The sequence below is a fragment of the Chelonoidis abingdonii genome, chromosome 7, assembly GCF_003597395.2.
Source record: "Chelonoidis abingdonii isolate Lonesome George chromosome 7, CheloAbing_2.0, whole genome shotgun sequence".
Classification (NCBI taxonomy): domain Eukaryota; kingdom Metazoa; phylum Chordata; order Testudines; family Testudinidae; genus Chelonoidis; species Chelonoidis abingdonii.
Window position 1 is genome coordinate 21,016,483 of NC_133775.1, and position 144,179 is coordinate 21,160,661.

Consider the following 144,179-nt stretch of genomic DNA (forward strand, 5'->3'; position numbering starts at 1 on the left):
GTTTAAACTGTGTAAGTGGTGGATTTTCTGTAACCTGAAGCCTTTAACCCATGATTTGAGGATTTCAATAACTCAGCCAGAGGTTAAAGGTCTATTACAGGAGCGGATGAGTGAGGTTCTGTGGCCTGTGATGTGCAGGATGTCAGACTAGCTGATCATGATGCTCCCTTCCAGCCTTAAAGATTATGAGGGCTTCCTGGTACTAATGAAATCAAGTCCCAACCCTAGTTTCTCATAATCATTGCTGCTGACCACAGTGGTTGACTGGCTTCACATAATGTCCCCATTTGTTAACACTGGCTAGTCCATGAGGTCTGGCATACTGCACACCCAGCCCTCACTTCTGCGCTGCTCCTTATTTACAGGAGGGAGTCTTCTCTTAATCTCAGTTACAATTACATTTGTACAATATTTAGGAGAGTGAACTACATGTATCAATGAACTGTTACTGCAAAGCTTAGGCAGCGTCTCCCATTGACTTCTGCTGTCTGGAGAGCAGTTGGTACAGAGTTTTCACATAATTCCAGTTGCCTGGAGTCAGCATTTCATATCTTCCGGGCTGCTTACTCCTCCCTACTTCAGGCAAAGATTCTATTGACTTCAGCAGGAACTTAGCCCTGGTAGGAATGTTACTCCTTACTTCAGTCAGACATCAATTCCATGTGAATACTGATAAAAGCCCTACTTCCTAAACAGCATGTCTGCAGCCTTATTACATTTTAGGTATGGATGCCGTTTAGTGTCCAAAACTAGATTGACAGCCAGCACTGGCAGGATCCACAGGCTCAAAACATGCAGTTTTGTTGCAGTTCCCCAAATCAGACAACAGCGTAACCTGTTAACATAGAACATAACTTGGGCGTTGTTCTGAAACATGACCTAATGTCCTGATAACAGAGAGGTGTTTTACCTTTGTAGCTGTGCTCCAGTTGTATATGTATATAGACCTGAATAGACTAAAAATAAAAATCTAGGATTTTTTTATGCTAGACTTAACCAAAGCAGACCAAAGTCACCATTTCAGATGCATCTTCAGCTCCCATCCCTGCTTATATTGTAGTAATTTCAAAAAGACCAAGGTTCTGGTATGTGAAGTTACCATTCCTGTCAAAGCCATGAAGCGTTTGACTAATCTATGGCAGTTGTTCATATTTTAAGTCTCAGGCCACTTTGTAAGACAAAAATCCTACCATGGACCCACTTTTTCCTAAACTCCACTCAGAGAATTTCCATTGTATGAACTAAGTAGGTTTTTGTGGATCACCGATGCTCCAGGGACCATAGTTTGAAAGACACTGGGACACTGTTGGGGGCAGAAGAGCTCAGAAGATTTCTTACTGGATACTGAAGTAACATTTTAGTGCAGGTGGTCTAGTGTAAACTTTGCACCATGAGTACACTATCAACATGCCAGATCTGGAGGATCACACCCATTTTACATATGCAAATTTTTTAAAAGTAAACGTGTCAGTATAAGCAAATACTGTACGTGCAATTGTTGATAGAGTATTAGAAACTGAGTTTACCATCAAGCGACCCAGACAATGACAAAATGGATGGGAAGGAAAGAGAACCCTTTATATGTACCCAAAGGTTGTAAACCCACAAAGGGAAGGAATTGTTGTGGATGGTCCAACTTCACTTATATTTGCAGCTTCCTTGATAAAAAGTATTAAAAGATCACTAACAATAAATAACTAGGCCTCCACCGAGATTCACTGGTTTAACTAAAGACATTATGTGGCACTGAGGTAGTTTTAACTGGTGTAGCTCTGTTCTTAGAGCAGTCCCTGGGAAACTGTATCCTCAGTTATAATGAGAAGGTCATTGTGCAATGCCCTTTAGGATTTTTGCATGCCACCTTTGATCACCACTACCTCACCATCTCGTTTCAGCAGGATTTCTTTTTCAAAGAAGTAGCTGTGCCCACAACCTGCAAGTGGTATGGTAGATACAGAAGTGAAAACTGAACTTGTAGGATCCAAGTCATTTTGGCTCTAAATGAGCATTCCTGTGTTTGTCACAGCTGTTCTACAACTAAAATAAGGAATACTGCTGTTCTGTCACCCTATTTTCAAATGAAAGTTGGGCAAATTGGAAATAAGGGTGTTAATGATTCATATATTTTAAGACCAAAAAAGGACCATTAGGAGCATCAAAAGTCAGACCTTCTTGCATGACAAAGGCCACAGAATTTCACCAAGTGATCGAGGCATCTAGCCCAATAACTTATGCTTAAAGCAGAGCAGAGCTTTTAAGAGTTATGGGAGTCTGGATTGTTAGCCCTCTCTCTGTAATGTTACCCTTTTGTGATTCAAGCACACAGGACTGAAATACCACCAGCTCTTTCCAGGTTTGCCACAGACATCCCGTGTGACTGACCTTGCCCAGATCAGTAAGGGTCTATGCCTCATTTCTACACAAGCTATAAAAATCCTCATGGAGTGCTGCAGGTTATGTTTGTAGGACACTTAAGAATTCTCAAATAAGTGTTCTAGAAATTCAAGGTGTTCTTGCATACCAAGACACAATGGATCTGCTCTTAGGGGTGTAGATAGATCATTGGTTCATAGGCTATAAAAGGAAATGAGAAGAATTGGTAAAGGTCAGGTATGGTAATAGCCCCGCCTTATTCCTAGAGTAAAAGACGTTGGATTTGTGATCAGACATGATTAAAATCCTTACAGCAACCACTCATGAGCAAATTACGTCTGTTAGATAATCTTAGCCAATGCCATTACTCACATCAGAGCCCTGAGTAACGTACATAGAGATGTGGAGGACAAATTCTTGTCTAATTTGTTGGATAATTTCCACCTCATAGAAAGGGACAAAAGAGGAAAGATTTTAGGGGATTCTATAGTTCGCCTGGTTTGGGGCAAAGTCTCTTCTAGTAGATGCTACTGCTGCCATCTCATCCTCCATTTATCGAGACACAAGAAATTTGTCTTGATTCTGTAGTGGCTGTGCAAGGAACTGACACCTTAGGGAGTAAAATCACCCACAAAACTGCTTTCTGGCACTATTCCCATGTACAGTTCATACCTCCAGGACCATCCAAACCCTGGGATCCCCTCAGCAACTTTCCCCCTCCCTCCCTCCCAAAAATCACAACCATCACCGACAGGATAAGTTAGACAATAAGCATTGAATGAGAATATGGGGGCAAAGAGAGGGAAAGAGGATAACAAGTTATGTCAGCACTTCCATAAAAACTTTGTAGTGAAACGATAAACTTGCACCCTTCAAGGCAAAATATAAATAAATAAATAAAAAATCTGTGGCTCTAACATTTCACCCAGGAAGTTTGCACAGGTGGGGGAAAGTTTGGTGCTGCTGAAAAGTATGGACCAATTAGTTGGCTTCCACCATAAAAGCGAATTTTGTAAGTGGCACTGGGAAGCTGCAGTTACAGGCACTTCATTAACAAAGGGAGCAAGAAAAAGATCCAGTTAATGGGATGTCTGTGGAGCCCCATCACAGCAGCTTCCCTGATTCTGAGATTTGAGAGTGAGGATGCAAAAATGGCCAAGACAGCATCTCTTACCCGCAGGGTACCAACAAGGAGGTAAAGTGGAGGCAGTGTTCACAATACACATTTGGGGAAGGGAGCGTTTTCAAGCCCATAAGCAATAGCCAGAAAACTTTTCACAAGCAAAAGACAAAACAGTCTCAAGCTTCTTGAAGCAGGATCAGAGGAGTTCTCTTCCCCTCCGCACCCCCACCCGCCCTTTCTGGGCTAGGAGAAGGGGATGGTTGAGAAAAAACCTTCAAGGCACAAAGCAAGGAGAAGAACTTGCTACCATGGCCACCCAAAAGTCTCTCCCTCTCACTCCAGCTTTGCTGAAAGCTCACATCACATTATGTCAGGAATACCTACCCCCAAAAGCCCCTCAGGCTGAAATACAACCTAAAACAGCAGATTGTTGGAGAATAAGAGTAAATAATGATCTAAATACAAACATCGCAAATTAGAGACAATAAAAACCTTCCTTTCCTCTGCTAGAGCAGCTCATTGATTTTTTTTATTTATTTATTGAAGGAGATTAGATTTCCTCCTGCAGCCGGTTCAAAGAGAGAAAAGGTTTGAAGGTAAGGAGAAAAAAAACAAAACAACTTTGTAACCCAACACTTCCATGCACGATCAGTCGCCATGCTTAAGATTTTCTCCCCCTTCCTCGTTCTTTGAGCAGACACTGAAACTAGGCCAAAAAAAACTTTTTCCTGCCCCTTCTTTTCTTGTAGCCACTAGAGTGAAATGTGCACAAAGAGACCCGCGGAGCTATGTTTTCTTAACTACAATAGCAGGACTAATTAGATCATAGAAGCAAGACAGTGATACAGTAACAAGAAGCTAAACTACACGACAGAGCGAAGGAGAAAGTTTGCACCTTTAACACTTACCAATCAGACCTCCCACTAGAAAGGCGATGACTTGGAAAATCAGTAAGATCCCTCCAACAATGCACAGCTTTTTAGTGCTCATGTTTTCTATAATTGCCCCTGCCATTTTTACAGAGATTTCCACCCCCCTTCTCTCTCGCTGCAAAACTTAAGGCTCTGAAAGTGCTGCAGGGATGGAAAGGAGACAGACTCAGCACAGATTGCCCAGGCACGCCCGGATCTGGCTCCCCCTCTGCTGAGAGCTGTGATTGTGGCCGGTACTCGGCTGCATGTGGCTGCTTTAAAGGAGCAGGAAAGCGAATCACATGATACCTACCTCCTCCTCTCCACTCCCCACCCCCCCTTTTCCCTCCCGGATCCATTCAGCAGCAGCAGATATTGGTGTCAGTCTCATACAGCAGTGGCAGCCTCTTCAGCTGCGGGAAAAGGCAGAGCTGCCCATTCAAGGATTGCTTGTTTTGGTTTTTGAAGACCACAAACATAGAAGGGCTAGTTCAGCCCAGGAGTGTCCCCTTGAGAGTGTTCTCCAGGGCAGTTTTAAGGGTGAGGTTTGCACTAGCCTAGTAGGTTTTTTTTCCATAATGCATTACAAACACTAAGTGCTTTCAATGCTAAGCATTATCCATGGTTTTAATAACATTATGTTCTATTTTAGCACCTTCCAGAAGGAGGATTTCAAAGCACAATGTAGGGTAAATAAAGGATGCCCCAGTGGATAAGGACTTTAACACATCACTGAAATGCAGGTAAAGATAAAGGACATAATATGCTGCTGAAACAGTCACCCTGGGGCGAGATGCAAATTTCCTTTAAGGGCAAACATTAACACCACAAATGAATACTGTATCCATCTGATACAGCAGGAAGAGTTTAGATGAGGCATAACGTGAATTAAGTTGAAATTTAGCCAGGACACCAAAGACCATACACATATACAAAACAAGTTCTTTAGTGTCCACAAGCAATCAGGGCAGTTGCTGCTCCAGATAAAGACAGCAGTAAATTTTCTATAATTTTCAGTTTCTTCCCTGTTATGCCACCAAGGCTCTCCCTCTTTGGTGTTCAGGTCCTTCAGATGCTAGAAGGCTATGTCTCCTCCTCCAATTAGTGATAATTCAGCCAAAATCCTTTCCTTACTTCAGTTCCTCCAACCACTTAATTATTTTTGTTGCTGTCCTTTGAATGTCCTCCAAATTACAGACAAAGTTTGGAGGTGCCCAGAACTGAATACAGCGTTCTAGCTGCAATCTTACCAGTGCCACAGAGAGGGCTTATCACTAGCTGGTCTCTGACAGTACGTTTGCTCACATGTTGCCATATCACAATCTAGAATTAATTCACTCTGTTCACCCCTGCCCTCATTAGTGGTTTCTGGCATTACTGCTTTTCAGTTATTTATGGGATTCCACAGGGACCTCTGTTAACCCTGATTATTTAACATCTTGATACTGCTGAGATCTTTAATAAATAGAACATTACCATTTACAGATTAAACTAGATTGGGAGCCATTGAAAACATCTATGATAATATAAACAATGCAAAGGGAACAGAAGAGATAGGAAAAAGGGTGAGGCATATCAAAATGGGAGCCAGCTGGGCAAATATGCAAACAGCAACCAGTATGAATAACCTGAACGCACACATACATATATATATATATTCAATGAAAAGGAGATAGCTGGGAAGCAGTAATAGCACAAGAGACGAACAGAGGTGATAGTAAAATGACATAAGCATTTGCACTGCAGTATGGCAGCAAAAAAACACCAAAAAACGCAGACACCTGTATTCACTTTTCTTTGGGACAATGATCATATCTATGTGAGTCTGAACAATGAGGCCGTGGGTCATTCAATAATAGAGATAATTAACACCTCAGAACCAGAAAAACAAGAAGTTAGAAAAAATTCAGAGAAGGGCAATAAAACAGACTAAGGGTCTGGAAGGACTGACTTGTGAGGACAGATTAAACTACAAAGAGCTTGGCCAGTGTAGGCTAATTAATTCTTGGCCAGTTAGTATGATGTGATGACGGGGCACATGTTAACTTTTTATAAGTAGAAATCAAGGTGGGGAGAAGAATTGTTTTGGGTGGTCTAACAAGAGGTACTTTTATCTTCCTTAACAGAGATTTAGAAATAGTCCATCCACATGTAAGAATGTGTCATCTCTTTCATCTGTAGTTGCAGGATCAAGGTTTAAATCACTTCAGCTAAATCCCATCCTTCGTACTGTTTTCTTTAACTAATAAGGGAATCTACCAATCTACTTTCCAACCAACATATTCTCTCATTAAGGGAGCACTGGCAAATTGCACATCATGAATTTGGGACTCAACTTACTTAATTCCAGGTTCATTATATGCAAGACGGTACTGATGCAGATTATTCAGACAGTCTTATGTTAGCAAGGGCAAGTGAAAAAAATAGAAGGGTAGCACTGGAGACTAGCCAGTAGTGTAGTGAGGAACTTTGGATTCACTAAGCATTGGATTGCCTTCTGTGGTGTCCTTCTGGTAAGGATTGTGTGTCAGGCTAACAACCTGTCCATGCCAAAATGCTTTCTATTATGGAAACAAGCCAGAGAGACAAGCCGAGTCTGTCATAGATTTGCAAATACAATAATCAACTGTGGAGAACCACGATCTGCTGGATGTAAGACAAGATAGTACTGGTCAACCAGCAAGTCCAACTGATGCTAGGATGATGGAGAATAAAAGCTGCAAGGAAGTTCTTCATGTGAAACAAGGTAGCTTCACAGCTGAGATTAAGACAAGAATTGGGTGTTGGGATATTAGATCACTTTGAAGCACAGATACAATGATGCAAGTTATCAGAGAAATGAAAATCTTTGGCCTAAGTATACTCGGGCTGATTGAGATGAGGTGGACTAGACAAGGCAAATTATTGTCAGATGGCGTGATGGCTTTATATTCTGGAAGAGAGGATGACAAATACTGGGAAGGTACAGCCTTATTATTTTGCAAGGAAGCTGCTAAATCACTGAAGGAATTGGAACCTGTAGAGCAGTGGTCCTCAGACTTTTGTAGTGGTGACCCCTTTCACACAGCAAGCCTCGGAGGCGCAAGTGGTGTTCTCGTCCATCCTCTCTGTGGAAGGAAAAGGCCCGGCTCGAGACTGTCGAATTGTGGGAGTCAATGAATGGCTACGCAGATGGTGTCAGAGGGAAGGCTTTGGATTCTTTGACCATGGGATGGTGTTCCAAGAAGGAGGAGTGCTAGGCAGAGACAGGCTCCACCTAATGAAGAGAGGGAAGAGCATCTTCGCAAGCAGGCTGGCTAACCTAGTGAGGAGGGCATTGATCTAGGTTCACTGGGGGAAGGAGACGAAAGCCCTGTGGTGAGGAAGTGGTTATCAGGAGGAAGCATGAGCAGGAGAGCGCAAGAGGGGAGGACTCCTGCCTCAAATTGAGAAAGTAGGACAATCAGCGAGTTATCTTAGTGCCTATACACAAATGCAGGAAGCCTGGGAAAAAGCTGAGAGAACTGGAAGTCCTGTGTAGTGGGGTGGTCACCCACTCCTGCCCTGAAGGGCTTGAAATCAGCCCTAGGAGAGGGCTGAGACTGGGAGAGAGCTGGTGCTAGGAAAGCAGCAAGCCTGAGCTGATTGGGGAAAGCAGCCTCAGATGGGGGCCATGCCCCAATCAGGCCAAAGCTGGCTTAATTAGGGCCCAGCTGGCCCTTATAAGAGGACAGTGGGCCAGGAGCAGACAGTCTCCTCTAGTGGTAGAGGGAGATGGGCCTGGCTTCTGGGGAGCTAGAGAAGGTACCTGGAGTGGAGCAGGGCTGGGGGACGGCTATGGGAGCTGGGGATCTCTGGCCTGGAAGCCCCCCAGGCTGTGGCCTAGTATAAAGCCAAACAGGTACTGGGGTAGCAGGGAACAGTCCAAGGCTAGGCAGAGTCCTAGGCAGGTCCAAACCCAACCTTGCCTGTGATGAGTGGCTTATACTGCAGTCTGCCCTGGGGACCGGGGACTAGATGGTGACTGACAGTAGCCTATGACTGAGATGATGCAGGGATAGTGGGTGGGGGTTTCCCTGAGTGGGGAGACCCACGGAAATGGTGGGGGTACTGCCTGGGGACAGCACCTAGACAAAGGGTCATCTAGGGTCTGGGAGGGACATGGGGCCAGCGCAGGGCAAGACACCGGCTGATAGAGGGTGCTCAGGAGGCTGGAGAGCTAATTCCCGAAAGATACCAGCAGGAGGCACCGCAGGGGTGAGTCTGCGCTTGCTTACATACTGGCACAGTCAAGAAATTATGCTGTGATTGGAATAACAGAGACTTGGTGGGATAACTCACATGACTGGAGTACTGTCATGGATGGATATAAACTGTTTAGGAAGGACAGGCAAGGCAGAAAAGGTGGGGAGGTTGCACTGTATGTAAGAGAGCAGTATGACTGCTCAGAGCTCCAGTATGAAACTGCAGAAAAACCTGAGAGCCTCTGGATTATGTTTAGAAGTGTGAGCAACAAGGGTGATGTCATGGTAGGAGTCTGCTATAGATCACCAGACCAGGGGGATGAGGTGGACGAGGCTTTCTTCTGGCAACTAACAAGTTACTAGAGCACAGGCCTTGGTTCTCATGGGGGATGTCACCCCGATATCTGCTGGGAGAGCAATACAGTGGTGCACAGACAATCCAGGAAGTTTTTGGAAAGTGTAGGGGACAATTTCCTGGTGCAAGTGCTGGAGGAACGAACTAGGGGCAGAGCTCTTCTTGACCTGCTGCTCACAAACAGGGAAGAATTAGTAGGGAACGCAAAAGTGGATGGGAACCTGGAAGGCAGTAACCATGAGATGGTCGAGTTCAGGATCCTGACCCATAGAAGAAAGGAGAGCAGCAGAATATGGATCCTGGACTTCAGAAAAGCAGACTTTGACTCCCTCAGGGAACTAATGGGCAGGATCTTCTGGGAGAATAACATGAGGGGGAAAGGAGTCCAGGAGAGCTGGCTGTATTTTAAAAAATCCTTATTGAGGTTATAGGAATAAACTGCCCCAATGTGTAGAAAGAAGAGTAAATATGGAAGGTGACCAGCTTGGCTCAACAGTGAAATCCTTGCTGAGCTTAAACACACACAAAAAAGAAGCTTACAAGAAGTGGAAGATTGGACAAATGAGCAGGGAGGAGTATAAAAATATTGCTCAGGCATGCAGGAGTGATATCAGGAAGGCCAAATCACACTTGGAGTTGCAGCTAGCAAGGGATATTAAGAGTAAGAAGGGTTTCTTCAGGTATGTTAGCAACAAGAAGAAGGTCAAGGAAAGTATGGGCCCCTGACTGAATGGAGGAGGCAACCTAGTAACAGAGAATGTGGAAAAAGCTAATGTACTCAATGCTTTTTTTGCCTCTGTCTTCAGGAACAAGGTCAGCTCCCAGACTACTGCACTGGGCAGCACTGTATAGGGAGGAGGTGAGCAGCCCTCTGTGGAGAAAGAAATGGTTCAGGACTATTTAAAAAAGCTGGATGAGCACAAGTCCATGGGGCTAGATGCACTTCATCTGAGGATGCTAAAGGAGTTGGCGGATATGATTGCAGAGCCATTGGCCATTAGGTTTGAAAACTCATGGCGATCGGGGGAGGTCCCAGATGACTGGAAAAAGGCTAATGTAGTGCCCATCTTCAAAAAAGGGGGAGGTACCCAGAATGACAGGAAAAGGCTAATGTAGTGCCCATCTTCAAAAAAGGAAGGAAGGAGGAATCTTGGGCGATACTCAGGCCAGTCAGCCTCACTTTCAGTACCCTGGAAAAAATCCATGGAAGCAGGTCCTCATTGGAATCAATTCTGAAGCAACTTTAAAGGAGAGGAAAGTGATCAGGACAGTCAGCATGGATTCACTAAGGGCAAGCACAAGCCTGACTAACCTAACTGCCTCTTGATGAGATAACCTGGCTCTGTGGATGAGGGTAAAGCAGTGGAGTGTTATTCTTGACTTACAACGTTTTGATACGGCCTCCACAGTATTCTTGCAGCAGTAAAGAATATTGGGCTGGATCGAATGGCAACTAAACGTGGATAAAGCTGGCTATATATCCAGGGCAAACTGGACAGTCTCTATGCAAAAGAATAAATGGACACAAATCTGACATCAGGAATCATAACATTCAAAAACCAGTAGGAGAACACTTCAACCTCTCTGACCACTCAGTAACAGACTTAAAGGTGGCAATCTTGCAACAGAAAAGCTTAAAAACAGACTCAAACAAGAAACTGCTGAACTTCAATTGATATGCAAACTAGATAACATCAATCTAGGCTTGGCCAAAAGAAATCTGATGAAGTTCAACAAGGACAAGTGCAGAGTCCTGCACTTAGGATGGAAGAATCCCATGCACTGCTACAGACTAGGGACTGAGCGGCTAGGCAGCAGTTCTGCAGAAAAGGACCTAGGGGTTACAGTGGACAAGAAGGTGGATATGAGTCGACAGCGTGCCCTTGTTGCCAAGAAGGCTAACGGTATTTTGGGCTATATAAGTAGGAGCATTCCTCTCTATTTGACATTGGTGAGGCCTCATCTGGAGTACTATGTCCAGTTTTGGTCCCCACACTGCAAGAAGGATGTGGAAAAATTGGAAAGAGTCCTGTGGAGGGCAACAGAAATGATTAGGGGACTGGAGTACCCTTGCTCCCCTGAAGTTTTAAACAAGACTTGATTATGCACACTTCTGCTTTGATGTACTTGTTCATGGCACCAGTCTCAGTATGAGCCAGGGGTGAGAGAAATGAGGAGGGAATTGCTTGGTTGCATGAAACTGACTACAGGGCAATGGCATTGAATACTGGCACCACTTTCCACAGGCAGTGGTGATGTTAGCTGATATCGCACCCCTGAGGTTCACAAAGGCACGAGGAGCACAGCTGCGGAAACTGCCTGGGCCCTTATGCTGCTAGCCTGTTTACTGCCAACTGGTGTGGGGAGGTGTCCTGCCACAGAGGAAGAAATACGGCTGCCATCCCTAGAAAGCTTTGGGAAAGGATTGCAGGGTACCTCTATGGAAGATTAATTGAGATCTCTCAGGAGCATTCCAGGGAAATCCCCAGGTACATAAACTGCTCTGTATGGCCCTCCCTGCCTAATGCTGCTGGGGAATGAAACTAGATAAATCTTTGCCTCTGTTTTGTACTGCTACCTCTTCCATTAATGAAAAGTCGATAGCTGTGTCCTGTTAAGTTGGGGGTGCTATCAGTACATCACTGTAATGGAAAATACAATTACACACTTACCCGAGATACCTTTCCTGAGCTCGACTGCCAGGATTGACTGGACTACAATGGAGTCTCAAAGAGGTCCTGACTTGTGGCATAGCTAGATTCCCCTGTCACATGTCTCCCATCTTCCTCAACCTTGTTCTCATCCTTGTTATTCATGCCGAGGGATCCACAGTGGTGTGCAGGTTGGTGGTGGAGTCTCCAACTATCACATGCAGTTCTTTGTAAGAGTGGCAGGTCTGCAGCTCAGCACCAGATCAACTGTTAGCCTCCTTGGCCTTCTGATATGCCTGACAGTTCCTTTGCTTTCATGTGGCACTGCTGCTGGTCTCTGTCAGACCTCTCTTCCTGCATCCCCTATGCAATCTGCTCATAGATGTCCACATTTCTATGGCTGGTCGGTAGTTGTGCTTGCACAGCCTCTTCTCCCCCTAGGCCTAGGAAATCCAATATCTCCTGTCTGCTCCAAACCAGAGCACATCTGGACTGTGTAGCTGGCATGGTGGGCTGGGCAGTTGCACACAACAATGGAGAGCTGCTAGGTGTGCTTGCCAAGCTGGTCAATCAAGAACAGGTATTTCAAAAATTGGTGGGGCCATAAGAGTGGTTGAGCTTCCAGTCTCCATGACCCCACAGCAGTAGTGTTCATAACTGTGACCAGAAGAGTCAGTGTGGGGCATTCTGGGACAACTGCTGGAGGATTGTTAAGATTGACATAAGTAAACTTCTCCATCCAGGGCCAGTGCTACCATTAAGGCAAGCTAGGCAGTTGCCTAGGGCACCAAGATTTGGGGGTGCCAAAAAGCGGTGCTCCCAATTTTTTTTTTTACAGCGGTTCCTCCCTGAGCCCGCAGTCACCACTCCACTTCTCCCACCTCCCAGGCTTGCAGCGCCAATCAGCTCTCTCCCTGGGAGGGGAGGAGAATTACAGCGGGAGCAGCGTGCTCGGGGAGGATGCAGAGCAGAGGTGAGCTGGGATGGGGAGGTGCCACACGGCTTCCCGGAAGGGGAGACCTGCCGCGGGGGGGGGCACCTCAGGATGGAGGCGGGGTGGGGAGCTCCCACAGGGCTCGGGGCGGGGGGGAGCACAAGGTGGAAGTTTTGCCTAGGGCACGAAACTTCCTTGCACCGGCCCTGTCTCCAGCACATCAAAGAACTACAAACTATCCTGAAAGATGATCCCTCACTCTCACAGATCTTGGGAGACAGACCCTGTCCTCGCTTACAGACAGTCCCCCAACCTGAAGCAAATACTCACCAGCAACCACACACCACAGAACAAAAACACTAACCCTGGAACTTATCCTTGCAACAAAGCCCGATCCCAACTCTGTCCACATATCTATTCAAGTGACATCATCATAGGACCTAATCACATCAGCCATGCCATCAGGAGTTTGTTCACCTGCACATCTACCAATGTAATATATGCCATCATGTGCCAGCAATGCCCCTCTGCCATGTATATTGGCCAAACTGGACAGTCTCTATGCAAAAGAATAAATGGAAACATAATCTGACATCAGGAAATCCTAACATCAAAAACCAGTAGGAGAACACTTCACCTCTCTGACCACTCAGTAAGCAGAACTTAAAAGGTGGCATCCTTGCAAACAAAAAGTCTAAAAACAGACTCACACAAGAAACTGAATGAACTTCATTGATATGCAAACTAGATAAATCAATCTAGGCTCGACTAAGACTGGGAATGGCTGAGCATTACCACGTGAACTCTATTCCCCATGTAAATATCCTTACACCTCTGTCAAAATATCTAAAATGGGTCATCTTGATTACCATACAAAAGATTTTTTTCTCCTGCTGCTAATTGCTCTCTTAGTTAATAGCCCTAGAAGTTTGTAGGGCTACTCCCTTTTAGTCTCTGTATGTGTGTATATATATCTCCTCACTATATGTTCCATTCTATGCGTCCGATGAAGTGGGCTGTAGCCCACGAAAGCTTATGCTCAAATAAATTTGTTAGTCTCTAAGGTGCCACAAGTACTCCTGTTCTCTTTGAGAATACAAACTAACATGGCTCCTACTCTGAAACAAGTAACTCAGTAAAAGCAGCAAAGAGTCCTGTGGCACCTTATAGACTAACAGAAGTTTTGGAGCATGAGCTTTCGTGGGTGAATACCCACTTGGTCAGATGCACGTGATACTTAAGTAATTCAGGGTCTACGCTCCTGCTACGTCAACCTCACTACCTTGACTGACGCTCAACACTGCTCAGGGAGGTGGTGTAACTTAGTCGCTGTAACAGGATGCTCCCATTGGTGGGAGACAAAGTTAAATGTGGACAGATGCACAAGTAGCGCGATGCAAGGTGACATCGGTCAACCTAACTGTAGAGAGTAGACCAGGCCTGAGGCACCATGCAAGCACAGAGGTCCACGTACCACTGAAAATCAAGGGATAGATTTTAATTGCCTTACAAAGAGTGAGCAGTACTTTACTTTGCAAATAGTCCCTTTTGAAGTGAATGGAGTAAGGCCGTACTCAACAGGAGTCATGCTATCGGACTCTGACCCCTAACACAAAAAAAGTTTGTTCAGATAAAGAATTACATAATCAATCATACGTAAGCATCTTTCATCTCCATCTTCTCCAATCACCCACAAATCTCCAGCATTTCTCTTTAACCCACACAGAGCTTCCAAGCAAAAGGCCTAATTCTTTGCTGCATTACACCACATCTATGCAAAGTGGGTGTAGAAAACTACCATTCTGATACATCTGCTTTGCAGAGATGTCGGTGATTAGACAGGGCAGTGGAGAAACAGGCCCACTGTTGGTTTATAAGCCAATCACCAGCCACTATTGCCTCTTCTCAGCTACTCATAGTGCAGAATCTGTACTTGCAGCGGCAAATTTTCTGGTATTATCCACTCAGGAACTCACCTATTTGCAGCTGATAATTAACTTGTCATTGGCTCCCTTAGGTTTCTTTGAACATTTTAGCCTCACCCACTCAAGCCCCAATTCTGCAATCAGCTGCATTCAGGTGCAGGAGTCTTCCCATGCAGAGATCCTTGCTGAATCAGGCCTATGAGCCAAATTTTCAAAGATATTTAGGTGCCTAAATATGCAGATAGGCACCCTGTAGGATTTTCAGAAGTACCTAGTATCTAACTCCCATTGATTTCAATGGAAATTAGGTGCCTTGGTGCTTTTGAAAATCCCACTAGGTACCTATCTTCATCTTGAGGCACCTAAATACCTTTGAAAATCTGGCCTTATGCACTTAACTCCCACAAGATCACAACTGTCTTTCTCTCTTTTAAGGGATCAATATTTTCCCTTATTCAGCTGTTTTCTCATTTTGTTTGATCCCCCAGAGCTCAAGATTCACATGAACAGAATGTAAAATGACTCAAGAGATGCAATTCTTAGAACAATTTCTGAATTTCAGAAGAAATTTTGAGGCAGACTGCTGTAAAGAGAAATATGCTCTTGCTCAACCACAACATATGGGCTTGAGGCAGGAATTACTGGATGAAATTCCATAGCCTGTGTTAGGCAGGCGGTCAGACTATGTAATTGTGATGGTCTGTTCTGGCCTTAAAATCTAGGAATCTATAAAATTCTAGCAGACTCACAGGTCTCCAAAGTCAACTGGACTTCTTTTCATGTACATGGGCCTGAGACCGATCTCCCTTATGTTTGATTTATAATGATATAACTCCACTACCTTCAATACTTACTCCTGATTTGCACCAGTGTGAGACCACAATCAGGCCTTGAGTATAAATAACAACACGTGAACATACAAAAGGTTGGATAAACAAAGCCCTAATTATAACCAAATGATTGCTTGTAAAGACTTGTTTGAGACTATCACTGTGTCTGGAATTAGGCTTGAACTGTAGAGGGGGATTTTCAGACATACAGTGTATCAACTATTTGTTTAAACATTTATATTTGAGTTCTTTTATGTTTGGAATACACCTCACACATCATGGGTGCTAAGGAAAACACAATTACTCTCTCCAATCAATAGTGTGTGTTTCAATGCTGCAGCATCAAACATGCTAAGGGTGAAAGGCTATACAAGTTCAAGTGTTTTAAATCTACTCCTCAGGGATGGTCCGGAATACTTTTGTAATTAGCTTCAACATGTTTTTGTTGCTTTGCAGAATACTGATACCATGGGAAATTATCTCATAGTACAGGAAATGGGTGGTTCTTGCTATCCCTACTGCATAGAAGTTGGGAAAATTCTCACTTCATAAACGAATCCTTTTATATTTGTAAAGATGCCCTACTGTAAAACTTCTTGCTGTATCCACAGGAATAGTCCTTCAAAGAGGGGGTCAATCACCTTTCCTAAGTAGGGCAGCTGTCTGAAATGCATTACAATAGACTGCCCTCAGGCAAGTCTAGATGCCTGTTTAACAAAATGGGGTTCATAATCTGACAAAGACATATGCTGCGCTTTCACAGTGAGAATATAGACTCCTGTGATTCCCTGCAGGAGACAACCTTATATTTTATTTAATATTATTTACTTTATCTATCTGCCTCTGCCCTCACCACAGGATCAAGGGCCCTGAACTCTTACAACCACTGCTGTCTGGATACTCCATATCCCCAGCATGTTTCAGTGTTGTTCAACTTTCTTTGACACCATAAAGGGGCCATCAGGGGCCAGAGTTGCTGCAGTATGCATCCAGCATGTAGCCCATAAGGCTAGCTTGCCTTTATTATATTCACTGCCTTGCCTTCATTATAATCTGTCTTTATTATATTCATCAGTAATGCCAGGAACCTACAGGCTCATAACCTGACATCAGCCAATCACAGAAACATGAGCTAATGCCAGCTTTTGGAAAATTTTAGAAAAACAATCCAAACACAAGAGTGCCATGGCAATGAATGTGATAATAAGTTGAGAGCATTAATATACTAACCTGTAGAAGAAAGGCACCTCAACATTAGGAGGATGAGGAAATACACATAAGGAAGAGGGAAGAAACCCCTACTGAATATGCATTAGACATAGTGGCGTCAGCGTATCTTACTATAAAAGTTGCATCCCAGCCTGTGGGCAGTAAGGGGGAGACATGTAGCCTTTGGGAGGTGGCAGAATGATGGCCACTGGGGGGGAGGAGGACAGTGATGGTGATGAGGAAGATAATGGCTAACATTTCTGGTTGTTCTGCAAGGGATGGTGAGAGTATGGCTGTTCAGAAATACATTCTGTATTACCACTAGCTACCTTACTAAGCTGGAGTGTGTATCTGTGACTTTGCTAAATGTATTAATAAACTACTGTAAATGTAGAGGTGTCTCTATAGTGTGAGTGTTGCAGCTGTGCACATCAGGGTTCCCAACAATATAGTAATTTTAACAATACTGGGTCTGAGCTTGGGACAAGAATTTGTCAATCATCAAAGTGATAACTGGGAATTCTTTAGTAATCAATATAATTAAAACATAATCTATAGATTGGGCTACAGCAAATAAGAACTACCAGGGCAGATCACGAAGTCCATTCTAACCAAAACCCACCACCAATAACCAAGCACTTCTGTCCAACCTTCTCCCACAATATAAAGATCAATCTTCAATTTAGTGCCACTTCACTCCATCTATGTAACTAATTAACACATCCATCTCAACCCACAGCTAAATAACCTTATGGGTCTCCCACCACCACAACACTCTTTTGCTTTTCCTAACCTATATCTTATTTCTTCCCATTACTGAACACAGAACCTCAACACCATATCAAAAAGCAAGGTGACTCAGGCCAGGTCTCCACTCGGAAAGCTTTGCTGGCATAGCTATACCAGTGTACTATACTGGGAAAGCACTCCTGGTGTGGATGCATCTTATAGCAGCAAAATGTACTTTTGCCAGTATAGGTTATTCCAGCCCTTGCAAGAGAAATAAGCAATACTGGCAAAAGCACATTTTTGTCAGTACAATGGCATCTACAGTAGGGGCTTTTGCCAGCACAACTGTCACAAATCACATCTCATGACACCCCTGACTGACAAAGGCTTCTAGTGTAGACCTGGTGTCCGACTTTCAGACACAACTGTTGCGGGCCCAGGACTGAAGCTTGCTGAAAATGGGTCACAGACTGGGTAATTTTGGGGGAAATTCCCACATTTGGGAAGAGGTGGAGGAAACATTTATCTGGAAGTTGTTTGGAGCTCTTCAGATATCGGGGATGTGATAATATGTTCTGGAAAAATGCACTAGTGGGCAGAGGGCAGGTGATGCGGTTAAAGAGTGATTCATTCATTTATTACATGGATACCACCACTACATACGTAGTGCATGTGTGTATGTGTATCATTTGTGTGTATATAAAATGATTATACTGTATACACATATACACCAACAACAATGTATCTCTTAGCATTATTCAGTTTGTAAACCCTTCCCCACCCACTTCGAAAACAAGTTAGGGCAGTTGTTCTTATTAGTAGCTGTGGGCAGTTTTAATATTAAAATACTATACAGTATGCTGTCTTGGTACCCATGGTTCTAACTCATTTTCAGATTAGCACTGAAGGTTCTATTAGCAGATGCTGCTACAGCTAAACCAAACTATAGTTTTCCAGAGCCTACCAGAGGTGAGTGAAAATGAACTCAGCTTGAGCACTTGGGATTCTGATGCCTGCTTCAGAGTTATTGCATTGAAGATGCAGCTTTAATCCAATTTCAGAAAAGGTCGATGATGTACATTAGTTCAGTGAGAGGACTGAGGCAGCTTGCCAAAAGAGAGAGATTTCATCAAGGAGTCCTAACATTAATAGTATTGTAGCATTAGATGACAAAAAGGATAACAAATATGTACCAATTTTGGAACTTCATACTCTTCTGGTGCTTTATAAGGTAGCAAGGTTATGCAGCTTGGCCATTCTGGTTATTGTAACAGGGACCCCAGTTTTAATATTAGGATTGTACATATGTATAAATATATCAGTCAACAGAATGTTACAATTTTGAGGACCTGGAAGATTAACAGATTACTGGGGGCAATAAACCTTGAGACTGCTTAGAAGAAGGTTGAGATTCTCAAAGCAATCTTAGGGGATTTAGACACAGCTTCCATTAATTTTAATGGAAGATATATATAAACCCTCTAAAATTGCTCTGAAAATCTCACTTGAAGAAAAAACCAGGCATGCTTATTATTGGTATAAAAGGTTTCCTATAAAGAGACATCTCTGTTGGGGTAACCAGAATGGGCTATTGCCAAGCCTATGATCTAACAGATATGAGCTGTAATTTGACATTTCTCTTTAGACATACATTCTTCTCTCCAGTTATTACTATATTTTCATTTTTAGCAGAGGGCAAATTAAAAAGGGCTGCATCAAGTAGCTAGTATATCAGTCCCAGGGATTTAATTGGCAGGGAACGCAAAAGCTCTGTTCTCCTCTTAAAATAAAGCAACGTGTAATATATAGGAAGAATGCAGAAAGGAAAATTTAATCTCCCATTAAATGCTTCCCGTTTGAACTCCAACTATATGCCTATGCAGTCAAACTCCTCCTACCGAGTGTACTAACTCCTATTGACCCTCTGTCTTGTCCTGCTGTCTGTGTTCTGGTTTCATTTCATGGAGCTAAATAAAAATAATAAAAATACGTCACACATGTATAGCATCTTGTCTAAAAAACTCATCATGCTTCCTAAAATTGATTGTTACTATCCTCATTTTACAGAAGATAAAGTGATTAAGTGAAACACACAGCAGCTAAATGGCAGACTTGAGAACAGAACTCAAGTTGCCAGACATACAGTCTCTGCTGTAGCTCCAAGACAGACTTTTAAAATATATTTATTTTCTCTCTAAAATTGGTTTAATGTTATGAGAAATGTCTTCATCTTGTAGGGATCTGGCCTTCCTTCAAGTGCTTGTTATATTTAAAAGCAGTATTGCCCCCTCTTCAGCCGTGTCGCCAAGATGGGACAAATACACTCCAGCAGACCAGGCTCTCAAACTTTCTACTGATACTGAAGGAATCCACACTCTTTTATCTTTCCCGGCACTGCCCATAGGGCCATCCCAGAGATTTCTGCATTCACGGAATTGAGCCAGATCTGGGAACTTCACTACATGATACCTGGTGTGACCTTGGTCACTCTGACTGCTGCAACGGTCCTCAGTAGACTATATGTGTTGGAGGATGCTGAAGACCTCTAAAATTGCTAATTGCTATTTCCTTAGCCTTCTAAGGACCTTTTATTTTGTTCGATAAGAGCAGTCCATTCAGCTCTAACATGGATTTTCACACATTTCATACATGTCCTAATGTCCATGCTTTCTTGTCTTAGCTGTGAGGAAGATTTTTTGCATTTCCTTGATGCAGCCATTTTTCTAATGTAGCACAATTAGCTTTGATGTACATCAAAGCTCTACAGACCATATCCCACTGATGCCCGATATTGGGTAAAAACATGTATCTGCTGTGTTCCAGCAGCCTAAGGTTACTGACGCGTCTCATTCAGTTTTTGGCCTCTCGCTAGATTGCAAACAAGGAATCAATTGTGATGCAGACACTTGTCTGGTAGGAATGGAGACCATCATATAGGTGACCAATGGTAACAATTTTCATTTAACTACCAACCAGTGCTGGATTGGAACTAATGACTACGGTCTCTACCTGGAATCAGATCCATGCAGGCAGCCCCCAGTGCCTATGCAGAGTCCATATGGGAATATGGTCTGCCTGTGTGGATCTAGTTGCAAGACCAGGATCTTCTGGGTTCCCAGAAATATGAATACATTTGATACTTGTAGAGTTGGGGAAGAATACATTTTGACAGGTTCAAGCGATTATGGCTACAGCCTCCAGCCCTCCCTAGCTAGAAAGATGGATGTCAAGGACCAAGAGAGGGAGGAGAAGGTCATCTCTCTACCCTGCTACCTTAAAAAAATGATATACTTTAAGGCCTATTACTTCTGTAATAGGAATGAACATTGTCATCAGGAATAATCATTTATAAAACATTTAGAATTTATTTTCCTGTATGTCAATAGACAAAGATTTCCCTGAAATCATTGTTCTGGGATATGTTGCGAATTCTTAGCAGTAGACCTTGAAGCAGGAGTTTTCTTTAGGTTTCTCGGTGTGTAATGTTGGCCAAGTCACTTGATCTCTATGTTCCACAATTAACTCATCCTTAAAATGAGAATAATACTTGCTTAACTCACAAGAACGAGTTGTTAGGCTTCATTAATAAGTGGTTTGTAACTCTCAGCTGAAAGATATTATAAAAATGTAAATTATTATTACATAGAGTAGAGAACACTGAACTCAGATTTTAAAATATTAGTTGAGTTTAGTTTTTGAAATATCCTAGTTGTGTTAACATTTTTTAGCTCTGGATCTTCTTTACTACTTTTCAGAGACTGCTTCTGAGTTTTAGTTACTGTCAGGGAGTAGAGAGGTAGGCAGGCTGTTAATCCTCATGCTAAACCAGCACAAAAAAAAGTGAACTCTAACTGCTGATATGCAAACATTTGGCAGGTATGTGACAGTTGCCTGTCACTTGTATGTGTAACTTTGTATTCTGAACAGCCTGTTCTCATAGTACTTGTCTGTAAGCTTCAGATCTCATAAGTAAGGAATCTATCCGAATGTGAATTAGACATGTTTAAGGAGGGTCATTCCATTAAACAAAGGAGTAATGACTATACATTCAGTACTGGAGTCACCCAAACAAGATTCAAGCAGGTTTTACCTTTCTGGTCTGATTGCAAAAGATGATGAGATGTTTGAACTATTGTCCGTTATGAAGGTCTGAGCCTCCATTGTCCTGCACCTTGTATAGATGTTTACATTAGTGCAAAATGGGTGTAAAACACAATTATTCTGAACTGGTACCATTTTATGCTGACAAGGTACCAGGCAATGGAGAATCAGGCCCCATGTGTTTTGAAGAATACAAAGAAAGTCAATGCCTACAAAGAAAGGATGGATTTGGGTTGTTTCTAATTCAGGCTCTCTCCCACACTCGCACGCTTCTAACTTTTTGGAGTAGAGATGGGTCTGACCGGCAACATTTCAAACTGGATCCAAATGTCACCACAGTTCAATGGTATTTGAATCTGGAATTTCAGTTCAGGCCCATCTCTAACTGGGACCATGTCAAACAAGTAGCAGAACTTGTAGTGGACAGGCAAGAAGGAACAGACAGACTTAGTCTTCTAGGAGAAAGACTTTAATCTGCCGTGTAAGATTGCCAGCAGCCTTAAATAATACTTTGCAACTAAACTTAGAGCCCAGTGGTAATGGTTTTCATAGTATTCAGCCAGCCATGTTAATTTTTTAACCCACTTTTATTGTATGCTCTCTCTCTGTTTTTACAGTCTGTACTTTCATTTTAAGACAACTGGCATTGGATCTTGAATATTATTAGGGACAGTCTTTGACTGGTGCTTTTGGGAGAAACTGCATTCTGGGAACACAGAATTAGAAATAGGCTGGTAACTGCTTGAGTGCAAGGTCTCAGGAATGTTGCAGAGTGCCATGTCCTTCCCTAAACAGTGCCATAGGCGGCTGGAGAAGGCCAGTGGGGGTACAAAGAAAGCCAAGTGACTGGACAGGTTCTGAGACAGAGTTATTACTTTCAGCTTGTAGTTGCACACATACAAGTATTGGAATAAAAACACAGCTCTATTCTAGAGATGGACATTCCTCCTTGTCCTTGTTACCCAGTATATTAGCATATACCTTAACTCTGTATTTCCTGGTTTTCAGACATTTAAGTTTGAAATACTTTAACTCTTGATGTTCTGCTTCTCAGGGGATTGAGTTTTGCTTGTGAAGGGGTTGACTCATTGCTGGCGCCTCCTCATGGCCGGGCCTGGTGTGGCAGCTCGCTCTCCATAGGGGCTGCTGCCCCTGGCCATTGTGCCTTTACAGTGGCCTGCATCTTCCTGCGATTTGGCCCTCTGGCCAGGTCCCTTCAAAGTCTCTCCCCTTCTGGGGACAAAGCAAGGGGAATTAACACAAAGAAACTGAGTTAGTGAGCGAGAGAGAGGGGGGAAACGCCTCCCTCCCAGGGTGTATCAGGATCAGGCCCTCCCTTCTCTCCACAGAGGGCCTTCAGGCCATTACTGTTGAGATAGTTCCTGCCTTCAAGATTTGAGAGTTGAAGATCAGTTACCTTCACTGGTCTGCCCACAAGTAAGTTGTTCTGCTTCCTTTTTAACTCCTCCTCCAAGCTGTCCATGTCTTGCAGGTGTGGTGGTCCAGTGTGGGGTTTGTATACATCACAGCAGTACCTGATGTTCTGGAAGGGCACGAGATATCAAAGACAACCTTAACTCAGCATTAGAAAAAATTTTGTTAGTGAATTTATATATAAAACTAGCATCTCTAAATCCTGGTTGGGAGGCCCCATTGAGAATCCTTGCAATAATCTAATCCAAAGTACCTTGCTTTATTTATTAAAAACAAATGCATATTCCTGATGGAAACAGAATGCTATCAACACTATTAGATTCTGAAGTGTCAATAGTTGTGCAGAGTATATTACCACAAATAGTGAAGTTATTTTGAACGTTATATACCTAAGTGAGACCTTTATATTTATATAAAAATGGTATCACATGACACCTTATGCTGAAATTAACAAATGTCAGCCTCCACTCCATGCTGCCTAATAGCACTTTGGCATTTTGGCTTCTGAAATATGCCCAAACACATCGATCAAATATAATTGTTCATTTTCAGTATTCTTGTCATTGCTACTTACACAATATGAAAATTATAATCCCTTTATGTGCAGTTTATGCTTTTGTAGGCAAAATCAGCTGCTTATACAAATACATGCAGGCCAGATGGAAACACACTGAAAATTCATTTGTCCTCATCTATTTCCAAATGATTACTTAGTAACTCATGTCCAGTTCCCACAAGGGGAGCACCATTAACTCCCAATGAACTCCCAAGGATCTAGAGTAACTGAGCACTTTATAGCATCCTCTAGGATTTAGCCCTTATCCACTGCCAAAATTATCAAAAATGTAACCTACGGAAAAAATGTATCTATAAAACCTGACCAATGGCAAAGTCTGTTCCGATGTTGGACTCTTGGTCTCATCAAGCCTTGTGGCTGCACTGAAGCAGACCAAATGGCAGATGATTGCTATGGCTGACTGTCTGGCTAAGCATTGAAGGAGAAGAAGTGGCAATGGAGAATAATTTGGAGATACCATAAAAAGTTGACTTTTTTTTCCTTTTATTCCTAAAATACTGCACTAACTCTGAACTTTAATAGGAATGAGGCTTCTAGTGCCCCAAAGGAGGCCTGTTTAAAGGGATGGATAGAAGGTGAGTAACTGTCTGTCCTGACCCATTCTCATCACAGTCAATGTTTGATGTTGGCAGGTGCTTCCCTTCCCTTGCACCAATCTCTGAAGTTAAAAGCCCGTCCACACTCTATGGTCTGTGGTGTATTTAAATTCAGTGCACAGGAGAAAAGTCATGCTCTGTAAATCCGTACTCAGTGGATGAAAATATTGATAGAGAGAAGTCTAATAACAAAGATAATTCAGCTCTCAAGCCTCCAACAAGCAGTGACTTTGATAGTTAGTAGTGGTGTGCATGCTGTCGGGGATAACAATAATATCCTCAATCCAAAGCTCTTTGTAAATGAGGGGCCAAATTCTGACTTTGATGTTTAGCAATGCCAAGACCAGCCATAGCTCTGTAGCTAGGGAGCGCTGGTCACATCCTGACCATCCCAGGATGACCCTGGAGCTGCTCCAGGCCCACATAGCCATGTGCTTTTTCTCAGACATAGAGTCTGAGGGCATGATTCTTAGCTATTTGCACAGAGGTGGACATATTAAGGTCGCTTTTAAATTCTCATATTCTGGGTCATTAAAGAGCCTGCCTGGTCCCCTGTAAGTTACAGCAGCCTGGAGGTTGTTCTAATTAGTCTGCTTTCACCAAAGGGAGAAAATGGTGGGTGCTGAGGACCCACCAGCAGCCCCCCTATCAGCTCCCTTCCATCCTCCCCAGTGCCTCCTGCACGCTGGCAGGCCCCGTGGATCAGAGCCACCCTCCTTCCCTGCACCTTCAGCCTGCCACAAACAGCTGGACAGCAGGCTGGGAGGGAGGGGGGAGGAACAAGGACACAGCATGCTTGAGGGGGCTGGCCACGAAACTGGGCAGGAAGGGGGTGGAGTGAGGGCAGGAAGAGGCAAAGCAGGGGTGGGGCCTTCGGGGAAGGGGTGGCGTAGGGGCAGGGCCTGCGGCAGAGCTGGGAGTTGAGCACACCCTGGCACTTTGGGAAGTCGGCGCCTGTGCTGACTGCCACTGAAATGGCAAGGTGACTGAGCAGTTCACCTGGCCCACAGCACCAGAGCTGACTGATAAATTGTGAAAAAATTACCCACTGGTAACAGGGACCCATGGAACAAATTGAGGATAAAGAAACAGCAGAGGAAGCAGCAGTCCGTCTACTTCACTGTAAAAATATGGGCATGTCTGACTGAGCCCTAGTCTGTTCTCACAGCAGGTAGCTCTCAGGGCTACTACCAAGATCCACAGTGGCCCCGTGGCTTGATCAGGGAGCTCATGACTGCAGCATCATGGCTGAGCGGCCATGCCACTGCCCACCAAACTATAGTGATCTTCCTTGGCAGTCTCCTATCCAAGTGCTGACCTGGTCCAGCTTTGGTTAGCGTTATAAGATCTTCCCTGATCATAGCCAAGCTACAGTAGAGCTGGTTAAGCTTTATTCTTCCATAATGATAGAAGACTAGATTGTGTTTTTAGACACAGTCCAAAGCATGGAGTGGCACATAAACTGCTGCACCCAAGGAATAACCCAGGGAGGCTGTGTGACTCAGAGATGTTTCTGAATCACAGTTCTTCCCTGCTTCCTCTTGGCTCTTGGGGGTGTAGTCATTTACTGCTGGCCTGTATCAGCAGCAAATTATTACCCCAGCTCAGTTATTCTGGACGAGAAGAGTAGAGGCCACAGGGAAGAAGTAAGGTGAATAGCTTCACTTACTCTTGTGCTCCCAAACCCATTGTCTCAGTGGCCTGCATAGGCATACACAGATGGGGAAAGAGGAGTGTGGCTCTTACTCCTTTGCACGGGTACATTGTCCAAGTTACAATCTAGCTCCAAATGATTTGATTTTCAATGTAAAACTGAAGCAATCTCAGTAATCTACATAATCAGATTCCAGGACTGTCACTCTGAAGCATAGACTGTTGGAGGGCGGGGGGATATGGTGTATGTATGTATGAGTGTGTGTGTCATGGAAAAAGCTACAAGCATGGCTGAGAACTCTTTTTGTTTAGAATATTACCCTGTACAGTCATCACTAGGATTCGTGATCAGTTACCATCCAATTTTTAAGTTCTCAGCCATTTCCCACTTTTTTATATTTTATGAATTACACCCATGTGACAGCACGGGCTTTTACCTAGTGTAACTGTAAGTTAAATGATGCAGCGAGTCGCCTCTAGCAGCTTGATCTATGCATCTGTCTTAGATTAGATGGTGTAAATCAAATAATAGTGAATATTTATTTATATCACAATTTTGCTAAACAAATCACCTGCAATGCAAGACACAATTGTGACATTGCACTTTATAGGATTTTATGAAAATATGCTCATGTAACTGGAATATGCTTCATATCAAAGGTTTCTTTTAAGGTATCTCCTGAGTGCGATTATCCTATTTGTATAAATGTAGCACTCTTGTATCTAAAACTAGAAATATGAAATATAACTCTGAGGGCCTATTGTAATTATACAACATGTGGGCCATTAATGGTGGTTTGAAATCTTGATGACTCCCATTAACCAGGACAATTAACTGCAGAGGGCTCTGTTTTATCTGTAAGTCTTCCTGTATAGGTGTGTGCTGACAAGGGGTAATGAAGTCTTACAGTGACATGTGATCATGTCACCTGAACTGGAATCTAACCTAGTGCTTTTCCACTGAGAAGGTGGCGGGGGGGACCCAGGAGACTTAGATATATAATTATCAGCAGCAAAGTTTGTAGCAAATTAAAAACTCTGAAATGCAATTAACATATTCCAGCTGCAAAATTTGAACTTTATTTGCTGTAGAATTACAGGTATGTTAAATATTTACATACCTAGACTATCTAGATAAATATCTGAGTCCAAATTATCTACATACAAACATTTAACACAGTTTACCTGTGGCACCTTGTAGAGTAACAGACGTTTTGGAGCATGAGCTTTCGTGGGTGAACACCCACTTCGTCAGATGCATCTGACGAGTGGGTGTCACCCACGAAAGCTATGCTCCAAAACGTCTGTTAGTCTATAAGGTGCCACAGGATTCTTGCTGCTTTTACAGATCCAGACTATAACGGCTACCCCTCGATATTTAACACAGTTGTAACTCTCTGATATTTAAAAGCAAATGTTACGTATAGGCTTAAAATTAATAAAAAAGAGTTTCAATACAGATCAAGGATAACCTTACAAATGTCTCGATTCTTCTTTACTATGAAAGCTAACCTGATTTAGTCAATGAAAAATAAATCAACAGCCACTATATTTGTGGTATACTTCAGATCTTCATTGATGGGCAATGGCTAGTCCTTGAACTCGTTGTCTTAAAGCGGGGCGGTTCTAGGCATTTTGCCACCAAGCACGGCAGACAGGCTGCCTTCGGCGGCTTGCCTGCGGAGGGCCGCCCGAGCCGCGGGACCAATGGACCCTCTGCAGGCAAGCTGCCGAAGGCAGCCTGCGAGAGGTCCACCGAAGTCGCGGGACCAGCGGACCCACCGCAGGCAAGCCACCGAAGGCAGCCTGCCTGCCGCCCTCGCAGTGAATGGCAGAGCATCCCCAGTGGCTTGCCGCCCCAAGCACGCACTTGGCGTGCTGGTGCCTGGAGCTGCCCCTGCTTAAAGGGCAGCAAAACTGGAAGAATTTAGCTTCCGTGAAGTTGTGTTATCATGCCAACATGTGCCCTATGTTTGGTATTAAGAGAGGTCTGCTGTGGGATTGCTTTTTGCAGTACTATCTAATTTCCATTGCTAACAACATCTCTGAAGTAGCAGAGATAAAAATTAATTTTTGTTGGTGTAGTTGTAGAGCATCATGTGAAAAATATGTTATATACAGTACTTGGCACAATGTGGTCCTGGTCTGTGACAGGGGCTCCTAAACACACCATTGCAATGCAAATAATAACCAATAAATAGTAATATATACAGACAACAGAACCAGCTCACTATACATAATGAAAATCTGTGAGGAAAAAATGGAAGACCCAGATTATTTCAGAGTTTTTCAAAAATTACAAAAATTAACCTCTATTTATAAGAAAATGATCCTGTGGAAAACACAATTTCCCAAGTTTCCACTATATTATATTAAAAGAACTGCACCAATTGGCTTTGTCTTGTATCTTATCAATCTAAATTAAAGTCCTATTTAAAAATATATAAAGAAGCACTTGGGGAAAAGCCTCCCAAGGGAAGTGGTGGCAGACCCAGCATTTGGAAGATATAAAATTAAAATGTAAACAATCCAGTGGTGGCAAGAAGATGGACTGTCTGTATGCTCTAATATGTCTACCATTTCTAGTTTCCACAAAGCTGTGATTCACATACAGAATTAGAACTGGAGACTGATGTATTTCTAAGCAGAGGGAAGTGGTAAGTCAGAACATGAGTGACAATTTGCAAATTCAGTGTGTTTGAATTTGGATTCTTCGTGAGTACAATCCAGCAGAAGGGAACAGCAGCACTGGAGTTACCAAATGAGGCCAATTCATTCTCTGGAATGTAGCAGCACTAGTAATGAAGATTGATACTGACAGGGCTGCTTTCATGTAGCAATACGCTCTGCCACCAGCTGTGCAACAGAAAGAAAGAACTCTCTGGAATTCACAACATTCCCCCTCTGATTAAACCCTAGCTTTCCTGCTGTGCGTGAATGAATTGTGCTAGGTATTCCTAGCTCTGACCAGGGAGATTTGCTGATTTCTTTGAACTCCTGCTGGGAAGTGATATAGAGAGTAAATAACCAAGCTGCAGTACCGCCTGTGATGTAATGAACAGGGGTATATGCAGATTACAGAACCCTTACCTCTGCTATTCCAACATTCACTGTCCTTGCCTCTGAGTGCACGAGAATTGGGTGTGGAGACAGAAACTCACTGCCCCATTTACCTTTTATAACCAAGTTTAAAACTATGTTTCAACTTGGAAGAGCCTAATAGAGTTTAACATAGTTTAGCCAACACAGTCTTTGTTTTAAAATAAAAAGCTTGCTTTAAGGGCCAAAGAACACTGCAAAAACAATATGGTTGTCACCTGAAAATGTTAAAACATAATGAATTAATTTTTTTTTAAATTAAACAGAAACATGTAAACAGGGCCAACTTTAGGCCTATTCCACCAATTCCCCCAAATGGGGCCCCGCGCCTAAGAGGGCCCCGCACCCAGTGAGAATCCCTTCCCTGGCTAGAGGCGCCTTTTTAATTTTTACTCACCTGGCTGCGCTCAGGGTCTTCAGCAGCACTTCGGTGGCAGGTCCTTCGCTCGCTCTGGGTCTTCGGTGGCGAGTCCTTCAGTGCCACTGAAGACCTGGAGCGAGTGAAGAACCCACCGCCGAGGTGCCGCTGAAGACTTGGAGCACTGCCAGGTGAGTATAAGCCCCATGTGTTTTTTTACATGTGTGTGTGGTTTTTTTTGTTTTAGTCATCTCTGCTGGGGCCCTGTCGAAACTGTTCGAATTGGGCCCTGCACTTCCTCAAGCCGGCCCTGCATGTAAAATACTGGACGGACTATCACCGCTGTCCTCTACTGTAATGTCAGAACCTGCTCTAGCCATAGACTTGAGATTCTCTGTTTAATCCAAGTGGGAGGAGTCTATGTTTTTCTAGCGAAGGACCAAAATTGTCCCCTTGGTTGTGGCTGAGACATTCTGGGTTGCCACAGACCTTTAGAAGATACTAAGATTTTGTGCCATCGCTGTTTCCGCTTCACTTCTGAACCAAAAATGTTAAGAAAATAATATTAGGGAACTTAGAAGGATTGAGACAAAGAATAATTAAATATCTCTCTTTCAGTGGCTAAATATTACTTAATTAATTGTCAAATGACAATGCATCTTAAATGGAATTTTAAATACACAACATAATAATATAAGCAAGATGGGAGAAATCCTTGAGGAACCCTGTTCCAGTTTGGAAACTAGAAACAAATTCTAGTATTCTTAGAACAGAACCCAAAAGAGAACGTGAATAAGCCTAAACACACCATTAAGGCATAAACCAACTGCAAAATGCAGGCAGACACATTTCATGCCCCATCTCTCTCATTACATTACATTTGCATTCTTTACAGTTATAACACTTTGTTTAAGTATATATGCCCTGCTTGTACAACAAAACTGAACATAAAATAAAATTACCCATATTCTTACAACCCTCCAAACATGATAAGATTACACATACTCTTAATAAGATGACTGGAGTTGGCTGTAGATGCTGACAAACCTTAGCAGCCCCCTCCGAGTTCCTGTAAGCCAGTTCCTCCACAAAAGGTCTTGCTCTGGAACTCTGACGCTGCTCTAACTTGCACCCCCAGAAACAAGGGGGTGGAAAAGAAGCAGAAGGCTTCAGGATCTGGTCCTCTATCTGTGATTCACAGGAGAAAACATTAAAGCCAGAAATCTTTGTTAGCTGGAGAGAGGTGAATGAATATTGCACGTTGTTTTCTGGGAATTTTCACTCTGATTTTGAAATGAATTTGCTTAGGCCATGTTCATGCCCCATTTGTGATCATTTTCTGAGAACATTCAAGAACTTAGTTTTACTGGAATAGATGTTGGTAGAAAGCCAATGTCAAAATTGCACATGAAATATTCACAGAAACTGCATTTTATATTCATGGGCAGAAGCACTTGTGCCAGAGGAGCTTGTGTACTCACCTAACAGTGGAACACAAACCAGACTACGATTTATGTGGCCAATCACAACTACACAACACAGCTGGCATTTTGAATATGGAATAAAAAAACTTAACAGAAAACTATTTGTGATCAAATCTTAGTAGGGAAAAAGGAGAAAAAATGTGTTGAATAAATTTCAAACAATAAATTCAGTTGGAGAAATCACGATCTGTTTCTGGATATACTGCAAACAGAAAAAGAGACTAAATTAGCTGGATGATGTATCATTCACTGTGGTTTATTTGCTCAGACCTGCTGGCAGCTTGCCTCGTTGGGCACGTCTAGACTACATGCCCTATCGGAGCGTTAAAATCGATTGCTCGGGGATCGAAATATCGCGTCTGGTCTGGACGCGATATCTCAATCCCAGAGCATACTTAGATCGATTCCGGAACTCCAGCTAGACGACCGGACTTCCGGATTTGACATGGCGAGCCGTGCAGATCGATCCCACGCGGTGAAGACGGGTGAGTAAATCGATTTTAGATATTCGATTTCAGCTATGCTATTCTCGTAGCTGAAATTGCATATCTAAAATCGATTTAATCTCGTAGTGTAGACCTGGCCTTTGCCTTGATCCTTTTCTGAAAGTGGGCCAAATTGTGAACCCTTTTATCACGCTGGTGAGCAGTTACTCACATGAGTAATCCTGCTGATGTCAGTGGCATTAGTTGTGTAAGCAGCTGTTCAGCAATCTGAGTAAGGAGTTCATAACTGAGCTCAGTGTTTTTTGTGTTTTTTAATATACTGATATTACTTTAGATTCAGGTCGTCACAACTGTGTCACTAATTCTGTACTTTAATGTATGCTACAGCCCATAAAAATAATTTAAGTCTTCCTCGAAATTTGATATATCCTAGTGCAATCGTGGTTCTAGTATAAAAATTTCCAGTGTGAAAGCCACTATCTATGTAGGAGACAATTACAACACCATTAACAATGAGGATGTAAATTATGTTACTCTTGTAGTCTATTGACACCAAAAGAGTGACAGACACAGACCTGTATTTAAAAAGAATAAAAATAAATAGGGGACAGCAGGAGAATATTTTCAAAACCACAAATACTAAAACTGGAAAAGCTCTGTTTGGGTATGTAAAGAAATTAATTATGCTTGTATGTACCTTAATTATAATTCCCTGCATTTCTGTTGTGTTTGTCATTCAAAGATCTCAAAGTTAATTAATCTCAAATTAATTCTTGATATACACATGAGCTAGATATATATTACCCCAATTGTACAAATGGAGAAACTGAGGCAGCTAGGTTAAATGATTTACCCAAGTCACAGTGGAGGTCAGTATCAGACCCAGGACTGGAATACAGGAGCTGCTGGCATACATGCCCATGCCCAGACCATTATACCATAGCCCCACTTAATTATTAGTATTAATTATCTCCCCTTAATTATTAGTATTTCTAAAAAGGGTGAATTAAACTCTGGATATTACAAGGACAAAGCTTACATGATGAAGATAACTTCCTTCATTCTCTTTAATGCCATTTGTTCAGTTGTCCAGGATACCCTCTTGTAGAATTCCAAAAAACTTACAGTGTAAATGTTTGTACTCTTATTATTAATTATTTGTCTTGTGGCGGCACCTGAAAGCCAGAAAAGATTTGGACCTCCTTGTGCTAGGTGCTCTTAACATCTTAAATGATTAAATCACAGTCCAGAAGGACAGACACTGAGGAAAGCAGCTTATCCACAGCAGATAAATTGGGTGAAACTTTGAGGACTCCTTTATACAACAGAAAAGTCTGAGAGCTGCAAAGGAACCAAAGGTGACCCTTGTTAAAAGAGATTTCAAATTGACACATCTATCATATGTCTTATCTGGTGTCTTCAGGAGAGAGCTTTATCCTTCACTGTGTTTCAAACGCTGTATTGAACAATCCACGTGATTCCTACATTCTCTCACATTGCAATTCAACGGAAGAGGTGTCCTGCAGAGTTGGTGCTTGCAATCCTTGAATAAAAGTTTCTCACACTACAATGCCATTATATCAGGGATACCAGGGGAAGATGATCCAAGTAATTCAACAAACCTTTACATCAAAGGTAACCAACAGGGGGTGGATCTGTTGAATCTCTCTCTCAAATCTTTTTAAATGCGTACTGTGATTTTTATAGCCCTTGTGCATTTTATTTTTATCCCTTATAATAAGAAATTCATTTCTCAGTATCTCCAGTTACATGCAGCTTATTATTTGTAATGTATATTGCACCAACACTGTGTTAAACATGTTATAAACAGATAAAGCTTTAAGAGTTAACCAGCTGTATGCCACTGCCCAGATCTGAAGAAGGGCTCTTTGCAAAAGGTTGTCTCTTTCACCAACAGATGTTGGTCCAATAAAAGATAACCTCACCCATTTTCTTCCTAACCTCATGGGAGCAATATGGCTATAACAACACTGAAAACAAAAACACACAGGTACACATTCAGTTTAAGTGTGAAGCTGTTTCTTCCTGACTAAACAGACAGTAAAATTTGTTACAAGAACTTAAAAAATTAGCATCAGCTAAACGGATCTTGGTGACCTATTAATTTTTCATCATGCTTTCATTTAGTTGTAAACATTTATCTCAGGAGGTTTTGTCAGTAGAAATGCAAACTATTTTAGTATGCGGTCACTTCCCTGTTTAAAGATTGTGGTTTTCTAGTCCTAATGGATTGTGTGACAAAAATGTATAAAAACATTGCAGTGACTTTTCAGAACACTGTAGGCAGGCACCATAGACTCAGACTATCCTTCCTGTGCCCTGCTCAGTAAAAAGTTTACTATTGCAAAATGTTGCCAATTAATTACTGGGATCTTTGGAAGAGCAGGTAACAGCCACAAGAAAACCTTGTAGCTAATCCAGATCTAATACTAAAGATCATGGTGGCAGTTGGTACTGAATGGATTGTGAACACACGAAAAGGAAGAAGGTATTATGGTAGGTCACTCCATCATGAAGATTGAAGATAGCTTCCCTAGCCTTATGTGCCCAATTTTCAATGCCCCATCCCTCCCCTGCAATATCCCCAAATTTCAGCCTGAAATTACATGCCACATTTCATCACAGGATAGAGATTTCCTGAGAAGTTTGACAAAAATCAGAAAAAAAAGTTTTAAAGTTACAATATTTTGAAAATGCACGTGTCATTTGCTTATTGGAAAACAAATCATCTTTGTTGTGTTGGCCTTGCAGAGGAAGAATGCCTTTTTGTGTTTTGGATGAGTAGGTAAATAGTTACTTTTTAGTGTATAAAGACCAACCTTGATATTTGCAAACTACAGAGGGCAACTTTAAGGTTGGGTGCATAGTGTCAGTCAAGTGGGATTATTGCAAGTGATGGAGGCTATACAGCATTCGAACTATTCATTTCCAGTCTTAACATTTTTTGAGTGGAAGGGGGTTTGAAAAGAAATTGTACATTTGGAGATGTGTTATCTGCACTCTCTTAAGAAACTTTTTCAACCTTACCTCTTTTTGAACAAAGTTTTTTGTTTAGCAATGTAATATATATGAAGTAAGGAAATAGAGAACACATTGGAGCACATAAGCAGAGTGAATATGCCAAGATGTACTGAAAATTTATATGATTTAAACATGATGTTATGGGTTGAGTTAAACCTTGTTATCGGCCAGGCATGGCTGCCATCTTACATTCAGGATAAATGTAAAGAAGCCACTGTAATCAGTAGGCTGAAACAATAACAGTAGCATCCCAAACACAGGACCACAAACAAGCTGAGGAGAAGTTTAAGGATAGGGCTCAGGAGGTTTCAAATGCAGGTGCTAGGGCTTTGATGGTGGGATTGTTGATGGTGTTCGTGTTTGTATGTGTGAGCGATACACAGAGAGAGAAAGCATAAGCTGAAGCACCACAGGACAGACAGAAGTCACAAGAGAAATCCAAGCAGATAGTAAGAGAAGGCTGGTAATGTGGCCTTAAGAGAAAACTAAGAGCAAAAGCTTTTTGGTTACGAGTACAGCTGAGAAGGCAAGCTTAGAACAGTAAACACAGGAACTATCTCCTGCTCTTTGTTCAGGGAAACAGGATTTTATACATTTTTTGCAAATAAACAAAGCTGCATCAAAGAAATACCTGTTACCAGTTTTTCCTCCTAAGTGGAACAACCTCGAGACCCCACATTTTTGGCTAGCTGCTCAGTCGATAGAGGTAACAATAAAGAGCCAAATTCAACTCTGAAGTAACTGCCATGATTTTAATAGTTTCCAGGAATGAATTTGATCCATTATTATTAAAATGTTTAAAACCACCACCAGTTACTATTGCAAGTTTATTTTCCCATTGATTCCAAGTAATCTCAGTAATACTTGTTATTAACTTGTTAATAATACTTATTATTTATGGAAACTGCAATTTATTGTATTAAATTTTCATCACTACACAGTCTGTAGAAGTAACATTAAAGGGACCCAATCAGTTGAAAAAATATATTAAAAAAACAGGCTCTCATACCTGTGTTATTAACATCTTGGATTATGACACCTGAAAGAATTTTACAGCTCTGATCCCTTTTCACCATTTGTGCTATTTTTCTGTTCTGCATTTCACTCAGCTTTGATAATGAAATTACACTAACCAGTTTCAATTGCTGGCTTCTATGCACTAGCACAAAGCTGCAGTATTTCAGTTACCCCTACTGTAACTGAATGGGGAGTGAGTGGGGAATGTTTTATCCAACCAAGAAACTGTTTTAGTTGGCATTTTACAAAAATATTGATGGGTATATTTTTGCTGATCTTATGGAACATGACCTTGTAAGAAACTGAATGCCTTCTGAAGAGATACTAGACACCGTTAATTCCCATTTAAGTTACTAGGAGCTAATGGTAGTTATTGCCTTGCAGGATTGGGACAACATTTTGTATCATTTTAGCCCTAAACTGACCTACTAGTGGAATTATTTCTACATTGAAGTTCTTAAAAATACTTGAGCCTAAAGCCTCAAAAGACCTAAGTTGTACAATATAATCTTATTCATTTCTGTACTTTCTCGTTATTTTTCAACTGGAAAAAGTATTTTCTTTATAGATGAAACTTGTCTAAACATTTGCAGATTAAGCACTTTGAGTGTTTTGAGTTGTGATCATTTTTAAGGAGCATGCTGTCAAGGTAAGTATGTGTCAGGGTATGTAATAAGTGTGTACTTTTATTACAATTCACATAACTGTTGTGTCTAAGATTATTGGACTAGAAAGACATGAAATACTCTGGTCTACAGCTTTGCTTTTCTCTTACGTCTCATTTGTAACACTGTATAGAAAATATACTCTCTCAAAGCATACATCCACTCTTATTTTTTCCTCAGTGAGCATTAGTTATCTAGGGATTGCACATTTGATAGAATATATCAGTTACTTATAATAAACTGAGCAGAGTTGTATTTTGTCTGGGAAGTATGTTATTGACTCCACTCTGTAATAGCAAATGCATAACTCTTGTTATGCTCCTCACCATAATTGTTTATACACTAACACCAAGCACTCCTTTCCGGCTTGATATCCTCCTGCCTGTTCATAAAATATTTGTCTTTACATTTAAAACTATTTTAAGATAGTTGTGTGTATATGTGGGAGGTTGTATACATGTGGGATGGGGGGTGTAAAAAGACTAGCAAGAAAATTATGCTCTTCCTTTTAACCCCACTGACTTTAATAAGTTGCACAGATATAATTAGCATCAACATTTTCCCCTTAGTAGTCAGGCTTTTTAGAAATGACAAAACCTTCATTGTTGTAAACAAGAAGGAACCAAAATCTTGGGCTAGCTGCTTAGGACTACCTTGGACCACTTTTGCACCTCCTTCATAGAATCACAGAATCATAGCTTATTAGGGTTGGAAGGGACCTCAAGAGATCATCTAGTCCAACCCCCTTCTTGGTCAAGACTTCTGGAACTGGCCTAGACCAAAGGAAGAATTCAGAGCAGCCTCAGGACTGCTCTCTATGATTCTGGCTACAATGGCTTCCAAGGGTCTTTTCACCAAATGAGATCACTGGAGAGGAGGGGTGCTCTGGCCAGCCACCCTTATCGCTGGCCACTGCCCTTACATTGGGCACTGCAAGGTGGAAGTTCAGCTACATCAGCTGTATACCATTGGAGGATTCCCACAAGCAAGTGGGTTGTCAGTTGGCTACTTGAGCTAGTTTTGCACATCTGGTGGTGCAAAGCAAACTTTATGGGGCTGAGGACCTGAATCCTTGATTTTATTCATATCATATACATTTTTACTTAATTATTTCATCAAAAAAGAAAATGATTCATCAGTGGGAAGCAGTCCAGAGACTGAAGGGAGTCAGGGACACTATCAAGTCTGGGAAGGAACAGAAGATAGAGCGGGCATGGTCAAGGTTCAAACAAAAGATTCAGGGTCAGTGATTACATCTGTGATTTTAGGAAGGCAATAGTAGTGAGTTAGGTTTCTGATCAAGTTTCCTAATTTTGTTCCCTAATACAAGAATTCTAAGGGATTTCAAACTGGCGCAAAAATCAAGTTCTGTTCAGCAAATCAAATTAAACTATTTCACCTCCATTTCCATGGATGTGAAGGATCCCTGTCATTGAGAATCATGCTGCAAAAATACATGTCCCATTGTGGTAAATGCAACAAATTACACATCTTCTGGCGCTGTCTGGCTGGTTTCAGACTTGTGGAAAAATTGTCTATTTTTTTAAAATAAGAAAGAATATTCAAAATCTGCATGGATGCCCTTAGTCTGCAATTTTGTCCATGCCTCCATGAATAGGTAAGACCACTGTCACTGCAAATTGTCACTAACTGACAGATCATTGACAAAGGGGCAGAAAATTACGCTGTGGTCCTTATAATAGATACTAGCTTTGGAAAGCAGATTTTTGAGTATGCTAAGAAACACTATGCTAAGAGTAATTCTAGCTAGGGTATACCTATTATGTTCTTTTAAAAGATTTTCCCAGATTATGAGCCTAGGGAGAGATTAATTCATGTCTATGGAGAAAACTCCAAGATAAAAACAAATTACACATGTACAGGTGCTATGTTTTTAACATGATTTTCAAATTAAAACCAAACACCTAGACAGATCCTCAGTCCTGCTACAAATGCTTTGCAGCATTCTGACTCCATTAAAAATGATGTCTTAACCATCTGGTGGAGGATTCCCCCAGCTTTTGGAGAATTCCCAAATATTGTAGAGAAGCTGTAGTGACCGAGACACCACTCTTTCTTCCCCACTCCCACGTGACCATCTGTGCAGGAGATATTTCCTAGGGAAAGAAGGCAGGTATGTTACAATAGCTCTTAGGCTTTGTCTACACTGGAGTTTTGTTGGTAAAACTTTTGTGGTTCAGAGATGTGAAAAAAACCACACCCCCAACAACAAAAGTTTTACCAACGAAATGCGCCAGTGTGAACAGCGCTTTGTCAGCTGGAGAGATTTCCTGCTGACAAAGCTACCGCCTCTTGTTGGGGGTGGAATTTTTTGTGTGGGCATGAGAGCTCTCTCCCTCCAACAAAGAGGGGCTACACTGTGAACCTTTTAGCGGCAGGGCTGTAGCAGCACAGCTGTGTCACGAAAAGGTGCGTAGTATAGACATAACCTCAGACTGCTCTAACTTTTGCTGGAACCAATTTGGTCCCGGGCTGGCCTTAAAAAGGAGGGAGGGAATAAAGGTGACATAACACCCCCCGCCCTCCTATGATGAACTGAGTTTACTGTTTATCCTGACCTGTATTTGTCATTTATTAAACTAATAGGTGAAACAAGAACTCTGGCAGCACTAATTTATTTACATTGTTCCAACTATGTGGCTTGACTCGGACCTAAAGGGACTACCTCTAGAGGTTAGATTCTCCGTTGGTTTCTTGGTCTCCTTTTGACCTTTCTAATGAGACTTGGTCAGTTTAGCAAAGGTGACATTTAGTGCCAGCTATGATAGCGGTGATTGTTTTAGTAACATGGACACCTGACCCCTGGGAGCTAGACTGATATTCCACTGATCAGATGACAACAAATTTGTCACTGCACTGTCAAAATACCCAATTGCTTCATTTCAAACAAGGGTCCTGGCAGCCAGCCCTCCTCTTTGCCATTTTTGCAAGATTCCTCCTACCGTTTACTTGAAGTCTTACTGAAACTTCTCTGTTCCATTCCTTCATTATAGCCATATGGTTCTCCAGTCTTTGTTTGAAATGTGGCAACTGGGTATTTTGACATTCCAGAGCCAACATTAGTTAAAAGGAACTTTATGAACATTTGAATTCTATGGAATAATTTATTATGTGGTATATGAACCATTAAGATTACAAGCACTTGCAAAGTGATATATAGAAAACTTATGCCTAGATTACATTCTCACACGTATTTGTCATTTGTTTTTGAGAGGAAGATATTAACACAGCAAAACATGCGACAGGCACAAGTAACTTAGCCAAGTCCTTCAGCATGTTTGGGGGAGGTATGTTTTAATGAAGAAGGAATGAGAGGAGTTACATAATTCCCTGACTAAAGCTCAAAGAGACTAATGAATTTGAAGTTAGATGCCTGTAGGTCAGGGATGCTCTTGTCCTGAAATGAGAACAAGAAAACTCCATTAGTGTCATGTTTTTATTTCTTCACAATTTATTCTGGTTTGGAGCCTTGGGAGTCCGGGGCCAACACTTTCCTGTTCATAGAGCACTGAAACATTAGTGTCAAATTGATCAAGGAGTGAGGAAAAAAATGTAAGTACAGGAAATCCAGGGGTCTACCAGGAAACACCCCTGAATAAGGTCCAAATTGCCTTCCATTCTATTTGAATGCCACATAAGGAATTTTCAGGCTGGGATCCTCTTGCCCCCACCACAACCAAAGGAGTATTGCAGGCTGTGACACCCTACTTCTAGTAGAGGAGAGTCTATGACTGATTATTCTCAACCACTGAAGGGATAGGGCACTGATATATCTGTTCATAAACACCATCTATTAACACAAGCATGCTCCAAGTTAAGGTCCCCTTTATCAATCCCAGAAGCTGACCAATCTCTCAGGGATCTCCAGTAAGACTGAGGCTCAATAGCACAGAGGAGTGGTTGGCAGCGTGAGGCTGGTAGCCAGATGGATGGCTTTTGTCAGAGGACCAAGGGGTTCCATTGTGTTGGGGAAAGGCAAAAAGGGAGCGATCAGAAGCTGAGAGAGCGGAAAAGGGGAAAAACTCTGAGGAACACAGTACACACCTTTTCTGGACAACTTGAAGTATAGCTACTTTGATAGTCCTCTGCCTTTCCCTTGCATTCAAAGGCAGAGCTGCATCTCACTTTGTAAAACTGCCAGGCAGTTCTAGTGGCAGTTTCCTATTTAATTATTGCTGCAAAATTAAATTTCTTTTGGTAATGAGAATGTTTTATGTATTCCATTGTTGCGTGTGTGCAGTATGAAAGAAAAAACACAGCAACACTACTGCAAAAAACACTGTGGTTAAATATAGACACATAATAACCATGTTCCACTCAAGTCAAAACTAAGCATGCCAGGGCTCAAATAAAAAACTTCTGCTTTACCAGGCTGTATAGAGATCCAAGATTGCAGCAAATGGCTTTCATCAGACAGGCTTTGCTACTCCCTACATTTATTTTCAATTGCAAGCTGGATGACTAGAGCCAGATCCTGGGGTTCTGATGAACTGCACAGAGCATCAGTCAGGGGTGCATGTGTACAGGTGTCTTAAATTTCCTGCAGCTCTGTGCAGGATTGATTCTCCTGCAGCATTTTAGTCGAGAACTGCATGAGGGCTGTCCTATTTTACATTTAGCTGAAATGCGATTGAGGATTGGTGTCCTGGCCAGGCACCCTTTTTTCCAGTTACACTTTTCCCCCCCTCAGATATACTGGCAGCTGGTGAAGACAAGAATAAAAACTCCTAGGCAGGCTACATGCATCTGGAGGTTTCTTCTTAAGTTGTGATCTTCCCTTGACCAGTCAAACCATCTTTAAGGTCAGATTACACACTGCATTACACTGGAGAATATTGCCCCATATCAATGTCAATAAGGTAATTATTAGTTGTAGCAACACAAAATCACATCTCATTTAGTTCCAATTACACACTAGCCATAATGGGCAAGATTCTGGCCCTCACTCAGTCCCTACATGTTGGCCCAGTCCAACTCCATTACATGCTTAATTACGCCACTTAAGGATATGAAAGGGAGTTTATATTGGTTTAATTTACACTCTGCCTTGGCTATACTAGGACTTTGCATCAGTATAACTCAGGGATCGGCAACCTTTGGCACGCGGCCTGCCAGGGTAAGACCCTGGCGGGGGCCGGGCCATTTTGTTTACCTGCCATGTCCACAGGTTTGGCCGATTGCGGTTCCCACTGGCTGCGGTTTGCCGCTGGAAGCAGTGCGGGCCGAGGGATGTGCTGGCCGCCACTTCCTGCCATCCCCATTGGCCTGGAGCAGCGAACCACAGCCAGTGGGAGCCGCAATCAGCCAAACCTGCGGACGGGGCAGGTAAACAAACTGGCCTGGACCACCAGGGTGCTTACCCTGGCAGGCCACAGGCCAAAGGTTGCCAGTCCCTAGTATAGCTACATCTCTCAGGGGTGGGGATTTTTCAGACCCCTGAGAGATGCAAGTTCCCAGTGTAAACCAGCCCTTAGCCTTCTCTGCATTGCACTGGTACATGCAAGTTTGTAAACTTTGAATATAGACATGCTGCATAATATAAACCAGACTACTCTAGTTATTCATTGGATTAAGTCATACTAATCTAGGCCCCACCAATGCAGCTCATCTACATTAGGGATTTACATTGATGGAACTAGACTGATACAGTTACACAGGGAAAATTCTCTAATACTATATAGGCAAAACCTCAGACTCAATGGACAAAACTCCAAAGTGCTGAATTAAAGGGAGTGGGTGTATATTACACACCGGTCAGGGGTCGTGATCCTAAAGAAGTCTAAATTGATGTATCACACATATGTATGGAATGAAGGGTCCATGAGCTGAAAAAAGGATTAAATTAAACCTACTTACAGAGTTTATCTACATTTAAAATGCTGCAGCTGCACTGCTGTAGCGCTTCACTGTAGACACTACCTATGCCACCTACCTGAGAGGCAGTAGCTAGGTCAACAGAATTCTACATTGGGGGTTAGGTCGGTTTGGCTACATCTCTCTTAGAATCACTTCTGAATTTGGCCCTTGTCTTTCAGGAAATATTCTCCTAGGCCTGGTCTACATGAGGAATTTACATCGGTGTATCTACATCTCTCAGGGATGTGAAAAATCTATCCCCCTGAGACACATAGCTATATCAACCTATACCGCTGTTGTTGACAACACTAGGTCAATGAAAGAACTCTTCTGTTGACCTAGCTACCATCTCTCAGGGAAGTGGTTTACCTACACCAATGAGAGAAGCCCTCTCGTTGACATACCTATACTGAAGTTCTACAATGGCACAGCTGCAGCAGCTCAGCTGTGCCTCTGTAGCGTTTTAAGTGTAGAGAAGCCCTTAGTAAAAGAAATAGATTTGTGAGATCTGGCCAACAGTATTACATATAATGGCAGTTCCTAAGCATCAAGTATTTATTTACTTAATGATTCATCCTCTCCTCCATATGTTTATTTAAATAGCCTAACCACATCCATTGTTGCTGATTACAAGCTGGAAATGACTTTACAATGTCATGTTCAATCAACTCTAATCATTCCCATATGGTCTTAGACTAGAGAGTCACCACTCATCAGTGAACATTTGCAGAAGAAGAGACTAAATCAACATTTCCCTTGGGATAAAATACTACTACGGAAATATGTATTTCAAGTTCAATCCAGCACTCAATGACATCTGTTAAAAGACTCCTAGTGACTTGAAGAGGCATTAGGCTCAGGCCCTTAGAACAAAAAATGTCACAGTTCTTCGAGCACCTTCTGTGTGAGGAAATTGTGAAATATCCTTTCAGATGCAATTCTACTCTGAAATCTGACTATGTAAAAAGGGCACCTTGGAACTCCAGGCTAATTCCCCATCAGACCAGGTCTAACACTAGGAATTTACTTTGGGATAGCTACATCTCTCAGGGGTAGACATTGCTATACTGACCTAACCCAGTGTAGACCAGCACTAGGTTGACAAAATAATAGCTACTGCCTCTTGGGGAGGTGGATTACTTACACTGACATTGTTTAATTAGCTGGTGGCAACAGCTGATTTCCTTTGTTTACATTCTCAGCTCTTCCCCTGGAGAGAGGGGTGACAGGGCTTGAGGGTTCCCCAGAGGAAGGAATTCCCAAGTGCGCCTTCCTAGCTTTTCAAAGGGTTTTTTGCACTTGGGTGGTGGCAGCATCTATTCATCCCAGGTCAGAGAAAAGCTGTAACTTTGGAAGTTTAATACAAGCCTGGAGTGGCCAATATTAATTTGGGAGAAGCCCTCCTGTTGGCGTGGGTAGTGACTGCACTGAAGCACTACATGGAGCTGCTGCAGCGCTTTAAGTGTAGCTATAGCCTCAGTGATTCCAGATGAAATGTGTTGAGTTCACAAGTAAAAAGATGGGAGGAGTTTAACTGCCAGCCATGTAAATTCAATCTCAGATCTGAAGTTGATGCTCGTTTCTTTCTGGTTTGTGCATCATCACCAATAATAAAGATTCTGAGAGCCAAATTCTGTTCTCGTTGTCTTCAGTGAAGTTGCATAGGTCAGTGGGGTTCTGAGGTCAGAATTTGGCTCTGCAGAGGAAACTAATTAACAATTCCATTGACAATGCATGAACCAGAATAGAATCCAGATCTCTTTCCCATAGCTCTGCAGGGCTAACAGGAGTGAAAAGTTATGAAAACATGCTTTTGTCAGTGAGCAGATGTGACACTGGGTACACAGAGGCAGCTAATATTCTGAGTCAGAAGGAGCCATTTTCACGTGATGACTTTTTCCCCCACACCCACATTAATTATCCATGCTTTTGGAAGCCCATTGCAATGGGAGCAGATACCAGATCCAGCAGACAAGAAGTCGATCCCCTGCTCAAGGCTCTGGTGACTCACAGCTATACTGGGGGAAGGTAGGGCTCCTGACAGAACAGACGCTAGCCATGTGCTGAACCACACAGGACTTTTTAAGAAGCCCCTTCTTTTCAGTACTCTCTTTCACCACACAGACACATATAATGGCCTTTTGAGACATTGTTTCACCTACACAACAGGAAAGATTAACTACAAGATTCCAAACCCTCTCTCAGTTGCTGAAAAACCTGTCCCCAATCTAGATCTAGCTCAGGGGTTCTCAAACTGAGGGTCGGGACCCTTCAGGGGGTCGCAAGGTTATTACATGGGGGGTCACGAGCTGTCAGCCTCCACCCCAAACCCCGCTTTGCATGCAGCATTTATAAGGGTGTTAAATACATAAAAATGTGTTTTTATTTATAAAGTGGGGTCACCATACAAAAGTTTGAGAACTACTGATCTAGCTGATATAAACATTCTGGCCTCTTAAATGTAAGGAATATTATTTTATTCTTTCCCACATCTAACGATTCACTTTTCCATACCACTGTGATGTTGGTAAACCAAGTGCCAGCTCTGGCCAAGGCTTTAAGCATTAGCGAAGAACTGACAAACTCATAGTTGGAAACCAAACCAGCTGAGCCGTGTGTTAGTTTTGTTCAAGAAAGGTATTAGTCTGATAAGAATGTATTTAGACTCTACGAAATGCTAGCTGCATGCATTGATCTCACTTGCAATGTCTGAATTCCATGCTATAAAGAAATATGTACGTTTTTCTTTATAACTTGGAAAACATATGCTCTGAACTTGCAAAACCAGGCATGGGAATCATCTTCCCCCTCCCCATCCAAAAGGACTATCAATAGTTAAGTAGGCCATTGTAAGACAAAAGCTTTTTTAATTGCCCCATTCACCCAGGGAGAAGTACCTGCAGAAGGTCTCCTCCCATTGGTCTGAATGCTGGAAGAGAGAAATAAATGTATCAGGGGTAGCCAAATTGCCGATGGCTGGGGACCTGCATGAGGCTCTTTTATGGTTAAAGTGTGACTCAAAGAGCACTCCATGGCCACCCCCCCGCCCCGCATCCCCTACCTAAAAGACTGGGGAGAGAGTTTGATGCTTCTGCCCTGCAGTGGGGTGGTAGGGCTTGGGGCTTCTGCCAGAGAGGACTGGTGCCTGCAGAGAAAGCGGGGGGAAGAGGGGAGGGGAGGCACAATTTAAAAGTTTCCTGCCAATAGCTTGAGTCACGCCTTGCACAGGCATGCCCGGCTCTTACTCTCTGCAGCCCTTCCCTGCAGCTCCCAGGTGTTTGTTGCAGTCTCTCCCCACAGCCGCTCCCAGCTTGCTGGCTCCAGCAGCTGTTGTGCAGGGGGTGCGGCCCTATGGCACCCTGTGACTGAATGAGGAGGAGGCACGTGACCCCATGTGCCTCCCCACACATCACCTCTGGCTTTTGCCCACTGTGTAGGGGGGGGTCTCCGAGTTTCAGCCCCATGGGGCACACTTGTCGGGGTTCAGAGCTACAGCAGAAGCGGGGCTGAAGCGCAGAGACCCCTCCTCCTCACAGGACTAAAGCCCGGAGCCCTGGCAGAGGCCTCCCACGGGGCTGAAGCCCCGAGACACCCCTCTCCGCAAGGCTAAAGCCCCAAGCCCCAGCAGGTGTGCCCCGTCTCTCAAATTTCTGAAGACTGTCATATGCAGCTCGAAGGATCTGTACGTTTGGCCACCCCTGAAATATATAGTGGACAAGAAGATTTTTCATTTCTTTGCTGTTTGAACTCACACAGGGCTAGAGACACTAAACTGAAGTCAGAGATCTTTCCCTGGGTTTGCCCTGAAATACACTTTGAATTAACAGGTCTCTACAACTCTGTCACTCTTAGGATTTAGGGCTTGGCTACACTTACAAGTTAGAGCGCACTAAAGGAGCCCAGTGCGCTCTAACTCATGACGCGTTCACATTTGCATGGCACGTAGAGCACTCTGATTCTGCAGCTAGAGCGCTCCTGGTATTCCACCTCAGCAAGTGGAAAAGTGTGTGATGCGCCCCTGCTGGAGTGCCACGGCATCAGTGTGGACGCCCTGGTCTGTCAATGCACTCTGATTGGCCTCTAGAAGTATCCCACAATGCCTGTTCTAGCCACTCTGATCATCACTTTGAACTCTACTGCCCTGCCCTCAGGTGACCAACCACCAGACCCGCCCTTTAAATTCTCTGGGAATTTTGAAAATCCCCTTCCTGTTTGCTCAGCCAGGCGTGGAGTGCACTCAGCGAATCTTTCCAGGTGACCATGCCTCCACATGCCAGGCAATCCCCCAGTATGGAGCAATGGTGAGGTGCTGGACCCATCAATGTTTGGGGCGAGGAAGCTGTCCAGTCCCAACTGCGCTCTAGCTGCAGGAATTATAATACCTTTGGGCAGATATCAAGGGACATGACGGAAAGGGGCCATGACCAGGATGCACTGCAGTGCAGGGTTAAAGTGAAGGAGCTGCAGAATGCCTACCGCAAAGCCCATGAGGCAAACTGCCGCTCCGATGCTGCCCCACGACCTGCCGTTACTACAAAGAGCTGGACGCGATACTTGGGGGTGACCCCACCTCCACTCCGAGGACCACAATGGACACTTCAGAGCCCAGTGAAACAAGGCAGAAGGAGGAGGAAAGCAGGAGTGAGGGTGCTGAGGTGGAGGAAGTCACCCCAGAATCCCTAGATGCATGCAGCCAGGAGCTGTTTTCAAGCCAGCAGGAAGGTCACCAGTCGCAGCAGCCAGTGCTTGGGGAAGGACAAATACCAGAGCAGGTTCTCGGTAAGCAGCTTTTATTTTGGGAAGGAAGTTATTCAGTGCGGGCTCTTGGGGTGAGGAGGGTTAGGGCTGCATGCATGCCTACATCTGGAATAGGGCATTGATGTGCTCTCTCACATCACGGTAATCGGCCTCAGTGATCTCTTCAAAGGTCTCATCCAGAACTTGGGCAATGCGCTTGTGCGGTTGCTTGGGAGAGCCACTGTGTCCTTGTCCCAGTCAGGCTAACATGTCCGTGCCACTGTGCTGTGAGGGGCGAGGGGACCATTGCTGCACATAGGTAAGCTACATATGGGTCAGGGTGGAAGCCACATTGTAGTAGAAGACCCTCCCTTACTTCCCAGGTCACTCTCAGCAGCAGAGCCGGCATTAGGCCGATTTGCCCTATTCCTCAGAATTGGGCCCCGCGCCTAAGAGGGACCCATGCCTTAGGCGCCTTTTTAATTTCTTTTTACTCACCCCAGTGGCGGTCCACTCCGCCAGGGTCTTCAGCAGCCCCACGACCTGGCCGGAGCTCCGGCCAGAGCGCGGCAAGCCCCATGGCCCCGCAACCCCTGCTGGAGCTTCAGCCAGAGGCCAGCAGCCCCGCGGACCTCCACTTTTGGCCGGCAATCTGAAGTGCTGCCAAAGACTGGAAGCGTGGCCCGGTGAGTACAGACCCTGGGCCCCACAAGAATCGGGCCCTGCGCTTGCTAAAGCCAGCCCTGCTCAGCAGCAAGATATCTTCCAGGACGAACTCCTGTTGAAAATGTGGGGACAGTGTTCATTATTGGTGCTCCCTGCAGCTTTTGGCTCTCCCCAAGGCACAGAAACCCAGAAGGCAGTGCAGCCCTAAAACAATCAGTCCTCCTCGCCCCTGTGTTTACTCACCATTTTGGGGCTCCCATGGGTTATGTGTGCTCGCTTTGGGACAGGTAAATTATGCTATTGTATAGATTGTGCTTGCCCTCCTTAAGTACGGGGAATCATTGCTCTGTCTGGTGTGAACAATGCTGCCTCTAAAGTGTTGCATTTTGCCTTTACAGATGCAACCTTGAGATCTCAGTCGTTCATCTTATCACCGGCCAAGAGGCTGCAGAGAATCAGGAAAAGAGCACATAGCAGCAAAGAAGACATGCTGCATGAAGTAATGCAGCACTCAATGAGAATCTAAAAGTGCAGGAGTGGAGGGAGAACGAAAGGAAAATCCACCAGCAGAATGAGGAGCACCGGCACAAAAGCGCAGTGCTCCGGCAGCAAAGCACAGAGCGGCTGATAACCATCATGGAGCGCCCGGCGGACTCTCTCCAGGCGCTCGCAACCATGCAGGTGGAACACTACTGCACCCGCCACCCCTGCAACCCTTGTCCCAAAACTCTTTCCCTTGTGCCCCCATGTTACCTCCAACCCACATTCCCCAGCATCTGGGTTCTTACTGCCACCAGCTGCCTCCAACACCTGTAGCTTCACCACTCTTACCCCCTGCACTCAATCCCCATCACCATGCAGTATAGCCATCCTGAAGTGCAGCACTCATTGCACAGCACTCCAGATAGGAAGGCTGAGTATGATAAGACATATGCAAATCTGTGATTGTACCATTCCCCAACCCACCCCCTTCCCTCATCCCACACAGCACAGTGTCATGCCCTTTCTGTTTCCCAAGCAGTTGTGTTTCTTTTCAATAAATGGATTTTTTGGCTTTGAAAACATTCTTTATTATTGCATAAAGTAGAAGATACCTTAGCCCAGGAAACCAACAGGCACTGCAAGTCAGCGTAGCAAACACACATTCCTACTAAAATTGGAACCACTGCACTTCACTCCTGTGCAGGGCACTAGACATTACTGGTGGCTTTCAGCATCAAATTGCTCCCTCAAGGCATCCCTAATCCTTGCAGCCTCACACTGGGCCCCTCTAATAGCCCTGCTCTCTGGCTGTTCAAATTCAGCCTCCAGGTGTTGAACCTCCAAGTTCCATACCTGAGTGAATCTTTCACCTTTCCCTTCACAAATGTTATGGAGGGTACAGCATGCAGATATAACCGTGGGGATGCTGTCATCGGCCAGGTCCAGCTTCCCATACAGAGAGCATCAGCTGCCCTTTAAATGGCCAAAAACACACTCCACAGTCATTCTGCACCGGCTCAACCTGTTGTTGAACTGCTCTTTGCTGCTGCCAAGGATCCCTGGGTAGGGTGTCATGAGCCACAGCATTAAAGGGTAAGTGAGGTCTCCAAGGATCACAATTGGCATTTTGACTTCCCTTACAGTGATCTTCTGGTCTGGGAAAAAAGTCCCAGCTTGCAGCTTCCTGAACAGGCCAGTGTTCCGAAAGATGCATGCGTCATGCACCTTTCCGGACCAGCCTGCGTTAATGTCAATGAAATGCCCACGGTGATCCACAAGCGCCTGGAGGACCATAGAGAATACCCCTTCCAAATAATGTACTCTTGAGGCTAGATGGGCTGGTGCCAGAATTGGAATATGCATCCCATCTATTGCCCCTCCACAATTAGGGAAACTCATTTGTGCAAAGCCAGCCACAATGTCATGCACGTTACCCAGTGTCACGGTTCTTCTGAGTAGGATGCAATTAATGGCCCTGCAAACTTGCATTAACACGATTCATAGGTAGACTTTCCCACTCCAAACTGGTTAGCGACTGATCAGTAGCTGTCTGGAGTTGCCAGCTTCCAGATTGCAATAGCCACCTGCTTCTCCACCATCAGGGCAGCTCTCAATCTCGCGTCCTTTCCCCGCAGGGTGGGGGCGAGCTCCTCACACAGTCCCATGAAAGTGGCCTTTCTCATCCAAAAGTTCTGCAGCCACTGCTCGTCATCCCAGACTTGCAGGATGACGAGATCCCACCACTCAGTGCTTGTTTCCCGAGCCCAAAAGCGGCAATCCACAGTGATGAGCATGTCCTTGAATGCCACAAGCAATCTCATGTCATATGTGTTACTCGAGTCGATATCATCGTTGGAGTCCTCACTGTCAGTTTGGATGTTAAGGAGTAACTCGACTGCCAAATGTGACGTGCTTGCAAGACTTGTCAGCATATTCCTTAGCAGTTTGGGCACCGTTCCTGCAGACCGAAAAGGTGGACAGACCATGCCATATAAAAACTGTTGAAAGATGGTGCCAAATGTGGATGGAAGCAGAGGGATTGCTGGGATGCAAAGCAATGCATCATGGGGCACTGGGACAGGACCCAGAATGCCCCGTACCTCTGCCCCCTTACCACAAGCCACAGCGCCAGAATGGGAAGAGGTGCTCTGTGAGATAGCTGCCCATAATGCACTGCTACCAATGCCGCTGCAAGTGCCGCAAATGTGGCCACACCAGTGCTCTGGAAGGTGTCAGTGTGGACAGACTGCAGCGCTTTCCCTACTGTGCTCTACGAAAGCCCTCTACATTTGCAAGTGTAGCCATGGCCTTAGATTGCAACTCATTGAGTGCATATATTTGCTTGCTTTAACCTGTAAATAACTTTCTTATTTATGTTTCCTAGTTAATAAATCTTTAGCTAGTTTGTTACTGTATTGGCTACAGGCGTTGTCTTTAATGTAAGATTTACAGTACCAATTGATCTGAGGTAAGTGACTGGCACCAGAAGCAACCTGAATATTTTGTGATTTTTGGTGAAAATGACCTTTTATCACTAAATCCAGCTTACAGAGTCGAAGGGGACTGTCTGTGACTCCATGGTAAGACTGTTATAGTGATCCATGAGTTCACATTTGTCACTGGCTTGGTGAAATCTAATTATAGAATTTATTACCTCTAGCTTGGAGTATCTGTCCTGGTTTTGAAAGTCTGCCCTGAGGTAGGCACTCATGGTCATGAGCCACTTCAGACAGTGTGACAACCACATTCCAACAATGACAGACAGTATCTTTATCATGAGACCAACTCTTCCTCGTGTGTTTCTGTAAGAACTGAGATCATGTGAGGCACCTGAGCTAATAGTCTCCTCCTGATATAAGCAGGAGACAAGGGCTAGTGACAGGCACTCTCAGTGAGAGGTCCTTGGCTATCCAATTTGCTCCCTCTCCTGCCTAAAATCCAGACAAACGTCTAGATCTACCTGTTTGCCTATGCTTTTTCTGGAGAGGGATGGGATGGGATGATTAGGTGCTGACTGAGGGGCAGTGGAGACTGGGTTGGGAGAAGTCAACTAGGGTTTGGAAGATATTGTTGTAGTTCAGTGTTTTTTCTCTTGTATGATTTACAGGCCAGGTTGAGTGCTCCATATTAATATTTTATTGGAACTGCTTTATATAAATGTGATGTGCCTAGAACCTAGGACACCTGCAGTGAAAAATATGAATAAAAAATAAATCATCCACGGCCAATGCAGATCCTTAGATGGTTTGTGGATGTGGCCTGACACCCCACAGCTTATTTCACAAAGGGCTCTATAAAACCTAAGGAACATGTGATATGGTACCAGATCCTCACATGGTATAAACCACTATAGCTCAAGTATCAGAAGGGTAGCCGTGTTAGTCTGGATCTGTAAAAGCAGCAAAGGATCCTGTGGCACCTTACAGACTAACAGACGTTTTGAAGCATGTCATGCATCTGACGAAGTGGGTATTCACCCACGAAAGCTCATGCTTCAAAACATCTGTTAGTCTATAAGGTGCCACAGGATCCTTTGCTGCTTTCACTATAGCTCAATTCTCGCCAATACCAAACTACGTCAAATTACACCAGCTAAGGATCTGGCTTTTAATTTCTCCCACAACTACTCTCATATCTTCAGGCCAATTCAGTGAACTCCCTATGTTCTCTCACATCTTTTGACATCTACAATATGCTTTCTAGCATCTCTTATCAATTCCAGTCATTCCGCTGAGCTCCCCTAGCACGTCTCAAACCTTTAGCTTCCTTTGCTCTTCTCTCAGCATTTAAGTGGTCAAAAACAAATATTTTTGCCAAATTTGTCTGGAATTGGTTGAGCCTGATTTGGAATTACAGAAGCCCCCAAAAATGCTGTGGTTTTGGATCAGCTTTTTAGCTCTTTTAAGTAAACAAACAAAACCCCACTTTAATTTAGACACACAAGTTCCAGGCCATTATTGCCAGAATGCAGATGAAAGGCTTTGGGGTATTAAAAAACAAAATCTAAATAAGAAGCAGCAGAATTCAGCAGAATTAAGAGTGGGGCTCTGCCTGCCTTTGATATGACATTCCAATAGAGTGTTCCGGTTTCACCCAGAGTCCAGTGCATATAAGCAGGTTTCTAAATAAAGTGGAGAAAAAAATCCACTCACCAGTCTGACTGTTCTTTAAATGACAATGTTGGAGGGTTAAAGTTGGTGAGCAAATTTGAAATCCATGTTAAAGTGAGCAATTGCATAAAACTCTTCCTCAATGTTGGTACAGTTCATTGCACATAGTTTCATATCACTAGTCCATCTGTGCTAAATACTCAAAGTAAAGATAGAAAGGTTTCAAAATAAATGGCTTAAAGTAAGGGCTTGGCTACACTTGCAAGTTGCAGCGCTGGTGAGGGGGTTACTGCGCTGCAACTTAGCAGGTGTCTACACTTAAAAGCTCAGCCAGCGCTGCAACTCCCTGTTTGCAGCGCTGGCTGTACACCTGGGTCTGCTTCCGGTGTAGCGAGACCAGCGCTGGCATCACCACGCTAGGTACATCAGGTGTAGGACACCTCACCGCACGTTTTATTGCCCCATGGTATAGAACTATCCAGCATTATCTTTTCAGCCTCTCTGTCACACAACTCAGCAACCACTGCCACGGGCCAGAGCCTGGAGAGGAGGGAGGTTTAGAGGAAACCCGAGAAGGAGGCACTGGCAAGCGTGTCGCAGACCCCAAGTCCATGCAGCAAGAGCTAATTTCCACCCAGAACGAAGCAGACCAGTACAGCTGCGGACGGAACGTGAGAACCAGCAACGGAAACCATCCTGGTAAAGAAGCTTTATAAGACAAAGTTGGAGCAGGGGGCTAGGCTGCCTTCAACATCGCCAAAGTGGAAAAAGCCGATTGATTTTCCCTGTAGCTCTGCATTTCCCACAACCACAGACAAAACGCCCCATGGCTCACCAAATGGAAACAAACCCTCACACCAAGCCGTGATGGAAACCGTCGCTCTGGCTGCCCCCCACTACCTGCCGGTTTTACAAGGAGCTGGATGCGATACTGGGATGTAACCCCACTGCCAATCCTAGGATCATATCGGACAGTTCACAGCCTGGAGACCAGGGTGAAGGGGACACAGAGGGGTGATGTCCCTGCAGACTGCAGCCAGGAGCTGTTTTCTACCCAGGAAGAAGCAAGCCAGTCGCTGGGTGCTACTATTGAGGAAGGATCAGAGGAGTCTGTTCCAGGTAAGAAGCTTTTATTACAAGGATGCAAATGTTTTGGGAGCAGGGGGGCTATGCCTAGATGTGGAATAGCCCATTGATTTGATCTATCACGTCGTGGTAATCTGCCTCTGTAATCTCTTCAAAAGTTTCAGCCAGAGCGTGTGCAATGCGCTTCAACAAGTTTATGGGGAGAGAAACTGTGTTCCTTGTCCCAGCCAGGCTAACACGTCCGCGCCATTGTGCCCTGAGGGGTGGGGGGATCATGGCTACACACAGGGAAGCTGCGTAGGGACCAGGGCGGAATCCACATAGCTGTAGAAGGGTCTCCCGCTCCTCGCAGGTGACCCTGAGCAGCGAGATATCTGGAAGGTTACAATTCTGTTGAAAATGCAGGGATACTGTTAAGTGCTATTTCCCTGCACCTGATCTTTGCATAAACCCCATGGCTAACAGGGAAAGAGAGAGGCAGCCTGAAAACCCCCACCCTGCCCCCCTTTGAGCCGTGTGTGCAAGATGCCTTTCTCTGATTTCCCTGTACCTGATCTTTGCATAAACCCCATGACTAACAGGGAAAGAGAGAGGCAGCCTGAAAACCCCCACCCTGCCCCTTTGAGCCGTGTGTGCAAGATGCCTTTCTCTGATTTCCCTGTACCTGATCTTTGCATAAACCCCATGGCTAACAGGGAAAAAGAAAGGCAGCCTCAAAACCACCACCCCCCGCCCCTGTGAGCCACCTTCCTTTCCCTGGTGTGCTGCATGTGTTATTTCCCTGTAGCAGAACCAATCAGACCCACCTTTTCCCCAGTGATCCAAATGGCTTTAAACTCACCATGTGCATTCGATCTGCTGCAGTGTCCAGAGTGTGGTATGTTCACACTGTCTGAGAATGATGGTACAAATACTCTTAAAAACAAAGCTTCCTCTGTATTAACATTTAAACTCTTTTTTTTTTTTAAGTGACCTTGACTACATCTGGAGCAACAGATAGTTCTGAAAGGCTAAGAAACTTAAGAAAGAAGCCTAGGAAATCGAAGGAACAGCTTGTGAAAAGCAGTCATGAATATGTTTTCCAGCAGAACAGAAAAAGTTACAGCATTGGCGGGAAAAACGTAGCATTAAGAAGGATCAGGCAGCAAAGAGAACCACAGATCGGCTGCTAAAGCCTCATGGAACGCCACACAGACCTCATGCAGTCAATGGTAGACATGCAGGCAGAGCACTACCGTGGCTGCCTCACCCCATCCCAAAACTCAGCACATTGTGCCCCACTGTTTCCTCAAAACACCCATTTCCAGCATCCTGGTGCTTACCACCACCAACTGCCCCCACACCAATACGTTCACCTCACATCCATGATAACTGCGACCCTTACCCAATGCACTCAACCCCCATCACCATGCAGCATTTTAATCCTCAAGTGCAGCAGGCAGTGCATAGCCCTCAAGGAAGAACATATTCAAACCTGTGAGTGTAATGCTCCTCACCGTACCCCCCTTCCTGTTGTATGTACTGTATTTTTAATAAAGGATTTCTTGTCTTTTAAAGCAGTTTTTTATTACAAAAAGTGTAACATACTGTACCACAAGTGAAAAATAGGAACTGCAAATCAATGAAACCACTGCAGGTAACTGCTGTGGGCACTGCACTAAACTGCAGTGGAAGGCACCCAACATTACTGTTGGCTTTCAGCCTCAAAGTGCTCCTTTAAGGCATCCCTAATCCTTGAAGCACTGTGCTGGGCCTCTCTATTAGCCCTGCTCTCTGGCTGGGCAAATTCAGCCTCCAGGCGTTGAACCGGAGGCCCATTCGTCACTGAAGGTTTCACCCTTCCCTTCACAAATATTATGGAGGATACAGCACGCGGTTATAATCGCTGGGATGCTGCTTTCTCCAACACGTGTAGCTTCCCGTAGAGACTTCTCCATCTCCCCTTCAAACGGCCAAAAGCACACTCCACAGTCATTCTGCACCGGCTCAGCCTGTAGTTGAACCGGTCCTTGCTCCTGTCAAGCTTCCCTGTATACGGTTTCATGAGCCAAGGCATTAACGGGTAAGCGGGGTCTCCAAGGATCACAATGGGCATTTCGACATCCCCAACTGTGATCTTACGGTCTGGGAAAAAAGTCCCTGCCTGCAGCTTCCTGAACAGGCCACTGTTCCGAAAGATGCGTGCATCATGCACCTTTCCAGGCCATCCTGTGTAAATGTCAGTGAAACGCCCACGGTGATCCACAAGCGCCTGGAGAACCATTGAGAAATACCCCTTCCGATTAATGTACTCGGATGCCAGGTGGGGTGGTGCCAGGATAGGAATATGCGTCCCATCTATTGCCCCTCCACAGTTAGGGAAACCCATTTGGGCAAAGCCATCCACAATGTCCTGCACATTCCCCAGAGTCACGGTTCGTCTGAACAGGATGCGATTAATGGCCCTGCATACTTGCATCACCACTATTCCAACGGTCGACTTTCCCACTCCAAACTGGTTTGCGACCGATCGGTAGCTGTCTGGAGTTGCCAGCTTCCAGACTGCAATAGCCACCCGCTTCTCCACTGACAGGGCAGCTCTCAGTCTCGTGTCCGTGCGCCGCAGGGTTGGGGCGAGCTCAGCACACAGTCCCAGGAAAGTGGCTTTTCGCATCCTAAAGTTCTGCAGCCACTGCTCGTCATCCCAGACTTGCAGGACGATGTGATCCCACCACTCAGTACTTGTTTCCCGAGCCCAAAGGCGGCGTTCCACGCTGCAGAGCACGTCCGTTACTGCCACAAGCAATTTAGTGTCAGCAGTGTCAGCAGCATCTATTTCATCATCTGAGCTCTCACTGTCACTTTGGAGCATAAGGAATAGATCAACTGCCAGACGGGATGTGCTGGCAACATTCATCAGCAACATCCTAAGCAGCTCGGGCTCCATTCTTCCTGAAATCACACGCGGCAGAATCACAATGGCACCAAACGGCTGAAAAGGGAAAGCGATGCACCACGGGTCGTTGGAACAGGAAGCGGAATGACCCGCACCCTTCCGTCCCCTTCCCACAACCCCCAGCAGCAAATTGGGACGAGGTGCTCTGTGGGATAGCTGCCCACAATGCACCACTCACAACAGCGCTGCAACTGGTGCAAGTGTGGACACACTGCAGCGCTGGCCATACACAGCTGTACGACCACAGCTGTAACTGCCAGCGCTGCAAAACTGTAAGTGTAGACAAAGCCTAACAAATACAAACTTTGCATCATTCCAGAAAATCTGTGTTTTCTTGCTTCAGTCAGCTTCCTTTCAATACTCATTAAGGCAAGGATGCTCTATGCTAATTCAACAATAAATACTGAAAGTCTAGACTTCAGCTGAAGGAATAACATAAATCCACTTGAATGTCCTTGCTCTTAATTAAGATACTTGCCATCCACACCTGGTTGCCTTTTGGAACAGTAAATTAATAACCAGTGTTTATCAAGAGAATACAAACATTCCTTTAAATACTTGCTCTTTGCCTTCGTTGTACTTATCTTTCACAAGATAGCTATCTATCGTTTGGTTTGAACCCCTGTGTTCAGTTTTCAGCAGGGTAATACCAGTGTAACATCAACTTAAGCATGTGGAAAAGTAATCTATATTAATGGACTATATTCTCATTATGAATATGAACCCCATCTAGTGGTCAAAATATATTTATATAAAGTAAGGCAGGCCAGCGCACACAATACTAAAAAGAATACTCAAAAACTAAATCTCAACAGCCTCTAAACTTAAACAGAACAATCCACCAGTGAATTCAAATGCAATGTTAGAATTTTACAGATAGCGTGTCTTTCAAAAAGGAAGCCTAAAGCTTAATTATGGAGGATGAAAAGTGATTTTTGCATGTGAATTAGGATACAGTACTCAGTACAGGCAAATGCACAAATACATCAGGACAAACTAAAGTACTATAGATCTTATGTCTCTAGGAAAGGGATGTTGGCCAAATTTTCAAAAAAAGGGCATCTAATGTTTGGCTCCTAAATACATATTTAGGCACCTAAATCAGTGGCCTGATTTTCAAAAGTGCTGAGCACTCAGGCACTCCCACTGACTTCAAGGCATTTTTGTGCTTTTAGCCTCCTCAAATTGTTGGGGGGCTTTTTTTTTTTTTTTTTTTTACCCTTTTACTTTTCTGTCCTTTTTGCATGAACAGAGAGTAACAATACCTAAAGTTCAAAGGTGCAAACAATTTGATGTTTATTGGGGTGAACTTTGCCACTCACCTATCCAATGTGATGCATCTGAGTCACGGCACCAAGATGTTAGGGGGCTTATTTTGTTACCCTTTTACTTTTCTGGTCCTTTTTGCATAAACAAAAGGCAACAATACCCGAAGTTCAAAGGTGCAAACAATTTAATGTTTATTGGGGTGAACTTTTAGCAAGCATAATTTTAGTTTTTTTTCTTAGTGTTTCCCTTCCCAGCTCTAACACCACAAAGTCTTGCCTGTGTTCCTGTTCCCGTTCCCATTCCCACCCCCCTTAGCAAAACAATTTTAATTTCCCCACCCCCATTCCCTGTTCCCATTTCCCCCTTTCTTCCTAATTAACTGCAAACTATATAGTAAAACTCATGTTTTGCTTAGCTATACCTTAACCAATTATTTTACTAAAATTTAACTAACCAATCCTAACATATTGTAACATAATTATTTAACCAATTATATTCCTTCACCTTAATTGGTTTACACACAACAAAATTAATTATACAGCAAACAAAAACAATCACAAAACCAAACAACAATTATACAAACAATAAAAAAGTAAAAACTACAGTAATAAAACAATACAAAATAAAAATTTTACACCCCAGCTGTTAATAAGTTCTTGCCAAACAAAATGCTATCAAACTAAGTTTTCTTTAAATCTTTTAGGCTCTTCCCTTTCTCTAAAGGTAATAAATCAAATCACCATTCTAACAAGGGCAAATTGCCTTATTTCAATGTAACTAGTTTAAAATGTAAAAATGTAACCGTTTACTTCCCAGCTTATGGCTGCCTCTGCTGCTTAGCCAAAGGCCTTACTTAGCTTTAAAAAAGGGCCTTTAACTGTCATGGTAAAAAAAGGCCCTTACACCGGCAAACAGTAATTTTAATTCTTTCTTTTATACCTCTATAACTAGCTAAGTAATAAAAATACACCTAAATTCTTAAAGTACATGCCTTTGCAAACAGGCCTAAATATCTATATCCTAACACAAATACATTCTGCTCGCTTAGAGTGAATTTCTGTCACTCCCTCTCCCCTCAATCATCTGTGCAGTTCCCCTGTGCAGTAAGCCAGGAAATGGAGAGGCCATACCAGAGGCTACGGAGCATGTTGTGTAGACTATGGAGTTGATTGCCATAGCAGTCTATGTATCGTAACACATATGAAGGAGAAAGGGTGGTGGCTGGACCAGAAGAGAAGTGAATAGTAGGTCTGCAAAATGCCCACAGCCACTGACCACAAATCCTGGATGGAGGATGCAACCCCATGGGCAGAACTAGCGATCCTGCAGTGGCTACATGGATGTCCAGTACCCTGCCACCAAATCTGATAGAATTTCATCCCACAGTGGTAATATATACACATCACTTGCATTGGTGTGGATGGCCTAATTCTTGGGATTCTGGGCCAGTCCATGTCAGAGTGGGAACTCTGCTACCCTTTTACAGAATACAGTTTGCACTGCCCAGGTCTTCTGACTGGTGCAGACAGGCCTCACCCTTCTCCTGGCCTTCCAGCTCTGAGGAGTCACTACTCCTACAGTGCTAAACTCCCGTAGTCCTTTCACACAGAGTACATCTGCTCTGCAAACGAAGGTGTGATTGCTGCACAGGAAGGCTTACTTGAGCAAGCTTTAATCTCGCTGACGTGGATAACAATGGTAGTGAGGACAGGGCAGCACAGGTCATTCAGTCCAATATAAACCCACTGTGGACTCTGGTATGTACTCAGCTTGCTGACCCTCACCAGGATCCGTGACCCTATGTTGTCACTGCTACTGTTAGCTATGCTTACTAGATTAAACTAGCATGACTATGTTAACCTCACACCTTCAGCGTAGGTTTCTACATCTTTAGCTATTCGCTGGTGGTAAAAGCAGGATTTTATACTCTAGGTGGGTCAGCCAGTAGAGGGAGATATAATCTCATATATTTAGATGAAGATTGTAGCGGGATCCTTCACATTGCCATTAGGGTGATTTCAAAAACTTCTACAAGCATTTCTCCTCTTAATAAATTAATAACAATAGCACAGACTGATGTAAGCAGAGTCAGGATGAGCTGTACCCTGACATCTGGTGGTGAATTATGGGAAGTGTGGAAAGAATGTCAGGAATGTGAAATCTCAAATATTTGCATAGGCACGCCTACCCCATCCCAGACTGCCAAGCTGTGGGACTGCTTTGTGAAGAAATGACTCAAACCTCACGTGGGTAGTACTCTGCTAGAAGGGACATGCGTTCCAAAAAACCGTGGGAGGAAGGTTGGGACAGGTATTTTGCCTGGGGGTGCAGTGCCTTGTGGAGCCAGAGCAGCCAGTGGTATCCCCTCCTCTCTCCACTGTGGAATGTCAGTTGATTTTTTTATTCCCTTAAGAGCCTCTAGATACGGTTACTGAACTGAACTCACTACTTGGGCTAATGTGCACTACATGGGCTCCCCTATCTATGTGCTGAAATCACTAAGAGTTGAAACTCAAAAAGTTACTGAGCTGGGAGCACTTGAGTGCTGTGCTAAACTAGTGGGGGAGCCTGAAGCGTATTGCGGAACAGAGCAGCTGGTGGATGTGAGCAGTTTGTGGGGATGGCTGGAGCAGACCAATGGACAGCTGGGGGAGCGGAGGCGGCTGCAGAGCAGCGTAGCTGTTGGGACGTGTGGAGCAGCCCACAGGTGAGGGAGCGAGCAGTGTTGCAGGGACACTGGGGAGCAGCTTCACGAGGCAAGCTGTTCAGAGCGGAGCAGTTTATGAGGTGCCGGAGGAGCAAGTGGGCAAGCTGAAGGCGGAGCAGTTCGTGGAGAAGGCGGAAGCAGAACCCACGGAGAGGCAGGGCAGTTGGCCCTGGACCATGTAAGGTGCCCCTTTCACCCAGGCTGGGGGGAGGGATCTCTACAGATAGACTCTTGAATTCTGGGGTGGCATTGACCAGAGACTTTTGGGTTGTTGGACTTTGGAGTGATTGGACTTAAGACCCTAAGGGGAAAAGGACATTGCCAAATGTATTTGGGGGTGGTTATGGTTTGTGTTATAACTCGTTTGTGGTGTTTCTCCAATGGGATGCCGCATTGATGCCTTCCTTTATTAAAAAGATTTTGCTACACTCAGACTCCGTGCTTGCGAGAGGGGAAGTATTGCCTCCTAGAGGCGCCAGGAGGGTGTGGTATGTAAGTGTCCCAGGTCACTGGGTGGGGGCTTGAGCCGGTTATGCACGGTGTTATTGAAACGGAACCCCTGGATACTGAACCTGGCCCTTGTTGCTGCCAACTCAGAGGGGCAGAAGGGTTACACTATTATGTGCATTTCCAATGTAAAACAGAGTCTATAGAGCTACAATAATTTAAAATAACGAGTCTTCAAAATGATTGTTATTGCTAATAATTTTTTAATATTATAAAAAAATTCTTTTACTCTCAAACTGTTTCTTCCACCTATTTTGGGTAAGTTATATTCAGTAATGTATTAGTCGTTGCTTAATTATCCTTAAGAAGTCTTATTAATATGTATGTATGAAGATCTATCTGGCAGGAATGCATTTTAATGATGTCGCTGAAAGGCAACAAGCTATAATTTCAAGAAGAGTATTATGTCATGACTAAACAATGGCAAACTCATTAGAGCAGCCCAGAAATAGTGTGCTGGGTGGAAGTAAAAATTCAAATCCATTTTAATTACAATCTTAATTAGAAAATGTTTAGACATCTTGCCTGCACTGTTAGAAAATCAAATGATTTAGAAATATCCCTGCTGGTAAAAGTGTTTAAAAATGTAGACTACAGCTTCCAGTCCCATTATGGGCAGCCTGTGTAAAACCCAAATATGAAAGGAACAGTTGGAAACTAAACATTAATTAGTCTCAATCAAACTTAGAATTTTTAAGTAACTAAAACACAAGGCCTACAGTCTCAGCAGAAAATAACTAGAAGCTCCAGTGCATAGGCTGTAATGTTCCATATAAGTAAATAACAGTCTACACTTTAAAATTAAGGACAGCAGTGATTTTCAACCTTTTTTCATTTACAACGCCCCAAAAATGTTACATGGAGGTGCAAATCCTATGGAAATCTTAGACATAGTCGGTGGACCCCCAGAGGTCCGCGGAACACAGGTTGAAAACCACTTATATACATCATATGTAACGGCATCTATTTTCTGTACCCACTATGGGTGCTTTACCTTTTATGTAGCTTTTTGTGATGCATATCTGCTGCTTCTCCTAAAGTAAATCACCAACACTTAACACAACCTTACCCAGTGCTTTCTGAACAACCCCACTAAATCTAAGGAGGCAGCATGCCTAAATACAAACATAAAAGGGCAAGAAGAAAATAGAACAGCAAGAGAGCTAATGAAGGGAGAGAGGCTGGGGAGAGAATGAGAAGGAAAGGAGGGAACGGAGAAAAGAGAAGCATAGAAGACCAGGACAGGAGAAAACAAGAACCTGGGATTCACAGAGAGGGTACTTACCAAACCGTCAAATTGTGACACTATGAATAGTGAGGGGTATCACAGAAGGATGGATGAGAGTTCAAGTGTGTCACTGAAACACATAGTGAAATCCTTCATGTAAGATTTAACTGCCTTGGACTGAATACAAAACAATGCAAAAAAAAATAAGTGCAACTTAGCTGATCTGTACTTGAATTGGCAAGGGGTGAAATGGAAAAAGGAGACAGAGGAGGGCAGTGAGTCAGAATTAAATAGGGAGAGAAGGGAAGAGGGAACTGATGGAGATGGCACAGTGAGAAATAAGGCAACAAGAATTTGAGGTGGGATAAGAGGAGACGACAAAAGAAAACAGACACAGGAAGAGAAAAGGACTCAGAGGAGAACAGATAAAGAGGAAAAGCAGGTGGAGACGGAGGCAGAGCCAAAAAACAAAAGGCATTTTAATTGCCCATGCAGAGACCTCTGCAGATCAGGCCAGGCAATAAGAAAAAGTGAAGGCAGGCTGGCTTCCTCTGTTACCCATGCTGAACATTTGAGAGAGACTATCACACATCTGCCACCAGCTTTGCTGGGATGAGGGGTCAGTTTGTGGCCGAGCAGTGGGAGATTAGAGGTAAAGGCTGGGGGGGCGGGGTAGTTGGACATGGCACCTGCTCTCTGGGACTCTGTGGATGGCATCTGCTGCCTCTCCCAGATGCACTATCAGAGAGAAGCAGAGCTCAGATCCTGCGGCTCCCAGCCCAGGCCTCTGCAGCCAGGCTCCAGGAAAATCCCCTCAGCTGGGAGGAGTACAGGGCCTATGCCCCACAGCTGAACAGCTACGGGCCCACCCCCGGAAAACAGCGCGAGCAGACACAGGGGCGGGATCCTGGCAATGACTGGCGTGTGCAGGCCCCGGGCAGATCCTGGAGCGGCGCTCCGCGGGCTGCTTGCCCAGCAGCTCGGTCGCTCTCTGGGGCGGGCTGTAGGGCAGCAGGGCAGAGGCGCCTGAGGTAGGAGGCCAAGGCGCGAGCGCCCGAAAGCGGCGGGGGGAGAGGCAGCATCCCAGGCCAGCGGGGGCCTCGCTCGAGCAATTCTGAGCGGCCGCAAGGGGCGGGACCCGCCCGGACCGGACGCGACGCTCTGACTTTCGCTCGGAGCGAAGCTTTGCTAGGGGCGGGGTGGGTTAGAAGTCGAAGGGCGAAACTGGGCGTGGTCGGGTCCTGCTGCCTCAGAGCTCGCAGCGCCCAGGGGCCCGTGAGAGCGTCTGCGGGCTCCCCCCGGTGCGTTCTCCGGCCGCCCCCTCACGGCGCTCGTCCCGGCCCGGCTTCCTTCCGCGCCGGGAAGCCTCTCTGCGTCGCGGTTACGTGCCTGCACGACCCCGGCTGCGCGAGCGCTTCCCGCGCCCAGGATTCAGGCCCGGCTTCTGCTGCGGCCGATTTCCGGGGGCGCAGAGCAGCCGTGGGAGGGGGCGGCGTGGTTGGTCGGTCAAGGCTGGCTCAATTCCCTGCATTGCTCAGACTTCCTGTGTGGTGGGGCAACTCCCCGCTGTACAATGGGCCGGGCCAGTTCTGTGGGGCGGGAGCCACATATGAACGGCCAAAGCGGTCGGACCAGTGGGCCATCTAGACCCTCTGGTAGGGGCTGGTGTCAGGTGCTCCCCAGGGAAGGATCAGAACAGGCAATAAAATATGTAAAAGACATTAAAAAAGACCCTTAGTATGGACAAGGCTAGCTCGCACCCTGTTGTTACTGGTGTATAAACAAAGTAATTCTCGCACCTCTCAGCTTGTTAATAACTGAAATCTGCTCTGTAAGTGAGTGAAGGGTTGCATTCACTTGGGGGGTGCCAACTCTGCCACTGATCGTTTGCACCGTTCTTGGAGCCTGATTTTCAGAGATGCCCAACACCTACAGTTTCAAGGGTAGTCTTTTAGGAGCTGGGGATGCTTTGTAACTCTAAAAATAGTCTATTATTCAATAAGCATTTAGTTCACTAGTAAGAAATGTTAAATAGATTAAAAATAACATAAATTTAGATTTTCCAAGCTCAGCATTTGACAATTGTCATGTAATGTGGTCTGCTTGTTAGTTTTCACCGTTTTAATTGAGAGATCTGTGAATTTGAATTCTGGAAATAAAAAGCTGTTTCTCCTTTAATTCTTAGAGCCATGTGGAACAATATCACTTCATGCTCACTCTGGAGAGTCTCCTCTAGCTTCATGGCTTCAAGAATCCAAACCTTAACTCCTTTATTCCTAAGAAATTATAAGGACTTCTGCAAAAACAGACAGACAATATGGACACTACGAAATAGTCTCTGCCAGGTTATGAAAAAGACTGTCGCAACATTGAAATATAATATGATTCCCCATTGTTTTTTAAGTCACAAAGCAAGATACAGACAGTATACAAAAACCTTCCCTGTTTTAGATGGAAGTATCCCTTCTGTATGTGAACATGTGTTTGAAGAAAACTTAAGGAATAGTGAGGCTTGTATTCAAAGGTAATTGGCTATTTTTGTAATCATTTGGCAACGTTAGTATGTATACAAACTTGACTATACATGCAATAGCCTATATAGCTAATTTTAAAAAAATCTAGAAATTAGAATTTTTAGCAGGTTTTTTTGCCACCTGAAAGTTTTAAATGGTTCTTTTGCTGGGGCTTATGGATACAGGCTATTTGCAAGGTGTTTGCTCAGCTCTTTCAAATGTCAACCCACTTATGTAGTTGCCTAAATATCAGTTGAGGTGTCCAGTGTTAGGCACCCAAATTTAAAACATTTAGCCATGGTGTATTATTTTGCATGTATTACTAAAAAGTAATTTTCTAGAACTTTCATAAAATGTGCCTTGTATTTAATTTTTAATGCAAAGATGGTGGTGACTCATACATTTTCAAAACTCCAGTGAAATAATAGATGACAGTTATCTCAATTAGTCGTGATTCACTGATAAAAGGAGGAAAGTGATTCATTTCTTTTATGTATTTGTCCTTCAGGATCATATGGCAACAATTCAAAGGTCTTTACTCAGAAGTATGCTCCACAAAAGCAAAACTATGTAAAAGATATGGTGCCCCCCTGTGGTGGTATTTAATTGGTATTTAAATAGTTACTTATCTACTTAAATAAGCTACAGAATTGTTCATATTGTTTGGTCAAACAATGCTTTTGGTTAAAAATGGAACTTGGAGTTAAAAATATGTATTTAAAAATGTTTTACTTAACTTTTAAACTGAGATGATTTCAGAAAGCAAATTTACTGTTCACCATTTATTCTGTTTCTTATTTACACTGTGCTTCTCAAACAAAATTAGGCTAGTCAGATTTAGTTTTGTGAAAGTACAGTGCTGCAGTGTTCACTTGGTGTAAAACATTCTTTCTGCAGTGGAGTTGGACATTATTTTTTTCCGTCTGTGCCAGTGGATAAGCTGTTTTTAGCACTTGTTGAGGGGAGCCAGAGAAGAAGCCAATGAATGGTTCCTTTTTCTAGAGTAGCAGAACTCAAAAAGTAAGGCTTGCCAAAAGCTGAATTAAGGCTGGTAAACTGTGATAATCAATATTTGCTCTGCAGTGAAAATTCTAATCAGCAAGTGCTCAATATCTCTCAGGATCAGATGCTTCAGCTGTGACAATTAGTAAGTGCTCAGTCACTTCTTAGTACTTAGATTGAGCTGTCTATGCAGATGGTAACTTGATCCCATAAGTAATGTAAAATATTTAACATTGGATGTATATGGCAATACCAAGGAAAAGACTATAGCTTTAATAAGTTCCAGTAACTATGAACAAAAGCCATAAACAGAATTTATTTTGACTGTTTTCTAAACTGTTTTTTTTTAGGCTTGGGGAATCTAACTTGTGAAGAATCAAACCAAAATGTCTCATTCCTATAAAATATCTGAGCTTTTTTTGTCTCCCTTTCTTAATTTGGGTGTGGTGAACTAAATTATAATATAATAATTAACTGAAAATAACTTCCAGAAACATAATCCAAAAGTGATAGTTTAACTTAATTGTCAAACATTGGTGTGACAATTGGGTAATTTATTTAAGTACCGTATTAACTTACTAAAAGAGTAATAACTATTTTTCATTAAATTAAGCTTTGTCTTTGAAATCAGATATTCAGAGTTGCTTTGCAAGGTCAGTAAAGGAGGTGGAGAGAAGGCAACCTTGCGTCATACCCAAAGGAACAAGAAGTTGCTTGTTCGTGAACGCCTAAGAATGCTTCTCGATGATGAAACTTTTCTTGAGCTGTCCCCTTTTGCAGGGTTTGATTTGCCATATGGTGATGTTCCTGCAGCTGGATGCCTCACTGGTAAGATTTGTGGCCTCTATAGTTGGTATAATGTGAAAAATCATTACATGCATAATAAGGAGTTGTGCTTTTTGTTTAATTGTTAATAAATCTGAATATAATTAATATAGATTTTGAGCTCTTAAGCTGAATATGTTCATTGTTCTCTAGTTCCTTTTAGCAATCATAAAGAGAGACTGAGGTTGAGAGTCCAGTTCTGTGCCACACCTATGTGAGGCACAGCCCAGGGAAAGAAGGGAATGGACGTTTTTAAACCACCCAGATTCTGGACTGGTTGGGGGGCAGTATGGACCCTGGGCATAAACTGGAATAATGCTGCAAGTGCTCTGGTTTACAGCAGTCCTTCAAGGGCTGATTATGGGTTGCTTGACTGCTTAGAATCTCTGTAGTGGCATGTACTATGGAGATACCCCATCCTACCCACTGCTGGAACTCCCCCTACACTGGGGCTTGTGTTGAAAGTGCTATATTATTGGTTTAATATTTTGTCCAAGTTACAGCAGTGACTGATTTCTGTCTGAAAGGGTTAAATGTGACATCACAAACACTTTAACTAAAGGCTGCCCTGTCAGATTAAGGGAGCTTGAGCCCCTGAGTGATTGATGCAGGAACTGTGGCTTTCATTAGTGAGCTGTTCTCAAACTGCCAGCTTGGTATTTGGGTTCTTTCCAGTAGGTATTCAGAATGCATGACCAATTATGCCTGTGTACCACTACTGGACTCAGGAATCTCTTTGCTGCTGCTGTGACCACCCAAAAAGTGTCAGAGGTTACTTTCATGCTCTATAAATAAGTATTCACTTAAAGTGAAATTCACCCAATTCAGAGGGCCCACCCAAGCCTCTGTGTCACAAGCCCTTTGTTTAGTGTTGTTACAGGGAAACCTTGTCATGGGCTCTCTACCTATAGGCAGGGGCGGCTTTAGCAAGTGCAGGGCCTGGTTCGTACTCATCCGGCAGCACTCCAGGTCTTCAGCGGCTTTTCGGCAGCGGGTCCGTCATTCACTCCGGTCTTCGGCAGCACTCAAGGACCCGCCGCCAAAATGCTACCGAAGACCCAGAGCGCTGCCGGGTGAGTAAAAATTAAAAAGTTGCCGGTGTGGGGCCTGATTCTGGGGAATCGGGCAAATCAGGCTAAAGCCGGCCCTGCCTATAGCCATCCTCATTAGTACAGGCTCAACCCGCTCAGGTTTCCCTCCATCCACCTATGGATCTCTCAATGGCAAATTCAAACCATTTTATTTATGTAAAGTGTCACAGCTCACAGACTCCTTCATAGTGAAAACAGTTCCTCTGAAAACCCTGAAGTAAAACAAGGTAGCAACTCTTCAGTCCTGTTCAAAAGTCAGTGTTCCCAGCTTACCCCCCCCCAAGAGTCATTAGCCTCTCTGACCCAGTTCCTTTTGCCCCTGTACTGAATCTCCACTCTTGAGGCCACCCACTTGTGTGTGCCAAGAATTGCTTCACTCACTCTTCGCACTGACTAAGCTGGTTCGTACCCTCATTTCTAGGGGCCTGTGCACAAGCTTTCCTATATCTCGGCAGGATTCCCCAGCTCTCATCAGTTCTCCTCAGTACACATCACCAGCAGCAAAAAGTTACTGCTGTCTTTCAGGTCTTCAGCAGCTTTTCCTCAGGTTGTTCCTGCCATCTGTTCTAAGGCAATTCTTAGGTGCTTTTCTGTCTCTCCTTAGGCTGCAGGTGCCTTCTCTTAAGTCTAGTTGTGTGGCAGCTGACTAGTCACAGCTGCTTTGGACCTTGCTTCCCCTTAAAGAATCCAGTCGTAGCTCAGTGATTTGAGCATTGGCCTGCTAAACCCAGGGTCGTGAGTTTAATCCTTGAGGGGACCACTTAGGGATCTGGGGCAAAAATCTGCCTGGGGATTGGTCCTGCTTTGAGTAGAGGGTTGGACTAGATGACCTCCTGAGGTCCCTTCCAACCTGACATTCTATGATTCTATGTTGAATCCTGTACTTAGAGTATTATGTTGGCTCTCTCCATTGCGGATTTTTTTCTGTAAAAACTTAAATGACCCGTTTGGAAGGGTGGTGAGCAAGCATATAGTCTTAAGTGAAAAGGGAGTGAAATGAGATGAATGCTTGGGGATCATCAGTTCAGGGCTTAGTGAATGCCTTCTGATAAAATAATTTGCTTTGTTGCATTTGAAAGTGCAGTTCTGTGATGAAAAGCAGCTGGAAGAATTGTATAATGAGATTCCATATTTACTGTCTCACTAATTCTTTATCAGATTTTTCTCAGTTTTTACGCAGTTTTTTTCCCCTTAATTGCCAGTCTTGCACACTCATCTGGAGAGCTGGGTTCTTTCCTCATGTAATGCCAGTAGCAAAGATGTTCCAGGTCACATTGTTTTCATCTGTACCATGCCATTAGCCTTCACTCTCATTTTTCAAAATAAGACCACGTTGTAAGGCCACAGAGTAGGATGTGTCTCCTCCATATAGTATGTATGGCTTCATTGGCATGGGGTAAATGCTGTAGAAAGCCTTACTGACATGCTGCTACTACTGAAAAGAATAACATGCTCTTCGGCTTCCTTGTTTAGTGTATGAAACTGTTGCAGAAGATCTATACTTGAGTTATTACAGAGCCCTTGATAAATATCTGTGGGCTCTGTTTCAGGAATTGGAAAGATCTGTGGAGTCTGGTGTGTCTTTATGGCAAATGACGCAACAGTTAAAGGCGGGGCCATTTATCCCATTTCAGTGAAGAAACAGCTAAGAGCTCAACAAATAGCAGTTCAAAACAGACTTTTATCGGTATATCTAGTTGACAGCGGGGGAGCATTCCTACCACTACAGGTAATATTGGAAAGGGCACATTGTATGAAAATAGCCATTTTTTATCTGCATCAGATTAGACAGTCCTCAACTTTACGACATTCGACTTAAGATGAACAGCACTTACGACGTTTCTGAATTGACCCCCAGATTCGGTTTTGACTTTACAATGCTCTGTCCCACAGTGGATTGCGGTTTCGAGTTATGACGTTTTGGCTTATGACGCAATTTTCAGGAACCAATTGTGTTGTAAGTCTGAGGACTGCCTGCGATTTCTAGAAGTGAATCTCGTTATGCTTTTTTTGTCTGGCTGACTTTAACTTTTGTCCAAATTATACTCTACTTGAACTCTGCATTCAAATCAGAGTCTAGGAGATGTTTCTAACATCCAGGACAGTGGAAGTCATTCTGACTGATCTTGCATCTAAGTGAAGCTAACATGATCAACATTTAGAAACTCGAGTCTCTACATGGGAACAAACTGTGGACTCAGCAAACACTGGGAGCTCTACTGAAGATCCTGTTGGTCTTCAGTGTTTTCAGTTTGTATTTTCAGTATGAAAAAGTCTTGCAAAGACAAAGTAATTTAATATAAAGTTTGTATTAGTAATACAGAGAAAATTGCTGATAAATAGGCCCCCTTAAAAATAAAATGGAGACTTTTCCTCCTTGCTGTAATATGAGGAAGAGGGTTTGCAGAGGTCATTTTCATTGCATAGAATGCAAGTTTCTGCAGAGAATACGAGTACTCTTAGTATACGTGACTTCTGCTGAAAAGCTAAAGTTGTGCCATCTCAAACAGAAGGCAAAGCTTTGTAGACAGTTAGTAACCATCACTGAGCCTGTTACTGAGTCAGCAGGAGCGCTGTATGATTAAAGCAGCGTCTAGTTTAATTCTGAATCCAGAAATTGCATTGAAAACAAAGGACAAAAAATAAACTTTCTTGAATTCATTTCAGAAATATAGAATGAACATGAGCTCTCTTATTCCCTGACTTTCAGTCTGTGCCCGTGTATCTAATGAGAGATGGCTTCTGTGCTCCAGCTGCCCTTGAATTTGAATAGATTGCCCTTTCACAAAGCCAAGATCTGTGACTTCTGTCTGCCTTGTACAGCACAGAAGGCCATCGTTATTTCTGTTGAATTGAGTTTCAGGTGGGCAGTACATACAATAGAGATTAAAACAGTACCTGAAAGTTATACATTATAATTCCTAACAGTGGTCCTCTGAGTCAGATATGCTGTACACCTTGTTTCCTTTTCTCTTTGTCAAAACTGAAGGCAAAGTGTTGGCTTTTTAAAATAATATTGAAACGATCTGGTAAAAACGGTGTCTTTTCTCTGCATTATCAGGCAGAACTCTTTCCTGACCAGTCTCATGGTGGTCGAGTATTCTACAATGAGGCAATAATGTCTGCTATGAAAATCCCTCAGGTACAATGTCATATAGGATCTTTATAAAGAAAGCATATGTGTTTAATGGATTTATGGAAAATGCTTTATTTTCAGTAATATAGCTTCTAGAACTAACACTCAGATATGCAATAATACTTTGTAACATCTAGGTTTGTGTCTGTTGAGGGGAAAAAAATCAAAAGGGAAATTATGTAGCAGAAATATCACATTTCAGCCTGAAGGATCCCAAAAGTGCTTAACAAACTCTGTATAGCAACACTGAAATGCAGTTCTCTTTTGGAATGGGCAAAGGGAAATTTTGGCAAGGACACCAGAGCAAATCCCCACTCTTAGGAAAAACACCATTTGCTTCTTAACATCCATGCAGAAAAGACAGGCCCTGACACACACACAGTAAACTGCATGGCAGTCAGTTTATCTGTATTGGAAGGTTGTGTTGACAGTGGTTGACAACGATTAGATTTGTATCTGTGGTTCTAAGGAATCTAGTTGTTTCAGAGCTGAGAGTTACACTATGACGTTCTTGAGGGCAGCAGGGGTGATTAAGTATGGATTAGTGGGGATGGCCTAAAGCTAAAGGGGACCTAGGTCAACCAAAATATGGTGTCCCAAATCTGGGTGTTGACCGCTGATTGAGAGTTGGGATTCTAATCACTGGGAGGTGCTTGTGGGGTATGCAGAACAGTATGGCAGGTGAAGGACAGGGAATGCTGAGAGGATTTGGCAGCTAGTAGGAGGTAGTTACAGCTTTTCTGGACCAAGGAAACAGCTGCTGCCCTATTCCTAAAGATGGGGTTCTGAAACTTCTTCCTAGTTAGCTAGATGGGGACGCATCTGACTCACAATTCATTTTTAGGTGACAAGAGGCTTTCAGGGATGGCTGCCTAAAACTTAAAATTTATCATCATTGTACTAATCATATTTCTCCAGCCTGTTCCATCTGGAGGTTTTAAAGTACTTTGCAAACAATAATAAATTCAGAGGCGGTATTATCTCCATTTTATAGATGTGGAAACCGTGCAACTTTAGATTTAAGCTCTCTTTCTTCAGAGATGGTGGTAGAGCTAGTCCCTTCACACCATGGATGGGCAAGAGAGTGAAATGCCCAAAAGTGCAGAGGTTCCATTGGAGTAAGAGTCTCAGATTGGCCATAATCCATCACTGTAGACGATGAAAATTCTTTCCCAGCAGTAGATCATGATAATGATGCTAACGCTCTTAGAGAACAGCTTAGTAAAATCTCACTTTTTTGCTGATTTTAGCTGTTTACCGGTTGATAGAAATTAAGGGGGATAGGGTTGGGGGTAGACTTAAGGCAGCGCTGGCAGAGAGGCTCCCAGTGCTGCCAGTTGGGTGGCAGGGGGGCTTCCAGCATGGCTGAAGGGCCCAAGAGACCAGGCACAAGATGCAGGGGAGGAGGATGAGCCTCCAGCTGTAGGGTGCTGCTGAACAGCTCTTGCCCAGGCATGCTCCTGGGTGGTGAGAGAGGGAGCAGGGCCGTGAGAATGGGAGCTGCAGAGGGCTCCCTGCATGGCCGAGGGACTGGTGATGCCTGACCCTGCAGCCACACGGTGTGGGAAAGGCTGCTGTCCTGGTAGGGGAGAGCAGAGACTCCCCCCCCTCCCCCCCCCGGTCAGGGCTCTGTTCCCAGCCACAGGGGAGGCCACCCTGCAGCTTAATGGCTCCTGCACAGGGTGGCCTCTCCTGCCACTGGCAACTCATCTTTCTCCTTGCGGCCCTGGACAAAGGTTTCTGCTCTGCCTTTCCAGGTCAGTAGCCTGCCCCACACCTTCAGCCTGCAGAGATTGGGTATCACTGGCCCTGAGACAGCACAGAGAGCCTCCCCTGTAGCTTTGCTGTCATTGGGGTGAAAGAGCTGGGCTGTACCAGTGGGGCTGCAGAGTGCTTCCTGTGCAGCCACAGGCTGTTGACACCTGATCCCTGCAGGCACAAGGGTTGGGGGAGGCTGCGCTCTTCGTCATTGTTGGAGATGAGTATTTTTTTCCCCTTGATTTCATTCTGACAGCTGAAATTGCCATTTATTGACATTTGTCAGTTAAATCCTGCCAAACCTACACATAATCTGTAAGATTCAGCAACATTGCTACTGCAGAGAGATCCAATGTCACACTCATTAGAACCTCCTGTCCGTGTACAGTTTTCATGTATTTCCCGGTGCACACACCTCACCTTCTACAGTTAAAAACATATCTACCACTGGGGAATAATGAATGAACATGTTTAAAATAAAATATATAAAAATTATTGGTAATACAAGGTCTTGGGCCAGGATACAGCTCCCCAAAGTTACTTGAAAAAAAGCTTTTTTGTTTTGTGATTGCTAATCAGTTAACTAAGAGCAACAAATGATCTCTTTAAATGTTCTTTCATTACATTAGAATTTAGCAGCTGACTAGTTCAAAACAATTTTAAAAGAAAAGACTTGTTTAGAAAGTCTTGGAGGATTTTTAATTAGCTGCATAAAGAGCTTAAATCTCAAAAGTGCCTAAAATGGCTTACTACTGCAATTACAATAGTGTCCTGCCCAAGCATTCTCCTTACACAAATGTCTTGCTTTATCCCCTAGGTGGCAGTGGTGTGTGGTTCTTGTACAGCTGGGGGTGCCTACGTTCCCACCATGGCAGACGAAACTGTGATTGTAGACAAAATCGGTAGTATGTTTCTTGCTGGCCCCCCTTTGGTTAAAGCTGCCACAGGAGAAGATATCTCTCCTGAGGACCTAGGAGGAGCCAGTATGCACTCTAAGTAGGTGCAATGTTTATAAAAAAATGGGGCTCAAATAATATATTTAGTAACAGAAGATATGCCTTATGCCTGCAGTGACAGGACACTGTCTGATCCTAAAGATAGAAAGTATGCCTCGAAAACACATTAGAAATTATATGTGAGTGACTTTAAAGAGCCTTTTTTTGCGTACATGGGAGTGCGATAGTGCTAGAGAGAGATTCATTTTAAAAAGAACCCACCAAACATATAATGAAACGTAAGTGTGTAAGAGCTAAGTATTGTTATAATTCTTTTAATTTCTTATTTTACTATTTGTGCTCAAACAATCTCTCCATTTCAGGGCCTGCTCCTCAGACCTTACACACTTGACTTCATTAGGAGTTCAATAGAGACTACAGGATTAGGCCCATAATTGGAACTTACCATCACACGGTATCTGAAGAGGAAGAAAGCTATTGATTTATTTACATCAGCAGAGAAGAAGGATGGTCCAGTGGTTAGGGTGCTACTGGGACTAGGGAAACCAGGTTCACTTCCTGCTCTGCCACAGACTTCTGGTGTGATCTTGTGCAAATCAGTTAGTCTCTGTGCTTCAGTTCCCCATCTTGCAGGGGTTTTATGAGGATAAATGCATTTAAAATTTGTGATGCACTGAGATACTATGACAGTGGGGGCCAGATAAGTACCTAATTTGGAGGCATTAAAGTATTTCATTGCAAGAAAGAAGCTGGATGCTTGTAAAACAGCTGGAAACAAGGAGCCAGCTTTTCTGCCTCTACTAGTAATCCTTGCTGCTTGAGAGGAAATATGAGCTGAAGGGACTAGAGACTCTAGCAGGACAGTTCCAAGTATCTAAACACTTCCTTATTATTTTTCCATGTAAGAAATTGCTGTAGTTGCCAAAAGAATGTTTTGCAGTTCCAGATTGGAGGGGAGGTGGGTTCTGTCTTCACTGTGCTCTGCATTGGAAACATCTCCACTGCTCCCTGGCTTGGCAGACTCAGAAACTCTACTCCAGAGTATGCTGGGCTGGATGCTGTGGTTGAACAAAGGTTAATCTGAAGGTTTGGGGTATCCCAGTGCCATTCAGATAAATGGGACAGTACAGTATATGAAAAGTTGGTTTCTTTATTTCCAGTCCTGAAATGCTGCTGGTGTAAGGAGATTACAAAAATTATTTTTCTTTTTATCATTTCGAATGTTGTATCTGAAATATATTGAAGATAAGTACAAAAGCTTTTTCCTTTAATATGGCTAACCACCAAAGAAATAACGGGAGAATTTTTCTCCTCCCCTCTTCACTGTGGATCTTTTGTTGTAGACTGCAGTTGTTCCAGGCACACAACTTGCATTGACTTATATGAGAGATCTGCACCTGAAGCAAGAACAAAAATGCACAAAGTCCTGATTGAATCTGGAAGAGCCGGAGTGCAGATATTAGAAATGAATTTTTTCTCCTTTAATCTGGGGTTAGCATTAGTCCTTAACTTTCCAGTAATGTAGTCTCATATCCTGAACTTTCATTGTTATCATGTATTTCTAAAATGTCTTTGTCCCTCAGAGTCAGTGGCTGTGTTGACCATTTTGCATCTTCAGAAAAGGAGGCGTATGAACGTGTTAGAAATATTATCTTGACGCTAAATTATGAACTTCCACCAGAGGAAACTTTAGAGTATGATGATCCCCTGTACAGTGCTGAAGAGCTTCTGGGGCTTGCACCACAAGGTTATAGCTATACTCTACATATAAAACTGGTAAGGAGGACAAATGCTCCAGTAGTTCACAATTTTTAGGTGTCTACTTAATCCAGTATCTGCATAGTAAAAGAAAACATGCTACCTTTCTTTGGAGGATTCATTTGTGAATCCTAAATCACATGAAATACTCAGTGTTGCATATTGTTGTTACCAAGGACCTGATACTACGTCAGCTCCTCTTTCTGTCTTAAATATATTTCAAAGTGTAATGGCAAAGGTTCCTCATGGCTGTGTAAAAAACAAAAAGTTAAACACTTTGTAGAGAGTAGAGTAACTGCACCAAATAATTCTGGAAGCATTACTACTCCCACATGCCGAGGCATGTAGAAGCTTGGAGTGCTTCATAATTGGTGTGCTTTGCATCTTTGTGACTATTTAAGGAACTACAAATCTATGGAAAAAGGTTTTGGTGCTTGTTATCCATTTCCCAGTAGACAAAGCTACACATCACAGAAACCAGTCCTACAATTGGCACTAACTTTCACCCTTGCTGGTAGTCTCAGTTGAGAGGCCAAGCAACAAGTGAATTAAGGAATCTGACTCCCTCCCATCCTTTGGTTGTCCCTTCAGATCAGACACATTAGTGGGGCAGGGCAGGGAAACTTGGACTGTCACTTCTCATGTTATATGTGGTCTGTGGATATACAGAGGATTTTGGTCTCCAAGGATATTAGTCCTGCATCTTTTGCCAGCAGTAAATTCTAATATTTCAGGGGTCTCAGCTTCATTTTGAAATGGTCCTCTTAGAATACACCTGAAAAAATTATGAGCACACGTGGTTTAGTGCAGAATTACCTGGTAATCACACTCAAAAAAAGCCTTTTTTTGCTTGTGCAGATGTGGGTTTTTTTTCATGTGAATGACTGTTCACAAACTTTTTAGAGGCCAAGTTTAAAGTTTGTTTCCGAGTAGCAGGTAATCGAGTCCTAACAAAAGTTTGTTTTCATGCTCATTGCATATTTTTAGATTTAAAAGATTTTTAAAGCCTGAAGGACTATTATGATCTGCTCTGAGCTTCTGAATAGCACTGGCTGTAATTTCTGGTTGGACGGAGCATAAGTTTAGAAAGAAATCCAATCTTGATTTAAGTTTCTGTTGAAAACAAGTAATTTCCTTCTAGATTTTGAGCCGTCTGATAGATGGAAGCAGGTTCCAGGAATTCAAAGCTGAATATGGAACAACATTAGTAACGGGATTTGCCCATATGGAAGGGTAAGACTGCAAGAGTATATTTAAAAAAAATTCACTCTTTTGGTTAAGAAGCTTTTGTATCATTATTAGGTTGTGTAGTATGTCCAGTTAAAAAACAAACACCTTAAGTTAGAGTTCTGGATGGTTCAAGTGATTGATAATAAAATAGCTTTAGTTAGCCTAGCATTTTACCTCTAGATTCTGAATTCAGACTTGGCCAAGTCAGTAGTGGCTGAGAACCATTACAAGATGATGGCTGTTTTGTGGCCTATGTGAAATGAGTTGGTGATTCAGTCCCGTGCCTAGGTGGACAGGTGTCCACATCTCAGTTGGTACTTTGCTGGCAGTCTCAGCAGATTCATTAAGCAGTGAAGAGGCTTGGAGACTGAATCTCTCAAAGTGGCCCCTGTAGAGCAGGGCTGAGGTATATGGGTGAGGCAGTGTGAGTAAGCTTGCATTGCCAGTTCCTGTACTGTACCACTTCAGTGGATAAGAAATGACTTCATCCTCTAGGGCTGTTACTCTGGCACATTTTACCAGCACTGAATTCACTCACAATCTTTAAAAGATCAAAATAAATATTTTAGGCCCATTTAGTGAGTCAGAGTAACCTCTAATATGATAGCTCTTTTCTCCTTAATAAATATTAAGTTTATCACTAAACAGTGCCAGAAGATAAATCATTTTGCTAGAATTGATATAGCGTGCTATTCTGCTTAACGGTCAGGTTAACTGATTTTCCTTTGAGACAAGATGAATATTTGAGGCACACATTCTGTTATGCTGAAAAGACAAATTATACAGTTCAGTACATTGGGCAAGTATATGTTGCTTGCTGCCATTAGCAGTTTTGAGAGTTTGTCAAGCTGAGACCATTCATAAGGAGCTGTCTTTAGAGTTCCTAGTATTTACTGGCCTTGTGTGTCCTGTTGAATTTCTTATTCAGACTCCCTGCTCTAAACAAATCACAGCTTTGGCAGGACTAATCTTCATAATAAACTAGAAACCTGGTTTAAGCATAGACTTGCAGCTGAGTGTGCAGCATAGTACAGAATATCTATTATCACTGCAGAAGGTACAGCATGCATTGCAAAACCATGTTTGTTTTCCTTTTAGCTGCACAGTTTATCCTTCAGAATCTGAGTAGGATTTGCTCATGAATAAACTAGAAAGAAATAATAATCACAGCCTGATCCTTTTTTCTGGCAACAGGAATTGAAACGTTGACATTTAAACTGATCCAGTCTGCCCTTCGTTTTTTTATCATGTAGAGCCCCAAAGTCCTAACCCCATTAAGCAGCATTTTTGGGCTAGCATTTAGGACATTTAATGAAACAAGTCATTGTTAACTAAACAATATAAGTTGGATGTGGGGAAGGAGAAAGCGGTAGTAAATGAATTTTTAATCTATTTTCAAGCATTTCCAAAGCGACCAGCTCTGCATGAAAACAGGGCTTTCAGTTAGAGCACCAGGAGTGGCCTCTCGTTTATGTTAGACTCTTTGTGATCTGTTGCTTAAATCATCAGTATGTGCTAAAACAGACCGTGTTACATTATTGGATACACTCAGTAATACTTATCTTGTGATCTTGTTTATTTGGAAGCACAAACATACATGACAGACCTCTGTAAAGTTGAACCTTAGGCATCAGAAATATAGATCCTGATTAAAATTTGTGGTTTTGAAAGACATTTTATAGAGGAAGGATATTTGACATGTTTTGTTTGACAAACATTACTTGGTTGTTTTGTTTTTTTTTAAGAAACTTCAGAAATAAAAAGCTTTTCAAATTTCTTTTTGTTTGTTTCAAATGTAAATGTTGAACATTGGATGTTAACTAGAGACCCATTGTATGTCACACTAAGTGATGAGGAAGAGTCAGGACTCCTGGGTTGCATTCATAGTTCTGTCCACTATCTCACTGTGACCTTGAGGAAGTCACTTAACATTTCTGTCCTTTATCTAAATGTATTTATCTGTTAAATGGGTATGACATTACCCTGCTCCACAGGGATGTTGCAAACTCCATGTTAGTAAAGCACATTGAGATCCTCGAATGAAGGCAGCATGCAAGTGCAATTTATGTATTATTTTGAGTCTCTCTTGAAGATGCTCCTATAGGACTGATGCTAGTATATATGGATATTATTTTTGTTAGTTTACTACAAACAACACTTTTACCAATCTCAGTCTACAAAAACGAAAGTGTTCCTATGTGTGTTTTGTTAGACACCTTGTTGGGATAGTGGCTAACAATGGTGAGCTGACTCATGATGCTTCTCTAAAGGGCAGCCACTTTGTACAGCTGTGTAGTCAACGAAGCATTCCCATCCTGTTTCTCCAGAATACTGCTCCACATGCATCAGAGCCAACAAGTTTCTCACAGGTATGGTACTGTAATTCAAAAATGAGAAGGTAGTTCCCAGCTCTTGTCCCGACTCACTTTTCACATTGACAAAGTCACTGTTTGTTATGAATCACAATCTTTGTTTCAAACTTATTCATTTTGATAAAACCAACTGGTGTTCTTATGCATTTTATTCTTAGACCTACACTCTAGGGCAGGGGCGGGCAAACTTTCTGGCCTGAGGGCCGCATCAGGTTTCAGAAATTTTATGGAGGGCTGGTTAGAGGAGGCTGTGCTCCCCAGACAGCTAGGGGTGGCCCAGCTCCCACCCACTATCTGACACCCCCCCCCGCTTCTCGCCCCTGACTGCTCCCCCGGACTCCTGCCCCATCCACCCCCCCTTCTGTCTGTTCCCTCACTGCCCCTAACGTCCCTCCTCCCCTAACTGCCCCCCACCGCCCCATCCAACACCCCCTCTCCTCCCCGACTGCCTCCTTGGGACCCCTGTCCCATCTAAACACCCCTTCTCCCTGTCCATCTATGGAATCCCCACCCCGACTGCCCCCAGCCGCCCTATCCAACCCCTCCTCATTCCTGGCTGTCCCCCGGGACCCTTGCCCCAGCCACCTCCCCTTGCTCCCTGACTGCCCTCCAGGACCCCTGCCCCATCCACCCCCCCCTGCTTCCTGAATGCCCCCGGAACCCCAACCTCTGACTGCCTCCTGCTGCCCCATCCAACCCCTCCTCTCCTTCCTGACTGTCCCATCTAACCACCCCTTTACCTTGACCACCCCCAGAAGCCCTGCCCCCATTCAACCCCCCTGTTCCCCGCCTTGACTGCCCTGACCCCTATCCACACCCCCGACCCGACCAGCACCCCAAACTCCCCTGCCCTCTATTCAACCCCCCTGTTTCTGCCCCCTTACCACTGCTTGGAGCACCAGTGGCTGGTGGTGCGGCTGCACCAGGACAGGCAGCTGGGCCACCTGGCTGGAGCCAGCCATGCATTGCGCAGCACAGACCGCCGGGCCAGGCTGGGCTCTGTAGCTGCACTTCTCCAAGAGCTCACAGCCCCACTGCCCAGAGTATTGCGCTGGCAGTGGGGCGAGCTGAGGCTTCGGGGGAGGGGCCGGGGGTTAGCCTCCCAGGCCAGGAGCTCAAGGGCCAGGCAGAACGGTCCCGCGGGCTGTAGTTTGCCCACCTCTGCTCTAGGGTCACCATTTCCCCTTAGTATTACATTCATCCACATTCTCTTGCTTTAGCAACATTATCCATTTACCTGGGGTAACACGGTGTCCAGCCTTCACTGCTAGTAGTAAAACCGAGCACTCAGTGCTTTTCATCTCAAAATATTAACTAGTCAATTCTCACAACAGCTTTATCAAGAAGGTAACTAAGTATTACCTCTATTGTACAGATGGAGAAACCGAGGCAGAGAGTTACTTGTCCAAGGCCACAGAGAACGTAAGGATAGGCTTAACCCTAGGTTCTGTGAGCAGAGGACTCCTGCCTCTGTGCACCTATTTCTTCCCTAGCCCTACTCTTCCTGTATGCCCCAGCATTTGAGATCAAGCCTGGTACAGCCGCAGTGCATCTGAGCTTTACTAGCCTAGAGAGAGCCAAAGTCACTCCAGGGCTTGTATAGCAGAGCAGTGCTCCACTACCAACACAGGATATGATTATTTTACTGATTTATAGTTTTATGGCATATGCTATATGCATATGCTGTTCCTGATTTACTTGTTCTGAAAACATTGATCACTTCGAATTTTATACAAAGAAATCCTCAGATCCTTTTATAAGTTTACTTGGGGTGAAGGGAATCTAGAAAAAATATTTAAGAACTACACTGACTTCATCTGTATTTTAATTTCAGGCAGAGGATCACACCAATAGATTAAAGGCACAGGCCTCTATGATGGCTGCAGTTGCTTGTGCTGCTGTGCCCAAGATAACCCTTGTAACTGGTGGCTGTTACAGGAATGAAAGTTATGCCATGGTATGGTTAATATGTTGGATAATATTTGACTTGTCATAGGTTTCCATCTGGTTCAGTCTGCCGTTGGAACATGTAATTCCATTCATTATTGTAATAATTTTTAAAATAAGAGCTGCTTTATAAAGTAACTCTAGTAAGTTTCAGAGGGGTAGCCATGTTAGTCTGGATCTGTAAAAGCAGCAGAGAGTCCTGTGGCACCTTATAGACTAACAGATGTATTGGAGCATGAGCTTTCGTGGGTGAATACCCACTTCGTCAGATGCATATAAAATGTAATATATTATATAATATAATGTAAAATATTGTTAATGCTTTTTTATATGTAGATATAAAGAAAGACATTTTAAAAAATGCAACAGAAAAATTAAGCAAACACAGAACATGCTAAAACTTGTCATTTTGGTTCATACCTTTAAAGTCGCACATTATTGCAGGGATTGTGATTAATTCAGTTTAATATGTTAAAGTGTTTTAATTGATCTCTATAAAGACTTGAAAGAATTGGTTTAAGTCTGATAGGATCATGTATCAATGGGGAATATACACACCTTTAAAAGCCATTACATTTTGTTCTTCAGGGACCTGACTGCAGCATCCTATGTGAATGGCTCATTTTAGTTGTTAAGCTCTTGGAGAATGAATAGCGTGTCCCATTTATTTATTTTATTTATTTATTTTTAAGTGCGGGAGGTCATTTGATCCAAACTTCCTGTTCCTGTGGCCTAATGCAAGAGTTGCCCTTGTGGATTCAAGACATATTTCCACATTCCCACAAGCTAGAGATGATGACTGCACAGGAGATGACTCAGAGTTAAAGCATCTAAAAGAAAAGTAAGTACTGAAAATAATCCCCTTAATTATGATTGATTAAATTAAATTGATTAAATTAATTTCACTTTTTTAGTGTTGTTACCTTTCAGACCAACACACCTACTAAATATCTCACCAACCAAAGCAGATCTACTAAAAAAAAAAAAAAAAAAAAAAAAAAAAAAAAAAAAAAAAAAAAAAGGAAAAAGAAAAAGAAAAAAAAAAGCCAGTGCATTGCCTCATACATTGATGAAAATCTAACAAACAAATATCAGTGTTTTATAAAACATTGTTTTATATTAAGTAGAAACCTTGCATTATTTCCTTTGCATATGGTATTACTGTCTTTCTGCAAGATGGCTTAGGGTCAAATTCTGTCCTTAGATATGTACTGGACATCCACTGATTTCTATGGTAGCTTCACACATGCATCCCAGAGTAGGATTTGTGCCTCAATCACTTATGCTTCTGTTTCTCTGCTTTGACTTATCCAATGAATTTCCTATTCTGGAATTTTAAAGCTCCTGAAATACTCTTATCTAGGCTAGAGGAAGAAAGCAGTGCATTTCACTCCTCTGCTCGACTCTGGGATGATGGCATAATACTGCCACAGAATTCTAGGAAGGTAGGTTTTTTCCTTACATTAAATGCACATTCCACATAAATCATTCAGGTTCTTCTCACCTTTTCTCTCCATGCCAATCTATCCAAAATGGTCCTGTTGCAGTCCTCTTCCATTCTGGTTGCTTTGATCATGGAACCTCCTTGAATTCCTTAACTGGCTTCAATCTCCTAGAAGTTTCCTTTAAGGCCCTATATAATCTAGTCTTCGCCTACATCTCCACTTTTTTTTTTTTTGGTAATTCCTCAATCCCTAAATTCTTCCCAATCCTTTCTCCTTGTGCTGCATTTCTCTTTCTTCTACTCTTGGCTTCTAATTTGCCCCTTATTCTTGGAATGGTCTTCCTGTTCTTACCTGCTGTGCATCCACTTACTCAGATCCTTCCTTAAAACTCACTGCTTCCCTTTGTGCCTCTTCACTATCTGTATTACCTGGACACTTGTCCTTTTGTCTTGTCTTATTATTTATTAATAAATATTTCTTTAAGAGCCTAGTGTACTCTGTACTTTGACACAGTAAGCTCTTGTCCCACTGATGTATGTTTATGGCACCATATAAGTCACTTTTAATATTTTTGTTGGCATTTTGTGGCAACTCTGTTATGGGAGACTGTATCTTTCACATATTTGAGCTCACAGACACATATAAATACATCTGGCTAGAAACTAAATTTGGAAAGAAAAGTGCACAGTAATCAGGGAGCTATCCATACCTTCCTAAGCAATTCCACTGGGACACCAAAGTTAATTTTCCTTGCCATTCTGAGCAGGCCTTTTACTGTACCATGTTGCCTCTTGCCCCAGTCCTCAGTCTTAGTTGCAGATATCAACCTAAATGGAGAAATGTGTGCTCACAGCTAAGCCTAACTAATAGGCCTTTCTGTGGTAATACGCTCCATTAGTGGTGGGGTGTTCAGTATTAAAGCAGGACCAATAAACAAGAGAAAAATGTCAATATTTCAATAAACAAGAGAAAAATATGTAGCGAACTCTGGGAAAGGAGTCTCTTTATATCAAACTATGCCAAACGTGATCTGAGTCTCTATAAATCAGTATATTTAGAACAAGAAAAATCAGTCACATTCTAATATAGAAATTGTAATTTCCTTACTTTAAAATTTGAACAAATGAAAGGATCTTATTTTTCAAGACAAAAACTGGACAAGATATTGATCCATGGGAGACCAAGAAAAAAGATTTTCTAAAAGATTGTCTTGAGAAAAGGAGCAGGATAGTCAGTTCTTCTGTGCAATTGGGAATACCAGTAGTGCAGAGTTGTAATCACATTTGGATTGGATGATCAGGGAAATGTATATTGTATATTGGTCAAACAAAAGGGGTGGGGCAAGATAGTTTAATAATAAAAAATATATACTTTTGTCATTAGTTATGTCAAATTAATATTCTTTCTTCACCGTTGCCTAAAGTAGAGTGGCATCTGTTTGCTCCACAGAGTCTATTGATTTCCCAAGGACATTTTTCCCTCTTCCTTCCCCCAGCAAAATATTTCTGTCTGTTTTTCTTCTACATGTGCATATGTTAGTTTTTGACAATTCATCATTTTTAAGCATCAGTTGTTCTACAAAAGAGATAAAAACAAAAGTATTATCTGAGTTTCTAAATATAATGTAACTTCTAGTATTTGCAGTTTCTGGAGGATTGATTGGTTATCCTGTTTTCTTTTTCATCAGGTGATTGCACAGTGCTTAACGATTATGAAACAGCAGAAGTACCAGATCGCATCTCTGCAACACTACCCTGTTATCAGACTGTAATCAAACTACCATTTGCAAATAATTGGATTTTTAAGAATGCCAACATATAATTTTTTTAAATGGAAGTGATTTTCTAACAGTTTGATACCTTTAGTATAACTTGAATTAGTTCTAGACACTGTCAGTATACAAAAAGGAAGCTCAGATTTCAGCCTATTTGGGTTACGTTTGTATTTTGATCCCTCTTGCGCTAGCAAATTTGAAAATTATATTGTATGAAAAGAAAAAAGAAAATGCAATTAATAAACTTTTGGATTTTGACACTTGTTCTGTGTAAAGAAGCAAACTCCTCTTTGTGCAAAAACTATTATTGGGTTATTAACATTCACACTTTGTATGTAAAATGTAAGAGCAAAGCTGTAGTTTCTCAGTCTACAATAGAAAAACAATGAAAAGTAATAAAAATTGAGTGGAAGCTGATACTAAAAATAAAAGCATTATTCTTCCCTGGATATTTGCTTTAAAGTCACTATACCAAGGGTGGGTCATCTACAGCACAGGGGCCGCATTCGGTGCTTCAGACATTTTTAATCCAGCCCTTTAGCTCCCACTGGGGAGCAAGGTCCAGGGCTTGCCCCGCCCCAGCCCCAAGCACCACCTCCAGAGTGACCATTGGTGGGGAACTGTGGCCAATGGGAGCTGTCCGGTCGCGCCTCCATGTAGGAGCTGGAGTGGAGACATGCTACTGCTTCCAGGAGCTGCTTGAGGTAAGCGCTAACCAGAGCCTGACCCCCTCCCATGCTCTAACCCCCTACCCCAGCCATGATCCCCCCCACTCCCACCCTCTGAACCCCTCGGTCCCAGCCCGGAGCACTCTTCTGCACCCCCCAACTCCTCATCCCCAGCCGCACCCACCTCTGCATCCCTGCCCCTTCCTGGAGCCCCGTCCCACACCCTGAACTCCTCCTTTCTGGCCCCACCCCAGACCCTGCACCTCCAGCCAAAGCTCTCACCCCTTCCCACACTCCAACCCCCAATTTCATGAGCATTTATGGCCCACCATACAATTGTCATACCCAAAGGTGGCTCTAGGGCCAAAATGTTTGCCCACCCATGTACTATACTGTCAAACTTCTCAGCATTCATCAGTGTAAATAGAGGCTGAAGGGATCCTTTTTGCTTCTGAACTAGTTTGTTGTGGAATTGTCTTTTATGATGCACTATAAATAATCTGCATCCGTGAGAGTCTGATCCAGTGCCCTCTTAAATGTAACAGGGGTCTTTCCGTTGACTTTTAATAGGCCTTGGATCAGACCAAACATTCAGAAATCTAGTCTCTCCATTTAGCCAGTGCTAGGTGTTCAGTTAGTTAAAGGACATATGGTGAGTCAGTGAATAGGGCACTGACCTGGGAGACAGGAGCCCTGGGTTCTGTTTCCAGCTCTCCTGCCTATGTGGCAAGTCATTTCACCTATCTGTACCTCAGTTTCCTCATCTGGATAGTCATGATAATGATGTACTCCTTTGTGAGGTGCTTTGAGATCTGGCTGCAAAAGTATTATATGATATGACCTAAGTACTGTTAGTAGACCTTCCTCCAGCCCAGGTTGGTGACTGAAAGCTGTTACAATCGGAAGGCTGTTTGGGCTATGTAAAATGAATCAGTGTTGAAAGAGACCTCATAGAAACTAGTCCTGGAATTGGTACTTTTGTCTTCATTCAGTAAAGGTCAAGAATCCATTTGGCAGAGTATCTGAAAACCCTAGATGCAGTCTTTCCTCATGGGATGTGAGGTACCTTAGCAGGCCAATGTGGGGCAACTTAGCTAGCCCCTGGCCTGAGAATTGGATACTTATTCCGCAAATAAATAGAAAAATTCAATTTCCAGTTGTATCAATTTGAAATCATTCACCCGCAGAAATAAGTTTGTTGGAGTAGGAGACAGTGAGGACAAAAACCTTTTCTTTGCATCTTTTGCATGTGCTAAGAAAGCAGGAGCTAAATGCATCTCACACAGGAGTTTTGATAGTGACAAATTACAGTAACAAGTTCTGGGATAACAAAGCTTTAACAGACAATATTACTTCAGCTCAGGGTCTGAGATGATATTCCAGCTTTAATATTACTTTAACATCAAAAGATAAAATTTAAACCAAAAGTTTACATAATGAATAGTAGTCTAGTTATTTAACATAACTGGTTTGTCAGCTCTGGCACAGAATTCCAGAAATTCAGAGTCAAATAATGCCATGTTTTACCCAGAAACTGGCTGGTAGCAGGTCCCTCGGTTATGAACTGTAACAGCTTTATTTTTCACACAGCCTTCTGGATCTTTGCATCAAATACAGATACTAAGCTTAGCTGACTGGGCACATTAATATATTAATTTGGATTTGGAGGCTAGCAGGACTTCTGAGAGTCATAAGAGTACTTTCACCCTGGTAAGCAAGTGCCCAATATTTAACTCCAACCTTTCTTTAAATTAAGATTGGATTTTGATCTTGGTCACTTATGCAAACCTCCTGCCACCTGAAGTATCAGGAAGGTTTTGCTTCCCAAAATTAGGAGAAAAGTGGAGAAAGGTGGGGATTTTCTTTCAGACTGACTGCTATAATACTTGGAAAAGGGACTTGCTCCTTAACTGAAGGGTGTGGGCAGGACATGAACTGTTACTTTGTTGGCTGCATCTTGCAAAATTTCTTTGGAGTGTGTGTGTTATCAATGGAGAAGATGCTGTGTCTCAAAGCCATAGACTTATTGGCTCATAGATGGATCCTAGTTCTCAAAAACAGCCCTAGGAAGAACAGTCGACAACTTGGATGGGTTTATGGTAGCTCCACTCAAAAACACTGTGTTTTAGAAAGCTAATACAGTGAACTGGAATTTAGTCAAATCAATACATTTTTATACAGGATAAAATAGCCTCCTTATAAAGCAGTCATTAGAAGACATTCCTGAGCTTGTTCCACTGATATTTATCGAATGTACAACACACTGAATTTCACATAGTACTGTTTCAAGTGCATCTCTGCCCCCAAAGTTTAACTCTGTAAAGAACCATTATTTTAAGTTTTAAAATGCTCGATGCTGCTCATTTTAAAATCCTGTCAATGATTTTGCAAAGCTAAAAACTCTGATGAGAGAATACTTAAGTGACCATCAAGAAAAGTGAGACACAAGGTGTAATATCTTGTATTGGACCAACTTCTGTTGACAGAGACAAGATTTCAAGCTGCACAGCGCTTTTCTTTAGCTCTGAGACATTCTGAGTACCTTTCCCAGACCTAAAGAGCGCTGTGCAGCTTGAAAACTTGTCTCTTTCACCAACAGAAGATGGTCCAATAAAACATATTACCTAGTCCACTTTCTCTCTCTGAATTCTGGGACCAACACAGCTACAAAATAACAATTCTGCAAACATCAAGAAAAATGAAATTCTCAGGCTTAATGAGTTTTACAAATCAGACAGTGAAGGAACATAGAATATTTCCATTTTGTAACCAGAAATGTACCTTTTCAAAGTCAAAAAAGCAAATTACGATAAGTGCACTGAAGAGAATTGTCACGATCTTTTGAACATTCCATGGAAGGTAACAGGAATATTCATCTCTACTTCAGCCCTTGCAACTTCACTCATATCCTTTGCATTCAGGATCAGTAGATAGGCAGGTTTCTGTCCTGCGCCAGGGTTAACAATCACACTCAGAACGACACCTAGCAAGCAGAAGTAAATATGATTTGTATAAACAAAAAGCACATGGCATTCAAGTAATACACTAGGCTCTGACGTGGGCACCCACTAACCTCCGAGTGGCAAAACCATCAGTTACTTCCAGAATCCTGGCAGAGCACAGCTATTACTAAAACCATGGAGGTATAAAACTGTTATTGAAAGGAAGAGGCTTTTCCTCTTCAGAAAGCATTCTGGATTGTTCCTTGCTTTTCCAATAACCCACTGCTTTTCTGATTTCTGAGGCAGGTTTGCTATAGCATGGCAGCTCCAGCCCAGTTGTATAAGTGCCACAGCGATGCTGAAACATGGGAAACAAGCACCTGGTGCAAAGAAAAAAAAATTCTGATGTGTGGAAAACAGTCACTAAGATAAAAGTGATCAGTGACTCCTGGGGGCAGAGACAGGTGCTGCAGCATCAAAGAACAATGTCGAAACACTTGGAAAAATGACTGTAAAAATGTAAGCACTGAACCAGAGCTGATGTTCTCCTAATTCCGGAAAGCATGCAAGCGTGTGCTTAAGTTCCCTTTAAGTAAATAACAGTTAAGCATATGCATAAGTGCTTTAGTGAATTGAGCACATAAATGGAATCAAAATTTCACCCACTAAGTCAATGTGAGATTTAGCTGTTGACTTCAGTGGGGTCAGGATTTCACCCAATGTCTTTTAACCATATTTTGGGAGACAGGATGATACAGGAAACCATTGAGATAGCTCCTTACCTTTAGTAGTGTTGCTGCTGACACTCAGTATTGGGGCGCAGGAGTACGGCTGCACAGAGCCAGCTTGCATTATGCCTTGTACAAGTGGATGCTTTGCATTCTATGCTTACACAACTACTAAATTCACTCCTCTCCCCCCACATTAAAACAAAAATGACATTTGTTCTTAGGTTTTTATTTTCATAAAACTCTGCTTTTGGAATTGCTTCTAATATTGTAATTCCTGATAGAAATGCTCAAGAGCAGGGACAAATTTACAATACCCTAGAACTCTTGCTTCCTCAGTCTTGGCCTCTGGTCTGTTTTCAGAAAGTCCTCCCAATTGTTTTAGACAGTTCTGCTTCACAGTAATGAAAACAACCCTTGTTTGGGGCACAGTTTGAGTGCCTCAGTGTTGTTATGGCACTTCACTGCTTGATGCCTCTCTTACACTCAGCAATTTATTGACTGTCCATCTAAAGGACTTGGCATTCAAGATAGCTCTGGGTCCCTGGGTCAGTGGATACAAACTTATAAAAGAATCTAATTGAACAAAAGTAAACATAACTTCAAATCATTTACCGTCGTCCTCTTCCAGGGCGTCTGGATGTGAAACAAAGATAGGCTCTGATGGATATGAGTCTGGTTCCTGCCACACCCAAGTCTCTTTCGTTTTAACATTCAGCTTACAAAGCTGCAAAAGGAAGAAAAATCATCTCAGTATGGCTCCTTATTAATTTTGCCTTAAAATAAGATGCTTTAAGTCAAACATGTCCTCATTAGAATATCAATAGTTACCCGGTCTGGAACAAAGTGATTCAATCCAAGGCCATATGCATATGTATAGGGTTTTCCAGCATATTTCTTATAATTGATTTGTGGAAACTCAAAGGCTAGAAAATGAGAGCACACATTTGCTGGGATTAGTGGGTTTTGGATTTAGTAAACTGCTTTTGCTGCCTTTGGCTGAGGTTCAGAATTAACATCTTACCTTGGCGAGCCCCAGAGAAAAGAATCTCTGGTTCCAGCCAGATCGTTTCATCACTGTGCAGAGTTGCAGTTGCTGTTGTGTAGGGCAAGGTGACTAAATTCTTACCCGTGTCGGCCTAGAACAAAGAAGCAACAGCTTTTGAGAAACAAAGGAACTACTACATTCCAAACGCTGTTTATTTTCTGCACTTTTGCACCACACACTATGTTTATTTTCTTTGCACACTTGCAATGCAGTTAGTGACGTACAGTAACTCCTTACTTAACATTGTAGTTATGTTCCTGAAAAATGTGACTTTATGCGAAATGATGTTAAGCGAATCCAATTTCCCCATAAGAATTAATGTAAATAGCTGGGGGGGGTGTTAGGTTCCAGGGAAATTTTTTTGCCAGACAAAAGACATTTTATACATCTACAGTATAACTTTAAACAATTTTAAACAAACCGTTTAATATTGTACATGGCAATGAATGATTGTGAAGCTTGGTTGAGGTGGTGGAGTAAGAGGGTAGGATATTTCCCAAGGAATGCCTTGCTGCCAAATGATGAAATAGCACTCCTTTGAGCCCTCAAGGGTTAATATGCAGTTGTTAATGTAGCCTCACACTCTGCAAGGCAGCATGGACTGAAGCAGGAGGGAGGAAACACAATAGATGCAGGGCAGTAGCTGCAAACATTTCCCTGCAAAAACTGAACGTGACGATGAGCCCATGCTATCCAGCTGGAACACTGGACTCCTCCCTCCTCCTGACAGCACATGCACAGCTGCACGTGCTGACTTTCCAAAGTGCTGGGGTGTGCATGCATGAGAGAGGGAGAGATGTGCATTGCCCCTTTAAGTACACTGACCCCCACTTCAAGTATGTTGCCCTTTAAGCAGATCAGCCAGTTCAGACAGGAAGCAACAGCTTCCCGGAAGCTCCCTCCGTTCTGTCCCGAAGCCCTGTCCCCTCCTCTGCTTTGTGGAGAGAGGGTACAGAGCGGGTGGACAGGAGCAGGGGGACATCCTGATATCAGCACACCGCACCCCCCCCAAGCACCCCAGCAAGCAGGAAGCTCCTGGAGCAGCTCCAAGGCAGAGGACAGGGCAGGAGCAGCATGGCAGCGGGGAGGGATAGCTGAACTGCTGCTGGGCAGCTGCAGAGCCACATATAGTACAGGGAATTTAGGGGAGCTCATGGGGAGGGGGGCCTGCCAGCTCCCCCTGGTTCTAATCCCCACAAAGAGAGGCTGCTCTTCCAGAGAATCCTGCAAGCAGGGGATAAAGCAGGCAGCTGCCAAACGACATTATAAGGGAGCATTGCACAACTTTAAACAAGCTTGTTCACTAATAGATCAGCAACGAAACAACATTAACTGGGACAAAGTTAAGTGAGGAGTTACTGTACAGCAGAATCTTGCTAAGCAGCAAAATTTCTTATTCACCTACACAAAATGGCTGTCTCTTCCTGTTTCTCGGTTAACACTTAACAGCAAGGTGCTTTAATGAGAGCGCATCTCCACAAGACTTCATTAGTTTTACAAAACATATAACTGTATATTTGCCAGCATACTATGAAGTCTCAGGACGTAATTGAAACTACGATTAGTTCCCAAAACAAGTACAACCTGCAGTTCAGTATCTTTGACTTTTCAGTTGGGATTTACTGGCTCATTTTCACAACTCGTGAATTCACATGGGTTTCCCATTGGCTAGTATAAATTTGTGAGGCTCTGCTGCGCTACATCTGATTATGAGCAAAATCAACATTTTGTTTTCCTTAAAAGAATGAAAACAAAGAGAGAAAGCTGGGGCCAAATTTTGTCTCACTTGAAGTCGTCCCGGTTAACATTGTTTGGTTGTTATGTTGCTGATCAATTAGGGAACATGCTCATTTAAAGTTGTGCAATGCTCCACTCTTATGCCCCCTCCTCCCCATAGTGCTTCCAGTCCGCTGGCAGAACCCGCAGATCAGCGCCTTCCCCCCCCCCAGCCCTGCCAACAGCAATCCGCTGGCTTGTGGTGTTTCGGGGACAGAAGGGAAGGGGGAGAAGCGAGGACTCAGCACACAGGCTCCCCCCCCCTCCCCTACCTCCTGAACGCCACAAGCCAGCAGATTGCCCTGGACAGGAGGCAGGGGGGCAGGGAGGGGAAGCTTGCATGCCCAGTCCTTGCTCCCCCTCTCCCTGCTGCCCCCTATACACCGCAAGCCAGCTGATTGCCCTAGGCAGGAGGGAGGAGGAGGAGCAGAGGACTCAGCGCAGGCTCCTCCTCCCTCCCCTGCCTCCTGCCGGCAGAAATCAGCTGGCTTGCGGTGTTTAGAAGGGGGGGGAGGGGGAGGAGCGAGGATGCAGCCTGGGAAGAAGGTGGGGGGAGAAGAAGACGTAGGTCAAGGATGGGGGCTTAGGAGAAGGAGTGAGTGGGTGGGCTGAAGATTGAGGCTCCCCTCCCCTGGTGCTTACAGAGTAGGGGAAGCTGCTGCTGCTGCTGTGCAACATGCTTCTCCTAGCCTACAGCACCTTCAGCCTCCTTGCCTTCCTTATCTCCAGTGCCAGTGGGCTGCGCCTGTGTGGGGTAAGGCATGGGTACCTCCCAACTATAGTACTGTACTGTATGTACAGTATGTTTCTAAACACACAGCATGTACACACTACTCCCCCCAATGTAGTATTAAATTGCTTGTTTAAAATGTATATAATGTCATTTGTCTGGCAAAAAATTTTTCCCCTGGAACCTAACCCCCACCTATTTACCTTAATTCTTATGGGATTGGATTCGCTTAACATCATTTCACTTAAAGTTGTATTTTTCAGGAACATAACTACAATGTTAAGTGAGGAGTTACTGTCCTTAAGTGTGAATCAGGAACCAATGGATTTACATTGGCATGAGATCAGAATCAGGCTGCTGGTCCTTAGGGGAGAGGTTTCACAAAGAGAAGTTAGGTACCCAGTGTTCACTGAAAGGCAATGGAACACAGGGGCCTACTTCTTGAGAATCTTCCCTAAAGTTATCCTGAGGTAATTAAGTGCTGACATATGTACATGTATGTTTTAATTAAATTATATGAAGTGTATGATATATAGTGCCACTGCAATTTACTGCTTTGAGGCCAATTGACTTCACTGGAAGTATTATCCCTGTCTGTTCTCAACACAGTCAGGATTGAGAGCAAAGATTAGTTTTAAAAATCATCTAGAACAATAAGGGTGAAATGTAAGGGCCTCTGCTTTACAAAATCTATGTGGGGTGGGTGGCACAGGAGGAGCAGATGCACAATGGACCTCAGCACTCTGTTAGCCAGGAAAATGATCTCTGCAGCCATAGGTGCTGGACCTTGGTGTGCTGCTGCACCCTTTGGCTTGAAGTGGTTTCCATTATATTCAAGGTTTACAGTTTGGTTAAAAGGCTCGCAGCACCTTCCACTATAAAAATTGTTCCACCACCTATCTTGAGCTACTCTGAAGATAGTGGCTTAGAAGGGTAGCAGTAGGACAAACTTGTCCAGCACAAGCTGCTTGGTGTGTAAATTGAGATGCCACAAACCTTGTGTTGAGGCTGGTCATGTGTCAGAATCCCAACACCAGAGCAGGGGCAGGGAATGGATTTCATCCAGAAATTCACTCCAGCCCTGTCTGCTCTCTGCAAATACTCTAGCAAACAAGATGACTGACAAATTATTCACCCAGCTCCAATCAACATACTACACCTCCTGGAAAACAGCCTATTATGGAAGAACTTCACTTACACCTTACACTTCTCTAACTTGGACAGCAATACATGGGAACTTTCTGTGGGAAAGGCACTGTTAGAAAGTTCTGGGTAGTTTTCTATTTGTATGAAGACAGATTTTTAAGGGTTTTTTCCTTCAAAAGAAAAATAAACTAAGTTAGACTGAAAACAGTCTGCAACAGATTTGCAGGAGCCATGCAGGCTGTAGCATTTCAGAGAATTGAATGCAGTTAAACTTCCAGATGTGCATAGCCTAGTCAAACTTTTACCTTGTCAATGTTTAAAGGAAGGACATATCTGCGAGCTTCGGGCTGAGGAGCTTTTTCTGCATGTTTCTTCACTTCTTCCCAATTGGACCGCAAATTGGCTAAGTACAGATAATTGTAAACAAACTCAAACCTGCACAAAGACATAATCAGAAATAAGAGCCAGAACAATTGTGTGTCATTTTAGAGAGAAAAGTTCAAAATGCACGTGTTCACTCCCATGCCCGCAACAAGTGAACAGCAAGCTCTGTTAGGGCTCCTGACGCAGTGTTCCTTGGGGGGATGTTGCATGTGCATCGCACTGTTCTCTAATGGATGGAATTAAGAACTGTTCAACTGCATGTCACAGGCTCTATACAGTTAGCTGCTTTTGGAGCAGGATAATCCCACTTCTGTACTTGCTGTCACCTTGAAGTTTTGAGTGGCCATAGTGCAGAATCACTGCTGGAAAGTTAAAGTATGCTGACAGATTTATTTCTGTATTTCTATGACTATTGCTTATCATCCTAACAAAATTAATCCAGACTTGTGCCCATTGGACTAGCAGTAGCAGAGGTATTTCAACAATGAATACCATTTACTAAAGCTAACAGTGACCTGAAAGCATTGATAAATCAGTTATAAAAACTTCACAAAATCCTCCGCACACACTAGTAACTGAATATCTGTGTAAACCAAAAGTGATCAGTATGAACATTCTGAAAGAAGATAGTTGAAAATCAGGTCCTGCTTTAAACCCTGACCCTAGAAGCTGATTCCCACAGACAGATCTCATTTCCACTTGTGGGTCAGCTTGGGGGATCAGAGCCTTACTTCATTGCTAATACCTAAGTGTTTCCCCTGCAGGAACTGACGTCAAAAAGTAAGATTTTTCACATATTGTAATGAAACAGTCACATAGCCGCAAATTCTGTCACTTTCAGAAAAATAATATTTTGCTTTTAAAAATTAACATTTTCCCTGAAACCCAGTTATTTTTTAATCTGAACAAAAAAATCAGAGTTTGCCAACTTATTTTCCTTAACCAGATCACAGCATCGCAGTACTTTGAGGAGATGTCACTTCAGCTTTAAAACTAATTATAGTTAGATACTTCCAGGTCAAAATTATTAAGGGCTGGGCTACACTACACAGTTAGGTTACATAAGGCAGCTGGGGCTCCAGACCTCCCTGTCAAGAAGGGGAGAAGACTAAACCTGCCCAGTGAGGATGGGATTCAAACCCATGCGTGCAGAGCACAAGGGATTAGCAGTCCATCATCATAACACTGAGCCACCAAGGTAGCCTTGTCAATTTCATGGCTGGATAAGCTGTGAAATTGACAAGGCTGCCCAGCTTCTGGTGGGGAGCCGGTGAGGGAGCATGGGAGGCCCAAGAAGCAAGGGTAGCTGGACCCCACTTCTTGGGGGCAAGAAGCCTGGGGCAGCTTCCAGCAGAGAACGGGCAGGGGAGAAGTGCCGGCAGCTTTCCTTGCTCCAAATGGGGAACAAGGACCAGGCAGGGGAGCCCTCTAGGAGCCTGGGAGACTGCAGGGCAGCTGAGGTCCTGGCAGGCAGCTGCCAGTGGAGCTGAGAGACTGGGCTCTTAGGTCGGTGGAAATGTTCCTGGTGAGGACGTGCATCACCAACCCAAGAAGGGTAGCGTGGACATGCACTACCAAAGTAATTACTGCAGTGACTGTAAACTGACTTAATAGAGGTTGACTTGCATTTCCAGTGTAGACATACTCTTAGTGTAGTGGTTATCCCTGGTTTCTTAGAAAACAAACTTGCTACTAGATTATCCAGACAAACCAGGTATTTTTTCAGTCACAATGGATTTATAGCTTTGGATGACAAAATCATGCATCCATTCCTGGGATGCAATCCTACTCTGATAGAAGACAATGACAAAAATCTCACTAATGTCAATCACTGAGAGTCAGGCCCCAAATCATAGCAATTAGATACGGGTCGGGAAAGACCCATTAGGTTGCCAATCCCATCTCCTTCTCAGTAGAAGATTTCTCTCAGCACATCTCTAGATTGTATTTACAAATAGCCCTGCCAGCAATCACTTGAGCGCTCTTACACACCCCTTCCAGGTGCAGAGATCCACAATAAGAAATCCATTGTCTTCATAGGTATTAATGTGATGGAAGAGGTTAAAGGCTGAGGTCCTATATTTGATATTGAGGTATTTTCCTTTTTTTTTATCTGCTACATGAAGCCAAACCTGGAAAACAAAGAAGCATTTTGTTTTTGACACATGAGAAGTAGTGAAGGTATATTTAACATGACACAACTTCACATTTAGAAGGCCAGTATGTAACAATGCAATGCAATTTCACTTACCCCCATGGTTTCATTAGACTCAAAGCAATCCATGTAATTGGCTCCCCACAGACTCCAAGAAGAAAGGAATTTGAGCAGGTTAATTTTCACTGGTGTTTCCACAAACACTATATAGTTTGGAGTCAGCCCAAAGCTGTTCAGAAATACGGTTGGAGCTTGTAAGTTTGCTTGTGGTGATTTCTTACAACAGTATGTTTATACACAGAATGGTAGCTTGTCAAATAGTGGCTGCTTCATTTAAAAGTCAGTTTAATGTTATTGGAACATAATCCTCCTGATATCTGCAAATTCTTAATGTTAGCTGTTGTTTACTGCATGCTTAGCAGTTCTGCTTCCCATGTATAAAACAGCAAGAACGTTTGAATAAACCATGTTTAAAAAAAAACAATCAAACGTTGTGCAAACTATATCTGTCCACATCATAGGACAGTTGTACCTTTTGTGTTATTTGCATTGCATAAATGACAGTGGGTTCTCTGCTAGAAACGGCTGTTTTCAAATGTGGCTCAAAGGTATGAAATACAGGTTTCACAGCAAGAAAGTCTCACTTTGCTGCATATAGAACTGGTTTATATATTTCATATATATATGTGCTGTTTACAGAGATGGCCTACAATTTACCTGTGCACATAGGAAGGTTTAAATCTATCGCTGCAAGGAAACTGCACAACCACATCAGACTTATTCATTGGATCTTTCCTGTCTGAAATAAAAATAGTATTTAAATGATTATGGAAGCAGCCCCAGGAATGGCTCAGTAAGCCTATGCTACAAAATGTTAGCTAGGAAAGCTTTTGGCCTTTAACATGAGAAGTATTATTCTCTGAAAATAACATGTACTGTCTTTTTAAAGAACAACATCTGTAAAAAGTTTCTTATAAAAATCTGTAGTTAGATAAGGAAGGGACAGAAAAGAAAAAATCAAATAAAAAAAAATCATCTGAATATTGAAAAACGATGCAACGTACAAAGGTGACAGATTAATTCTACACCAGAAGGGATTTCTACAGCATGAATGTCTGAAGGGCACAGACATTGCTTTTAAGCAATGCATAACTAACCTGCTTGCATTGGAGGGATCCGTACAATATTGTAGGCAATTGCAAAATTTTTTCCAAAGCAGTTGCCAATGTTATAAACCGTCCCATCGTTTTCAATATGGGGGTGAGCAGTTACGCCATTGATTGAAACATATTTACAAAGGTCCACCTGAAGAATGAGAAAGAGAGATGTGACTTGGGGTGAACCATAAGCTTTACCTGGAGGAGGTATATACTTATCATTATGAATGTAATGAAATACTTGGCTTGGGAGTGTCTTGTTATTTTAGCTAAGGAATGTTCTCATTTCACACCTCTAGGTAAATCACCTACAAATATTTAGAGAAATAGCAGCACCAGCATGCACACAACTCCCATTTAAGTAAAGAGGAGCTCTGTATGTAGAACTGTGAGGTCCAAAGGCAAAGAGTTTAAAAATAAAAAACTGCTTTAATGTCTCACGGACAAGCTGTTGAAGATGGTATTCAGGTTAGAGACAGTTCTGCATCCCTCCACTTGGGGGGGTCAGAATCCTTCCCAAAACCTCTAGCTCTGGCCAAAGAAACAGCACACTAGATTCAATTTCTCGGGCTTGACATAGAAATGTGATTTGTACCCTGCTGTAATCCCCCTATGAGCTACTGAAAGGTCTGCTAAATTGGGGATGGGGTGGAGTGGAGTGCCAGAAGAGAGTGAAAATGGAGGTGTGCTCATATTTCCATGCTGCAGTGGTATAAAATGGGTGTAAGGATACCTGATCGTAATGTCTAAGATTAAAGCAGCAACCTTCACCTTAACTCTGTTGCTACTTTCCAGGGTCCACAAAGTCTATATCAGCTCATACACTCAGATTTGCAGGAGGTTGCACAGGAATATTGTTCTTTTGACAGCCATTACAAAAACGAAATATCCTGGCAAAATAGACAGCAAGCCAATAAGCACAACGATGGCTCCACCGGGGGGCCAGAGGCCGGCAGTACAATTGTGTGTCCAGTGAGCATTTTGCCCTGTCACCAGACCACTGGGACTCCATTAGCACATGGCTGCATGGCAGTCACTGGCTCATACTAAGGATTGCTCACTAACTATGTCTTCATTGCCATGCTACTCAAATGAAGTCCTACAGGGAGGATGGCCTTGGGATAAAGGCACTGAACTGGGACATCTAACACAGACTTCCTGTGTGGACAAATCACTGAAGGGAGGACAGTACTTAAGACTCACTGAATTTCATTGGATTTTGAGCACTCAACTCTGAGAATCCTTTGAAAAATGCCAGCTTTAGTCTCTGTGTGCCTCAGTTTCCCATGTCCAAAAAGAGGATAATAGAACAGACCCCGTTTTTTTTATCCCATGAATGTTTTTGACACAAACAAAAAATATTAATTTTTGTCAAAATATCCATGGAAAATCTTTTAAGTTTTTGGTGAAAACTGGAAATCAAAAGATGCTGGCTGCAAATGTGGGTTGTAGTATGCCATGGGAGCTATGCTCCTCATATCCCTATTCTCCTGTGTGGGCTGGAACCTCAAACTGGACTACATCTCCCACAATGCCTCACAGTCTCACTTTTTGGTGAGGAGAAGCTGGGGAACAGGTGAGGAGAAGCTGGGGAACATGGAGTGCCTGGCTATGGTGCATTATGAGAGATGTAGTTCAACTGGGGATCCCAGCCCACAGAAGAAATGGTACCACGAGGGGCAAACTACAACTTCCATGAAACACCACAAGGCTCATTTGTAGGCAAACTCTTTCAGTTTTCAGCTGAAAAATTTAGGTTTTTGGCCAGAATATTTTGACATAAAAATGACATTTTCCATGGAAAGCAGACGCTTTTTTATGAAACATGTAATTTTGTGATGAAAACCCAATTTTCCATTGAAAAACAATTTCAATGGAAAATTTTAAGCCAGCCATAATAATAATAATAATAAAGAGGTGCAGTAAATTCATTGCTATTTGAGGTGCTTAGATAATACAGTCTATAGGTAGTTGGCCAGATCAATAGCAGATGCACCTAGCTTAGGACCCAGTCTTGCAAACATCATTGGCATATTGCTTTCTGCTGTGAATAGGCCCATGGACATCATTGTTATCTGTAGAGTTGGCCTTTCATTTCTCATCAGTCATGGTCATGGATCCCAATCACACTCCTCCCCTGCACAGATATCTACTTTGCACTTGAAGATGCACTTTGGTCATAGTTTGTAAGGCAGAATTTTAATAGAAGCCTTTGATTTCAAGGAAGGAATTAATAAGAGGAGCAGACAAAACTCTTTAAAACAAAGAGCCTATTTCCATCTGCAAGCATGACGTAGGCAGCATGCTGTGAAGAGAACATTGTCCCATTTTCCATGACACCTCAGAACCACTTTAATAAATGATAAAGCTAACTGATATCATTATTAAAACTGCCCATTCCAAGCAATACCTTGGATATTACCCATCTGTAATGTGCTGCTGATAGTCTTCATTTTATTTTTAATTCCTCCACATTTTTAAATTCTTAGTCCTGGTCTACACTGGGGGGCGATCGATATAAGTTACACAACTTCAGCTACGTGAATAAGGTAGCTGAAATCGACGTACTTAGATCGACTTACCATGGTGTCTTCACCACGGTGAGTCAACTGCTGCCGCTCCCCTGTCGACTCTGCTTGTGCCTCTCGCGGCGCTGGAGTAGAGGAGTCGATGGGAGAGGGCTCTGGGGTGGATTTATCATGTCTAGTCTAGACATGATAAATCGATCCCTGCTGGATGGATCGCTGTCCAACGATGCAGCGGGTAGTGTAGACATACCCTAAAGTACAAATATCTACCTGCTTGATTGTCTCCAAAGTCTCTGGGTTAATCTTGGTAATAAAGTTGGTCTCTGTGCAGGCATAGTAATCTTCACCCACTGGGTACACATTAACCAGGGCATTATCAGTGACCTCCACACCTCTGAAGTATGAAAAAAACCTAGGCAAACAAAGTCAACAAATGATCAATGACATCATAGCAGTGGGGCTTTCAAACCATGACATCGAAAACCTGTCACTATCCTACAACATGCAACTTTCTCAGTCACCTGGAAAATATGTTCTTGCATGGATCAGGGTAAGCACAGGTGCCAAATTCAGTTATCACAATTCTTTTCTCAGTCATTGCTCTTACATAAGCATCAGTCCGAATGAACCTAGAAAAAGCCAAGAAATAGAAGGGATGTAATGGGCATGATGACAAAGTGGCTACAGTGTTATATAATGAAACAACAACTAATCCCTAAAATATTTAAATGAAACTCAATATGAAGTTTAAAGAGCTGAGTTTCATAAATATATTTCTGCTATCAAGAGAGTCATGTCACATTTCAAGAGTATGCAACTCCGAAACCTGCTTCTCCCTCTTCCCAAATGTTCAGACATGGGAAACACCTGGGAAGTTGATGACCAGGTAAACTGGAACCCGTCTTAGATGTTGACTTCAAAGGGAATTTTGCCTAAGGCCTGCAGACTTGAGACTTTTCTTAGTGGTTTTTCAGAATGGCATCAGTTATGTCTTCCTTGCAAGCTCAGATGTCCTATTCAGAACTGGACAGAGGTTTTTTCCTTAGAAAGTCTCAACTTTTCATCAAAAAACTGAAACCTGCAAACCGAATTCTTTTTTAAACCAAAAACTTCAGTTTTTAGTTGAATTTTTTTAGTTTTTGGCAGATTTTGCCTGACCAAAACCCACAGAATGTTCAGTTTTTGGTTTTCTCACACATTTCAAGGAAAACAGACACTCGACATTAAAAATGCCTTCTGTTGAAAAACGTTTCAATAGAAAATTTTCAACCAGCCCTAATCATCTTGTATCCTGGACTGATCAGCTTGAACATCAGTCAAGTCTCTGGACCTTCAATATCAAACAAATGCTGATCCTGCCAATTTGAAATAGGTACTTATATATTTTGTCAAATATAAAGTGGCAGTAAATTTTGGGTGCATGCATGGAACCCCTGATTAAGAACTACAACAGTGTTCTACAGTAATGGTCCAAAACTCTGCACTAAGAAGAGGCTAAGCTACAGGGTTTTGACCATTGCTGTAGGACATTGCAACAATTTTCATAAAGGACTTTATTTAACTAAAGGAAGGCAGAGTTGTCTAGTGATTAAAACCTGGGATTGAGAATCTTGAGTCCTAGCTGTGTCACTGACTCACTGTGCAACCTAGAGGAAGTCACTTAACCTCCTTCTTTACCAGTTCTCTCATCTGTAAAATTACCCACTCGGAAAATTCAAGTATTCTGTAATCTTTAAATGGAAAGTGTTGTGTTGGTTCTAAGCATAAACATGATGTTACCATTATTAACAAATTATAATAATCCCAGCATTAGAGATCTTACAATCAGCTAACCCATTCGAAGTCAAGGTGAATCCTGCAGGTGTCAGAGGGCAGAAGGTGGCCCTAACATTTTGTATTTTATCTTTTTATATTTGCTTTGATGTTTTGCACTTACCTGCGATGGTATGTGACATGTCCCTCCTTAAAGTCAAATTTATGAAGAAGCGCTTGGCCATCAAACAAATGATAAAATGGTTCCGAGCCAACTTCAAATAAGCCAGGCCCACATCTAAGCAGACTGCCTGTAAGCCATATGGGAATCCTGCCTATAGGAAAGGTAATCAAGATGTAATTTTGTGAGTGCTAATTCCAAGTGCACCATCCCTCTTTCAATATGAGTTCTCCCTATGTTTATTAATCTCTTCTTTTAACAAGGAACACTGGGCTCTTGCAATCTCTGAGTTCAGTTTTTTTCTTATTCTGCAGACTTAATGTCTAGAATAAACCCAAGTATGGAACTAAATAAATCAGCAAATTGTTATTATGCAAAGGAGCAGATTTTGTTTTTTAACATAGAAGATTTTTTTTAACATCTATTGAATTCCAATCTCCTTCCACCTCCTCTTCAAGTTTTAAAAATGAAAGGAACTTAGAATTTAGTAGACGAGTGAGCTATGGATTTGAATTCTCAATTAGAACTATAATCATCTTCCATTATACAGGATCCCAAGTCACCTTACAAACCTAACTAATCTGATGTACAACTTTATATAGGGATTACTTCATCCACCATGGAAACATAGCCTCCTCTGAGGCGAAACAAAGCAACTCCTTAAGATTGCATAGTAATACCACACAATAGTTCTGGACAAAAGGTGAAGAAGAATACTGCACCCGTGTTAAGATGCTAGAGGAATTTACAGGCAGAATGCCAATTTTAGGAAGAACATTGCTCTCAAAGCTGGAGTTTGACAGCAGAGTTACCATCCCTGTTCTTACAAAAATGCCATGGGACCTTTAATGACCACAAGAGGTCAGGTTTTATGTCTCCAAAAGATGTTACCTGCAGCAATCCAGTACTTCCTAACAGCATACTGGGCCATGTATTATTTCAGTATTGACTCTCAGAAACGAATGTGACCTATGGAACTGTCAGTATTATTTCTTCAGCTGTTAGGTGTTCCCACAGGTCTGTCCTGGTAATGACTCAGCTTGATTAAGAGATCTGATGGGATCACAGCACAGAGTATAAAAGGAATTTGGGCTTGTCCAGCAGCACCTGCTTCCACTACTCTGAGATGTAAAGGCCACTGTACTCCCTGCCCCTGTGACACGTTTAACCCATTTATCTCACAGTGCAGCACCCTGGGATCAGGTGAGCAGCATGCAATGACCCTGGGGAGAAGCGCTGGGTTCCAAGGAAGTGTGAAAGGAAAGCTTTAGAAATGCACAAACCTGTGACATGAGCAGTTACTGGTGCAGCCAATTCCTCCACAGTCTCAAAAAGCTTCTTGTATCCACCAGCTGGGTGCTCAATTCTGAAAGGTTTTAAGAGAGCTTAGATAAGAGCTCTGGAAATGTGTCAGAGTTACAGGGCTTTGTTTCTAAATGGAATAGTTTCTGACTCACACTAACTCTTAACAAAGCTGCCCAATCAGCTTGAGGAGAAGCAGTGGCCCTCAGACGAATGAAGGTTTGAATGGAACTGAGGGGAAGCCTGATGAGCTGCATTAGCTGAATAAAAATAACAGAGAGACTCTGAAGAAAGAGAGTGAGCATCATCATGCGCCTTCACTGCTGGGCATCAGATCTGAACTAATGTTTGTGAATGCCTCAGCCCCCGGTGGCTGCTCTGCAACAGGGCAAAGCCCTAATACTATTGGCAACTGGCAGAGAAACCCTGAGGTCAGGGAAGTAGGCTGTGATTTTAGTGCCAAGAGTCACAAGTTCCATTTCCCAGGCCAACTGTTTGCTGCCAACTGTAATGTGTGTGTCTGGCTAAGAATCATACACTTGATTCTCCTCCTTCCAAGTATAGACTACAATATCCAAGGCACTCTAAATATAGACTATACTCTGCACTGCAGTGCCCCGCCCTCTCATCCAGAGGTGCAGACCATCCTCCTTCCCCGACCTTCCCAGACTGTAACCTCCCTGAACAATTTGCACACCCGCACTAGCATAGATAGAATATACTGCACCCCTAAACACAGACTGAAATTCCTCCCTGACTTTGATACAGCCCGCTCTCTAGGACCTGGTCACCTTCTCTCAGTGCTACTGTAATGTTCCCCCCTCTGTGCTTGATCCACAAAGGATGCAAGTCTGCTACAGCCAATTGCTATAGAGCGTGCCTTGTTAGCACATGTTGTGGAGACTTATGCTTTCAGCTCTGGAGGTCCCCTGTCAGTCCCTGCTTATGACAATTATCACATTGCTCCTTAGAGAGCAGAGTGCTGAATTATTCCCATATACTGCAACTTCTGAAGTGGGTTTCCATTTCTGAGAACATAACAAGCTGCAACAAGATGCTACATGCAATAATCACAGTAGGTAGGTTCAGGTATCTAGTAAATCCAGCAGATCCAGCTGTAGCATGAGGAGGGAGGAGAGAGCCAGACAGTGTAACGCCTTCCCCCCAATACTTCTCATAGGAGGGGAGAGCTGATATCAAGCTTCATATGTCCCCCCACTTCAGCCATGTGAATTTGGGGAAGAAAATCTTCTGGGAGGAGCCAGTCAGTAGGAGCAGAGATAAGCAGCTGTAGCAGGCACCTTCAGAAGCTGGTGACATCATCAGCACTCAACGAATTTCAGTGTGAAAACTCTCCCCTCTGCTGACTGGCTGTTTGCTTCTCCCTTTCCCCGCAGTATCTTCCCTTCAGCCTCCCTCCATGCTCCCCTTCCCGTAGTATCATCTCCCTTCCTTTCTCTGTCTGGTTAGCTAATTCCCTCCCATAAAAACTCCACCAAATAAGTTTAAAAACAAACAAACAAACAATCGTGGTACCAACTTGATATTTGCTTCCTATTACATTGCTTCCTCCGCTCATGTGCTTTATCTCCCTTGCCTTCCTTCTCCCTTCCCCCCGCATGTCTGTGTCCTCTATTTAGACAAAAAGCTATTCAGGGCATGGACAGTCTGCTACTCTGATTGTACAGTCCCGAGCACAAAAAGGGACCCTTCCTGAGAACAGGGGCTCCAGGGGCTATTGTAATACAATTACTACATTAATAATAAGCACCGAGTCTCTAGTCCAGAGAAAACCCTATAGGGATACTCACTGGCTGGACATTTTCTCCCTGATCAAGGATTTGAGCTTTCCAGAGCCAACTGCAGAGTGTGGAAGTCAGAACTGTGTGCTGGGTATTTATTTGAGTGGTAAGTCCTACTGAAGGGAGTAATAGCTTCAAGGAAATCATCCCAGCCAATCAACTTGTACCAGGGAACAGAAGTTGCTTTCACCACTGAAATCCTCCTGACCCTTTATTTATTATTTGTATTGCTGTTCACACAACAAAGTCTTTGGATGTTTTCCAGAGACCTAATTCCTTCCCAAGCAGAAATGGATTACAAAGAAACAAGAAGGGAAAGAGAGTGCATTTGAATCACAGTCTGTAACGTGCTCTGCCCTTCACCACCTCCTCCACTCAGACCGGCTCTGTGCATGGTGCTGCTGGATCTGAGCTGCAAGGAAACAGTCTCCGAATGCACACCTGAGGGACAAAGAATTTTCTCTCTCTACCCCATAGGGAGCCTTTGTGGTCCTGTGTATCAGGCACTAGACCAGGCATCAGGAGATCATGGAGTCTCTTCCCAGCTTTGCCACTGACCTGCTGTGTGACCTTGGGCAACTCCCTTCATTTCTCTGTATCTGTGACCCTGTCTGTAAAAGGAGGATAACATCACTTACTTTTCTTTGTGAAGCCATTGAATATCTATAGATAAAAAGTGCAATATCCATGTTTAGATAATAATCTTATGTAGCTATTCCTAGTGAGTCTGCCAGTTTGCTACTGATCCACTTCCCATCCCTATCACATTCTGATTGAGCACTGACCACTTCCCACATCTACCTGATACTAATTCCATCCTCCAGCCATGGATGACTTCTCTTCCTAGCCCCAGTGTACCACACCACGCATCTGTTACCATCTGCTTCCCCCCTCATGTTGGGCCTGCCACTGACTGCTGTACTGTGACTGGCCTTAAAAACTTGCTACACTGCAGTAGATAATACCTTAAGCAAATCACATTACCTAAGCCCGTGCAGTACTCCCCATAGGAAGAATAAGATAGTTCAGGTACTGTGGGTCAGGGACTGTCTGTACCTTTTGTCTTACATAGCTCCAAGCACACTGTCAGTGTTTAACAAAAATCTATGCATAATAATACTGAGGTAACCATATCTATTTATCAGACACAAAGTTTGCTAGCTTTTAGGGGGCCAAAGACATGTAAGCAGCAAATTTGTAAGCCTGACCAGTGTTGGCCCTCAATAGCCATCATTCCCTGCCATACATACATCTACATCTCTGCAGGAACTCAGGAGCTCTCCTTGCATAAGGCCCATCTACTGTGGGAGAAGCTGTTGCAAATGCATCTCACCTATCAGCTGAGCATTGGAAGTCCCAACTTAGTATTTCAGTTAAAAAAATTACAAGGCCAGATCCTCAGCTAGTGTAAATCAGCACACTCCATTGACTTCAACGCAGCTACATCAGTATAAATCAAGTGAGGATTTGGCCCTCAGCATTTTATTTTCAGTGGGCATCATATTAACCATGACAAGATATTTGCTACGATTCTTGTGGTTTGTCACTTCTTGACATGAATTCTGAAAGTACTAGAGCGACCTCTGGATGAAAAAGGAGAAGATCACACCTTAGCAAACCTTCTCTCCTGTGGTACTAAATGTTGTAAGAAAATAAGGTTGCAGCAGAGAGTTGTTTCAAGGATTAATGAAATTAGGCAGATTATGGGTCTCCCTCTTGCTGAAAGCCTGATGTAGAAGGTGATGAAATTTTATACCCACTCACAGTCAGGTCAGCCTTAGCAAAGGCAGTGTCCCAAATTGGAGATAAGCATCAAGCTGTCACAGTAGTGATGTGAGGATGGGACTCAGACCTTAAATTGGCTCCCTTTTTGGTCCCATTGCCACAGAGAGATCAAAGTAGAGAGTTGACGTCCTTCTCAGATGTTCAGATGTTACAAAGGCAGACAGAATATATTTCCTCGGGTCTTGCTACTGGATGAAGAGACATGGAGTCTTGAGCTAAGTCTGCAGAGGGTCCTTAAAAGCATGAGTCCCCAAATAGTCACTTAATGTTACTTGAGGCTGAGAGCAGCTCTATAATTAAGGTGACCTTAATTATGGGTTGATTTTAGTCTGTAGAAGCATTTTAACAACAAATACATTCAAGATACAAAAGTGCAAGAAGCAAGGTCAATAAAAGGGAATCTGTCTCATGATGATATGGCAGGTGCATCTGGAAGGAGAAATTAACATTAGGTGAAAAAAGGGCACTGGCCTGACACTTTTTGCTACCACTTGAAAATCCTGGTTTTGATTCTTGCAGCTGGCCTCTCACTTTGTTGGAGGGTGGAGAGCTGGATTGAAAAAGCTATAGCTGTAGTAGTAGAGGACTACAGTGTCTTGCTTAACAACATAAAACAGAAGAGTCTCTTCACTTCCATGCAGCACTTAGCCTGATTTAATGGTGTAATATTTAGCTAAACAGCTTAGACCTAGAATAAAAATGGCACATCCTCTTAACCACAGGCATGCAAACTCAGAACACACTGCTGCTTCATTACTCCAGGCGGGGAACTATGTCTTAGAGAACATATTCCGTGCACATGGCCTGATGATTGCCTGCACACATATCTCCGTTAGAACAGACTGATGCGGATCATACACTGACCCAAACTCCTGCATGGGTCAACACTATAGCAGACATCTTACTATTGGAAAACCGTCTCTAGTGACTGTGCTGTCACATGGCACCACATCTCCTTAAACAGGATGGAACATACTGATACATCTTTGCCACAGAATGATTACGGGCTAGTTTATACAACCATTCATGGTGAGTAGCACCTTATCCCATTGAGAACAATGGAACTATTCATGGGGTAATAGTCTATGTGAGTTAAGACATCTCAGTCTGGCCCTATGCAAACAATTTAGGAAAGAGCAGCCTGGAGTTCATTTACAGATACTTCTGACAGCCAACAATCCATGTGGTATTCCAGATGCAGCTAGACCACACAGAAGTGCCAAAATACCCAGGTAAGAGACTATGGGGACCTTGTGTGCAGGATGGTTATTTCTGGCTGGGAAGGACACTAGGAGACAGAATAAACCACAAAGTCGAATTCCACCTGAGTCTATACACAGATTGTCCACCACACTAGGTATCAGGCATCTTTCTGTCAATTAAAAATTTAACAATCCCTTTTCAAAGCAATATACAGTTACTAGTTAACTAATAATCCTGAAAACCCCTGACGAGTATTAATGTTCTCACTTTACAGATCAGGGAACTGAGACACAGACGTTGTGAAGAAACAGATTAAGTTAAACTGCACTAAATCACTCAGACCAAAATAAGAGTTCTACACAAACTTACACCACATCAGTTTAAAAACACATCTTTAGTTAAACCAATGCAAGTCTGTGTGTAGACCAGGCCTGGATGACAGGACTGAGATTAGACCTCAAGAACTAGCTCCTAGTTCTTTGTCCAATCCACGACATCATGCCGCTGCAGCATGTACAGATGGTTTAGTATTCAGGGAGAGAGAACTGGATTCTATCTGGCTCGTACATTATAATAATAATCAGGGACTTGGGAATGCAATTTAGAGTGGGAGGCCCATAGATTTGCTTCCTTTCTTCTCCTCTCAGGCCCCTCCACTACCTCATTATCCTGACATCCCCCCAACCCATGAGCCCTTACACCCTCTGCAGCTAGGCCAAATTTGAGTTGAGTGAATGGCACTGCAACTTGACACATGGGGTTGCAGTGGCACTCAGGTTTGGCCTGGTCAAAAAATAGCTAGGTCATGGCCCACGTACCTCACGCTCAGCCCCCAGCTCCCTGTGCTACAATGATAAGTCTTAACCAAATCCCGAGTGCAGAATTTTTACTGTTGGTGATGCATGAATCTGAAAACAACCACCACCACCACCAGATTTAACTTTTAAAACCCAGACTGAGTTTACAGAGCTGGGTGCTAAACCCCATCTTTTCACATGTACAATGAAGAAATTTGATCTCGGGTCACTGAGAGACAAAAATGGAACCCCATGATGCGAGTTTTACAGAGTCAGTTTTCAGAACAGAAATACACTTTAAGAACAGAGAACTATTACTATATTCTACACAACTCTGATAAGCTACAGGAAATTGAATGAACTCAACTGAAAAATTAATTGGTCCTCCCGGCTAATTTTAACTTTGCAGCATGGTACTTAAAATGAATACTGCCCAGCTTGAAGTAGACTTTTTAGAACGAGTCAGAAAGAAAACTGACAACTCCATAGGAGTATAGTTTAAAATGAAACAAAGAATTAGCATTTTTATAACATCACCCATTTAAAGGTGTTAACTGTCATGTTGTTAGTCAGATTTGTAATTTAATTAGCTATTCCTTGAGTTTATGTCAAGACCTTGGACTACAGATTAAATAACATGGATCAGGAACTGTGAATAATTGGGGCAACCCTCTGAAAGCTAAATCCAAAGAAATGTCAGCCTCTTTCCTAATAAGTTGCTTATCTGGAACATGTAAGTAAGTAAAGTATTAACACAGAACAGAACAAAATGGAAGTCATTACAGTGAGAGGTTAGGCAGGTACTGGGGTTTACAATCCTTTATAAGCACTGTTGGCTCAAGACTGTGTATAGATGACATACATTTTACTAGCAACAGAATCAATGAAAAACAATTTCTACAGACAAAAGAGCCATTGATTAAATTACCAATATCAGTCAGTTTACACTGGAAGTTAGTTTATCCTGGATCCCCTGCCTCCCATCACAAAACAACAGCTCACCACCCTAAACACTAGATTATAGCAGGAAAGCACACATTAATGTTCCAAGACATATCCTGGCTATTAAAAAATTACCTTTTGCACCAAAGAAAGGAGACACAAGCTCATACTACAGCTAGTGAGCATTTTTCTTTCTCCCCAAGAACTGTTTGTGCTGCACCACAGATGGTGCCTTTTGTAATTTCCACAAGCAGAGGCAAAAAACAATTGCTTTGCCTGGAAAACTGAGCAAACTATGTTAGAACAGAGCTCTAAGACCAGGTGTTTCCCTCCTAGATCCCTACATGGGGCTCTTTGCATGGGTTTTCCCCGTTCCATATAGAGGAGAGGCTCAGCTGCCTTTGCAGTACTTATCCCCCATACACATCCCTCCAGATTTTGCTGATGCTTGTCCTTGTGGTCCAGCAGGTTCATGCTGGGTCAGGAGATGGGGAGTGGCTGTGAGGAGAGCAAGACCATAAGACCCCCAAATTCCCTCATGTCTCCTGTCCTGCAGAGAATCCCTAGATAAGATGAGTTTATATTATTTTTTTCAGGGAGGCAGATGTGGTTGAGAAAGAGCTTGCAGGCAATGTGACAAGGAGACAAGCGTGAGTAGCCACTGGGTCCACAGCCTCTATGCAGATGGCCTTCTGAGATCCTGCAGTACTGCTGACAGGCCCTCATAGGAGCAAACTCCATCTCCTTGATGGAATAATGGAGGGACATCTCTGTGAGAAGGTCGTTGTGGAGATTTCCTCACTCTGAGAGGCCACTGTGCAGGTTTAAAAAACAAACAAACAACAACACTTGAGGGCGAGATTCTGTTGCATAGAAATTCCACAGAAATCAAAAGGAGCACAGCAGAACACAGAATCAAAACCTTAATCTTTTTAGGAAGAACACTGCAATTCCAGATGGCGCAATGCAAAGGGATGAGGATTATCAGCCACATGACTGTGAAAGATGCATTATTTAGCTTTTTAAAGGGAAAACAGACGTTCTTTATTTTGCTGTTAAGTTTTTCTTAGTTGACAAAGATTTGTATCAGTCTTTCTTAGAGATTGACCATTGCTCAGGAAATGCCAGTCAGTCACCTGGACAAGGAACAGGAATTTATTTCAGCTGCAGAACGTAAGAGGAATTTGTAGCCCCCCATTTCTCCAAGAAATAAGGTATTTTGAGGAAAGAACATGGGTGCAGTTTCATTGCTTTAGAAAAGAGCTACTTCATGCTTAAAAATAGACTAAATGATAGAAATAGAAATGACCATCCTCAGGCAAACTCTGCATGAGTTATGCTGGCAAAAGCGTATTTATCTTAGAATGCTGCCTAAAACAGTACAACTTGACACCCCTCTTCCCCCGCAACTTGGATCTGTAGAGTCCCACCAGGACCAGTAAGGGGAAGCCTAAGGTTGGGGGAACTAAAGCATAAAATGAAGGAAGTGCACGTGAGCTTGCACAGCACCTGCTCCCATACTTCCCAATGCAATCGAATGATAGTACTGCCTCCTTTCCACCCTAACCTCCAGAATGATAGAGTGCAAGCAGGTGGGCAGTTTAAGAGTTTATCAAGGAGCAGCACTGTAATTAAAAAGACAAAAATGTAAAACAGACTTTCAACTTCATGGCTCAACTTGCCTTTAAATCAAATACTAATTCCAGCCTCTATTTTACACTGAAATGATGTTATTAGTGAACTCATGACACTATGTTTAATGGCACCTTGAACCACACTAGAAGAAATGTGACAGAGAGCAAGAGGAGAATTCTGCAGTGGAGAGTACACCTGAATACCAATTGTACCTATTGGGTTTCTGGGCTGAATACCAATTGTAGTAAGATGAGGCCCGGAAACATAAACCCTTATCAGAGGCCTGGTATGAGGCCTGAGGCCTGAACTAAAGTAATGGTCAAGCCTTTGCTAACATAAAGCAAGTTAAGCTGTGAGCCAGAGGCAGGCCCTGCTCACAGAAGCTGGCAAGGAAAGGGCTGATACTGCAAAAAGAGACATACCTAAAAGGTACTGGCACCAGATATCAGAACATTTGCATACTTGTACACTCCACACAGATAACAAGGAACAGGCTGATCCATCCCAATGACAGGGCCAAAAGGGTAATATGATGGATAGAGTTTTGTTTGAACCAACATGTACAAGGTGAGAGGCGCCACCTAACTACGTAGAGGGGTTGCACCTCAATATGTCAGGAGTGATGTGTAACTTGTTTGTACTTCTGTATAAGAATGCACCTCTGAGTGGATGTCTTTGTCCAGCCTAGGGGAGAGTGGAAAGTCCCGCCACTGACTGAGGTGAATCCATTGCCAGGGGGCACGTATTCATAGTATGTCCTGTAGAGTAAAGTCTAGAGGGAACTATCATTGTGCTTCGTTTGACAATAAACCTGGCCGAAGTGCCTTCGTACCTTACTAGAATGTGTGGTCACTGGGGGGTTCTCTCACGGTCTACTGTGTCAGCTATCTGCGCAGAGCTGGGACAGCACACAGAGGGAATACACGCATGCAGCCGATATCAACATTGAACAGAGCAGAGCACCATACCAGGAGTGTTGTCAGGCACCCTCTGGTGCCACACGCTCATAGTGCTAGTATAAAGGGCCCAGCAGACCCCGCACCCCATCAGTTCCCTCTTTACCATCCATGACAGTCGCTGGAACTGTTTCCTTGCTACAACAAGCTTCTCAGTGGACCTTCTTTCTGGTTATTGTAAATAGTTTATAAAGCGTTACTTAGTATAGTTTATTTTCAGTTAGTTAGCAGAGTTATCTCCATACTTGGTGCTGAGGCATGCCTCAGTCACTGGGCTTCAAGCCCTGTGCCACCTGCAACAAGGTGATACCTCTGTGCCTGGCCATTTAAGTGCTGTGATGTACCTGGGAATAAATGTCAGCATTAGATTATTTTTTTTTTGGCGGGGGGAGGGGAAATGTAGGGAGAGAGGAGAAAGGAGGAATAGCACAGGGGCAACCTAGTTGCTTGAAGTGTTTGGGTGAGGCTCACATTAGGGACCACTGTCAAATTTGCAGGGACTTCAAACCCTGTACCAAGGACTGGGAGGCTAAATTGAAGTTTCGCCTTGTGGAGGCGGCACTGAGGCCTTCCTCCAAGCAGAGCTGGTTGGACTCAGCACCATGTCCCTCAGTGTTGGTGAGAGTGCTCCTCCTACGGTGTGGGAGTCCTGGCACTATTTGCCATCACCAGTGCTGAAGAACAGACACAAGGGACAGCAGGCTAACAGTGGATGTTCCCCAACTCCTAAGAAGGACAGGCCTGGGGAGCAGAGCAGAGTGCAACATAGGTCAGGCCAGCCCTCTGCTTCAGCATCCAGGGCCGCCCAGAGCATTCAGGGGCCTGGGGTAAAGTGGGGGAGCTGGGCACTTGTACTCACCTGGCTGCGGTCCAGGTCTTCAGCGGCATTTCGGTGATAGGGGGCCCTTCAGTTGCTTTTCATCTTCAGCAGCACTGAAGGCCCCCCTGCCGCCGAAATGCCACCGAAGACCCGGACTGCTGCCAGGCCAGGGCTCACAGGGCATTTCAGCGGCGGGGAGTCCTTCAGTCACTCCGCGTCTTCAGCAGCATTGAAGGGCCCCCCACCACCAAAATGCCACCGAAGACCTGGACCACTGAAGGGCCAGGGCTTGCCGGGTCCCTGTGGGGCCCAGGGCTAATTGTCCCACATGCCCCCCCTGAGTGGCCCTGTCAGCATCACAGTCAGCACTGTTGAGGCTAGCCCTTATGTGGGTACCATTGACTCCAGCACCAGATGAATGATCGGCACTGGTGGAACAGCACGGCACCAACACCACTACAGTGCTGTATATACTGGAGGCATTTGCTGCTGCCAGAGACCTGCCAGCACTCTCAATATTGCCGTCACTGGCAGTACAGGAGTCAGCGGCATCAGTGCTGATGGCTAGGAGGAAGCACACAGCCTCCAGTTGCCACTCAGTTCTGGGCCCTGCAGTACCATCTAGAGGGAAACTCTGTCTCGGCACCAATCTCCAGCAGTGGGAACCTCATGTCCATGGTTGTCATCAGCATCGGAGGTTGGATCACACTCCTCTCGGCTGAGCAGTCGCTCCTGCTACTCCTCCAGTCATCCCTTCCTTGCTATAAACCTTGGCATAGGAGTGCCATCGAGTGCTTGGCCTACGGGTCACTATGCCAGTGCAATGATCCCTTTGGAACGCCTGATCCCAGAGCCCCATTCAGAATGTTTATACTTGGTGGGCTCCAAGGGAAGGGCGCATCTGTCTCATGGGGCATCACCTGATCCAGACTCTGGTACCAAGTTTCGGGAACTGACTCTGCAGGATCCTGTCAGCACAGAAGGGAAGGAGGTACCCTCAGCCGGTGCAAGCTTTCTCCTACCTGCATGAGGCTGTGTCAGGGCTGGGTGTGTCGCCTCCCCAAGACATCTGTAAGGCCCACCAGGAGCTACTGAAGACTTAAACTTGGGCTTACAGGCAGAGGTAGTGAAGGTATTCTCCCACAGCTTGGTTAACTTTTGGTTATGGCATGGCCCTGCCTTTCAATGAGGTCACTATGGACCCAGTGAAAGCTCTGTGCCAAACCCTCGCCTTCCTTCCTCCACCTCAAAAAGAGCTGAGAGGAAGTATTTTGTGCCCGCCCAGAGTTATGAATTCCTTTACAGTCATCCCCTCCCAGGATCCCTGAAGACGTCTGCAGCCGACAAAAGGGAGAGGCAGGATTTTCAGGGGAGTGACTCCTAAGGCAAAAGACTCCAAGAAACTGGACCTTTTTGGTAGAAAGGTTTACTCTACTGGGACGCTGAAGCTTAGTATCACTAACCAGCAGGTGCTTCTGGGCAGATATGATTTCAACATGTGGGACACCATATTGAAATTTAAAGATTCACTTCTCCAAGAGATCAGACAGGAGTTCTCCTCACTGGTAGAGGATGGGAAGTTGATAGCCAGAGCTTCTTTGCAAGCTGTCCTGGACGCAGCGGATTTGGTGGCCAGGTCCCTGGCCTCCACGATAGCTATGAGTAGGAGTTCATGGTTTCAATCCTCCGGTCTCCCAAATGAGGTCCAGGAAACACTTCAGGACCTCCCCTTTGAGGGAACTTCACCCTTTTCAGAGCAGACTGACATAAGCTCCATGGGTTGAAGGACTCCAGAGCAACCCTCAAGTGCCTGGGGTTATGTATCTCATCAACTTTGAAGAAGCACTTCAGCCTCAGCAGTTCTCCCTATTCTCCACCCTGCCATCCCACCAAGACCTGCAGAGGCATTGGAGCAGATGTTTTAAATACAGACCACCACCTGCCTCTAACTTGGCATCAATGCCTGCCCTGCCCAGACACCCAGGGAGCTCTAAGTAGGCCTTTTGATGGGATGTTCAAAGACATTGTACCAGTTCCCATGTTTCCAGATCCTATTTCCCCTTTATTTTCAGACTGCCTGTCACTCTTCTTCGCAGCATGGTAGGTGCTAAACACAGTGCAAATGGGGTATACCGTCCAATTTACTGCTACCATCTCAACCTCCCCATCGCTCTTCAGAGCCCTCTCACAGGCAGCTCCTAGTCCAGGAGGTGAAAACTCTCCTCTGGGTGGGAGCCATAGAAGAGGATCCACAGATTTAAGAGGGAAGGGGGCTTACTCTCACTATTTTCTAATTTCAGAGTCCAAGGCTGGTCTCAGACCTATTCTAGACCTGCGCCTGCTCAATGGCTACCTCAAAAAACTAAAGTTTTGCACAGTTTCCCTGCCTTCCATTATTCACTCCCTGGATCTTGGGGACTGATATGCTGCCCTCAACTTAAAGGACACTTACTTTCACATTTCCATCTTCCCAAGGCCACAGAAGTTTCCTCAGGTTTATTGTGAACTAGATGCATTGCCAATTTGCCGTACTCCCGTTTGGCCTGTCAGTAGCCCCGTGGGTGTTCACAAAATGCATGGTGGTAGTGGTGGCCTTCCTGAGGAGCCAGGGGGTGCAAGTCTACCTGTATCTGGAGGACTGGCAAGTCAGAGGCCAGTCCATGGCTCAGGTAGAGTCCAGCCTCCACCTCATTCAGTCGATGTTCCAGGTCTTAGGCCTGCTCATAAATGCACAGAAGTCTACCCTCATTCCGGTACAGAGGATCGAGATTATTGGAATGGTGCTCACTGTGATGTTGCACTCTATATAATTTTATGAAAATATGCTAATAAGTGTGAATATAATGTAACTGGAATATGCTTCTTGCAAAAGGTCTTGTAAGGTATAATTACAAAGCTTATAATCTACTGTGTGCATCCTATTTGTATATATGTATGTATATATCATTTTTGTATCTGAAACTAGAAATATGAAACTGAGGGCCTATTGTAATTATGAAATATGTAACTAGAAATATGAAACTGAGGGCCTATTGTAATTATGCAAAATGTGGGCCATTAATGGTGATTTGGAATCTTGATGGCTCCCATCAACCAGGACAACTGACTGTGGATGGCTCTGTTTGCTTGTAAGCCTTCCTGTGAGTCAGGCTGGGAGGAATGAAGGCTCGCGGTCTCACAGAACATGTGACCATGTCCCCTAGTACTGATATCTATCTTAATCCTAGTGCTTTTCCATTTAGAAGGAGGGTTGGGGACCCAGAGAGACAAAAGATTCCTGCCTTGTGCCAAAACTATATAAGGCGATGGAACACAACAAAGGGGGCTGCAATCGTGAGAAATCCTTTAGCTACCACTTGAGCTGGAACAAGGGCTATATACCAGGGGAAAGGATTGTGCCCAGACTAGGAGGTGTCCAGGCTGTGATAGAAGCTTATTGAAACAACTGAGGGTGAGATTTTATCTGTATTCAGTCTTCTTACTGTATTAGGTTTAGACTTGCGTGTTTTATTTTATGTTGTGTGGTAATTCACTTTGTTCTGACTGTTATTACTTGGAATCACTTAAATCCAACTTTTTGTATTTAATAATACAAACAGCTATGCATATCTCTCTATCAGTGTTACAGAGGGCAAACAATTTATGAGTTTATCCTGTATAAGCTTTACACAGGGTAAAACGGATTTATTTGGGGTTTGAACCCCACTGGGAGCTGGGCAACTGACTGTTGGAGACAGGAACACTTCTTAAGCTGTTTTCAGTTAAGCCTGCAGCTTTTGGGGGGTGTTGTTCAGACCTGGGTCTGTGTTTGTAGCAGGCTAGCATGTCTGGCTCAAACCAGGCAGGGCGCTGAAGTCCCAAGCTGCCAGGGAAAATGGACTCAGAGGCAGTCTCGGCACATCAGGTGGTAAGCCCAAAGGGGGTTTCTGTGATCCAACCTGTCACACTCACCTCCACCCAGGTCAGACTTCTCCTCTCAGGTCAGTTTCAGATAATCATGTCCCTGTTAGTACCTAAGGGACCACCCACAACAGCCCATTCTTGTCTGAGCTCTTGTGTCACATGGCCTTTTGCATGTATGTAGTACACCAGGTTACTTAGGCCCCTTCAGACATGGCTGGCCTCAGTGTATTTTGCCAAATTGTCACCATAGGGACTCAGTCTTCACGATACCTTCCCCAGTTCTCACCTCCCTCAATTGGTGGCTGGACCCACTGATGGTTAGCACAGGTGTTCCCTTCTCATGGCTCCATCCATTGATACCTCTGGCCCCATCTGTCGATATCCCTAGTCAGCACTAGACTGGGGAGCTCACCTAGGGCCCCTCAGACTCCAAGGCCTGTGGTTTCCAGAAGAGCTCTCGCTACACATCAACATCATAGAGCTCAGGGCAGTTAGCCTGGCCTGTCAAGCAGTCCCGCCTCACATTTCAGGCAGGAGCATGCTGGTGCTTATGGATAACACTGCAGCCATGTTCCACCTCAACAGGAAGGGAGGGGTCTCACTCCCTTCCTTCTGGTGTCAGGAAGCATCCTTTTATGGGAGTTCTTCATAGACCACTCACTTCACCTCAAGGCTTCTCACCTTCTGGGAGCGCAGAACAAACTGGCAGATCACCTCAGCAGGACTTTCTTCAATCACCACAAGTGGTCCCTTTGCCCAGACATGATGAGGGACATTTTGCAATGGTGGGGACTCCCCAGATGTGCCTGGTTGCAAACAGGTCTAACAGGAAGTGTCACCAGTTTTGCTTCCCCCAAAACCACAGCCCGGGTTCACTCATGGATGTTTTCTTGCTCCTGTGGACAGGTCACCTGTTCTTTGCTTCCTCCCCTATCTCGCTCATGCACAAGATTCTGCTAAAAATCAAGTGGGATCGGTGAGGGTCATTCTCAGCCCCAGCTTGGCCGGGTCAGCACTGGTTCACCACATTGCTAAGCCTTTACATGGCTGCTCCAATTTCGCTCCCTCTACATCTGGGCCTGATCTCCCAGGACCACAGTCATCTGCTCCACCCGAACCTCAGCTCACTCCATCTCATAGTCTGGAAGCTCCATGGCAAAATCCCAGAGAGCTGGCTTGCTTGGAGCAGGTTCGCCAGGTCCTATTAGGAGCAGGAAGCCCTCCACCAGGGCTATGTACCTTTCAAAATGGAAGCAGTTCTCCATATGGGCCTCCCAGCACGAAGTCTCACCCACAGAGTCATCTCTGCAGGACATTCTTGACTACTTGCTATGCCTGAAAGAGCAAGATTTAGCAATTTCCTTAAGTTAAGGTCCACCTTGCTGCAATTTCAGCATTCCACCCCCAGTGGAAAGCTGGTCCATTTTTTCACACGAGATGTCCATCCATTCCCTCAAGGACCTGGAAAGACTATATCCTCAAGTACGGAAACCTGTCCCTCCATGGGACTTAACCCTGATCTTATCAAAACATACATGTCCCCCATTTGAGCAGTTGGCAACATGTCCCCTGTTGTACTTTTCGTGGAAGGTGGCTTTCTTAATGGCCATTACTTCAGCCAGAAGAGTCTCAGGGATCCGCGCCCTCATATCAGAGCCTCCATACATGGTTTTCTTTAAGGATAAGATGCTGTTGTGTCCTCCCCCTAGCTTCCTCCCAAAGGTGGTTTCCCAGTTTCATAGTAATCAGGCAATCTTCCTATCTGTTTTCCATGCAAAGCCACACGTGACTATGGAGGAGCAATGTCTTCACACTCTGGATGTTAGACATGTCCTAGCATTCTACATAGAGCAGATCAAACCATTCCGTACATCCATCCAACTCTTTGTAGCTGTTGCAGAAAGGATGAAAGGTCTCCCTATCTCTGCTCAGAGACTTTTGTCATGGATCACATCGTGCATTTGTACGTGTTATGAGCAGACGGGTGTTCCGCCACCAGCTATCCTGACTGCCCACTCCATTAGGGCGCAATCATCATCAACTGCACTCCTGGCTCAGGATCCAATTCAGGACATTTGCAGAGTGGCAAGTTGGTCATTAGTGAGTACATTCTCTATTTGTTACACCATTATTCAACAAACTAGAGATGATGCCAGTTTCAGCTGAGTTGTTTTACAGTCAGCATGTCTGTGACCCCAATCCCACCTCCTATGCAATTATTTGGGAGTCACCTACATTGGAATGGACATGTGAAATCACTCAGAAAAAAACCCACAATACTTTCCAAAACTATTGTCCTTTGAGACGTGTTGCACATGTCCATTCCACAACTCATTTGGAGCTGGCTGGAAAGAAGGAACTGAGGAGGCGTGGGATTGGCTGGGCTCTTTATACCAGCGCTATGAGTGCATGGCACCAGAGGGCACCAAAGCCACCCTGACAGGTATCACTGAAGGAAAAAAATTCCAGTGCCTGTGCTTGGAGCACACACATATGGAATGGATAAGTGCTACACATCTCAAAGAAGTTACAGAAAGGTTAGTAACTGTTTTTTCTTCATGATGTGTTATGTACATTGCCCTTTGTACATTACATTGGATTTTTTTAAATAGCAGTGTCCTTTGGGGTTGCACTCTGGGGGCCCTCACAATCACCATAGCAGAGATTATAAGGGTCAGGGTGGCCTAAACTACCTTTTAGTTTCTTTATCAATAATGACTCTGAATGGCAGAATGGGGACTGAGGGTGCATCATGGAATCTGTATGGACAGCACATCTCAAAGAACTACAACCACAGTTACTATAAAGTTAGTTACCCATTCTCGTTTCACTGAGACATTGTCCACATGTATTTTACTCTCAGTGATTAGTAGGCACTATTCCAGCCTCGGAAGCAGTTAAAGGTGTCCTGTATAAATATCTTTTGAAGGATCACCCTACTAAAGCTTGCATCTGATCCAGAGGCCTGTACCAAGGCACAGTGAGAAAGAAGTATGGACTGAACTCAATGGCGCTGCCTTACATATTTCAGTCAGAGGGAAGTTATTCAAAATGTCAGTGGAAGTTGCCTGGGCTCAAGTTGAATGAGACCTGATGTGCCCACAGAGATTCCTTTTTTTGCTAACGCATAGCAGGTACATATATAGTTAGAGATCCATTTAGATAATCTCTGTGAGGATATTGGTGGTTCTCACTTGTTTCACAAATGCAACAGTCTTAGTTAGGCGCTAATCAATTTCATCCTGACTAAATAACAGAACACTCTGACCACAACCCGTGTGTGAAGTTTTGCTTTGGCTGGTGAAGAATGAAATTTGGGTAAAAGAGACCAGCAGGTGAAAACACTGGTTAATGTGAAAATTAGACTGTTAGGCAAGAACTTTGGATGAGGCCTAAGAAAGACTTTGTTCTTCTGAAAGATAGCATAGGAGGGCCTGAATTTCTTCTATTCTCCTGGCTGACGTTATGTCTTCATTGAGAAGTATTGGAAGGAGCAGGTAGACATTGGGTCTGAGGGGAAGTCATCAAACCACCCAGGACTACACTGAGACCACATGAAGCAGGGTGTTCTCCAACATGTGGAAAAGCTGGTTCAGTTCTTTAATAAATTTTCCCATAGTGGAATGAGAGAATACTATGTGGCCCGGTAATGGGATTCACTCACCATAGAAATGCCTCCCTGTGGCCAGGCATGGCATAGCAGCTATTTTTCACTCTGGCACCCTTGCTGACAATTGCTCCTTTGCTGTGGTGGTCTCTCTTCCATACCGGTCCTCTGGCCAGGTCACGGTATTAAAGGCAGCCCCTTGCAGGAAAACAAAGTTCAACAAACAAAAGTCCAACAAATAATTCCTGGATCTTTTTTTATGTCTCTGACCCTGGCTCTGGGCACAGTGGTCATAGCCTACCTCCAGGCTTTGGATTATTTTAATCCCCTTATGTCTGGGGGCTTTATGCTCCCTTCCCAGTGGCTGGGTCACAACCTGTGATCAGCAGGTGTGGTGTTGGTAGGGGAGCCCAGGCCCTTCCACTCCACTGGGCTCCCATCAGGCAACCACGGCTACTCTCCCTGGGCCACTTCCTATTCCCCCCCAGCTCAGTCCAAGCTTTCCCCTGCTGGAGTAGTCCAAACCAAGAAAATAAAAAGGGATTACCAATGTCCAGGGTCCACATGTGGGGGAGAAGGGAATACTTCCTCTTTGATTGTTTCTGTGATAAATCTTCCCTTCCCTAAGAGAGGGCTTTTTGGGGCAGTTATGTTAAAGACTTCAGCCTTCCCTCTGCTTGGTGCTGCTGGAGCTGTAGGCTGCAGGTCTGCTCTCTTCTAGGTCTGCCCCCCAAATAAGCTGTTTCCCTGACTTCTAATTCCTCCACCAGATGGAGCATTTGCTGCAGGTATGGTAGGATGGGGCTGGCTGGGCCCAAAATAATCCCTTAATCCCTTGTTGCTCAGTGTGGGGTTTGTATACCCCATCACACTTCCTGAATCTTACCCTTTGAATGAAGGATCTAGAATGGGTCTCCATCCTCCTTTCTTCTTTGGTATCAGATAATACCTTGAATAGAACCACTTTTCGCTATAAGAGAGAGGAACTGGTTCTATCTAATTTCAGTAGAGAGTCTATTTCTTGCTTTAGCAGACTCTCATTGAGATAGCCATAAAGTGATAATAACTGGTGGTAATTACTTCTAAGATGCCTCTGTCTGATGTTATGGCTTCCCCATACACTTCAGAAGACTGCATGATGATTTCCATAGGGAGGAACAGGAAAAGCATAGGAAATTGTTAGATCCAAATGGCTGGGTGGTATGCAGCTCTCAATCTTTCCATCAAAATTGTTGCTTTGGTCAAGAAGATGATCGTGTGTTACCTGCACCCAAAGACACTGGTCTCTTCTTCTGGAACCTTGGTCATTTCCCTGGGAGTTTCGATGATCTGTAGTGAGGTGCTTGGAAGGACCTTTACCTTTGGAGGACTGAAGTCTGTGTTTTCTTTTGACTGCAGGTGTATATATTCCAAGGGATTGCAATGTCACAGAGAGTCATTGGTCCTGTCATTAAAGAGAGTCAACCCATTGAAGGGAAGGTCTTCTATTGTTTTAGTCCTACCTTTGGAATTTTTGACACCTGAAGCCACAATAATCTGCACATCATTTATAGCAACTGAACCCAAGGCTGCATCTGCCATGTCTAAACCACCTTGTAATGCTGAACTGGCTATAGAGTGTCCCTCACAGTCCCTGAAACTGATCCCTTTTGTCATGTGGTAATTAAAAAAAAAATCCAATAATTCGTTATAGTTTACATAACCAGACCTCAGATCAAAGCCTGGAATTAACTATTCTAAACTGAAGAGTAGCTGATGAGTAACATTTTTGACAGGTAAAACTGCTTGTATTTCTTATCCTGTGGTGCTGATCTGGAATGATGCTGTGCTGTTCATTCATTGGTCACCTCTACCATCAGGGAATTTGGCAGTGGATGAGAAAATAAAAATCCTGAGACTTTAGGTAGTACATATCTTTTATCATCCTTTTTACAGGTAGGAAGAATTGTAGCTGGGATACTCCATATAGTTTTTGCTTGACTCAGTAATGCTACATTTATTTTAAGTGCCTCATGTTGACAGCTGAAGACTATCTAAAAGCTTATGCTGAGACTCTTGGATGACTTCCAAGGGAATTTTTAGGTTTTCTGCAATTCTTTTCATCAGCTCCTAGAAATGGCTGAAGTCCTCATCATAAGTGGAGCGCGAAGACATAACTGCCTCATCCAGAGAGGAAGATGAAATATTGCATCCGACGAAGTCGGTATTCATCCACAAAAGCTCATGCTCCAAAACATCTGTTAGTCTTTAAGGTGCCACAAGATTCTTTGCTGCTTTTACAGATTCAGACTAACACAGCTACTCCTCTGATCTATGGGAAGTAGCTTTTCTGTTACCTGCTGATTCTCTTCCTGAATCACTTCTTTCTGAGATAGTTGTTGTGGCTGATAAGGTGAAAGCGGTTGCTTACCCCAAATCTCTCTACTAGGATGTCTGCGACTTGTCTCAGCCCTAGTCCCCTTAGGGTCTCAGGGTTTCCAAAAATTTCCCTAGGAGTCCCATATGGGAAAGAGGCCCCCGTGGGGCACCATACCAAAAGTTTTCTCCTTCTGAGTACTTAAGAGTATTCAGTCTTAGAATAATATTCTGAAGGAAGGGCTCTCAGTGATTATGAAGATAAGCGCTGTATGCTCTATTGTACAGGTGGGCAAACTACAGTCCAAATGTTTTAAAAAAATCTGGCCCTTGAGCTCCCGCTGGGGAGCAGGGTTCAGGGCTTGCCCAGTTCCAGCACTTCAGCTGGGGAGCAGGGTTGGGGACTTGCCCTGCTCTGTGTGGCTCCTAAAATCAGCAGCATGTCTCCGCTCTGGCTCCTACACACAGGGGCAGCCAGAGGGCTCCACAGGCTGCCGCCACCCCAAGCACCTCCACAGCTCCCATGGGCCAGGAACTGTGTCCAATGGGAGCCACCTGCCCATGCCTCCACGTAGGAGCCGGCAGGGGGAAATGACACTGCTTCTAGGAGCTGCTTGAGGTAAGTGCCTGACCCACTCCTGTGCCCCAACCCCCTGCCCTAGCCCTGATCCCCTGTCCACCCTCCGAACCCCTCGGTCCAAGCACCCTTCTGCACCCCCAACCCCAGACCCACCCCAAAGCCCATACCCCCAGCTGGAGCCGCACGCCAACACCCTGCAGGAGCCCCCTCCCTCATGCTAAATTCCTCATTTCTGACTCCACCAGAGCCTGCACCCCTAGCCAGAGCCCTAACCCCCTCCCAGAGCGCAACCCCCAATTTTGTGAGCATTCATGGCCTGCCATACAATTTCCATACCCAGATGTGGCCCTTGGACCAAAAAGTTTGCCCATCCCTGCTCCATTGTGACTCCAATGAGGTATATTCATCAGAATCTCTCAGTGGAGCAGTGTATCGCTGTAGCACTCACAATGGCATGGAGAGTCCAGCAGTACTGGGTTATGTAGTTCCCCTTTCTGGTGACCTTGTACAGATATCTAAAAATGGGGATTAAAGCTCTTCTGGTACCAAGAAGTTGCTTGGAAATAAAAACCTACCCAGTACCTGTGAAAGGAACAGAGAGGGCATTCTTTCCTTCCTAACCATTACCATTCTTGGCTCAGGGAGAGCCACTGATTTAAATGGTGCTGTATCTTTATGTACAGGCTATGGCAATTACTTGGGCAGTCTTGCTCTGCACACACTGTATTCCCTCGGAAACAGCCATATTAGATTTATGTGGCTTCTTATGCAATACTGTGTGTTCTGAAGATGGTGCTGAATGTGCTTGCTCAGCACTCAGAGTTGAGTTCATGTTCTTTCCTGGTATCACCACCTCGGTACCCCAGACTTTAGAGCCTTAGTGGTACCTCTAGCAGGATGTGAGGTCTCCCAGGGAGATTTCTGAAGTGATTTCAACCTTGTTAGGTAATCCAATTCCCTTGTCACCCTCACTAAGGTGGCAAAATTTGCAGACGATACAAAACTACTCAAGATAGTTAAGTCTAAAGCAGATTGTGAACAGTTACAAAGGGATCTCACAAAACTGAGTGACTGGGCAATAAAATAACATTAAATTCAATGTTGAAAAATGCAAAGTAATGCACAGTGGAAAACAATCCAAACTATATATACAAAATACTAAATTACCTGTTACTACTCAAGAAAGAAATCTTGGAGTCATAGTGGATAGTTCTCTGAAAACATCTGCTCAATGTGCAGCAGCAGTCAAAAAAGCTAACAAATGTTAAGAACCATTAGGAAAGGGATAGATAGTTTCTGTCTTATTATCATAATACCACTATATAAATCATTAGTACACTCACACCTTGCATAGTGTGTGCAGATCTGGTCACCCCTTCTCAAAAAAAAAAAATTAAAATTGGAAAAGGTACGGAGAAGGGCAACAAAAATGATTAGGGGTATGGAACAGCTTCCATATGAGGAGAGATTAAAAAGACTGGGACTGCTCAGGCTGGAAGAGAAACAACTGTGTAGCGAGGGATAGGATAGAGGTCTGTAGAATCATGAATGATGTGAAGAAAATGATTATTTACTCCTTTACATAAAACAAGAAACAGGGGTCACCCAATAAAATTAATAGACAACAGGTTGAAAACAAACATAAGGAAGTACTTCTTAACACAATGCACACTCAACCTGTGGAACTTGTTGCTAGGGATGTTGTGAAGACTAAACTATGTTCAGAAATAATTAGATAAGTTCATGGAGGATAGGTCCATCGATGGATATTAGCCACGATGGTCAAGGATGTTACCTCATACTCTGGATATCCCTAAGTCTCTGACTGCCAGAAGCTGGGACCAGATGATTAGAGATGGCTTACTCAGTAATTACCCTGTTCTGTTCATACCCTCTGAAGCATATGGCGTGGGCCACTGTCAGCAGATAGGGTACTGGGATAGATAGACCATTGGTCGGACCCAGTATGATCATTCTTGTGTCTTTATGGACTGCTACCTGAAGAATAATTATACTTTACACTTTAGTAATGAGCCAGGCTGAGTGCATTTAGGCTTAGTTCTTGTTTAATACATTTGGAGATACTTGGAGGGAATGTAACTAAACTCCCCACATACTTCACCTTGACCACTGATGCAGCCACACGATTGGCAGCAATGGAACAATGTTTTTAACCTCCATGCACTTTTACTTCCACATCGTCCCATCCTGCTCTGAGCAAGTTCAGATGATATAGTAATAAAAACTCTCCCATCCCACAGATTTCCCACAAAAGACTATAACAGACAGGTCTCAAAATGAATATTCCATTACATAAGTCACTCTTCCAGCTTTCAAGCAACATTGTCCATGAATCTCATGATCCCTCCGTCACCATGTATGCTAATTGTTGTTGGATACAAATTCTTATCTTTCACAGGTGATATTATAATACTTTTGATGTATTTCACAGTGTATAGCTACTGATTCGGAATCTTTAAAGGTGACTTGCACAGGGAAAGGGAAGAAGGTTTGTGCATTTTTACTTTATATACTTTATAAAGGCATTAACAAACACTAAGTTTAAAACCACCCTAAAAGAAAATCCCTTCCCTTCTTCTATCAGTTTCACTAGTTCTACCATCTCTCATAAGTCAAAGGCAGACAAGATCTGCATTTCTACTGTAAAAAACAATCAGGATTTTTTCATTTTTTGAAGGGTGGGCAAGATGACTTTCAGGCTATGCTTTTATAAATGCATAAAGAATGGCAGAAACCCCTCCCTCCTTCATTCCACCTTTTGCAGGTCACTAAGATTCTAAATCATTTAGCTGGTTGTTGTTTTACAGCTGTAGTGCAGCTACTTTATGTACAAGCTGCACACCCAATTCTACAAACACTTACAGAGAGTAATCCCCTTGTAGGGCTACTCACATGTTTACAGTTCCACATGTTTGAATTTAGGGGTTGGATCTGGATTGTTAAAGGGTGAAATCTTGATCCTGCTGAAATTAATGGTATAACTCTGACTACAACAAGGCCAGGACTTCACCCAAAAAGATTATCTACAAATCCAGAGTTTAAAAACGACAAACAAAAACACGTGCTCCCTACAATCAAAGTTTAGTTTCGGTATGGCTTAATATGCATGTACAGTGTGCAAAAGAGTTTAACAATATGAAAAGTCTTCTGCATTAGATAGATAATAAACTGTGATTTAACTACATTAAATCACTAGCATAACTAACAGTGACCATTTACATCTAACTTATACCTTTAACAATACACAAAAGTGCTTAAATACAATACACAAATAAGTGATCCATAAAACTGAATGGATGAAAACAAACCTGCCCTCCCAACAAAAGCCCCCACACATGCATATGTTGTCCTGAATTTAAAAGACAAAAAACAAACCCACGCACAAAAAACCCTGGCAACAACAACAAAAATAGTACACAAATGTTAGCATAATATATGGAAATACCTGGGAAAAAACCTTACTTTCAAGATGTGAAATGTATTGCACAGAGATTTAAAATCCTGCTGAAGATAAGGGATGAAATCCTAGCCAACAAGTCAACAGGAAAACTCCCATTGCCTTCATTAGGACCATAATATCACCCATGATGTTTAAGAGAGGGAACAATACGGACATTTTCCAGAAGTCTTGTAAAAACCAGCTCAGCAGTGTTATAAATAAAACACTGAAGCTAATATATAATACCTATATACCTACACTAAACCAAATTGGCATATATCATCCTCCACTCTTACTTATTTTGTTTGAGCAGTATACCAGGTCAGTTATCCATGAATCTGAGATCAGCTTTCCATCAAAAATTAGAAATACGTATAAAATCAAGTATAATAGTTTTAACATGTATAAATATATTAAAAACTTAAGTTGATTTTAATGATTAACAAATGAGTGCAAATGAAAAGGATATACGAGTCTGAAGTTGGATAAACAGATTAATCCCTAACCTAGAGTGAATTTCTAGTCCTACTGAAGTCAGTGGGGCCCGGATGTCACCTTTCTCAATCCCAAAAGGTAATGTTTTGTGGCAAGCACACACTATATGGAATAGCCAACCAGAGCATTCATACAGTACACAAGAAATGATTAAAAACCAAAACTACAATTTAAATAGCATCATTTCCAAAACAATTTAACACAAAAGTTACAACAATATGTATACCATTGCTTTCCCAGACTGTAGTAATAACACAGACATTTTTTGGTTACTAATAACTTCATATTTCTTTTCACATTTCTTTTTACTTCTGAGATTCAACACATACAACTCAATATTTGTTTGCATGTGTTGGGTAACTTGTAAACATTAAACATTTATCTCATTTCAAGATTTGGTAAGTGAAAAGTGATCCCCAGAAGAAAGATATTTTGGCACCTTTCAACATAAAGTGTGCATGTGCACATCTCTCTCCCTCTCCACAAAGAAAATATCAGATTTTCATAGTACGTAAGTGTCCTCCACTAGACTATGCATATACCTATCAGATAAATAGATTCAAGAAGCATAGTTGAATACCTAATAGTATCTTACGCTACGAAACTTTGGTTTTTTCAGGCTAAGCATTGGTTGCTTAATTGTTGGTTTGTTTTCAAATAATATTGCTTCACTTTCTGTAGTTGGAAATCTGTTCTGGTAGATCAGTGGATATTCCTTCTGAAACTAAAAAACAAAAGAGTAATTATAAAAAGCTATTTAAAAGAAGATACAGAGAGCTTGAAAAATATAACAACCTGATTAGACACCTATTAGCCTGGGGAGTAAGCCCGCTAGTGAGGATGAAAAATATTTTTGCTGTGATATCCTACCAAACCCCTGGCACCTGCCCTACAGGAAAATAACCATTTTGTACTGCATTCAACTGTAATATTATCCCATTTCTATTTAATGCATTGTTTAAAAGTGTATAGTACTCCCTATTTGTTTTTTTGTCAGGCCTTACTTCCCTTCAAGGTTTTATTCCACATTTTCTTTTCTATAATATAGCATGGCGTAACTCTTTAGTTCCTCTCCAATGCTAAATATCCTCTTTTCCTTCTCTTTCTGCCTCCAACAGCTGCTGGGAAAGAGGTGCTAGAATACCTACCAGGATGGCTTGCTTGAACCCTGTTCATGGGTTTTAGCTTTCAGATCTGACTCTGATAACTTTGAAGTCTCTCTCTCACACACAAAAAAGAAGTACATTTTCTTTCTTTCCTACTCCCACTCCATGGTCTCCTGGCTACTGTGTTGGAGATGGAGGTAAGTGCAAGCACTCCCCTATCCTGTACTCAGCCAATGCCAGTTACCCTTAGGCAGAACTACACCCATCTCTCCATTTTAAATGTTAAGTCTCTGCTGTTGCTCCTGACTTTGTCAAACAGCAGTGACATATACATGATGCTTATCAGTTTGCACCATACACGAAGTTCTGAACATTCCAGTCAGCTTTCGCCCTTCTGCAGCATAGCAAAACTGGAGCCAGCTATCTGCAGACAAAGGAAGACAGTCTTGCATTGGCACACATTCTGTTCTCATTTGGAATCTTTTATGACCATAACAATAGAAATATAATTTTTTGCATTAAAGTTTAGATTATGCAAATATTGATGGTACTAGGAAAGCTTCCTGTTCATCCTGTTTTCCATAGCTTAGATATCTTCTCGACCACTGGACCAAAAAATAGAAGAGATAAAAAGAAAGCAGCTTGGAATATCTACAGATATGGAATAGCACATCAAAAATGGGTTTCTGAAACCAAGCTGCTTTCCTATTATCTCTTCTATTTTTGGTGCAGTGGTCGGGAAGAGGTATATACCACATATATATTGTGATAGGGCAAGGCCAGATGGCTACAGTAAAGTACTGAGAAACAGGTAAGTTAGCCCCAAGCTAAATAAATCCCTAGGACCATGGTAACCAAATGGCAGTTGCTCCAGGTTAATCAAGGCACCTGGAGCCAATTAAGACCTTTCTAGAAGGCAGTGGAGATACCTACTTTAATTAGAACACCTGCAGCCAATCAGGGCAGGCTAATCAGGGCACCTGGGTTTAAAAAGGAGCTCACCCCAGTCAGGCAGGGAGGAGCCAGAGGAGAAGGAGTGCCAGTGAGGAGCTGGGAGCAAGAAGCTGAGAGTGAGAGAGTGTACTGCTGGAGGATTTAGGAGACAAGCATTATCAGACATCAGGAGGAAGATCCTGTGGTGAGGATAAAGAAGGTGTTTGGAGGAGGCCATGGGGAAGTAGCCCAGGGAGTTGTAGCTGTCATGCAGCTGTTACAGGAGGTACTATAGACAGCTGCAGTCCACAGGGCCCTGGGCTGGAACCCAGAGTAGAGGGCAGGCCTGGGTTCCTCCCAACTCCTGATCAGACATAGGAGGAGTTGACCCAGACTGTGGGGAAGATCACTGAGGTGAGCAAATCTGCCAAGAAGTGCAGGACCCACCAAGGTAGAGGAGGAACTTTGTCACAATATATACATGCTTTATACCACAAACTTTCTGCTGATGAAGTCAGTTTTTTCAAAATGACAGAACAGTTATAGGCTTCGGGTGGGAGGCAGAAATAATTGGACCTACTCCTAAAAGAAAGAGCATATGGATTAAAAAAAACTCACAACAACAAAAAAGCCGACATGCTCCACAGGGTTATCATTTCAGGAATGTATTTAGTGTCTGCCTCAATTGCTGAGAGTAAAACTACTAATTCTTACATATTCTCATGGCCTCAAGCAGTCTTACAAATTAACTGACTTTGTATGAGAAGTTCCCAGACTGTGGTGCATGTGCTTGTTGGAAGTGGTACACCAAAACCAAACAATATTCATAACCCCCTACCCCCAACCTTTCAGTTTCAAATAAAAAGTCATTGCATGCACTGCAGTGTGCCAGAAAATTGCCAGAGAAGCAACATGCACTTTTCTGGTTGCCTTCAGGTATAATGAAGGTACAACATTCACTGACTATTCCAGCACAGTAATTTTATTTAGCAATTACAGTGTGCTGTGGTTGTGAAGATGAGCACTGTACTTTTATCTGTGTGGCTTTCTGCTAGACCTAGGCCTCAGCTTGAGCTACTGAGGCAAACTTGTGCATTTCAAAATCACAACATGAGAGCATTTTTGTCCAAAAATACACATGCATACAGGGCCATTTTAGAGCAAATGCAGTGAGCCCCAAGATCAAAGGGCTCCCCCACAGGAAGCAGCTGTACTGCTAGAGCTCTCTCTACACTCCCTACTCTGCAGATGCTGTAGCCTGACCCTTGCAGGGCTGAAAGGCAAGGGGTGCATGGGGAATTCCCTCCTGTCTCCATATGGAAATTTGAGGGATGTCAAAAGGTTTAATCTACCAATGCTGGAACTATTTATTTCATACAGCCAGTTTCAATTAATCAAATAAAACAGAGGCCCAGTCTTTTGGTTTGTGACCAAGGTTAAGGAACATTTCAAGTCCTACAAAATAATTATTTTTGTGGAGGCCGGGGGAGGGGAAGAGGGAGAGGGGGACAACTTGAAAATTTGAAAGCAGCTTTTGTGGAGCTGTGTTTGAGTCACAAGATGTGCTTAGTAAATTCTGGGACAAGTACACTATTCACTGATCAGAGATATTTGCCAAAGGTTTTCTGCAAGAGAAAAAAATCTTCCAGCATTAAGTCCTGCCAAAGTTGTTGAGCTTTTAGTTTGACTGTAAGGCAACAGATTAGTAGAATTTAGAAATATCATATAACCTGAAGCAATATGTAAGTTGTTCAGAACGTTAGAAAGTACCAGTTACTTGGTCAGAAGAGGGCTTCTCATGGAATATCAGGGTTGGAAGGGACCTCAGGAGGTCATCTAGTCCAACGTGCTGCTCAAAGCAGGACCAATCGCCAGATATTTACCCCAGTTCCCCAAATGGCCCCCTCAAGGATTGAACTCACAACCCTGGGTTTAGCAGGCCAATGTTCAAATCACTGAGCTATCCCTCCCTGCCAAACTTGAATCTCATTCTGAATAATCTGGTTTTAAAATTTTAACCAAAACTACTTATTTTTATTTTTGTGCCCTTTACATCAGAGTTTTACCTACTGAAGATCTTGGCTCAAAAATTGAACAAGAAACCTGCTATATTTAGTATATCACAAGAAATAACTCTAATTCTTACCACAGAGTCGGTATTTAATGCAGAGGGCTTTGAAAAAAATTGATTTGCGTTTTACTCTTAAATTGTGCTTAGTTTGAAAAACACTGTTGCTAACTAACATGAATTCTTACAGTGGAGACCAAGTTCCCTTCAAAACAGGATCAGAACTTGCCATCACAACAAGCACTCATCCAGATGGCTGTACCCAATTCTTTTTGCTATCAGACTAGAATTCATTTTTAAAGAGTTTGTTGATGTGCCAGGATCTAGTAATTAGATAACTCTCTCCTCCTCTTTTATGCATTTTTTAAAATCATCTTGCACACTACAACTGAGTGTTCTAAAAAACCCCCCCAAAACCAGTCTCCCCCTCCAAAAAAAACAAAACACAGAATAGCCCGTTTCTTTTCTTACCCGTTTTAGCTTTTTCTTTTTGTCTTTCAGAGACAAGCTTTTGTCCCTGATAATGTTCTCCAAGAGTTCTGCAACTGCAGCTTGAGAGGTAGAAACTTTTTGTTCATCAAATTCCTGAGGAGTTATCCGCCTACAATATGAATAAGTTGGCAAAATAGCACTGATTTCTTCTCCTGGATATTGGAACTGAAACAAGAAGGGCAACAAAAAAGTCTACACATGCTTGAAGGATCTTTTTTGGTTGCAAAGTTATTGTCTCACTTGCATTCAGTTACACTGTAAATTAAATGCAAGTTTTAAAAAGTTAAATTGCTAAAAAAAGTGAAAAACCTATCTATAATAGTAAAGCTAGTTGCATGAAAGTTTGTACTTTTAAAAAAAGGAATGGAATATAGTTTTGTTTTTTAAACTGTCAGTAGTAGTTTAATACCCTACAATTCATAAACAGCAATTAGCAAAGGGGGTTCAACTTTTTTGTCACAGGACTCACCTGAGCTGTCTTTAGAGATTCTATATGATCTTGCACTGCAACCTGTAGGTAAGTTGGAACTTTAAAAATGTCCTGCTGGTGATCCATTAGAAATGAAACTAATCTTGTGGCAAGTAGCTCATCAAGGTCCACTTCTTCTGCACAGCATAACACACATCTAGAAAAAGTCTGTATCATCTAGAAGTATTTAACAGGTTGTTAGTATGTATAACTATGGCATTTGGATTCTTTTCCCTCTCCCTGCAGCTCCATACTGCATTCCCTGCTACAAATATGCATCAAAGTACCTCAGTAGCAGCAGAAGAGGAGACTCAGAGGGAGTTAATACTGCAGAATTTAGAGCAGTGGTTCTCAGCCCCTGGCCAATCAGCACACAGCTGTGGCCCATGTAACATCCTCAGGGCCATACAGATAGTATATATAGTGTGGATGCAGCCCACATAACATATAGAGAGCTGCATATGTGGCCCACAATGGTAAACAGGTTGAGAACTACTGATCTAGAGGTTAACATGCCACAGAGTCTATATTTCTATTCCTCACCTGGCCACTAGGTTCTTCCAAATTTAGCTCCCCTCTGCTTAAGGTAGCAGAGGGAAGCCAACAGCTCTAAATGAATAATGAACTAGTACACCTGTACCTCAATATAACGCTGTCCTCGGGAGTCAAAAAATCTTACTGCATTATAGGTGAAACCGTGTTATATCGAACTTGTTTTGATCCACCAGAGTGCGCAGCCCCGCTCCCCCGGAGACTGTTTTATATCCAAATGTGTGTTGTATCAGGTCGCGTTATATCGGGGTAGAGGTGTATTTATTTAGCACATTTCACCCAAATGTATTAGTGGATCCCAAGTGCCTTACAAAATACAATAGGAATAAGTTTGTCTATGAAACAGTCATCTTTGGGATGAAACGTGGCAGCTGCTGAACAGTTTGCAGCAATACAGCAATAGTTTAGGTAAGAAGTGAACAATATTCAGTTGAAGTTAGGGGAAGTGCTCTCCTTAAAAAAAAGCCAATCAAAAACAACACATAATTTGCACTTATACATGGTCTTCCATTTGCAGATCTCAAATCACTTTATTAATATTATTTATGAACTCCCCAGAATCATTACAGACTGGGGCCTCTAGATCCTGCCACAACACAATCAGTGATAAAGGCCCCACTGTAGTAAGGGCTGTATACACTGATTTGGGAATACAACTCACATCTCCCTAGCTTCTAGGTCAGTGGTTCCCAAACTTTAACAGCCTGTGAACCCCTTTTACTAAAATGTCAAGTCTCGCGAACCCCTTCCTGAAAATGAATATTTCCAGGGATTTTCTCCTTTACCTGAGTATAAATTATAAAAGCAGTGATCTTCGAAATATAAAATTTGTTTTTATGACATGCTTATTACACACTATTAATTATTTATCATTACAGTATTTTTATTACATTATGAAAAGGTAACACTCTTCCAAGATCTCACTTTCATAGCTTGTATCACTTTGAATAAGCCTGTTATAAGACAAGGCTCCTATGTTTCATTAAGGAGTATCAGATGTGAAACAGCATGAAGGTATTTAAGAAGCCAACTCAAAGAATTCCTCCTATACAAGCTTTCAAGTCTTGAGCAGTCCAGGCAAACAATGCACGTTACAACAAACCTTAAACTTGTTCTTCATAATAATTTAGAAAACAATACTAGTGGCTTATTTAATTTTAAAAACAGCAAAAAATATCCACCTCCCTTTCCACTTCTTATAAGGAGTCTTGAAGTTTAAATCTCCTCAGTGTGATAGATATGCTTGCATTGATCTGCTTAGCTTTTGGAAGTCCAGGGCCTCTGGACTGCTGGCCCCAAGCTGCCTGGGGCACCTAGGGACAGCTTTGTCCACCATTAGGGAATTTTTTCCCGAGAACCCCCTGTAACATTTTACGAACCCCAGTTTTGGAACCACTGTTCTAGTTCCATACCTCAAACAAACTATACTAAGTTCTTCACCATCCTTCGAGTTTATGTAGGAAAACTTTAGTAGTCTAGGACTCACTGGCTAACACCTTTGTCTCTTACACAAAAAAGAAGCATTATGAGAGTTCAAGATGGCATAAATAAATAGTCAGAACCTCTGTTACATCACTTGCAATAATTTACAAGTATATATTCATTTCTTGTTTCCCATTTTTAATTAACATTCTTTAATCAGTATTTGTTTAATTTGTTTTAAAATCACTGTTGGTAGTATGGTAAAAGAACTAAACAAAGGTTTGATGTCATTCTAACAACTGTAAATACCTCTATTCTTTCCACTGTAAGCTTAAATTCAGTCCTTACAGCTATTCTTTAAACCTTTAACAAACTCAGTTCTGTTTCCTTTTTGGCATTGGACCTACTAGAATTCAAAATGTAAACCCTACAGTTAGGTCTATTCTTTAATTTTAACATCCAGTGGCATCTGTGTACAATAGCTAGAGTCCTGACGTAACATTTATATAATAAAAAGGCTATGCTAACGCTCGGCTATGGAAATTCACTCCATATTGGACAAAACAAAAATAAACTACCTCAAGTAGACACACTGTGAGAGTTTTAGCCAAAATCTATTTTTCAAAACATATCCATTAGACCTTTTAAGTTACAGAAAAGCAAAATAAATTTTGTGTTCATATCAGTTAAAACAGAGAGTCAATTAAAGATTACTTACAAGGTTTTGTAGGAATTTAATTCACAATATCAGTTTAGTTATTGACAGTGAGGTGTAGAAGGAATAGGAAATCACTGAAGCAAAAAGGATAATGAATCTTTTCTGTTCTTTTAAAACGTTAATAAAGGCTGTTCAAATAAGAAGTTTTCCCAAAAATATATTTAGAATATGTTCAGATGGAGTTAAACAAGAGAGTTTACTTTGATACAGATTTTCACAAGTATACCAGGAGTGATATATTTGTGTTACATACTAGATTTAGTGAGACAAAGACTAAGTTCCTCTGTTAACACTGAATATTCTTGCTTTTCTCAGATTTAAACATTATTTTTATGCTATTGAATAAAGGTATCCATACTCTTAGAAAAAGGTGTCTTACCAGAGATCTTGTGCCCACTGCATCATGAAGTCGAGGCATATCAACATTTTGGCTGATTCGAGAGATCATACGCATTAGGAGTTGAAGCTTTCTACGATTTGGTGGAGGAAGCAACAAACAGCATATCTGTAGTGCTTCAATAGCAACTCTTTCTAAATGAGGCCGGAGAAAATCTAGAAGTTAATAATTATAAAAACAGCTGTAATTAAGTTTTGAAACAATATGAAGGACAGTGGTACCTCAATATCAGCAATTTCATTTTATTCAATTAAGACAGCAGCCACTTTATAGCACAGTCTGCTCTAACATAAAAAGGGATCAGTTATTTAAACATTTTTTGCATGGTCTTTACCCCCAGTTAATCTCATTTTGTTCTGACACATATTATTGACACAGGTCAAGACCAGCTGAGGAATATAACTGAAGCTATTTCTGCACACTAGTGTTGAGTATTTTCTGTTATTATATATATATTGTTTGGCCAATTTCCAGGCTTCTAAAGACTCCTAGAAACTTCATTCAGCATCCAGTTTCAAAGAATGTGAAGAGACATCACTTAGAAGCAGGGAAATCTATGCTGATTCCTCCCTTTCTCTCAGATGTTTGTATCACAGGGAATAGTACTTACTCGAACAAAGAGCAATGGTGAATTGCTTAGACATCAATATTTGGGGAAGAGAGGATACTACCCACGAGCATGCATTATAGAAGATACAAAAGCTTGTATTTAATATAATTAGTTAAGTTACTTAATTTTATAGCCATTAGAATATTCTTTAAACAAACCATGAAGTACCGATTTTGCTATTTAAAAATCCAACAATGGGGACAAAGTAGGAAAGCAGAGACAGTTAGTCAACACAGTAAGCCAATACCACATGCTTTGGAGAGCAATCTTACTTTGCGTGCCAGTCAACATAAAGGAAGCTGGAGTGAAAGAGTTTTCTGAAAGTTCTACTGCACTTTTGCAGAGTCTTTTATTGACTGGGATATCAGAATCCCTAGGCTCATTTTCTACTATAGTAACCACACTGGTAGTACTTGATTTCCTCTGTCCAAGATGAACTATTGCATATGGTTTTACTGTGATTTCAGCAACTGGTGTGTTGATGCCATTGCAATTTCTGAACTTACTGCTTCCAAGTAAACTCTGAGACCTGCAGAGTTGCTTAGATTTGCGATTCCCATTACATAGCTCTTGGTCGTGAACTGTTGATGCAGACACTCTCCTGGAACCACATGGTTGTTTCTGCCCAGTGCTATCTGATCCAAGATCCAACAGTGATTCTGCTTTGTAGCCAGAATGTAGTAGTGGGTTTTCCTTATTTTTGCTTGATATTATGTTAATATCAGATTGATAGAGGGAGTTTGATCCCACTTCACTACACAAACTTGAGGTAGTAGCTGCAATTCGTTCCAAAGAATAGCAGTTTGCCCTAAGTTTGAGAGACTGGGCCTGTTCATTCCTTAAACCTGACAGATTTTTACAGCTTCCTCCTCTTAGATCATGAGCACTGGCTCGTTTACATGCCAAGTTATAGTGCTGTAATTTTTTAGCACATTCTTTTTGAAAAGTACGTTCATTTTGGGAAATATTTCCAGAAGACTCAGATTCTTCCTCTTGATTTTCAGTCTCTTTTCGAAGTAAACTTAGTAGAAGACATTCAGTTGACTTGAAAGAGTTCAAGTGCAGAGTTTTTGAAGGCTGTGAGTCACATGCCTCATCTCGGATACAGTGTTTTCCATTGGGTCTATTTGGAATTGTGATGTAGCCACACACAACTATCAGAAAATGAAATACAAGTTAAGATGCAAGTGGTGTGAAAGTGAACAAGATAAGAACGAACTGAAGTAGCTAAGTAAAACAGAACAAATATAAGACATTAATATAGTCCACATTGTTAGTTGTAGCTAAAAAAAAAAAAAAAGCATTAAACAAGACATGCAACAAACAGCCCATACATGCAAGACTAAGGACAATAAAACTTTACATTTACCTTTTAAAACCAAGACTAGGATTAGTTTACACTATTTGAGACTGTGGTTATTATACTTTGACAGTGTCAGACCAGATAATTTATATAGATTTACTGTCACAAGAATGTAGTTGTATTTTCACTCAGATTGTAATGTAGAGCTACTACTGCACTGGTGGCCTCCCACAAATTCATACTGCCATACAGACTGGGGGCCAAATTCTGCACAGGGTTACATATGTGCAACCCACTAGACCCAAATTTGTACTTAACTCTTAACGAAATAGGTTATTTCTCAAGTCATACATACCAAGAATATTAACAAACAATTCATAGTATTCAAAAGTAAGCAATGGTTCAGGTAGATTGAGAAAGTAATCAGCGACTGTTCTGAACACATCCCGTTCAAAACCAGTGTAAGTTGGCTGGCTCATGTCATTACTTCTAGGCCCTAAAAAGAAGGCAAGTAAAGAAGGCTCATGACAGGACTATTCTCATAATCACCTTTTTAAAAAAAAACAACACCAAACCACACAACAAAAAACTTCTTCAACATTAGCTGAAAGAATGGTAGGTACGGCCTAGTATTTCTCAAGGAGTGTCATGTCAGCCATCTCCTTATACAAACATTGGCCCAGTAGTTCAGCCTTGAGTAACTAGTATGCAGAAACAGAATAAAACTGTTTATATAGCAACAGAAGAGCACGAAGCTGTCACTCAACTTTAGAAGATAGATACTTCAATATTAATAATTTAGAGGAAGTCTCTTATTTGACTACTTCAACCCTTTCTGCTTCTCACCCACCCCTAAAAAAGGAGTCATAAGAAGCAATTAATCTTAGTTTTTCTGTTACAATTACTACCCCCCCCCAAAAAATACCCCAAATCAAACAGATTACATACAGATAAGCAATAAAACAAAAGTTACAAGCACCTAGGAATTTATTTTCAGATACTCAGAATAGATCTAAGATTTTTTCATATTCAAGATGCTTAGGGCTCAATTCACTAACACAGCTACTAATTTTTTTTGTTTTTAGCTGGGGGACAGGTGTGCTTTTTTTGTTTTTAAAAAACTGCACACACACTACTGAAAGCTTACATAACTGGTACAATAACAGCAAACTTTGTTCACTTGTATCCCCCTCCCCTGGATGATCACAACTGCGCACTTCAGGTTGGCTCTTCATCCAATACAGCATCTTCAAAACTGGGCAATGAACCATGTAATTAACCAATTTATGGGCATGGGTAAGGACAAGGAGAGAATAAACTGAACCAGAGTTTCCCTGCAGATGGGTCTCCACCATACCCCCACAGAAAGATGGGCTAGGATGAAGCAAAGCAGCATCCTCTGCCCTATCCCCATTTTCCTTTACAGTTTTCTTCACAAATGGACTCTGGCTTTTTAGGGGCTGTGCATGGAATGGGGGGAAATGTCACTTTCTGTGAATCACCCACTGCAAACTCAACTCCAAGCTCTGTTACTGCATATGGGACCCTCCTGCAACTGCTACTGAACAGTTAGAGAGATACATATATGCATGCAATGACACAGCCAATGCCACCATAACTTCTTAAGGAGCTTTGCTGGAGGTTGTGGGGAAAGAGGCAGCAAAAAAGCCGCAAAATGGCATAGGCACCAGTGCAGATACAGTACATGTGAAATGGTGAAAACTGAGTTGGGAGACATGACATTTCTAAATTTTGCATGCCCCGAACTGCTTCTTTGAGGAGAACTGCTCTGCAGGAAACTCAATGAGGTCAAACTCATGTTTTCCCTACCTCTCCAAAGTCTCTCTCTCTCTCAAAAAAAAGTTACACATCAGACACGGTACAACTGATGAAGAATTCAGCTGGATACAACACTTTCAACAGTCATGCATATTCATTCATTAGCATTTATAAAGTGTGTGCTTTTTATTTTCTTTTAAGTGAAAGACTGACATCCCAAAAGCCCAAGTGAAGTCATTTCTGTTAGCCCACTTCACATGTGTAAAGTATTTTTTTTTAAAAAGTTTATAAACTTTTTGCTAAATTTTACATTATTTTTAAAAAGGCTGTTTTAATCCAGATCAAAGCCAACAACCTGAAAAATGCAGTGCAGACCATTACATAGATAGAAGTGACACCCATTCATTTCTCAAAAGAATTTGCTTAATTTTGCTATACTGATTCTACAATGCAGGAACATATACCTATGTCTTGAAAATATTCCATTTCTTCATTTCATTTCCTCTTTTCTATATAAATACTAGAGTGGAGAGAACTGTGCTGCAAGTTTGTCACACCTTCAATTAAGGATAATAGCTAATAAAGATAATTCTTTAGAGTGGAAACTATGGAATATTCCTTTCTGCAATGAGAACAGATTTTACATTAAAAATGGCAAAAATCTTGAGCACTGTTGATGCCTATTCAGAAAAAATAAATATAATCACATTATGGGCTGGGCCAAGCCAAACTAGCAAACTCTTCAAAGTTTGGCTCAGAGTTTTTTCTGAATTATTTCACAGCCTGGGAGAAGCAGACAGTTCTGTGCAAGAAGCAGGTAGTTTAGTCCCTGAAATCCCACATCTGAGAAGGAACACACAGAGGCACTGTGCCTAAAGACTCAAGATTCATCTGTGCCCAGCTCCCTGTCAGCATAGCTTCTTCCAATGACTCAGGAGTCTCTACCTACCACTTGGACCCCTCCTTATGGTGAGAAGAGATAGGGAGGTCTTCCAGGATAGCAGAGTTCCATATAACATTTATAGAGTTCGAAGTTGTATGTTCCTGCAGATTCCCTAATTGGTTGGGGAATGTTGCCGTCTTTCCCTCACTTCAGTTAAACGCCCCAGCTGATCATCCCCTTCTCAAAGGGTAGGGAGAGATTCATGCATGGATCCATAGAAAGCAACCTGGCACTAGGAGATTTAGGCAGTCTACTCAATGATTAGTAATTGGTCTATAAGATCTCTTTCCTCTTTAATGCACACCACGTAATTTCAGTATCTTTATCTCTTCTTCCTTACAGGTCACCTTTGTACACAACTGTTTTACGCAGCCTACTGTTAGATCTTCTGAATATGTCAGGTTGTTAGATATAGTTGAATTTGCATCCAGTGTAGAAGAGCCTAGTATCTCTCAAATATAAGCAAACATTTTGGAATTTCTACTCCCCAAAATAGGCTTCTTCATATCCGAAATTGTAAAGACTACTTTTGTATAACTTACAGTATGCAAGGCACTTCATGGCTGACAATACCCAATGAGGGAGGTCTTCTACAAAAAAAAAAAGAAAAGAAAATTGTTCAGCAACTGTCACTATATTCTGTATAAACTAGCCACCTGATGTTAAACTTTAAATACAGAAAGGTCATATATAGAATTTAACTAGTTTTAAAAGAACACATAGAATGATTTTTAAATCACTATACTTATATTACATTCTCACCTGCCCTACTTTTTAATTTTGAAAGAAAAGTAGACTACAGAAGTTATCACCCTAAGCAAATCTGTTTTAAGTACTACTATAGTTAATTACTGTCATCTCCCACTTGACAATAACTAAATACTGGCATTTGAAGCAAATGTCAAAAACAAAACCAAACCTGATTTGTTTTGCAGAACAACAACACCATGTTTACTCGTGTTAGTCATGTTGTACATGACATATTGAGGAATTACTTGGGCTGAGTGCAAGACTTCTTCCAAAGATGGTAGACCTAAAATGGTTTGCAAGCTGTAGGGTGGAAGAGAACAAATGTTTCAGAAGTCTTGATAGCACGTGAACACAAGCTAATTACTTTAAGGCCTCTTCAACAAGGAAAAACTCAAAATTTAACTTATTAAACTCTAAGTTCTTAGTCCAAGATCAATGCTTCCAAGTGTCAGAGGTAAGTTTTTATGCCAGACGACTAAAGGTCTGTCTGAATCACTAGAAAGATACAACAGCAAGAAGCAAGCCATAAATTCAGTGTTTGAGGAAGTGTGCCAGATACGCACCACAAAGGAAAGGAGGAAAGAAAAGCAGCTACTCACTGTGCAATTCTCACTCCCTAGAATATTTATTTTAGCAGCTTTCCTAAATATAATACTGTGGTCCTTGATAATATATTAGAAAGTGCAAGGGTTACCTGTGTAACTTAGCAGAACTACTCCTTCTGCATGATGAAAAAGTTTTCTGAAAAAATGTAAATACTTGTTTAGATCATTGATTATTGACACAGCATGTACTCATGGATGTATCTTCTGCTGCGATGGTATGTTGAAGCTAAAATGGCCTAATCTCTATGTACTGGCAGGAAAAGATGTGTACACACACCCTCCCCAACTATTTCCAGTTTGTTATTGACTTACTGTATCAAAATTATGTTTCGCCAAATTTCTTCTATCTCCTCTTGACTTATTTTCTTCCTATGTAAGTTTTCCTTATCCTCTTCCATTATTTCACTTTTTGTGTTTTCTATGTTCTCCTACAAATAAGCAATCATACGTATTATATTTTGTTGACTCTCTGAAATATCTCAAAAGCCAAACTTAAAATTCCAGTAAAATATTATTTAAAAATAAAAACCTACTCACATACACTTGTAAAAAAGGCTTTATTCCAAATTAAAGAATGCATTACATTTTCTTTTTTATAATTTAAGCTTTCTTATCACTAAATGGGTCTTCTCCCATTTTAAAATAGAAGGCTAAAACTCTTTTCCATCCCTAGCTAATGTTTAATGTCCACTACAGAAAAAAAAAATTCGTAATTTTGAAATTTAAAGGCAAAAGTAATGAAATGCAGAATGAAATGGGAGACTGAGGCCCTAAATATTGAATGCATGCATAAGTGCTTGCAGGACTGGGGCCTAAATTCAGAAAGTCAGAAGCACAAAAAAAATCTGCAAAAGAACAAAACAAATAATGACCAGGCAGCTACATTCAAGGTTGTAGAGTTACGCAAGTTATCAGCTAAGTAATGTACCCTGATTTAGTGTTCCTAATATATATAAAGTTTCTAAGAATTTATGAGGAATCTTAAATCATTTGACAAAAAAGAATCAAATATTTAAAGATATAAAACATATTTGGGGGCGAATGAGGAGCATTAAATGATCTTTTTTAGCTCTGTTATTATGTGACTAAATGAGAAAAAAAGAAGCGAATACTAGTCTGTAGTTAATCTAATTTAAAGTTGTAGGTAAGAGAATAGCTTGTATATATAGATTTCAGCTTGTACTGTACAGTGTAGTTCAATCTACTACATACAATTCAAAGCCACAAATACTTAATTTCACTATTTCCAATTTGCCAGATTTCAGCAAGTACACATAAGTTTACAGTTAAGATGGTTGTCATAGAAATAGTATTTTGAACATCTACTGTTCAAGTTTCTTAAGATCTTAGGTTGCACTCCAAGCTGTAAGCAGCCACATACAGCATAAAGGCTTTTTGTTACCAGGGCTGCTGTGCTTTCTGTTGCATTCTCATACTGTTGTACTTCACTCTGGGTACGTCTATACTACCCACCGGATCGGCGAGTAGTGTTTGATGTATCGGGGATCGATTTATTGCATCTCATCTGGACGTGATAAATCGATCTGCAAATCGACACCTATACTCCGCCTTGGCAGGAGGAGTAAGCGGAGTTGACAGGGGAGCCACGGCAGTCGACTTGCCACAGTGAGGACGGCCAGGTAAGTCGAACTAAGATACCTTGACTTCAGCTACGCAAATAGCATAGCTGAAGTTGTGTATCTTAGTTCGAACCCTACCCCGCTAGTGTAGCCCAGGCCTGAGAGTAGTCCAGAGGAAACTGCAAGCTTATTTTTTCAACCGGAGATGAAGATTCTGCAGAAGTAGATGATGCAGCCACTAAAAGAGGTAACTATTTTTGTTTTCCCAATGCTGAAAAGAACACATGTTCGATAAGAAGCACAAGTTATTACCAGGGTATGAAGTAATTCATGTTTTTTGGGAGTTCTCCTGGAGAAATGTGGTAGTTTAAAGAGACTTCCTTCCTCTTTTGGAATATTTTCTGTGTTCTCTTTCAGTAGAGACCTCCTTTGCAAAGTTTTAACTGGAGAGGTTGAAGGGAATCTATAATTAACAAGAGAAATGTAAATACATTCAGAACATATTAAAAATAAGAATTTAGTGTCATCAAAAAATTTAGTGCCCAGTGATGATTCCAATAAGACTCTGTAGAGGCTTAAAATGAAAAGAAGAAAACACAGAACACCTCTACAACTTATACATAATTTAAATTAGGCAAAATTCTACATTAGCTTTAGAAGATCATTCCCTTCTCTCAAATTCATTGGAGGTCAGTAGGGGGAAGTTCAACTTTCAAGTTAAGTCCTTGTAGCAGATTATCCTCTGATTATACCTTCTGTACGCTGTAGAAGGCACAATGTAGGATGCTTATGCATGCTCTGGGGCCAGGGTGGGGTTGGTGACAGGCCCCTTGCACTTAGTGCTACAGAAGTGCTGGGCTGCAGCCCATAACAGCATTATTAATGAAGAGGTAGAGGAAAAGCAGACTTCCTGGTGAATCAGTATTGCTTTTGACTGACAATTACTTTCCCCACAGAAAGTAACTGTTGATCTCCTTACAGAGTACTCTTAGTTTTCACAGTTTAGCAATGTGTGTACACCGGTACAGCACCTGAATAGGTTGTTGTTGTCATCTAGATTTTCTGATCCCCATCTTCCTTTTATATCCTCAATTACATGATTCTTGAGAAATTTTCTTAGTAACTGAACTGTTTGTTGCCTAGTAACTTCTGGACCAAAATTCCTGTTGTTCCTTAGCAGTTCGTGAAGCCAGTCCACGGCTTCCACGGCACTAAAACAGTTCCCGTGTTTTCTGAAGCGTTGCCTGTGCTTCCTCAATGGCATCCCTGCTCGAAAGTATTTAGTAACTTCATTCCACTGCAAGGTAGCGGGGACAGGGCACGCAGGGGGGCGAGAAGATTAAAGCAAAAAGTTGAGCACACGCACTTAGACCACGGGTCCCCATTCCTCCAAACCAGACCCCCGTCCCGCATCGCTCCATGCTGCCTTTCCCCCGTCCCCTCAGGGGCTCGTCCCCCGGCCCGCATCGCTCCTTGCCGCCCTTCCCCGTCCCCCGTCCCGCATCGCTCCTTGCTGCCCTTCCCCGTCCCCTCACGGACTCGTCCCCCGTCCCGCATCGCTCCTTGCTCCTTTTCCCCGTCCCCTCAGGGGCTTGTCCCCCGGCCCGCATCGCTCCTTGCTCCCTTTCCCAGTCGCCTCAGGGGCTCGTCCCCCGGCCCGCATCGCTCCTTGCTGCCCTTCCTCGTCCCCTCAGGGGCTCCAGTCCCCCTCCCCACCAGGAATCGCTTTGCACTTCACACTCCGGGACCCCACAGACTCTTCTCCCGCCATCAGCAGAGTCCCCCCGCCACCCTGTGTGCTGACCCGCAGCCCCCATCCCCTCTAACCAGCCTGGTGGCGCGGTAGGGCCCCGCTGTCACCAGAGGGCTCTCCATGCTGCTCGCCGCGGCCCCGTACGCAGGCCGGGGATAGGGGCTGGGGGGAGCGACCACCTAGCAGGATAACACTTGCTAACCGTCGTGGTCTAACTGTTTGAATTGACGGCTCGAGCGCTCCGGGGCCACTGATTGGAGGAGCCAGGCGGCCACATGACAGAACTCGCGATCAGGTGACTTAGCAGGAAGCAGCCCCAGGCGGCTCGGGAGAGGTGGGTAAGCGCGCTTAGCGCACGTTGGTACGGAACAAGAGGTGGGTGGGGCCTACGGCAGCGTCACCGGCCCCTCTGCTCAAAGCTTTTCCCGCTGACACAGGTGGGAGGCTGGCTGCGAGCCCCGGCCAGGCAACGACCTCAGTGGTGTACTGCATGGGGGGTCACCCCATCCCCAGTGCAGCTCCACCCCCGCTGTTCGTAACACGGTGGGACCGTGTGTCTCACTAGCAGCACGCCACGACTCACAGGGCAGCTCTAGAAAGCACGTTTGCAGTGTTGCCTAGTCTTATTGCCTGCCTCAAAAGGTTCGGTGTTTAAAGCCCTAACGCCTGGATTCAGGGAATTACAGGAGTATCTCAGCTTTATTTTCAAGGTGCTA

The 144,179-nt window shown here is 42.9% G+C and overlaps 4 protein-coding genes and 1 long non-coding RNA gene across 12 annotated transcripts in view; 1 reads left to right on the forward strand and 4 right to left on the reverse strand.

Moving 5' to 3' along the window:
- The window catches only part of LOC116819894 (protein wntless homolog), a 60,702-nt gene extending 56,046 nt beyond the window's left edge, over window positions 1-4,656 (reverse strand). Inside the window, exon 1 of the mRNA XM_032771960.2 lies at window positions 4,405-4,656. Within this exon, the coding sequence (XP_032627851.1) occupies window positions 4,405-4,510 (106 nt within the window). The 5' untranslated portion in view covers window positions 4,511-4,656. The remainder of the gene's footprint in view (window positions 1-4,404) is intronic.
- Window positions 4,657-22,428: 17,772 nt separating this feature from the next.
- On the reverse strand, window positions 22,429-61,912 carry LOC142047088 (uncharacterized). Its single transcript, XR_012656238.1, has 3 exons — window positions 61,397-61,912; window positions 22,782-22,907; window positions 22,429-22,597 (listed from the first exon to the last, which is right to left on the reverse strand). It is a non-coding gene; the product is annotated as an uncharacterized LOC142047088 (long non-coding RNA).
- A 629-nt stretch (window positions 61,913-62,541) lies between these two features.
- Window positions 62,542-83,409, forward strand: LOC116819867 (methylcrotonoyl-CoA carboxylase beta chain, mitochondrial-like). 4 transcript variants are annotated; one of them, XM_032771913.2, is made up of 13 exons: window positions 62,542-62,640; window positions 63,525-63,863; window positions 65,486-65,682; window positions 68,321-68,499; window positions 69,832-69,912; window positions 72,482-72,660; window positions 74,204-74,396; window positions 75,520-75,611; window positions 77,821-77,977; window positions 79,815-79,937; window positions 80,620-80,768; window positions 81,291-81,372; window positions 83,060-83,409. In XM_032771913.2, the coding sequence occupies exons 2-13, from the start codon at window positions 63,529-63,531 to the stop codon at window positions 83,141-83,143; spliced, it is 1,851 nt and encodes a 616-aa protein (XP_032627804.1). In that variant the 5' UTR covers window positions 62,542-62,640; window positions 63,525-63,528; the 3' UTR covers window positions 83,144-83,409. The 4 variants fall into 4 exon arrangements, 3 of the variants coding, with proteins under 3 accessions (XP_032627804.1, XP_032627801.1, XP_032627803.1); XR_012656237.1 differs by lacking the exons at window positions 62,542-62,640; window positions 83,060-83,409 and having other exon boundaries at window positions 63,073-63,863; window positions 79,815-79,942; window positions 80,718-80,768; window positions 81,291-81,319; XM_032771910.2 differs by lacking the exons at window positions 62,542-62,640; window positions 75,520-75,611 and having other exon boundaries at window positions 63,077-63,863; window positions 77,879-77,977.
- A 2,629-nt stretch (window positions 83,410-86,038) lies between these two features.
- On the reverse strand, window positions 86,039-103,536 carry RPE65 (retinoid isomerohydrolase RPE65). 3 transcript variants are annotated; one of them, XM_032771969.2, is made up of 14 exons: window positions 103,455-103,536; window positions 101,625-101,707; window positions 100,345-100,495; window positions 98,930-99,037; window positions 98,679-98,820; window positions 95,881-96,028; window positions 95,441-95,522; window positions 94,820-94,952; window positions 94,561-94,700; window positions 92,490-92,619; window positions 88,509-88,623; window positions 88,316-88,410; window positions 88,100-88,211; window positions 86,039-86,797 (listed from the first exon to the last, which is right to left on the reverse strand). In XM_032771969.2, the coding sequence occupies exons 1-14, from the start codon at window positions 103,463-103,465 to the stop codon at window positions 86,646-86,648; spliced, it is 1,602 nt and encodes a 533-aa protein (XP_032627860.1). In that variant the 5' UTR covers window positions 103,466-103,536; the 3' UTR covers window positions 86,039-86,645. The 3 variants fall into 3 exon arrangements, with proteins under 3 accessions (XP_032627860.1, XP_074923797.1, XP_074923798.1); XM_075067696.1 differs by lacking the exons at window positions 86,039-86,797; window positions 88,316-88,410 and having other exon boundaries at window positions 88,131-88,211; XM_075067697.1 differs by lacking the exons at window positions 86,039-86,797; window positions 88,100-88,211; window positions 88,316-88,410; ... (1 more) ...; window positions 92,490-92,619; window positions 94,820-94,952 and having other exon boundaries at window positions 94,600-94,700.
- Window positions 103,537-124,897: 21,361 nt separating this feature from the next.
- Window positions 124,898-143,670, reverse strand: DEPDC1 (DEP domain containing 1). Of its 3 annotated transcripts, none has more exons than XM_032771972.2 (12): window positions 143,571-143,670; window positions 142,742-143,007; window positions 142,023-142,173; window positions 140,443-140,558; window positions 139,695-139,825; window positions 139,318-139,365; window positions 136,409-136,549; window positions 135,023-135,904; window positions 134,123-134,295; window positions 131,052-131,228; window positions 130,562-130,747; window positions 124,898-126,707 (listed from the first exon to the last, which is right to left on the reverse strand). In XM_032771972.2, the coding sequence occupies exons 1-12, from the start codon at window positions 143,583-143,585 to the stop codon at window positions 126,564-126,566; spliced, it is 2,430 nt and encodes an 809-aa protein (XP_032627863.1). In that variant the 5' UTR covers window positions 143,586-143,670; the 3' UTR covers window positions 124,898-126,563. The 3 variants fall into 3 exon arrangements, with proteins under 3 accessions (XP_032627863.1, XP_032627861.1, XP_032627864.1); XM_032771970.2 differs by having other exon boundaries at window positions 143,538-143,670; XM_032771973.2 differs by lacking the exon at window positions 135,023-135,904 and having other exon boundaries at window positions 143,538-143,670.
- Between the last annotated feature and the right edge of the window lie 509 nt (window positions 143,671-144,179).

Excerpts from the sequence above, each read along its gene's own strand:
- LOC116819867 (XM_032771913.2), top strand. The coding sequence starts at position 63,529 with ATGTGGAACAATATCACTTCATGCTCACTCTGGAGAGTCTCCTCTAGC. Across the intron at positions 63,864-65,485 it reads AGTGAGGCTTGTATTCAAAG|ATATTCAGAGTTGCTTTGCA; the intron begins GTAATTGGCTAT and ends CTTTGAAATCAG. Across the intron at positions 72,661-74,203 it reads GGAGCCAGTATGCACTCTAA|AGTCAGTGGCTGTGTTGACC; the intron begins GTAGGTGCAATG and ends TTTGTCCCTCAG.
- RPE65 (XM_032771969.2), bottom strand. Across the intron at positions 95,523-95,880 it reads GATCCCTCCAATGCAAGCAG|ACAGGAAAGATCCAATGAAT; the intron begins GTTAGTTATGCA and ends TTTTTATTTCAG. Across the intron at positions 88,212-88,315 it reads ATCACTTTGTTCCAGACCGG|CTTTGTAAGCTGAATGTTAA; the intron begins GTAACTATTGAT and ends TTCCTTTTGCAG.
- DEPDC1 (XM_032771970.2), bottom strand. The coding sequence starts at position 143,585 with ATGGAGAGCCCTCTGGTGACAGCGGGGCCCTACCGCGCCACCAGGCTG. Across the intron at positions 134,296-135,022 it reads TATGTTGACTGGCACGCAAA|ATTTTCTCCGGCCTCATTTA; the intron begins GTAAGATTGCTC and ends ATTAACTTCTAG. Across the intron at positions 131,229-134,122 it reads CAGTGGGCACAAGATCTCTG|ATGATACAGACTTTTTCTAG; the intron begins GTAAGACACCTT and ends AAATACTTCTAG.